We start from the raw sequence: 144,179 nt of genomic DNA, 5'->3' as shown, positions 1-144,179 counted from the left end.
CTAATTTGCCAAAATCTTCCCTGACTGTCCATAAAATGTTGTAGCCTCCAGTTTATTGCAAATCTCATCCAGAAGGAGACAGCTGAGACTAATGAGTTTCAGAAAACAACCTATGGACAAGCAGACAAAACACCATTCTTCCATTCCCTTTTTTTGTAGGAATCTAAGTTCTCTATTTGAGGTGGAATAGGTTTTTTCTAAATGCTTCTTAACAGAAAAATCACAAAACAAAAGTAACATTTCTTACTAAGCACATAGAAAATGGATTTAGAAAATCACATATTGTTTTCACTCCTCTTGCACAAAATTTGACCTGCTGGGGTGCCACGAAAATTCTCCTTTATATATTCTCTGCCAAGTACCAAACTCCAAAACTTCAACTAAATGAGAATGGACAACTTTACACAGTTCTAGCTTTCCTTTAACCCCTAAAATCCTGGAGGCTCTGAAAAAAACATTGCCAGAATAATTTACAATTAATTCCCCATGGAAAACTCTGGACTACCCCTTAGAATTCCTTGTACAACCTCTTCATGTCCTTTTGTATGTAGTACATCATGAAAGACAGACCAGATATTCACAAGTGCTGTCTTCTCTCAGCTACATCTAACACATAAAATGTTTCAAAAAAAGGTGAGAGAGGAATGTACATTTTGGGGTCAGCCAAAACCACTTGCTGGCAGTGATCTTTGTTCTTGGCTGTAAAGGGGTTGAGCCAGGAAGGACAGAGTTTGCTGATACAGGCAGGAATTGTTTCACCAGTACAAGATCACTCAACAGTCTAGATTTGGAAACAGGGACTGCATTCCTGAGTGTAATCCCTCTGTCATAGTGCTGTACCTCGCAGCCATCTGCCCCCTTGAGTGGGCACTGAAGAGAAAATTTATTATCCTGATCCTCTGCTAATGATGGTGGAAAGCTTTCACAGAGCTTCCTGAAGACAATGCCTCACTGTGGTGTGAGCTGCAGAGGTTTGACCCGATTTGGCAAGAGGCAGTCTGGAAATCTCAATAGAGAGGAACATGCATCTCTCCTGTGCAACTTACCCTGTCTCCCTGTGGCGTCTCAACACCACTGAAATTCTCTTTTGGGAACCACCACTGTATCTGTGTGACAAGAAATGAGAAGAGCCTTGGTGCGGCTGGAAGCTCTCTAAGAAAACAAACCTGGATAAGAAAAGCAAATGAGTGAAAATAAAGCAGGTTGTGTGTTCCCAAGAAGACAGCATGGAAGAGGCGGCTAGGAAAGAAGGCAGTACCTTCCCAATCTGCACACACACATGGCAAAAGGCAGACCCAGCCAAAACGTAAAATTCAACAGAAAACTGAAAAACAAATCATTGCCAGTGATGAGGGTGGGGGGAATCTCTCCAAATCCTGATAAGGGAATAGGAGCAAGTCTCAAGGAAGACCAGTGGCAAATGAATGGACAACTGCATGAACTAGCCAAAGGATAAGTACTACAGATCCAGTCCATGGGATCAGTTAAACAAACATAAGTGCAGGAATGAACAATGGATCCCAGAGAAGAATAAATTAAACCCAAAACAGTCATCAGCCTGTAGCTGGTTGTAAAAGCTCCATTTTCTGCCCATAAACACAACAGTCCCCATAAACACTTTTCAAGAAAACACAAGCTTTATAATTTGCTTCAGTTTATAAATATTTGTAATTTGATTTTGGTGCTTAACTCACTTCTTTTGAAGTGTGTGTGTGTGTGTATGTGTGTGTGTGTGTGTGTGTGTGTGTGTGTGTAGGCTGGTAGTTTCTTTTTTCCTGTTTCCAGTGAACAGTTTATTTTTAGATATAACCTTTTGTTCTGAATCAGGAGGGAATAATAAAATAAAGCAGTGAAAATTCCCACAAGGCAGAAAAAGAAAAAAGAAGAAAAAATGTGTTACAGAACACCAGCTTTTGAGCATGACTCAGAGCGACCTCACCCTTCCTCAAGCCCCTGGGAGATCATCCCCATAACTTTTCCTGTGGCATTATTTTAGCTCACTCTCCCTCTCCACAGGCTGCTGTAGCCCTGACTTTCAGAAGCTTTCCTCCCTGATGACATTACACAGTGTTCCTGTTGCTGTGTTCATTGCAGGTTGTTGTAATGTGCAAAAGCCCCATGTCAGGCGGGCCAGCTCAAACTTTCCTGTCTAAAATCAGTTGCATGGATTGGTGAAGACCAGAACAGCCGGTTAGAAAATCTAATTGCTCAGAAAACACTGTAGTCTCAAAACATCCTTTGAGGACATAGGGAAAGAGGGAAATGTTTCACTGAAATAACTCCAAATAAAGAAATCTGCTTTACACAAAACCCACACAAGCATTTTTGTGTACAACTGATGTCACTGCGGACAAGTTAAGTTGTTTGTGTTACCAGAGGGTGAAAAAACCCAACAGAGAGCAGGTTTTCATTTGCAAGAGGAATTTAGCTTGTTTCCAAGATAGTATCATGAACACAACAAGTTTCTCATGTTTGCTTCCTTAGTCTCTCATTTCAAAGAGAAATGAGAGAAATTGATTCTTTCGTTTACGATGCAACAGACACAAATTTTGCAGGACAACAGATGCTCACATTAGAAAGCTAGACTTTGGATAGTATCAAGACTTGAATACGCAAAACTATTCTCAATCACAATCTGCTTTGGCCTTCCAAGCTCTCTTCAGGCCCAGAAACTGCATCAAGAGCCACTTATTGCCACGTGGTTCAGAGATTGCATTGGTCTGGAGCACCTGAGCAGCACGGCTTGAAAGGAGCAACAGGGGCCAGAGATGGACAAAAGCACACACTGCACATGGATTGTGACTGCTCAAGTCCTTTCTCTTGCAAGAGCAGCAACTCTCACAGGCTCAGTTCTTTCACAAAGGTACTGCCCAGATGACAAACCCAGCCAGCTCATTTGCTGCTTTGCACTTGCTGACTTCAAGCCTTTACAAGTACAGGGGTCTGGCCGTTCTCAGACAGTGGCTGCTGAGCCAGCTGGAAAGGGCTGCCCAAGCAGAGCACACCGACCCAGTGCTCCCCCTCCTCTCCTGAAGATCTCCCACGGTCCTCACAGGCAACGGACACGTGGGAGGATGCCTGCTCAAGGGCACTTCCCAGGAAATGGGGTATTGCCGGCCACAACGCGATCCCGAAGGAGCAAAAACCTGACAGGAAATGGCGCCCATGTCTGGATAGTGAGCATCCTTAGATGCCAGCTTTCTCTGTTCTGCTGCTGGAACTGACAAGCAATGAATTAAGTCATTTTCTAATACAGAAAAAATCTGCCAGAGGAAACAAACTGAAATAAAGCATTTGTAAGTACTGTTTCTGTGGCACAAAAACTCCTGTTTCTCCAGCTGTGTTCCCAACTACTTTTAGTTGCTTCCTGAAATAAAACAGTCCCACAAGGTCCCCAGAAATGTCTGTGTCTTTGTCTCTGGCCCTTCTAAGTTTATCCAGTTTCCTCTATCATCTGCACACCAAAACTCTTGGCACAATCCAGTGGAGCCCTTACTGCCCATCAGCTGGGAAAGTTCTGTTTTAAGGCAATAAAACCCAAATTTAGCAAATACTTTTTTCTTCTCACATACAATCAAGCAAGCTAAGCATATGGAGAAGGCACTTCAAGAGTGTTACAGCCTGGGCCAGGAGATGGCATTTGTTTCTATTCTGTGCAAAGTTCTGTCAATAGAGAGCCAAAAGATTTTGTCACTAGAAATCTTCATGTTATGGGGCGTTTCTTCCATGGCACAACCTGACAACTCCTGTTTCACACCAGGAGAGATTCCAGCTCCAAGCATCTAGACACAATGAAGCTTCTGAAGAGGAATTTTCCAGTGCTTTGCAGAAATTTGATGCATATCATTCATCAGCATCTTTGTTTTACCTATAACAAAAGTAAATTCAAATACCCTTTTAACATTTTGTTCAGATAATTTATGTGGACTCCAGAAAGCTTTGGGAAGTACATACATTTTTACTACTAGTACATAATGACTGAAAGGATTTATTTTGTTTCAAAACAACTTTCCCACTTTTTTTTTTTTTTTTCCAAAGTGAGATAAACCATGGCATGATCAAAAAGATAATCCGTCGGTGTGCTCACAGAGAGCCAATGGGCTCTGTCACCGCTGGCCCAGACACAGCGACAGGGTGTTAGGGGGTCAGTCTGCAAGCTCGCAAGCAGTGCTGACTCCCGTGGGTTCTTTGCCTGGCAGAGGCTTATGCGAGCGATGGAGATTCGACGGGCAGTGGAAAGAAAGGAGGAAACAATTTCAGACGAACAGAGGGTTTATTGCAAACACCTCCTCAGCCCGAAACTGCTCGGGGGGCAAGGGGTGCGGGGGGTTTTTGTCCAAAGGATTTGGAGGGGGGACAAAGGGGGTGGCCAGCCAACCGGGGCAGGTTGCCAGGGGATACAGGTGTAATAGAACATCGCTTGGACTAATCAGGGGAAAAATAGGAGGGATTTACAAAGGCGGGAGAAATGACAGGCAGCTAACCGTGTGTGTCGCATGGCAGGTGCCGGAGTCATGTGAGTTAAACAAAGGAACAATCGAGGGGTGGGATACAGGGAACCCAACAAGTACAAAAGTATAGAAAGCCTAACCGATTAAATTAACACACTGCCACATCTCCCCGTTTTCTTTTTACTAAAAGAGCAGAAGTGAGGGGGGTCCGGCAGATGCTCAGAGTCCAGGTAACATTTGGCGAATCGAGGTGGTTGAGCTGGCCACTAATCGTCTGCGAGGCTTTCACCGTCACTTTCTTCTTCAAGCTCCTTTTCAAGCTCCTTCAGCTCGTCTTTAGGAGCCGTGGCCTTGGCGACCCGAGCAGCAGCCGGAGAGGGGGTAGATGTGGAACTTAAAACTAACTTAATTAACAATCTCCTGATTAGTCTGAAAGCAAGACAAACAATTAAAATAATAAACAAAATCAACAGACATGTTTTTAAAATGGACCCGGCCCATCCCGATAAACCCCAACCTTTAAGAATGTAAAGAGCACGGTCGGGAGGCTTAGCATCTTGGGTCCGGGTCTGAAAAACAAAACTGGGGAGTCAAAAATTATTAATTTGGGTCACAGAAATAGGTAAAGGACAGGTCATGGTCCCATTCCCACAGGATGGGAAGAGAGGGTCTGGAGGAGACCTGCCTTCAACGGCGGAATGCCGCCGAAGCCACCTGCGGGACGCTGTCGTCACGCTCCCTCTTCCTTTTAATGAATGGTTTTACCCATTTGGCAGGTATCCATTTGATCCCGGTAGGCGTGAGGACACAGGCGTACCCACGCCCCCACGTCACCAGGTCAAACGGACCCTCCACCTTCCCTGACTCAGGCGATCTCACCAGCACCGGGGGCTTGGGATCGAACTGCCACTCCTTATTGCACCCAAAGTGTATGGTAATGGGCGGACTGGGATTTTCAAAGGAACAATTTAGAAAATTGATGACATAAAGGGCTCGGGCCAATCTGATTGCCGGCGGTTCCACCTTTAATACCTGTTGCTGTTGTTTAAGGACCCTCTTGATCTCTTGGTGTGTCCTCTCTACGATTGCTTGGCCTGTGGGGGAGTGGGGGATGCCTGTCTTGTGCTCCACTCCCCATTGCTGCAGGAAGCCAGCAAATTCCTTGGATTTGTACGCAGGGCCGTTGTCTGTTTTGATCCCCTTGGGGATGCCCATGAATGAGAAGGCCTGAACAAAGTGTTGGATAACATGTTGGGCCCTCTCACCTGCGTGCGCAGAGGCATAGACAGCGCCAGAGAAGGTATCAACGGAGACGTGAACGTACTTCAGTCTCCCAAATGATGGAATGTGGGTGACATCTGTCTGCCAGAGTTCACAGCTCTCCAACCCACGAGGGTTGACTCCGGCATGCAGGGTAGGCACAGCGTGGGACTGACAGGAAGGACACGAGCCGACAATCGCCTTAGCTTGTTGACGTGTGAGGTTAAAACGTCTAGCTAAGCTAGGCGCGTTCTGATGGAACAGCTGATGGCTGAGCTTGGCCTGCTCAAAAACGTCAGGCAACGGGGCTATCGCTACAGGGGCAGCAAGAGCGTCAGCCCTCCTGTTACCCTCAGCAATAAACCCAGGCAATTCAGTGTGCGACCTGGTATGCATCACATAAAACGGTTGCTCTCGGTGGGAGACAATTTTGACCAATTTCAAGAGCTGCTCATACAGAGCTGTGTTGGACACCTCTTGTAAAATGGCCTGATCTGCTCTAGATACCACCCCCGCTACGTATGCGGAGTCGGTTACAATATTGAGAGGTCCAGAGAATCTCTCAAGTGCTCTGACGACAGCAGCCAACTCGGCTATTTGAGGTGAACCCTCAACTACTTTAATATCTGCCTCCCACTGCCGAGTTTCAGGGTCCTCCCAAGTCATTACTGACTTATGAGAACTCCCGGACGCGTCAGTAAAAACTGTCATCGCATCGAGAGGTCTCCTGCTCTGGACACTCTTTAAAGCCAATTTAAACGTTACGTCTGAATTAAATAGTTTGTGGGCCGGCCGATGAATTGAAATTTGGCCCGTAAAGGAATCTAGAGCGAATTGAAGTGCTTCATTTTCCTGAAGCAGGTGTTCCAACATGGGTTTGGTCATTTGGCCTGTTGACAATCCAATTGGCATGTGAATACATTCAAAGTCGCACCCTGCCAAATCTTTCATCCGCGTTCTTGCTTTGCGGATGAGCTCAGCCATAAGCTCTTGTGGCTGTGTCATTCTTTTGGGCCGATGGTGGCTGAGAAAGACCCACTCTATAACAAGAAGAGGGTCCTTTCTGCCTTGGCCCTTGGTGTTGTGTGCTGATGTTTTTGCACCCGTGTCCCATTGAAAAATGATCCCATGTAGATGTGGCAGCTTACCCAGAATGATGAACCGAAAGGGAAGCTCGGGATCGCATCTGTGTGCCTGTCGTGATGTCATTGCCTGCTGGACCTTCTCCAGCGCTGCTTTTGCCTCTGCGGTAAGCACCCTAGGAGAACTGAGCTCCCCTCCCCCTTTCAATAAATTGAAAAGAGGGGCTAGATCCTCGGTGGTCAGACCTAGCCAGGGCCTTACCCAATTCAAGGCACCGCAAAGCTGATGGGCGTCCGCAAGGGTACGGACATTTGTCCGAATTTCCAATTTTTGAGGCACAATGGTCCTCTTACCAATCTCCAGGCCCAGGTACTTCCAGGGTGGCATCGTTTGGATCTTATCTTTTTGCAGCTCGAACCCTGCAGCAACTAACGAATTGGTTACAAGGTCAAGCGCTCACGTAAGTTCATCTTCGGTTGGCGCGCAAACGAGGATGTCATCCATATAGTGGTGGATGACAACCCCCTCTGTGGCTGCGCGCACAGGGGACAGCAAGGAAGAGACGTACTGTTGACACATCACCGGGGAGGCTTTCAACCCTTGCGGGAGCACCCTCCAGTGGTACCTCTTCCTCGGGGCCGCCCGGTTGATGGAAGGAACCGAGAAGGCGAAACGCGGGGCATCATCCGGGTGTAGAGGAATTTGGAAAAAGCAATCTTTTATGTCAATTACAGCCAGATTCCAATTTCGTGGCAGCATGGTTGGGGAAGGCATCCCAGGCTGGAGAGACCCCATATCTTCAATTACCTCATTAATTTGCCGGAGGTCGTGGAGGAGGGGCCATCGTTTTTTGTCACTCTTTCGAATGACAAAAACGGGCGAGTTCCATGGAGAATTGGTCTCCACGATGTGACCTTTAGCTAATTGCTCCTCCACGAGCTCCTCAAGCGCCTGTAATTTCTCTTTTGTTAGCGGCCACTGCTCAACCCAGACTGGTTTATCTGTCGTCCAATTCAGTTTGAGGGTCGGGCGCTTCTCAGCAGCCGCTGCCTGAAAATTTTGCGAGGGGTCGGGAATGTCAATTGTGACCCCCCACTGAGCCATGAGGTCTCTTCCAAGCAGGGGTTCCTTGTAATCTAAAACAAAAGGACGGATGGCAGCCAATTGTCCTTTTGGCCCCGTAATTTTTACCACGTTTTTCGACTGTTTTGCGGATTGGAACCCTCCTACACCTTGGATCTGCCCGTCCACGTCCTCCAGGGGCCAGTGCGACGGCCATTCCGCGGACGGAATGAGCGTAACATCTGCCCCCGTGTCAAAAACAAGATCTTTATCTACCGATTCATCTCCCACAGTGCGTGTACATCGCACCAAGGGCTTACGGGTGGAAATGTGATGTACAGCATTTACAGTAAAGGTAAGATGTTCTGGGTCACCATAAGGAATTGCTTGTGCGATGACCTGGCCCTCGGGTAAAAATGTGGGCGGATGAGTGCAGTGCAGCCAGAGAATGAGGGCCCTGGGGTTATTGTGAAGTGTCCCCGGGACTACCTCAATCTCCTGCGGAGTGTATTTGCAATCACCGACGACGATGAACTTACCTTCGCCGGTCATTGGCCACTGATGTAACTTCTTTGGGTCTATGGTCACAAAATGGAAGTCCCTATCCGTCAGGTACAATGGTTTGGTGAGATGCAACCTGTAGGGTTCAAAAAAGGAAGAGGTGGTGAGAATAGGTTTTGCTATATCATGTTCAGGTGTTCTTGAGTCTGGTGTAGAATGTCCATCCAATTGACCCCCTTTGGAGTTCCCTGCCCGGTCCACCCAATTGGGGTCGTCGCGCTGGGTGGACCCGCGCTCCCCTTTCAGTTTTTTTGCTGTGCCTGGGATGGCACCGGTGTTCCTGGAGATGTATTTTGAGTCCGCTGTAGTAAAGGTTTCTTAGGGCAGTTGGCAGTCCAGTGTCCTTCCTCATTGCAGAAGAAGCAGCTACCAGGGCAATTGCCGAAGGAGGGTCGCCGCCGAGGCGGACGATGTTGAGGCTGTTGGGATGATTCTGCAGCACGCACAGCCTTGGGCGGAAAGGTTGCCTGGGAGGGTGGTGGTGGGTTCCTCCGGGCAAGGAAGGGCACCTTCATCTGGCACACCTGGAGCATTGACTGGAGAGTGCGGGGCAGATCTGGGGGAAGACTCAAAATTGCCTGTTTACACAGGTCGTTAGCATTAACGAAAACAAGCTCCCCTATAATACCTTCCCGTGCACTTTCTGTTTGAACTTGAACTTCCACTGCTCTGGTGAGCCGCTCTACAAAGGCAACAAATGATTCAGAAGGTCCCTGCCTAATGGTGGTATAGGGTGGTGATGGTGTGTCTGGCTGCAAACAAAAGAAAGCCTTGCAGGCTATATTTTTTATAATTGAAAGGACTGCTGAGGGTATTAGGGCTGCCTGGGACTCAGGGGAAACATAGGAACCTTCACCAGCAAGCAACTCAAGAGAGAGGGGATTGCCCTCTTCATCGATGGCTGGAAAGGGCAACTGAGGCATTGCTTCTCGCAGGGCCTGTTTAAATGCTGCATCCCAGAGCTTAAACTCTGTGCCATTCATCAGGCAAGAGAAAAGCTGCCGAAGGTCTGCTGGAACAACATGGACACCTGCGAGATCAGCAGTGAGGAGGCCACGGAAGTAGGGACTCTCCCTGCCATATTCCTTGTGCGCCTTGCATAAATCCCGAATGATGCTTTGGGAAAAGGCATGCCAATTGGGTTTTGGTGTGTCACCACCACGTGTTCTGCGGTAGGTGACAGGCGCAGCAGAGAGAGTGACCTCCGGTTCACCCTCGCTCATTTCTTCTGGTTCCCAACCGTGGGCACCGGAAATGAGGGCGTGGGAAAATTGCTGGCAAGATGGCGTCCTTCCGGGGTGGGGAGAGGGACTCGGCCCTGCCTCAGGGGCGTGTCGAGGGGCAGGGTGAGTGGGCGGGACCTTTGGGGAGGAGGGAGGGGTCTGGGGAGGGGCTATGGGAGGGGCGGAGGGAGGAGCTGAGGGAAGGAAGGGGTTGGAGGGAAGAAAGGGGTTCAGGGGATGGGGGAAGGGTGGCGGCCACGTGGAGGAGCGGGCGCCATTAGGTGGGTCACTGCCGCCATTTTGTGGCCAGTGTGACGCGTTTAAATTAAACTGAACCTTGGGTTTGCAATTCGGGGAAGAAGGGGGAAGGAAAGGTCCTCGGTCAGCTTGGCCAGAGCCTTCCGAGGGGTCCCCAGCAGTCTGTCCCAGGCTACTGGGGCTCGGGGGCCGGGAATTTTTCGGAGAGTCTGGGCTGACAACTCTCTGAGTTGCTGCTTTCCTCAAATTTCCCTTTCTCGGGGCAGAGGGGCTGGGATTGGGTTGAAGGGAAACCGGGGCTAGCTGGGGTTCCTGAGAGCTTTTCTGCACTCCCTTTTTCGTCGCTGCCGTCTTTAATTGCAAAATTAAAAAGGCTAATTTCTGTGTGTTTTTTTCCCCGGCGTTACCTAATTGTAACAGTTTCTTTTCCGCCAGCTCCCAAAACCGGGGGCTGTGTACCATCGGCGGGGACGCCGTCGGGTAGTGCAGGAAAAGCCATCGGACCAGCTTTTTTAAACAATCCTTAGAGAACTTAACTTTATTAGCTTCTAATAACGCAACACAACTGTAAAACACTCCTTTCTGGGAAGCAGACAGAGAAGCACCCATTCTGCCTGCGTGATTTCTGGAGCTAGCAAACGAAAGACGCAACGAAAAAAACCCGCCACCGCGCGCTTTTTAAAACCGCTGTTTCACGCACCCGACCGCTCTGCAAAAAGCCGGCGCACGCGGTGAAACCGAAACTGGCTGGCCGGCGAAAACCCGCGCCTGCCGGCAGCCGCGCCGTGCGAGCTCGCGCTTGCGCACAAAAATAAAAGCTTTAAATCAACCGAGGGAACAAAAAACCGCCGGGGGGGGGTGAGCCCGGGACAGGGGCCAAAAAACCCAAATCCCGGGGGCCGCGCGACCTCAGCCAGGGGGGTGCTGTCCCCCACAGGCTGCCAGAAAGGGAAACGCCGTTCCCACTGACCCGCCCCGCGGACTAGGGAGGTCTGCTTACTTACGAACCCCTGGCGTGGTGCTCCAAAGCTGCTCCAGAAGATCCACCACCGGAGAAGGACCGTCTTCCGGGACGCGGCGGAGACGGCTGCCCTCCTCTTCCCCGGGGAGCGATCCCTCGCGGAGGGCGCTCAAACCCAGGCCGATGTGACGTCCAGGGATTATTTCAGGTGAGCTCAGCTCCTTGCTGAGACGCACCAATCCTGCCCGTGGGCTCCGTAAAGGCGCTGAAAGCCCCTTTCCAGTGCCAGACGGTGGGCGCCACACCTCCGTCGGTGTGCTCACAGAGAGCCAACGGGCTCTGTCACCGCTGGCCCAGACACAGCGACAGAGTGTTAGGGGGTCAGTCTGCAAGCTCGCAAGCAGTACTGACTCCCGTGGGTTCTTTGCCTGGCAGAGGCTTATGCGAGCGATGGAGATTCCACAGGCAGTGGAAAGAAAGGAGGAAACAATTTCAGACGAACAGAGGGTTTATTGCAAACACCTCCTCAGCCCGAAACTGCTCGGGGGGCAAGGGGTGCGGGGGGTTTTTGTCCAAAGGATTTGGAGGGGGGACAAAGGGGGTGGCCAGCCAACCGGGGCAGGTTGCCAGGGGATACAGGTGTAATAGAACATCGCTTGGACTAATCAGGGGAAAAATAGGAGGGATTTACAAAGGCGGGAGAAATGACAGGCAGCTAACCGTGTGTGTCGCATGGCAGGTGCCGGAGTCATGTGAGTTAAACAAAGGAACAATCGAGGGGTGGGATACAGGGAACCCAACAAGTACAAAAGTATAGAAAGCCTAACCGATTAAATTAACACACTGCCACAAGATAAGACTCTTTCTTCACTGGTGGACTCCAGCTCTATGACTCTCTTGTGCATGCACAGGTTTTGCACTTTGCCTGGCACATGCACTGGCTTTTCTCCTATGATTTCAGTGATTCCCAGTTTCCATTTGATTAAAGCACAGAAGAGATTAGAAGCTGTCCCTTTACTTTTTTCCTATAAGATGGTGCATCTTTGAAAGGGATTCATAATCCTCTTCCCCCATCTCATGGATCTCACTTGCTGGTGCGTGTACCACAGCAGCTTTTCTCCATAGTATCTTTTCACCTCTGTATCATTTTCCCTTTTCTTTGTGTTACAACAATGCACCAACATTGCCATGAGAGCACTGCAAGAAGAGCAAGCAGTTCCTTCTGCATCACATGCCTGGTAATTCAAACCAACACCAGGGCACAAGGGAGATGAAGAGGCGTGCCCAGCTAAGTACAATTTTGTTTCAAGGATGTCACAGGGCCTTGTCACAGGCCGAGTAATAGAAACCGTGAACCTGACTGGCATCACAGAGGTGCCTAGGAATAATTTTGGTTCATCTTATTAATCCTCAGAGGCTTGGGAATTGCAAAAGAGGAGGTCATGAAAATGCTGTGATTGTGAATTCATCTTACCAGCATCACTAACCACTGAACAAATTTAGGGAAAGCCAGCTCCGCAGAGAAAGAACACAATAAATTACCTGCAAATCCACATATTGAGCTCTATGGTTTTGGGAGAGGGTTGGAGATCTTGATATATCTGTATGTGTACACTGGTTTTTTAAAGAATATACAGAGGACAGGAAAGATCTGTGGTGCTCTCACAGCTCTTTTTCAACAACCTAAAAGAAAATGCCTTTGTTACTATGAGACAAACACTGCTGAAAACTGAACAGAAAATTATGGAATCAATGATAACAGCTTTGGAGAGGGTGTAATTCACAGCTTTACTTTTTAGAACTTCAGAAGCCTTCATCATCTGAAGACAAGGTTACCATTTTTCTATTACACCAACAGAGAAATAATCACAAGGTGTTGAGCACTGAACGCATCCCTAGGCCATAAGCTTTCCAAGGTGGCAATAATTACTTTTCCCTGTCTGCAAGGCCTTTACTGTAATGAAGCCTTCACCCTATTCTTCACTCTATTAGTCACACCTAAAATGATAACTTTCTGCTGTTATTACTGATGATTGCACTAGGCTTTTGGCAATGTCCTGTACTATGAGAAAAGTTTAACTTCCAATAACTGGGGCAGGAATGGTACAGGAAGGTTTCACACAAGGTGTCTGGAGCAGGGACTGCTGGAGGCAAGAGGGCAGGAACAACTGAGGCATTCTCAGGGCAGATGGGATAAGCAGTCATGATGGTCACAGGTGAATGTGAAAAACTGATCTGGATACAGCTCTCCTATCAGGTAGCCAAGGTGTATCTCCCAAGCATTTGTTTGCTTATATAACAGGAAAGAATTAGCTTCACAAACTGAAGCTTGCACTACCATAGGTTATTTTTTCTATCTGCCAGAATAGTTTGGCACCCATAAAACACCACCACAACTAGGGATAAATATCCATACCACCGTGAGTCTATCATCAATTCTCCTCTGCGGCAGCAACTTTGATTTGAAAATTAACAAACATGACCTGACGGATTGTTTTTATGTTGCTGCTTCTTTCATTTATATTTATTATAATTTTATTTATAAATAATTAACAGGGAGATGGAAATTATTCTCATTTCTCCACTTTAACCAAAAATCTGACTATGGATAACTGTGTGCCCCTCCCAAAGAGCAGCATTCTGTCACTAGTTCTCCCATTATTCCTGAATGGCTTTTCGTTCCTTGCCTAACTTCCTTCACACAACTCTTGTCTTCACTCTTCTGCCACTCATAGCAGAGTTCAAAGCTCCTCTCATCCTTTTTGCCCAGAGCTCTAAAGGACAATGAAGGTCTTATGTGGCCACCTCTCTCTCTGATTTTCTTCCCAGCATGTTCTCAGGCAAATCTATATTTATCTGACCTGATTAACATGTCCAGACTCTGCTACTGACAGAGAACCTCTCTGGAGACAACCAGGTCATCAGGCGCCAGAGCCATGAGACCTGGGGAGTTAAGGGCCTGCAAACACTCTGTCTGTATTTGGCAAATTCACCAAGAGTCTTCTAATCAACAGAGCTTACAGGGGCATGGATAAACTACAGGCACTAAGAACAGGTCACAGTGGTGCTTGTGAGGAAATATGTGCCTTACTAATTTATTAGTGTTCTTGGGATGGCCTGGTAAACGTGCCAGCTTGAAACAGTTCTGATGGTTTTCAACACAGCCCTTGAGAGATACAAATGTACTGTGGGATGGCAGGCTAAAGCCCCCATGTAAATGGTTAGAAGAGAAAAGATAAAGAGCAGCAGAAAGCAGAGGAAAAATCTCAAAAGAAGTGCATATCAGTGACCTTTGCTGTTCAACACAGTCCTAAATAAGCCTGTAGAAGGTCAGAAGAGAAGCAGGGAGGCCAGAAACTTCACTAGCCTAATCACAGTTATCCAGACAAGAGCTGACTTTACATATGTATCTCGTAATATCAAGTGACTAGACAATAAAAGAGCAGATTAAATTCTATGTGGATAAGCATAAAATTATGCTTATGGGTGGGGAAAACACTGCCATCAATTTAATATATAAAATGATGGTATCTGAGATAATGATGACCCCTCAGGAATCATATCTTAGCTGATGATACACTGAAAACACCAGCTCTGTACTCAGCAGCACTCTAAACCTTCACATTCTCAGAATAATTACACAAGTAGTGGAAGACACTGTAGAGAACATAATTATCATCTTCCTGTATAGGTGAATAAATATTGAGTTCTCTCCATAAGTTGCCATGACAGCTCACTGGAGCTTTAGATCTATAGTTAGGTTAAGTATGTAAGTATGTCTTTTACCTGTTGTCTTGAATTTATTCCTTATGCACCAGCATAACACAGCATCTTGGGGGACAGCAGTACAGGACATGAAAGATGTAGAATTAATACCTGACGGAAGGAGGAGCCTACAGGGTAAATAACTCTTGATGACACTATAGTCACTCTTTGCAGCATGTTTTCTAGGCCATGTGCAAATCTATCTAATTATAGATTACAAAGCCTAGCATGCTGGAATAGTAGCACCTTACAAAATCAATAGTGTCAAAAGATGGACATAATTAAAAGCAGTATCATTATAATCCTGCCAAGAGCTGGCTCTGACACACTGTAGGAAACAAATCAGAACAGAGCTGTTGCAGTGGGTTCATCAACATCCTAGGTAAGCTACAGCCATTTTCTAAGTTTTGCTATTGCTTCAGTCAAGTAATGCTCTTTTCCTCTTACCTATGCTTTCCTCTAAAGCAAAAAATGCTCATTCCCATATAACCTCAAAATGCACAGGTTCTAAAAGTAACTTCTGGCTGTTGTCTGATCATAAACCAAACTGTCTTCCCCCTTGATGTGCACCCCATTTTCACTAGAAGTTTCAAAGTTTTACACTTAACTTGTCTCAGTTTGTGCCAGAGACAGGCTTAAAGCAGAAGTGGATGCTGCGAGCAGCTGAGGGCCTAAGGCATCTCTCTATCTCTCTATCTCTTTTATTTTACTTCCATTTTCAGGTGCTTTAAGCTGCCTTGTGTTAGTAGTGATGGACCAATCACAGCATGTATTATCATAACATGAGAGAGGCTGAAATCTTTACTTCTTCTAGCTGAGCTAGGAAAATGTCTCTTTCTCCCTCTCAGAGTTTCTACTTTCCCAAGGTGGGGTAGAAGCACATTCAAGCAGATCTCATGAGTGTGGTGGCAACTCAAATTCAGCTATCAGACAGAAGAATCAGAAGCCTGAAATGGCCAATCTTCTGAAGCACCCTGCAGAGCTATCAGTGAACTGTGTAGCTATTTGCCCTCATCCATAATGTGCCCTGCACACACACAGTGCAGTGAATCTGAGATTGCTGCATTAGGGTCCTTGTCAGGAAGGGAAGTATTCTTTCTTGGTTTTGCTAAATGAAATTCTTCCCTGTTGACATGGCTATCAAGATTTCCAAGTAGCTTTCTCTCTACATCCCCCTGCACAATTCCATGAGAGCCATCCCAGGCAGCCCTCTCCACCTTGTTGGTCTCAGGAATCTCACACGTGCAGATCAGAGCTGCTGGTGACCAACCAAAATGTTTGCAAGAGGGATCGTACAGTTTGTGCCTCCAACTGCTCGGCTGCTTACCAAGTGTCACTCTAGGTTGCCTTGATATTAGCTGTCCTTTTGAAGAGAGTTCAATCTGTTCCTTAATGAAGCAGAGAAGCTGGCAGGCAGGGCCTTGGGACAGTTCCTCAGAAACCTCCTGGCAGCCTCTGGCTCAGACCTGATCCTGCAGACCTGATGAACTACCATGGCAGGCCGTCTCCATCAGGTGGAAGTGGTTGCCTCTGTGGAAGATGTTAATTAGTACGTTACAACAGCAACATCAGCAGTGTGTGTGGGAGGAGGGAGCCAAAGGAAAGGTGAAATTTAAAGCCAGCCAGAGCTCAGTGGAGCATCAGAGTCCAAGTCTCTGTCTGCCAGCCTGCAGACCTTGGGGGGATTTCATTCTGTACCAGCTCAAAGGGACACAGTTTACTTGTGACAAAGTTCTGGTGGAGGATGTTCCTCCCCAAGTTTTTTCTATCCCCACCAGGATGAATGATGTGCAATCTTCCTGTTTTCCTGGAGATGGAATGAGAGGGTGCTGGCATGCTCTACTGCAGACTGCCGCAGGTTTGGCCACACTGCTCAGCCAAGTCAGACATGAATTGTTCTCTTAGTCAAAACATTAGATAATAATTAGATAATATATGCTGTGTTGGGACTTCAGATGTCACAAGACAAGGATCCATCAAGCAATAACAAAAAAAAAAGTGTGAAATACAATATTTCACTTAGAGCCATGTTACATGATTGGACTCAATCTCTAAAATCAATGTGCTATTCAAGGGGACTTGCATCCAGATGTGTTACAGGGATAACACTTCCCCATAATTTTTCTAATTAGTCTCTCTCTTCCCCCAGCAGAGATCTGTCAGGAACTCCACACTTATCTCCCATTTAATCCTCACTGTGACTAAGTTTTTTACTTATTCCTCTTGTGAGAAAACAAGGCTCCAAACAAAAGAACTCAAAACTCCTCTTCTTTACTTATAATGAGTACTTAGTAAACTTAGTAAGCTTAGTACTAAGTAAACTTAGTAAGCAGTGATTGTATCTGTCCCAAAATGTTCTAACCAACAAAAAATGAAATTAATTGTTCTTCCCATATCTGAGCTTCTTTCTTTGTCTCTTGTCCAGGTGGAAATGAAGACAATGGGAGGATCCCATCCACTCTATTGCAAACCCCATAGAAGAACATTTAATAGAAGACAAGCACTATTCCTAACCAGAGAGAAAGACCTTATCCATAAATCCATAAGCAGGATGTTTTAAAGTCCATCTTTGTTTTCTTAAACAGAACCACATATTTTTATCCATTTCTTACAGCCTGACAGTACAATAAAAATTATCTATTGGGATGCTCAGTTCTGCTAAGGTATATATAACAGCAATAAATCATATAGAAATAAGAAGTGCAAGTATCAAAATATGCAGTGGTACTTTCCCCTGTACTAAATCACCAGCTTGACTTCCTTAGTCTTGATAGGCTAAAAAAGTTTAATTTAAAAAGAACGTACTTATCAGACCACTTGCAGAAAACTCGTTTTACCATGAATTTTAAGATAGAAACTGTCTCTCCTGGGGCAACTATAATTCTGTTTTTTGACCTGATGTGTGGAGGCAGACTAAGCAAAGGAAAGGTATAAATGACTCAGACTAAAGAAGATAGCTGGGAAACATGCAGTGACACACTCTGCATTAATAAAGCAATAAGACAATGGCTTGCATGCACTCTCAAATAAGGTGAATACACAACAACTTTGCAGAAAAAAACCCCTAGATTAATAAACTTTATTCTGCATTAGATTAAGAGATATTATAACATATCCCATAGCATTATGCAAAATAGATGTTTCTTGACTATTTGTAAGGGTGGTTTTGCTTTTTCCTTTTTTTATTATCCACCCAAATTACATTACTGCAGTTTGACTTTCAGGCTGCAGCCTCTAAAATTAAGTAATGGAATTTAGCTGAGGGATAAAATCATCGATTGGTGCTGAAGTAGTTTCGCTAATGTACTTTGGGTGATCCTGCCAGCTGGCTCGTGGCATTAACCAAGGGCAGCCAGGGCAGCCAGCTGTCCTCACAGAGCCTCGAGCTTCCCTGCCAGCAGGTACATGCCTTGTGCTTCACAGTGGGGAGGAGCTGGCCCAGGGAATTCCAAGGAAGCACCTTTGTTTTGTCAAAGGTAAATTTTATGGTGGCGCAGTGAGGTTGCTGGGGACAGGTGGTGCAGCACAGGCACAGAATCACAGAATTGATTAGGTTGGAAAAGACCTCTGAGTTCACCAAGCCCACCCTTTTGACCAATCAAGACTACTTGGACTAAGTGCCACGTCCAGTTTTAGCTTAAACACCTCCAGGGATGGCGACTCCACCTCCCTGGGCAACTAATCACCCTTTCTGTGAAGAAACTCCTCCTCATGTCCAACCTAAGCATCCACTGGTGCAGCTTAAGACTTGTGTCCTCTTGTCCTGTCGCTTGTTGCCAGAGAGAAGAGGCTGGTCCCCACCTGGCTACAGGCTCCTTCCAGGGTGTTGTGGAGAGTGATAATGTCACCCCTGGGACTCCTTTTCTCCAGGTAAAACACACATAGCTCCCTCAGATTCTCCTTGTGAGACCTGTGGTTCAGACCCTTTGCCAGCTGTGGTCTGGCTCCAGAGGGAGGAGCCTTGTGAGAAAGCAGTCCTGTTCCAGCACTGAGGGGAAAGTCTGAAACCACAGGTATCCCCAGAACCAGAAACAGCAATTCCTGTGTAAAAATATGCCTGGACCAGAAGTCTTAAATGCTTCGTGCACTGAAAATGCATCACCCAGAGTAGGTTATATGGGAGTAAAAAGTTAAATGTGAGTCACTGCAGTACTGTTAGACATGTATTTAATTAAATACAGTACTCTCCCAAGAGGAGATATGAGTATTCTCATAAGAACTGTAAGAGATGGATATGTAGAAAGAAATATTGAAGATTTTTTTATATAACTAAAGCTAAATTATTAACTTCCTCTTTTGGACCACCTTTTTGCTTAACAGAAGATGTTTTATTTAGTAAAAAAGTGATCCAAAATGGATGGATCATTTTTTGAATATATTAATATATTACTCAGAAATGCTTATATATTTTAGTTTAAATTTATAAAACAGCTACAGACTGCCAAAAGAATTGTATGTTTACTACTTGAGCTCTGCTAGGAGATCCTCAGTAGCAGTTTATATTGGCAGGTCGGGGAATGCAGGATAGATATTAACACTGAAAATGTTGGGGTGGTGAGCTAGCTGTTTCAGCTGCCTCTCTAAAAGAAATCTAACACAAATTTTTGTTCAAATAACCCATGACAATACTACAGCAGTTTTGAATGAATAAAATGACCTAGAAACCAAGATATCAGAAAAAGCTGTTCATGACATTACCTTTAGGACTGCTTTACCTTCCCAGTTCTACATACCTGGAGAGCAATGCTAACCAACGAGGACAGGGTGGTGGGAGAAATCCATCAGCAGTGTCCATGCACACTCTCATCTCCCAGGTCACTTCTGTTAGAGGCTCTGACTGATGCACCCCCAAATCTTCGCAGCCACAGTGTGAAAACAGCGACAGTGTGCATGGAATGAGGATGCAAATCTCTGCAACAGCAGAGGAGGAGTTCTACTCAGTTTTTCACCAGCCTGCACCTGACCACTGGCCAGGCCCTGGAGCACTGCACCGTGACATTGGTATACAGTGGCACCATGCTGCTGGGCAACTGCACAGACACCCAAATCAAGGAACTGTTTCCTTCTGACTACCTAAAGGAGCTGCATTTTAGTCAGTTTATCAAAATATGGCATTACCTAGAGCACAGTTGTGCAAAAGACAAGGCAAGGAGAGGAAAGGAAAAAGGACATTTCTTCTACAATGTCATGAAACTTTGATAACTTCCAAAAATTGCTGCTGTAAATTTAGTCTCGGAGAAATACAGCTGGTGACTCCACAGCTCAAATGCTGCACAACGGCCAACCTGCTGTTGTTTTCCTTCTAGCAGTCATGTATCAGCTCTTTGACATCCAGCTACAGGAAAAGATCAAACAAGCAGCCCACAGAGGCAACTATGGACATGACTATTTAGTGTTTGATCATTTGGGGAAATGCTAAGGTTTACATCAGTGGCCCACAGGAGGAGAAGCTGAGAAATAAATGCTCCCTGGGGCACAGAGACTATTCCTTTCTCTCTCAGAAGGGATCACAACTTCTAAGAGTTATGTGTCTTATGCATTGAAAATGTTCATATGATCTCTTTTGTCTCACAGGTAATAGTACTGAACAGCAGCACCACTAGATCACCATGCAAAACATGAGACACATATTTACTTTTGCAGTGTCAGTCTCTCAGTATAATTTCTGATTTTGTTTGTTTGTTTGTTTTCAAAGAAGAAAAGGCTTTCCAGAAGAGATCTGAAGCCTTAAGAGAACAGCCTGGGCTTGTATGTCTTCTCTGTGTTGTACCTTCTGAAACATTAAAAGACACAGGCACTGCAAGAAGGAACCTGCCAAATTATCTGTGATCTGGTAGGGGGTCTGAAGTGCAAGTGAAGAAAATGATTCTTTATTTCTGCCATTACATGTCTTTTTACTAAATCTTGAATAGAGGTGACCCCCACAAAGGGTTCAGAGTGGTTGTAGTCACACATAAAGGTTACTCACAGCCTTGGCATCCATCCCACTGTCCCAGCCGATTACCCGAATTTGCCCTTACGGGAGCTGCAGAGCAGGCTTGACTTCTCAATCCTTTCCAACAGTGCCACTTCCTGGATTAACAGAACCACTGCAATTCTTCACTCAAAAGCTAGGATGTGGACTAGAAGTGCCCTAGAAAGGAATCACTGCAAGAATTACCTTGCATTACTGTAACGGGCTGAAGTCTTAAGTCTGAAAGTAAGGGTGGTTGAAGCAGGAGGAAGTCTGATAAAATTTGTTCATATCTTGAGGAAAATTTCAGTAACTGCTTTGGGACCAGTATAACTGGTCTCAAATCTTCCATTTACTCTTCCTAACTAAATCTGTGGAGCAGCCACCAAGCTACAGTGTGTTTCAAATATCTTCTACTAGCTCCCTGGGACAGATAAGAGAATTGTTACTCATTAAAAGGTAATCTATTACTCAATTAGCCTCCTGAATTTTACATATATCTACTATCTTCTCATAATTTCAAATATTCCTTTGGAAAGTTAAATAAAATTTGCAGCTATGAAATACACCAGAATTTCTGTGGTTTATCACAGCTGAGTTTATGGCAGACCTCTCAACTGAAAGTTTTCTTAGGCCAGCAGTTAATTTGCTTCAGATATTAGATATGAAATCTCACAGAATCCTGCAGTCCCTAAGTGTCTCTCTAAGGCAGCCAATGGTCAGCTGCAGGCTTAAAAAAGAAACATTTGAATATGAAGGGACACTATGAATATTTAATCATTTGCATGCATTTCTTTTTAGGATACCACAAATATTTGCAGAACATCATCTCTGTCTTTCTCCAAATGTAAGACAGGTGGTGCTAGTGAAACTGCAGTGGGTGGGTTTTAAAAATACCTCCCTGCGGAGATTTTTAGGAGTGGTTTATGTGACTCTCATGCAGCTTTCCTCCAGTACTATTTATAACCAGCCCAGCCATCTGAGGTGCCCTTGAAATATTTCACTATGTCAGCATATAACATTCTGCATACACTGCTGATTCCCTTTGGTGCAAAGCAGTTGAAAGAATTGTCCTGCAAAGAGGAGCTTTAGGTTATGTTCCAGAAAGCTGATGAAAGCATGGAAGTAGTTCCAAAATGATCCAGACATCCAGGACTAACCTGACTTAGACTCACAATCTGTTTCTATTGCAAATCTGGAAAAGGTCAGCTTAACCTAAGTACTTCCAAACTTACTGCCAAGCAGACCATGAGAGCTCTGCTTGCCCCTTCCCAGGCCCCTTCATTTTGTCCAGTATTGCAATCAGTGAGCCAAATCTATTGAAGTACCTTCATGGCCACAGGCTGCACATAAAAGCATGGCTGGATGAGGGCAGTTTTACAAAATGGTTAGAGAAAAGCAAGGCTGACCAGGATGAAAGAGAAGACATCAAACACTAAAATAAATTCAGGGTTTTTTTGCACTCTCTGGACTAGGATGTGCTCCACAGAACCCACCATTAGCTCAAGAAAATTGACTTTTGAAAGCACGAGCCTGGACATACCCCCAAAATGTAAATCAGGAGGAAGCATAGCATTAAAAAAGCCATTAGTTTAAGTGCTCTCTAAATGTCAGTCCTCCCTCCTGTGACATTCCACAACAGTCCACCCCTGACTGTGACCCCACTTCCAGTCTGTCTAGAAAGCCTGTTGCTTTGAAAAGCCATCAGGTAGCTGCCACACTGCTGTTAGTGCACTCAATGCCTGTGGGCAGCTCAGCTTGTACTTTACTTTGCCAGCTATAATCCTTTATTCTTGCCCTGTCGCAATATATTCCATCCCCAGCAAAGCTGAACGCATGAGGAGAGGAATCTGTGTAAAGCACTTACCAAACCTCATGATGATCACCTACAGAGGCTTTCCAGGAAGAATTATTTTTCCTGCAAAGGTGAGCACTGCCACCACATTGTAAGAGATGGGAAGTATTTAATATAGGCATGCTTGATAGTGTTAAAAGTAATAGGCCTCCTCTTCTAAAAAGTAGTGGTGGACTTTTAAGAGAGTTTATTCAAAACATCTTGGAAAATTCATAAACACACAAAGTCTGACTGCAGCTGAGCTGAGATGTGCTTTGTTGTCCTTTAAGGGTAGCTTGCAGCACTGAGCATCCTGTCCAGTCTTTTCAACAAGAGAGGTGAGCAAAATCTGCAACCACCTCCAGTCTGCCCCTCCTGCCACTCTTCATGTCCACAGCAGCAAAACCTTTGCAACAGGATGATTTAGTTTTAGCCTTTATTTAATTCTGACACAGGGACACAAAGGCAGAAAAATTAATGACTCCTGAGGAGCCTTGTCCGACCCCTCTGAGGGCTGTCCCAGGAGAGCCATCAGCCCAGTGTTCAGGTGTCATACCCACCCTCAGGAGACATTCAGGAGCAGCTCCCCAGATCAGGTGTCTCAGGAGGTTTGCTGCCTAGAGCTACGAGATGTTTCAAGAAATGCAGGGGAAAAGCAGTTCTGGATTGCACAGGACATATTATGGGATGTTTAGGAAAGGAAACAAAGGCAGGAAAAGGGAGAGGCTTAGGTGATTTGAGGGATGAAAAAACCATCATAAAACAGAGCTGTAAAGGGATTTAAAAGTACCAGGGTTATGTAAACAGTACCTATGTCTTACTGTGCTCTGTACTTGCTGCATATCTGTCTCATCTTTCATAGTGAACTCCTTTCTACCCCCTTTCTGTGTGAGGGGCACTCAGTTCTGCGTGCAGGCCTCCGGGGGATGGTGATGTGTGTGCTGATCAGTACCAGGAGCTGGAATGCAGCTGTGGCCTCCAAGGGATGTATGCCCAAGCAACAGCAATTGGGAAGATTGGGATTTGGCAAATAGCAGTCAGACAGGCGGGGGACTGAGTTCAGTTCACCTTGCACTGAGTAAATGCCTTCTGTGAATGACTACAGCTGAAGCTCAGAGGCCCCAGCACACACAAACACACACAAGCAAGTGTAGTCCACATATTCTGCTACTGGTGCCAGTTCTGAGCTTTTGTTTCATCTTTGGTTTCTAGACAAAAGTGCCTGTGTTTCTCAAAATGTTGCACTTTCCTAAAAAACACACTTTTGTGAGCAGTGTGCTGTTCAGCATCTGGGTTTTTTGCTACATGTTACGCATGACTTTGGCTGCTCCGAAACAAGCTGTAAATGGCTAGCATGGAACGTAGTTTTCAAATAGACCCATTGCACAGTAAGACTAAAAGCAGATGCATGACTGCCACGGAAAGCCCATATAACTCAGCTTCCATGTCTGTTATCAAGAAGTCAGGTTTATCCACAGTGGAGAACGAAACCAAGAGGCTTCAGAATGACAATTCTAATGATAAAAGAGATGTGTTACCATATTGCCGAGTGTACAGTGACAAAGTCAGCTGTCCCTAGTGCATCACATTATCCGCAGCCATAATCTACTCCATCCACTACTCTTTTCCCTGCGGCTGTCTGGCTGGTAGCCATCCATGAAGCTACATGGTTGTCTTTGGATACCCTTCTTGCTGCTTCCAGGGCTTACCTCTCCCACTGGTTTGATCACCTCAGAGGTGATCCAATGACCCTGGAACACCCTAGAACACAGCTTCTTCCCTTCCACAGCTCTGACTGGCCACCTCGGAGCCTCCTTTCTAACCAAGGACCTCACTCCCTCACAGCCACAGGACTCAGTAAGGGCCTCCTGGGCTTAAGGGCTGCTGGGTTACCAGAAGTGTGCAGGGATACACGCCCAGCACCTCCAACCTGCAAAGAGACAGTAAGTGGTATGCAACACAAAATCCAAAACAACCTCATGTACTGGAACAGGCATTTCCCAACTCATCTCTTTTCCATTGCATCCTTTTCCAATTAGTTGGCACTCAGAAGTGTATAGACTTCTCAGACATCCCAAGTAACCCTTGTGAAGCCCATATTTTTTTCCACTGTCTAAGCACAGACTTCACTGTCTCAGTCAGCTGACCCTTCCTGATGACCCTCAGAATCTCCTGTAGAATTCCATTTTTTTTCTTTGACTTCAAATTAAGTCTATCATCAGTTATGTAACAGTGGCTCTGCTTTCAGATCCACAGCCACAATAATTACATTTTTTATGTTCCAGGCACTTAGCATGTCAGTCTACACACAGTTCTTACCCCTTCCATTATCCATGAATTATGGATAATGGTTCATTAGTAATAAAATCAACCTCCTCTCCAACTCCACTACAAAATCCAGAAAACAATAGATAATTTTTAACATCATGAGTACCTGTGTCTGCAGAACCTGATAACAGAAAGGCTACAAAAAGCGTTTCATCATGTCTGCTTACCGAAACCTCTTCTGAACGCCTGAAAACTATGTGCAGGATGGATTGTGAACAGCCTGGCTTGAGGCCCATTAAAAAAAAAAGGCAAACCCTGTGCAAAAGTGTGGAGGAGAAAGGCAGAATCTCTGACATTTGCCTTCCCCACCCACCACTGCCTGCTGTGAGACACTCTGAGGCCTCCAGGAGCCAATGCTGCCAGCTTGAGGAGAAGCCTCCAATCCTTCTTCCTGGGATCAAGGTCTTGAGTGATAGGAGAAACCCCCTATCTCCCTGCTCCTGCCTTGTGTGGTGAGAGCACTGTGAGTGGACCGAGGCTTGACCACAGGGATCAGGCACTGTGCCTGCATTTCAGAGGTGGGCAGCTGCTTCCAGCTAAGCTGCTCCCGAGATTGGAGAGGGCAGATAAGATGCTTCAAACAGCAGAAAATAAGGAAAAAAGGCACAAATTGCTTCGCCCCAACCTGGTATGAGTGGCAAAAAAAGGTAGCAACAGTGTGGTGGTGAGCTATACTATATTTTTTAAAATAATCATACCTTTTTCTAACTTTTCTCTACTTTCCTTTCTCTTTGCCTCTTTTACTGTTAAGTAAAATATGTCAAAATTTTTGGTATCAGTGTTCAACCTTGTTTTGGTTTTATTCTTTTTTTTCTGGAAATAATTGAACCATTGAGTCCTGCTTTATTCACAGAGAGTTTTCTTTGCTCCTCCATGATGGGGATGGATTGTAACAGCACTAACAGAATTGGCTCCTGCTCCTAGTGTGAAGCAGGAAGCTGGACTGTCACCTGCACCACTTACAACACAATGTGTTTCATCAAGTGGGCCACAGACCAGAGTAACTGAATAGGGAAAGACAAGAGATGGGGCCTTGTCATATCCAGCAGGAACAGCTCCCACATTGCCGCACCAAAGGCAGTCAACCCACCAAAGCCAATGAAGGAAAAGAATGAGGCCCAAGGCAAGTTAAAAGCACACTTTCTTAAGAAGGGCCCTCGGAGATCAGACAATACCAAGATGCCAGTCGGGCGAATTGGAAAATGCTGAAGGTGGGAGCCACTGAGTATCTCAGATCTGTGAACTTTCTTTAAGGCAATGTGAGGTACCCCACCTGCCATCACAGCCCTGTGAGCAACTCTTTGCACCCCTTTAGCCTCCAGCTATTCTGATTAAAACTAGCAAAGTTACTTGCAAGACTTCGTGAGCCTGAATAGATAACCTTGTCTGTAAAGGATACTCTAATCTCAAAAAGTTCTTGAACAGAGAAATGGTGAAGCAGTCCCTGTCATATCAGAATGCACAGGCTTGGGACTGCTTGTTTTCTAGGGAAAGAGGAGACAGTGATCAGAATAAGAAGCCTGTTTTCCCTTGAGTCATGACACACAGGATCTGTTGAGGTGCCAGTGGCAGAAGAACCAGAAACAACAACTCATCGTCTGTGCTTCAAATCAGCATTGACCATTTTTAAGCAATGCTTACTGCAATGGCTGCAATAAAATCTACAGGGAACCTCAAAGCTCAGCATTTCTGTTGAAATCATCAAGTATCAGATGTTGTAGCTACAGTCCGTAACACTGACATGAAGCAGAGAAAGAAATCTTTTCCCGAAGTGTGAGAGCAGGCCCAGGGGATATATTCTACCTGACATCCAGATTCACTATGGTACTAGTCTCTTTCCGGGAACTTCTGTAAAACAGCAAAATACATTTAAACAATAATCCAAGTAATGCTAGTACAAGCCATTGCAGCTGGTTACAAAGCCATTGCTTAAATGGGAAAACAGAAGCATTTGGACAATACATTGTATTACAAAATACACCAAAGCAGAATTTCTACTCCCCACCCTGCTGAGAACCAGTAGAAAAGACCAGAAGTACAGACATTATTTTTTGCATCAGATTTGAACACTGTTCCCAACAGCAATGGAAACTATCTGTCACATGGTGCAGCCTTGGAGCACCCAGAATGAAAGCCTTTGTGTTCTCTTGGAACAAGGATTCAGGCAAGGGACAGTGAACTTTGCATCAAAGGAGAAAATAAATGAACAAACAAATAGCATTAAAGAATTTAATGAGAATGAAGTTTCACTTTCTTCAGGTTTGTGAAGAAACAATTACCACCTACAAACAGGGGCAAAAAACAACAGGCAAGGCTTTAACAACAACATCTCCTCATGGAAACCACCCAATCAGTCTTCATACTGAAGCCAATTTTTCGGCTTTCATTTTTGTTCTGTTTTTATTTCCAGGGACACATCAACACGCAGTCATTACACAACACAGACAAAGCACATGTATGTCTAATTCAAACCCTTCAGTAAGACACTGCTGTAGTGATAAATGCAAGCACACTGCCATGTGAAGGACTAGACATATTTCTACAAATGTGTACCACATCTTCCTCTTAGTAGCCAAATCTCTCTTGTAAACCTTTTTCTCCACTAACACCAGATCACTGCTTGACTTTCTCAAAGAAAAACTAATCAAAAGGAAACCTAAAAAAAAAAAAATCAAGAACAGAAAAACTAAACGAGGATGATACTGGAAATTAAAGACCCACAGTGACTTGTTACAGAGGTATGAAGAGATTTGCACTGCAGTATACCTGTATTCCTGTATGTCACTGGATTAAGTCTAACTTGAGTTGAGACCAATTGAATCCTGAGTGACTATATCTACCCTGGGGTTTAAACACCTGAATTTATCTATCTTAAATGTACATATTCAATTGATATGGATTTTTTCTCTGACTGCTCCAGTCCCAAGGAAGAAGTTATTGCACAAAAAAGAGGTACGCCACTCAAAGTAATGATCTTTTATAGCAGAATCATCAGTCAGCAAAGTAAGAAAATATCAGTTGCATATAACGTAAGAAATACCAGTAAACCCTTTTTTATATTGTATTACCTCTGGGGAAAAAATATAGTTAGCTCCTACTGGCTGCAGGGCAGGTTTATGCTTTCAGGGCTAGTAAACACAACTGTTAGCACAAATGGGAATTTCAGTTAAATAGGAAAAGTTTTTACTCTCTATTTGTTAGAACATCATGTTCAGAATAGGGAGGGAGCCAAGCCCATCATCGGTTACTTCACAGACAGATGGCAGCAACCAGCAGCACCAAGTTCAGGTAATTATTAGAACCACTTACAATAAAGTCATGGAAGACTTACAATATGTAACACTTGCTGAATTAGTGCTAATTTTCATTCACTTTTAAGTGACTGTACACAGGCATGGGGACTTTCCTGCAGTTAGTCTCTCATACTGATATTTAAATGAAGCTAGTAAATGGTAAATGCTTCAGGACAACTATGCATGGGTAGTATCAGTGCAAATAAGAAATACATGCATGACTAAAACTGACTTCAAAGCAGCCTGGAGTTGCTGGCAGTTCCAAACAAGCCAAGAGCATAAATAAAGGTGCTGCCCTCTCAGCATGCAGAGCAGTTCACAAGCTATACACCTGCATTACATGTAGATGCTGCAAGAAATTCAACTACCATAGCACGTGTTTTGTATTGCTAATATATTGTCTCAACCAGGCATTTGTAAGGGCAATGTTGAAACAACACATCCAGGTCAGGTGAGTACCTTTCAATCCAGGTACATAATGACACCAGGATAATGGTGATTTCCCTCTTGGTGACTGAAGCCATCTAACTTCCTATCTGGAAGTTACTTGACACACACTTGTCACAGACATACTGCCAGTGGAGTAATACTTTAGGGCATCCTTGTGTTTTGAGTAAGAGGCAGATTTTATGACAATGCAATGCCACACCACCTCTGTTTCCAGTCACACTGCATTTATTCAGTGCTACGATGACTGCTAGTTCCTTATGTTCCCGGGAAAGAATGGGACAAAAACTTCCAGCCTCACAGCATTTCAGTTAGTTTCTCTGCTTTTATTAACAAGCATATAATATTCATTGGCAAAACACTGGATACAAGCTTCACTATCATAAAATCAAAACATTAAGCATTAATCCCCAAAAGGTTTATTCAGACAAAACTAGCCACCAGTAGTACAGAAATTACACAGCAACACAAAGCATAAAAAATTGTAAACTTTTCAACGAAGCTAAGCCAAAAATATGGTTTTACACTCTGACATTTCCAGAATCTTTATTATGCCACATATGAGGATAAAAGGCTTAGTGGTTGCACTGGCTAATTGTCCCTTAACTGCAAAACGGTCCTGTTTGCAGAAGGAAAGAACAAACTTTCCTTTTGTCCAGATAAGTCACTTGAATTAAAAATTCCATCAAACCAATACTTTCAGTTTCAAACAGAAATAACAAAAATAGTAGAACATCAGTATTCAAAACTCAGGAGTTCTTCCTTCTGCCATACCTCTGTTTGAATGAATGATCCCACTACTTTCTGTGGAACTATCCAGGTTATTAGTCAAGTTACCAATGTAAATGTTCATAGAATTGGACATTTAGTTCTTATCCTAGCACCAGGACATGGGTAGGTCATTGTGGCTTCAAAAGATTTCCAAAAAACTCTAAGTAGGATAAAATACGGAGTAAATAGTAGATGCCTTTAATTTGTATATAAATAAACCGGTAAAACTTTACCTGTTGACTTGCCACAAGACCTAAGTTCCTAGGTAATTTTTGTCCTGACTGCAAGTTTTGATTAGAGCAGAGACTGGAGCATTGTTCCATGTTCTTTGATGTTGTTCTCTGCAGCTTTTTCTTCAAAAACAGATCTCAAGACCTAAGTAACATCTAATTATATCTTATGTAGGGAGACTTTTGTGTGGAACAATTTCTTTCCCTGTTACTAACTTTAGGCAGACTAACTGAAGTTGCATTAATGTTTTCAGTGAAACATCCAAACCGTAGTGATTACCTGAGGAAAAGCAGAAACTTGATTTTTCTGTTCAATAAAGCCTTCTGTACAAAACGTGTACCTAAGATTCCTCTCACTGATGTACAGACTGGTTGGCTTTTTCCTATTATATTTATCTCAATGTAATATGCAGAATGCTGTAAAATAGCAAGCTATATTTATCATCTAGTAGAAAAAAAAAATCTGTAAATCCCCTAGGACTGTGTTGTTACAAAGACAATAAGAGCCAGATAAGCTTTCAAAGGCTCATAGCCTATTGAAAAAAATAGCACCATCATAGTTGTAGTCTGATACTTTTTATGGTCCATATCTCCTGAGTGACAGTGTTGTGTATACTATTGCACAACCAGTACAAAAAATATTCCCAGGTGTGATGGTACACAAATATACCAGACCTAACAATGGCACAAAACATTTTCAGATAGGCTGCAAGTCTTGTCGATTGCTTCCACAATTCACATTAAGGTTTCTTGCAAGATCGTTTATTTTAAAATATTGCTGACAGATAGTTCTTGTACTTACAGAAATTTTAAATCCCCCATTTCACTCTTAAAATAAAAAATGGTACAAAGCATAAAACACACACGCCCACCCCCAAATAACAGCCTCAAATAAAACTCCATTTGAACAAGTGAGAAAAGCCATCTACATTCCTTTTAAATGTAATGGTAAGTAGATGCTACATTTACAATTTAAACATAAGCCTAATAAATGCATGTTTCAAACCTATTGCACAAAAGCATAAGTAATGCTCTTTATCCATACAAAACAAAAACATACAGATGAAAGCTACTCAAACTCAATGTAAAAGGAAGAAGCTTGTAAAAATATCATACAATTTCATTTTATATGCCCGTAAATAAAGCTGGACCACTGAAACCAAAAATACTTGGATGGTAAAATAAGACAGAAGGCTTAAAATAGAATAAATAATTTTATAAAGTTAAAATTTAAACCCCCAAATCTTATTTAAATTCAATATTATATATTCTATCTGAATTCTTTGTTTTTAATGAAAGTATACTTAATGAGACTCTAAGCCCAGGTGATTCATCAGTCTCACTGCTGCTGAGGATAATGCAACAAGATACTTCCTTACCGCAACTATTTACCAGCGTAAGAAATTGTAAAAACTACTTTACAGTAATGGCATCTTCACAAAAGCCAAAATAAACTACCATAATCTCACCAGGACTAAGAAATATCTCTGGCCAAGTCCAAATTTCAGTTCAACTTTGAGCAGTATGAGGATTACTTTAGCCAATATAATCTTGATATAAATTGTCTCATAAGTGTCACAGAAATTAAACAAGGCTCTGACCCAAAGAAGACCTTGCTCTACATTGTAGTAATTTAGTGAGACTAACATATGGTACAGACACAGTCACACCACTCCCAAGGACAATTTTGTAGTGAAGATGTTATCACATGTGATTTAGAAAAACAACTGAGTAATTTTGGGGGTTTTTTTGTTGGTTTGTGGGCTTTTTGTTTGGTTTAGTTTGCTTTTTTTTTGTTTGTTTTTGTTTTTCTTTTTACTGGTGCGGTTTTATTAGATTAAACACATTGCAAAAGCAGTTACACACAATTACAAGCAAAAACCCCAGCTATAGGTATTAATACTGGCTTGAATTTATGTATCCATATAAACAGTTTTCTATATACTGATAGCACCATAACAAATTCAAGTGATTCTAAAGATGGTTACAAACTTAAAAGTTTTGTACTGTAAGTTGTTACAGCAAGAGATAGATTTGAAAGGCTTCCGATTTGTGTGTTTGTAATTAATTTCTCAGTTGCTCAAGTACACAAGGAAGTAATGAAATCCAAATGTACTTAACAGCACTGCATCAATATCTAGTCATACAAAAGTTTTCTGCAGTACACACACTTGAGGTAGACAGATCTCATTTATATGTGTATATGTATATATATTTTTGTTTATGTGTGTGTATATATATATATATATATATATTCTGACTTAGGTGGTTAATCAGAATGCTGTCTGGCAGCCTTAGTATTACGTCTACATCAGGTACAGCCACTGTGTGTATACTCTGGGGGCACAGAGCAAGGACCCTTACAGTCTTGTCCAAATTCTCAGTGCCTCAGTGGCAAAGCCAGCCTCTTATGTGTAAATAAGAACAGTAATAGAACAGTTCTAGTGTAATAGAACAGTAACAACCACGTAAGAAACAGCTCCAGAGAGGCCCAGTATGTCAGCTTGTGTACACATCCACACCACCTGCATTCACTGCTTTCATGGAAAGTTTTAAAAATGGTAGACACATGATCTCATTTGTTCTTTTCTGCCAGATCAAGTAATGCTAAACACAGAAAACAAGCTGAAAATACACAAACAGCAAGACAAAATCAGAACCAAATTTGATTCCATGAATAACAGACATGCACACACACAATGCCACACAAGAACCAGATGTAGAGTTCTGCGTAACCTAAACATTCAAATGCAGCTTAGACTTCCACCTGCAAGGACAGCAGCATGTTTTGGCCTTTGTGTGGCTCTCCTTTCCATCTCCACAATTCAGGAGGCTCCCTCTCATTCTCTGCTCAAATTTTTTTTTTTTATTTCCTTCCAACTCACATCTGTGACTGCAAACAAAAATAAGGAGCCCTGTTGTCCAAGGTAAGCATAAGCAGCAGCAGAGCTGGGAAAGGAGAACTGAAGACTCCAGGGAGGGAAATTAAGGGAAATGTGCCGAGCAATGTAACACTTTGAAAACTCAAGAGGAAGAATATTTAAAACGCTTAGATAAATCTCTTGCAGTATCAGCTTCTGGTTATCAGGTAACACTTTCTAGCAGAAGAAGCAAAGGAGCGCAGCAAGAGGAAGCAGGGCTTCTTATCCAAAGACAATTTATCAAAAAATAACGGGGTTTAATAATAGGAATAGCAACTAGCATTTTCAGCTGACAGGAAAACTCTTCCAAAAATTAGGTTAACTATTTCCAGCTGGCAATATTAGGGCATACACTGTTTTCAATGACTTCACACCTGTGCCAGACAAATATTCTTACAACCATACAATGGACAATACATAGTGGATATAGCTTGCAGAAATCACTTTCAACTATGGTTTTTTTAAAAGCCAATAATTTCAAAAAGCCTTACAAAAAGTGCAGTGAGCCCTGCTAAGTGCCATTGAGGGTGCTTTCTATAACATACATAGTTATATGTGTATATAGATGTATGTACCCATACATACGTGAATGTGTATTACCTTGCATCCATTAGGGCTGATGCAAGCAAAATTATTAGTTAAGGCCAAAAGGTGCTAAAATAATCTTGTCTTGAGTCCCCTTTCCTCCCCACCTCATGTAAGCTAGGAATTGCAGTAAGGAAAATGCTATGGTTTCATAAGAAAACAGCTGAAGAAATTTAAAGCTGCCCATAATATCTGAGGAAATTTTATGCAGTGAAATGAAAAATCTGCAATACTCCCAAAATCGCCCAAGAGCCACTATTTCAATAGCTAGTGATAGCAAATTCTCTAAATTAAAAACTGATTTCTGCAAGCCACAAATACATAAGAAATGCTTGTTTTTTAAGAAATTCACAAATCTAGCACTTGTGAGTATTTGTCATTACATGGTGCAATTTATACCATAGCAAAATATATATCACGGCACATTAAAATTAACTAAAATTATTTCTATTAGTCTTACCAAATTAGCACGTATACAGAAGTATCAAAACTTTATTAAAACACAAGGTGAGGGAGAGCAATAACTGGGCAAAAATGACAAATTTATTGGTTTCCCAGATTTTCTTAAGTTTTCAATGCAGCATAATAAATTATTACCAGTCACTGTATTATCAGGTATGTTCAATGCTCTACAGAATAACTTGAATAAAGCCAATGCAATCAGGCATACTATATAAGACAATAACACTTTGCAAAAATATAGTTTTTAAAGATTTAGAATGCAAGAAGTAACTAAATGCAACTTGGTGTCAAAAGCAACATATTTATATCACCCCACAACACTCACTTTTTTTTTCTGTGTGTAACTGTAAGAGACAAATCAGGCTGAGCTACATGGAACTGTGAAGTGTTTTCAGTATCTGTAAACTTAATGCTGGTAGTGTCTTGCTGAGTTGAAACTTCTTTCTTCCGTACAAAAAAAGTATAAATATTGTCTGCCTGGACATCTAGGTAACACATCCCTAGAAGAAATATTCAGGACAGTCCACTATGAAAGCCCTCCAGTCTTCCAAAATTATTCAGCTGGTTTGTGTTGTGTGATTAATGATGCACTAAGAAGGTGCCAGATGATAGTCTCTGCAAAAAGCTCTGTCCAGAAGGACAATAAAGTTCCCTTACAGCAAGTCCATTTTGGGTCTATAATGTAGCAGTAGAGGTGCTTTCTGCAAGACATAAATACCAGTAAGTTAAGAATCAAATCCAGAACAAATCTGTTCAGTAGGAAAAATTTCTGTGTCATAAACTAAATCTTCAGTTGAAGACAAGAGCAGCTATCTGATCTGTCAAAAATTTACCAAGACAAAGACAAGGTGCAACTTCACCTATGGGGTTCAAATAAGTGATAACAAACCCTTTCCTCTTTATCTCAGGAGCAGATCTGTTTATCTTGGAAAACTCCCTGAAGTAAGTGACATGTTTAGAAAGCAGTATTAGAGTATGTGGTACTTCATATTTAATGCCTCTCACTTGATTCCTCTTCTGTGAAAGCATCCCTTCATTTTTTTAATGAATAGGCCAACTTCTATCACCCACAACATCCTGCACCATGGAGTTCTGTGTTTCATGAAGACTAACTTCAGCTTGTTTGTTCTGGACCTTCCATGTCTCAGCTTCATTTCACATCCACCACTTCTTTCACTTGGGAAGGCAGTTTACAGTTCTACTTTCCACATGACTCACAATCACACATATCTCTCACAAGTGAAGAGCAGACTGTACAGATGAACATCAGTTTGATGCTCCTGTTTGGTTCTATCCACTATGCCACAAAATCGTAGCATTCGTATTGGATCCTTTTATCTATACCTACATTCAACTTCAGGTATTTGTTAATCACCTGTCACTCAGAACGGTAAAGACTTCATCCAAGACTTTAACTATCTGCCATTAAACTAAATAATGACAATGTTGTCACTGCACTGTTAATGAACTACTTAAATCCATTTTCATGTCATTTAGAAATATCATCTGAAACAGATTCCAGCACGATTCCACTTGTGACATTTCTGCAAATTTAACAGTGACCATTGACTTTTTCCTGTGACTCTTACACAGGTCAATTATTTTTTAACTCCAAGACAGAAAAATGCTTCTCTACTCCCACGTGGACCTCTTCTAGATATGCATCCAAAGCCACCAAGTGATTTCACCTCAGTGTACACTGTATGCTTAGAATGTGTTGCTTTTGCAACAAACAAATTTACAAATACGAACTTCTTGTTCCAATAACTCCATGTATACATATACTGACTCTATTTAGTGTTGACTTCCCTCCTAAGTGTTCGGTTTTGCTATTCATTCTTACTGCCTGAAGGGGTTATTATTAAAAATAGTACTTTTTGTAGCTTCTAATTCTTCTGCCAGACTTGACCACAATTTGACAGCTAATCCAGTATTGCCTTTTCTCTTGCAATGAATACTTAATTCTCCTTTCCTTCATTTACTGGAAACAAATAAATACTAGGTGTTGAAGGATGTTGTAGTACATATTCATAGAAGTACTTTTTACAAAGGTATACTGCAGTATAGTTCCAAATTATCACTATTTTATAAACATTTTATTTGGCCACTGCATGATCTACATTGAACCACTGTCATTTATATTGAACATGTCATACCTTAAATCTCCATCTAGTAACGACTACAAATTTGAGCGTGTGGTCCTTGCCAAGAATCTCTTCATTGCATAATATGTCCAGCTGACAAAAGAAAGGTAACAGTTAATTCATTGGGACCCAATACATCAAAAAACATATTTCACATAATACTACATATTTGACAAGACCTTTTTTCTCTGAAGATACTGGAACTGGTAATCCTGCAATTGCCCTGCAGACAAAAATCATACCAGGAAAGGAAAGACAGTAACTGCTCTCAACATAAAGTACTGAAAGACCATGTCAATGCCTGCCTAGGAAATACAGTATGATCAGTTACAGTATAACTGCTTGATTTATCTTCCCAAGCACTAGACTCCACAAGTACTGATGTTCTTTCCTGAAAGCTTTACATGGTTTTAAAAAGCATGAATACATGAACAAGGAGACAGAAATCTCAAACAGAGCTGTTATTTAGCATACTATGAATTTCTTTTTACCTAACACCAGGCAGGTGACATTGTTAAAAGGATAGCTTTTTAAAAAAACACTTTCTGCCATATACTCATATGCAACATTTGCACGGTTTTTACAGATACCCAACAAGTATTTTTTGTTTTCTATTTCAGTTTTAAAAAATCTTGATATTACAAGTGAAACCTAATCTCAACAGATAAGCATGAGGATCATATGACTACTAACCAGCTCAATAACAGTATCTGAACATGAACTAAAACCAGGGACCATGTATGAAAACAGTAAGTTCCACCAAGGTGGAATATAAGGTGGCTTGTATTACAATGCCTTGCCTCACAGCCCAGAAAGGCCTGAATGTGGATGCAGTCCACTTACATGGCAATAACTCAAACTTGGAATAGTCTGTATCAAGCAACCAAGTGACCAAGTTCAAATTCTCTTGTTCTCATGCTTCTGTGTTACTTGGTACTGGTACAACAATTCTCCTTCTATGTTAACTAGTGTACTGGTACAAAGATTACATGACCATTTATGTACTTTTTAAGAAGGTAGAAACAGATAACAAAGGAATAAACAGTACTGCTGAAAAGTTTTTCTTCCAGCAGACACAAAGTAGATTTTGAAGTCACAGATCGAATATATTCAAAAAACTTCTTTTGAACAATTCTTGTAGCTGTGCAGCTGCTGGGCTAAAGCCAAGAGTCAACCACCTCTGAGCCAGCTGAGGACTCATCCTGATACAGGATACATGGTTTTGTTTCAGGAAGACCGGCAGCATTCAGGGATATACTTGAACCGTGAGACAGAGAGAGTGTTAATTTGAACTGTACAGAAGCTATGAAGGAAAAGTGATAGAGATGCAAATTTGCTGTTGACAAGTTTTAGCAGCAAGGTGTTGACACACTGGACTGGAAAGCAGATTATTTGATTTGGATGAAATGCTTTAATGAAATTCAGAGAATCAGTGTTATAATATGGAATTGAGAGATGTCAAGCTAAGAGTCAACTGAGATCTCCAGAAACTGTGACCAAGATCCAGGCAAGTGATAAACAGGGGCTGCATTCATAGTTTGTCACTGTAAATTTTTGAATCTGGTCTAAGAAAAGTGCAAAGAATTGCTTTTCCTTCTGTATCTTTCAAGTTAAATTCTTCCCATGATTCCCTGTAAAGACAGGGAAAAGTAGGCATCTGATAACACTCTAGTGTGTTATCTAGTGTGGTAGACAGCAACTTCAGATTGAGCTTCACTACGACCACAGAAAAGAACAAAGTATTTGCTTTCTCTTCAACTGGGCTTCAGTGTTATTCAAGTGTTGGTTTCTGTCTGGCCCCTGTAGAGTGCAAACTTCCTGAAACGCTGGGGACAAACTCATCTACAACCTATCAAACAAATCATCTTGCCAGAGTCAATTTCAACATATGTGGAAGCATATAACCAAGCCTTTTAGCTCAACTATTTGTAAATGCACATAGAAAGATGCACTGCAAACTAAGTAGAAAGTTTTGTACAGACCCAAGAAAGGACAAGAAAATGGCTGTATAACATATAATTCAAGAAGCAATCTATGTTTCTGTTCTCTGAAAATAAAATCAGAATAAAAGACATCCTTTTGGCAAAGGAACAAACCCATCCCTTCGAAGTTTTTATACATGTAAACTTTTTTTAAAAAATTAAAATATTACCTCATTAAAAGAAGAAAGGTTGAGTTTTTTGGCAATGAACTTCTTTAGATGCAAGACTGTTGCTTGTGCAGAGCAACGAATCCATTTTCGTTTCAATCCACGCAGTTTGCTGCTATTGCACTCCAAGCAGATGCTTACCTTCAGGAAAAGGCAAACAATCAAGAGTTGGCTGGAACAATTTTCAACAGTCCCCCTTATGATTTCTACATGCAGTTTTCATTAACCCAATGAAGTGATGTACAGTACTAGTGTTCTGTAAACTGAAACGCCTATTAAGAAAACCACATTTTCTGAGATCTCATAGGTTGAGTGGTAAGTCATAAGATAAAAATGTTCAAGTAGTAATTTTTGATGTCAGAACAAGGCTGCTTCACTCCGCATTCATGCATTGTCAATAGCTTAAGAGGACCATACGTTAAAGCTACAGCAAGAAAACAGTAAGAAAACCTTTGCCAATTCTTAATGATTGCTCCTAACATAATTTCTTACTATTAATGCAACTGCTTATCTAGTTTAATTCTAACATGTTTAAAAAGAATGAATACAAATGATATGAAAAATTTTTCAAATTCTCACTTCTTTTCCTATCCAGCTATTCATTACAGTATAAACCCTTTGTGATGATATGCTTGTATTGCACTAGGAGGATCTAGTAACAAGTACAATCCCTTTGAAACTTCCCTCACATGGCAACTGAAAAGAAAATTAACCCAAGCTAAAGTTACCCTGGACCCATAACTGGAAAACATAAAAGGCATGGCTTGTTTATCCCAAAAGGAGTTTTCACCTTCTAACAAGCTTTGTGTTTCAAACTTAACAGTGGGTTTCCCTGCTTTTACGATATTTTTATGACATAGGGCTAAGACTGACTTAGTATTAAAGGCTGAAAACAAAACATGTAGTAAGTTACTAAGAGTGCTGTTAAAGAAACTTCCCTGTCTGACCATCCAGGAGCCACTCTGGCAGTCACATTCACACCACCTGAGCTGGGACTGAAGCCCCTTCACACTCACATTTAGACCAGGATTCCTTACCAGCTCAACCCCAGGTTTTGCACAGCAGATTCTCGGACATCCAGGTCCTTCAAAGAGCTTAATCATGGTGCAATAACTGAGTTACAACAGCTCCAGCTGGTGCCTCTGAGAAGGGACACTGAACAAAGGATCCCCTGGGCTTTCATACCCTCACGGCACCAAAGTCCGGAGGTCTCAGTGTCCAGTCCCCAGCCTGGTGCCACAGGTCCCTGTGCCAAGGGTTGGCAGTTCATGGCCCCTTGCCTCCAGCTCCCATCCAGAGCTCAACCAGCAGCTCTCATTGCAACTGCAACCCGAGCTACCTGCACTGAATGTGTTAACAGTGCCAGAGGCTTGATTCATAATTATCAATACACATAAATATCAATATCAATTCAGCTCAATGTGTCATGGTAACACTGGGGTAAACTCCTGTAGAAGGCAGAAAATTACATGAATTTGTTTTGACAGCAAACTTTGAAGACTCATAAACAGTCAGAACTATAAAGACATTTGAGTGAAGATATGAATGTATTCTCCATTCCTGCCAAAACCTAAAGGTAAAACTTCCTTATGCTTACAAAAAAGCATTGCCCAAACTGCATCGTGCTTGTATCAGAGAACAGAAAAAGTTGCTTGAAAGAAGCTTATTTTCTTCTCTGTTAGAGTATCAAAGTTACCTTACCAAAGCACAACAGCTAAAACAGAAGATAAAACTAGAGCCCACCTGTTCATCACTTCGGTGGTAGTCGTTATCTTCTTCCTGTTTTTCCTCTGAAGTTTCTTTATTTATATTTTCATCTGCTTTAGTTTCACCTTAGATAAAAAACCCCAGATATATGGGATACATATATATTATTTTGATACATAAACCCCAGATATACTCAGCAGCAGCTTATAACGCTAACACAATTAAAACATCACATTTCAGGACTGCAGTATAGAATAAGCTTTGCTATTCCCAAATTGTGCTTATAGGCTCAAGCAACACTTGCAGCCAACAGCCGGTGACAGGAGGGAGGAGAACACCTCTGGATTCAGCTGCTAGCAGCCCAGAAGCTGGGTAACTTCACAGCTCCCGTGTAGGCACTCCTATGGACACTGACTTTGCCACAAGCAACATGCTATTAACAGCTAAAATAAGAAATTCTGTGCACAAATAAGGGACAAGGCAACAATCCTATGCTGATTCTATTCCTCACTGTTAGGAAACAATTGCGACTGTAATACACCCACTGGGCACACACTTCTAACAGATTTGTTTATCAATTTACTAGCTGTCACCCACCAAAGACAGAATAAATAAAAGAGTATTTACCATTTCGATGAGAATCTAGGTGCTGTTTTGTAGAACATGTCTCCCCTTTGATATCCCCTGGAACTTCCATGCCCAGTTTGTGATAAAACTCCCTTTGCTTTTTCATTTCCGCTGTTTAAAATTGCAAATATTAATCCCTGTAATAAAGTTCTAATGCAATATTTATGAAGTTATTCCAAATCTCTTCCCACTTAAGGATTGCCAACAAGTGGTGGCAATGGTGTCATTATTGACTGTCTTCTATCTCTGCTATCGCATCAAGTCATGCCTCATCTTATTTTTCATAATTAAAACAGCATAAAGTTATCTGCATAATTACCACTATACCATTACTGCTAGAATGAGATGGAATTTAAAATACTGTAGCAAATTCTGAATATCTCCCATTTTGAATATGACCATATTTCAGTGAAAACTTTGGTTTTGAATTTTTATGTATAGTTCTGATTTTCAATATCCTAGAAATAATTTCTGAAGTATCTATTTAATCACACTGATACTTGAAAATGCTCTGGTTAAAAAGAAGCTTCAATACATTAAAATATTTTCTTTAAATGAAAGCTATAACATACATTAAGACCAAACAAACAAACAAACAAACAAACAAACAAACAAACAAAAAACCCAAAAAAAACCACCACCCTGAGCAATTTTATAAAGTATTTCTTTAGTTTAACAGATCTAATGGCAAAGAGGATTACAAAAACAGGAATTGAAAGTTCCCTGACAAGAAAAAACTCTCAAAATAGCAGAAATTAAAAGCAGTTGTGCATTGCATTTTACCTCTGAGAATTCTAAAAAGCTTGCACAACAGGTACACAATTTAGCAAAAACAAATTACGGTTTGGTAACATTCAAAAGCTGAATGACTATTCTGCTTTACATAATACTGCTTTTGGAAGAAACATCCTATGTTGCCTCCCCCCACCCCCACACTCAGTTGCTGCCAGTACAGGTATGAAATTAAATTAATTGCTAAAAATTACACAAGTAAAGGAGTCTGGGTTTCCACTGTATTTTTTTCTCAGTTGTCCCCCCATCTCCTTTTTCATCACTTGAAACTTTTTTTTAATGTTAAAAAAGTATGTGCAAACTGACCTTTAAAAAGGTCACACCACAACTTACCTTCTTGGAGGCCTGGCACAAGTTTGTAAACAATATCTTGCATTGTTCTGTCATGACTAGCAAGGAAAAACAAAAACAAAATCAAAAGCTTGAGTTCACCATCTTGATTGAAAACATTTCTCTTTAAAAAGTTCCAGTACTAACCATATGCAAAAATCTCTAAATTCACCTGAAAAGAATTTTACTTCTCAATCAGTATTTCTATCAAACCAGAAAGAACAACAACACAAAACAAATGATGAAGAAGTACAGGGTAAGCAATTTAAGAAAGTTTGTGAAAGACTAGGCTGTGGAGGAAATCACCCCAGTGAATATGTCCTTCAGCATCAAGACATATCACTAATAATGTAAAATTCATTTATTTTACAAAACAATCAAGGATAGCTTGTTTCTTACTCCTATACACTAATTCCTCACATTTCTAGATTAGTTATCTTTATTGGGATTCTTCTAAAATGCATGAGAACAGTTCACAGAAAAAGACCGCAACAATTAAATTTTATTTTATTCTTAAAAGACAACATTTTAACTTTGAGAAACATTATGTAGCTAAGTAGCCTGTAAAGGTAGTGTGGCTCAAATGAAAAAATCCCACTGCAAGTAGAGCAGCAGGGCCAATCAAGATTTTAAACTTTAATCCCCAGCTCACCTAGCAAAATCCTGTTCTAGTCCAAAATAAGTTATGGTCTCAAAGAAACTACGTATTACATTAAATTCCAATTAAGAAATAGCATAAAAAACATTTCATGAGTTTGCCTTGCCTGCTGCAATGTCATTAATCCCAAAAGAGTCTGCAGTATCAAGCCTTGAATCTGACTTGAACAGAAAAGGCTTACAAGAATAGTCTCAGGCTTCTCACCACTTGACATGAGCACTTCACAGCACTGGAGATCAGTACAGAAGTACAGAAATGGTGACAAATCAAGACATTTATAAACAGTAATTACAGTATTTTAAGTAGCACTACAACAGATTCAGAATATCACTTATCCTAAATTCATGCTATTTTGAGTAGTAGTAATCCCATTCGTACAGGCTGGAGTTACAAAGTGTCATATATGGACTTCAAGCACATTGCCAAAAATATTTCAGCAGAAGTATGTAATTAAGACATCACCAGAGGTGACAATTTGGGTGCTGGATCTTACAAATCATCTTGAAGGTCCCAAAGAATTTTAAGATTCTATGATGCTATTCAACAGCAGTTAATCATGTAAACAAGGAGAAACATTTAATTTACCTATTTTCTGGTCAGATGGAGATGAATAGGAGTTTAAATCTCCATTTTCAAACACCCTGTGAAACTCTGGACTCTCAATTATTTTTTAAAAAGGGCAAGTAAATATATTCAAAAGTAGGCTGGACAAAGTCTGTTTCAGTTTTGATGGGGCAATATTTTACAACTAATTCAAGCAGCTCATTGAAGCTGAAGTGTATTCAACAACAACAAACAAATAACAAATGCTTTCTAGCTGTTCTCAGTATCATGTTGTTTCCTGGCCACTCTCTGCACAAAAACAGGTTTTTGAACCAAGGCAAAGATGTTGTCTTACATATAATTTATTCATTCTTGCTTATTTGCATCTACCTGTCCCTCTAATTATACATTCATACAGGATATTATCAATGTATTATATAAATGTGGAGACAGCATACTTAGCTTCAGGCTCCTGAATGAAGATGAGCTTGAGCAACGTGTGTGTGTGTGTGGAATACAGACAGTTTTCTGTAAAAGTGCAATCAGACTCATTTGCTATAACCAATGCTTCAGAAATTGTTAGACAAGAGAGAAAAGCACATTGAAAAATGCTATGAACAAACACAAATGCTTTATCACAGAAGACAAATACTACTTGATATGCAACAGCTAGTGCAGACACACCATCACAATGGATTTTCATCAGCAGAAGTTACTACACTGCAGTAAAATGAAAAGAAAAAACTCAAGGAGAAGAAAGAGAATGTCTTGTCTGACAAGAAAAGGAGGAAAAAATCCAACAAAAAGTCTGACCATGCAAATGCAGATGGCAAACAAGGAGGTGACGGGCAACAGCCAACATGGCTTTCACCAAGAGCAAACCGTGTCTGACAAATTTGGTGGTCTTCTACGACAAGGTTACAGAGACAGTGGATGAGGAAAGGGTGAGTCATGGCCTCTGCGTGTATTTGTGCAAAGCATTTGATGCTGTCCTGCACAACATCCTTGTCCCTAACTGGAGCGACATGAATTTGACCAATGCAGCCCCTGGTGGATACAGAATTGGCTGGATGGTTGCACTCAAAGGAGTTGTGATCAACAGTTCAGTATCCACGGCGGGACCAGTCACAAGTGCTGTCCCTCAGGGGTCAGTACTGGGACCATCGCTGTTTAACTTCTTTATCAGTGGCACTGAGATCAAGGGCACCCTCAGCAAATTTGCCAGCAACACCAAGTTGTGGGGCAGTTGACATGCTGGAAGGAAGGAATGCTTAGGAGGTGGGTCCATGTGAAGCTCAAAGTTCAACATGGCCAAGTACAAGGTCTTGCACCTGGGTTGGGGTAATCCCAAGCACAAATACAGGCTGGGCAGAGCAGTGATTGAGAGCAGCTCCGAGAAGCAGAACTTGGGGGTGTTAACAAATGGGAAAATCAACATGACCTGGCAATGTGCACTTGCAATCCAGAAAGACAACTGCATCCTGGGCTGCACCAAAAGAAACTTAGCAGAAGATTGAAACAAGTGATTCTGTCCTTCTACCCTGCCTGCAAAGACCCCACTTACACCACTGCCTTCAGCCCTGGAGCCCCTAGATAAGAAGGATCTGTTGGAGTGAGTCCAGAGGAGAGCCATGAAAGTGATGAGAGCAATGGACCTCTTTTTCTGTGAGGACAAGCTGAGAGAGTTGGGGCTGTAGAGCCTGGAGAACTAAGATTTCAGAGAACCCTCAGAGCAGCCTTCCAGTACATGCAGGGAACCCACAAGAAGGATGGAAACAGACTATTTACATAGGCATGCAGACATAAGGACAAGGGGGAATGGTTTTAAACTAAGAGACGGCAGGTGTAGGTTAGAAAACAGGTAGAAATTCTTCAGTGAGAGTAGCAAGGATGGAAGAGGGTGCCCAGGTTGTACATACCCCACCCCCCAGAAATGTTTCGTCCAATGGAACTTTGAGAAACCTGGTCCCGGTAAAAGGTGTCCATGTCCACAGCAGGGCAATTGGAACTAGATGATCTCAAAGGTCCCTTCCAACCCAAACCATTTTATGATGATTCTATGACATTCTTATCTCTTCCTATGACCTAAGCAGACCTTTGAAAGATTAACTGAGCAATAAAGCTGAAAATTATTTCTCTCATTCCTGTCAGATGCTGAAAAGCATAACTGAGACTAATTTTTGATAATTTTGTAAAAGTGTAATTCCCACAAATGCTTCATATATAAAACTTTTCCAATCCAAGCATACAAAATGAGAAATTACTAAATTCAATTAAAAATCACACCAAAATTAAACATTTAAGTGTATAGTTCACTTGTTTTTAAGTCTGGAACAAGCTGCCATGGTAAGGCCTTGCAAATTCACAGCAGAAATTTAATCCTGCATCTCCTCCTCAATCTCCTTCAAACTTCTTTTTAAATGTTCAAAATGCTGACAAGCAAGAATGAAAATTTCAGGAGAAGCTATACTGTATCAAAGGGGATGAACCAGTCTAGAGTGAAGCTACTTGCACTTCTGCTTTTATACTTACCCAATATACTGTAATGGGTGGCTCTGATGTATAACAATCCTACAGGTTGGACAGGTGTTGTTTTCCTCCAAATATTTTACTAGGCAGCTTCTACAGACTAGTAATAAAGACATTCACAATTAAAAAGGAGTAAAAGTAGCATACAAAAGTAGCATAATAAAAGTCTGGTTTTATACAGTCACAGAATGCACATTACTGAAATTTACATCATATATGCATGTCTAATCTTGCAGAATACAGTTTCCAGTACCTTTCATTAATTTTCTTGATACAGGGAAGGGATGCACAAAAATTAAAGTATCCATACATATCAAAAACCTTCTTAACACAGCATACAACACAAAGTCCCACTTTGAAATTTACTAGAAAAACAGTTTCTAGCAGGTCAACATTCAGCGTGCATGGATGACACTACAGGAACTATTTGCCATTAAGATACTTGACAAAACGTATTTGCTTTAACCATGGCCACATACAGACCAAATGTGTTTGGTGGCAATAAAGTCAGCACAAAAAAAAAATTCCAAAGCAGGAAAGTGAATATCTGGGTGTTATTTTAATACTAACTTCCACAGAGTACACTACAGGTAAACTTCCACCAGAAAACAAATTACATTGTCACAGACCCTCAGTAAAATGTCCTGCTAGGTGTTGCTAAAGCAGTCATTCACTATTAAGTTGCATGTTTCTATATGCGCACACACACAATTACCCATCTCTTTCCAAAGTAAACTATTTATACACCACTCTCCTCTGTCCTGCCCCAAAACAGTACTCATAAAATACACTACTGTATGATATCCTCACCCACCTGAAGTTACAACTGAAAAGGGTATGAAGAAAAGCAGGGAGGTTTATTTGAAGTGCACTAGTTCATGTAGTCTTGGTATCAATGCACTTATCACACAAAAAGAGAGGATTTCTGTAACTATAGTGCCATCTACCTCTCAAACAAGAAGATAGTACAATTACATAAACACTGATAATTTAAAAAAATAAAGCAACAGTAAATTAAGCATTATAACTTTGCACTGTGCTTTGTATTTACACACCCAGGATAACAGCACTGTTTGTGGCAGAGGTTAGACAAAGCCTCACAGCTATGCACATTAAGCACACATCTTGCACAGAAGTTTGTTCCAGCAGAGTGCCAGAACAGTAGATCCATTTGCAAAAGAGAAGCCAAATTCCATTCCTAGTAAGTCAATAAAAGCAGAATCTGACAGAGGAAGCAGGGATAGGTATCCTGGAAAACGTATAAGGATGTTGCTAATTTGTGTAGGGAGGGGTCAGAAAAGCCAAATTACAGCTGAAGCTGAACTGGGCAAAGAATACAAAGAATTACAAGGATTTCTATAAGTAAGTCAGAAAAACGTCAAAGAATGTGTATTTTCTGCCACATAAACATGACTGGCAAGCCAGTAACAATGGACAAGAAGAAGGCTGAGGTACTCAGTTTTTCTGCCTCAGTCTTTTCTAGTAATTTCTCTTCCTGCAGCTCTCACACAGTGGAACCGCAAAGGAGGCACTGGGGGCATAAAAGTCCTTTCCACTGTATGAAAAGAACAAACTCATGAACACTGGGAATGTGAATACACCTAAATCTCTGGGACCTGATGAGACATGTCCCAGGGTCTTGAATCGTCTGATGTAGCTGCCAAGCCACTCACACGGTAGTCCTGACAAACAGGTGAAATCCCTGGTGACCAGAAAAATGAAACCATTACTTCCACTTTTAGGAAGTGGCAGAAAGGGAGAGACCTGGAAACCTGTCTGCCTTAACTCTGTACCTGGGAAGATCATGGAGAAGATCTCCCTAGAAGTGGTGCTAAGGCACTTAGAGGACAGGGAGGTGATTCCAGACAGCCAGCACAGCTTCATCAAGGTCTCTGAGCAACTTGATGCAGCTGAAGATGCCCCTGCCCATTGCAGTGGTGACTTTTGGGTCCCTTCCAACCCAAAGCATTCTATGATTCTATAATATCTAAAACATCATCCTATGTCAGCACATCTTCCAGCTTGGACTAGGTAAACACTAACTCCTCCTAAAATGAATTGGTCATAAGCTGGCTAATGTTCTGGCAGGTTTCAGTCTGAGCACAACATCAAAATAAATGCCACTAGCTGGCTTATAATTCTTTAGATTCTTCTATAGATTCTTTTTTTCTGGGGTTAGGTTGGGATTAATAAACTCTCCTGAAACTGGAAGTCTTTGGAGTAACGGACAGACAACATGGAAATTGTTCAATGGACTGAAACAATATTACTAGAATTTTCTATTACCTTGATTTTCCAGTATCTTATCTCTGTTTACCCAGATATGCGGGCACTGATTGTGGATATGAACTGAGCTGTACATTTTCTGATTTCTTAAACACATCAGAGAGGCTTCATCAGAACAGGAAGAGGCAAGACTAATGCTCATTTTTTTATTTTAAGTTTTGCTTCTCTTGACTTTTTTCATTTCTGTATCTGGTTAAAGTTGACTTTTTATCATCCTGATGAATCCAGAAGACGATACCTTTCACAATGTGAAGTTTTCCCTTTCATAATGTAGAAGGGCAGCTTTCACATGTAAACACTAACAAAACTGACATTACAATCACAAAGTTTAACAATACCTGCATGTATTATCTAGCCTAAAATTTTCATCAAGTAACGGTTACAAAAAAAAAATACTTAAGACTGTTAGTACTAATGAAGTTTTTAGCAACTGACTTAAAAGGCCTACTCATCACCAACAAGCTCAAACCACAGCAGGGAAATAAGGAAAAAAGAAAACAAAACCACTCTGTTTTCTCCTGAATTCAGTTTTACAAAAATGTGCCCTGTTTATCCAGAGGACTGGCCTTGGTCCTCCAAATTATTTTCACTAAAGGACTCAAGAACTTCATTTACTACTGAAGACTCTTTGAATGGCTGAATATCAGGAAATTAGAGAAAATTTGAGAAGAAAAATTTGCAGTTCTGAGTAGATCAGAATGAAAATTTCAAGGTGGTATAATTTAGAAGAGAATTCACTATCTCAGCAGACAGGGTAATTTCATGATAGTTTTTGCGAGAATGCTTTTTCAGGAACATACATTATTAGCATTATCTTATACAATACAAGCAATGCCAATGTATGAAGTTTTGTTAGAAAGACAAGGTCCTGTACCTCTTCTCACAAAACTAATTCTACAGGGCAGAGTGAAGTAGTATTCATAAAATATAAACTGTCAAAATAAGGGAGAAACAAGCCAAAAAACCCAAAAAAAGCAGCAGGAAAAGGTTGTAAGGTGTATTCCCTGGCTTTTTCAGCAAGCATTGTAACGCTGTGGATTAATCTCCTTAGTTCCTTCATAAGCAAATATAAGAGATGGTATGAGTGATATCAGCTGAGAGGTATTTTTGAGGTTTTGTGTTATTTGTAAAGAATAATGAAAAATTACCTCTCTCTAGCTCTCCGTCAGCCATATTAAGTGGTTATGATACTCGTTTTGTATACATTCCTCTTACTAGCAAGCAGTAAAGAAATTCAGGCAAAACTAAGTACAAGTCTAGCTCTGAAAACAACACTATGGAAATTGAGATATGAGGCAAGAAGGCTCTGGGGAGACCTTAACACAGTCTTCCAGAAGTTGAAGGGCACTACAAGTGAGATGGAGAGGGACTTTGTACAGGGGCATGTCCTGACAGGACAAAGGGGAATGGCTTCAAACTGAAGAAGGATAGGTTCAGATTACACAGTAGAAAAAAAATTCTTTACTGTGAGGGTAACTGGCACAGGTTGCCCAAAGAAGCTGTGGATGTCCCCTCCCTGGAAGCATTCAAGGCCAGGTTATATGGGGCTGATCCCACAGATGCTGACCCTGCCCATGGCCAGGGGATTGGATACAGGTTCTAGAACCATGGAAGATTCTTGGAATCGTAAGACAAACCTATGATCCTAGTTCTTATGAGGATATCCAGAATGACATATGACAAGTACAACAAATTCATCAAGGCTGACAAACAGAGCTCGTAAATGGAATATAATAAAAAACATAATCACTGACACATCATGAGCATACCCTTTCCCTTTTATCAGATATATAAGGTGAAGAAGTCTGCTGACACTTTTTATGATGGAGACGCAGTCACCAAATAATTGCCTTCCAATATGCTACATCAACTGTCACAGAAGAGATAACTAGGTATTCCACATTCCTTTAGTGTGAAGACAGGCTGCATTCTTGAATATTGACATTACCACTAATTGTATATGCCTTCAAGTTTACACAGCACAGCTTTAATGTTCCCTTCATTTACTTTGTTAAAAAAACAAATCATCCGCTGAAGAAAAACAGTCTAGTAAAGCACATGCTATTTTGGCCAATGCACAATAGATATTTTAAATTTCAACTGAAAACTATTACAACATGTTGAATATAAGTTAAAAACAAAAAACAAACAAACAAACAAACAAAAAAAACACCACCAAAAAAAACACCACCAAAAAAAGCCCCACAAAAACCAAGCCAGGAACTTTAACTTAATTATACTTGTACTTACAAGTATGCAAGCATTCTGTTACAGTAGTAGCATCAATCAGGTATCCATTGCACAGACGACAGGTTATATGGGCGTTAATGTCCCAAAGCTTAATCTTCCTTGTTAGCATCTTTGGTGTCTGTGGAAGAGACATATCATAAAGTAACACAGCTGTAGCTATTTGGGAATAAATGATTAACTGGTGTTAACCCAGCTTCAGACCTTCGTACAACGTACACGGACGTGCGCGCTCAGTGGTGGCACTACCTTTTATGTCACCTCACAGAAACTGAACAATGTAAACCCCACACTGTTCTGCAAGGCAGTACTGCAAGAGCATAGAAAATGGCCCTTCCAGTATTCTACTAGTAAGTTCCTTTACCCACCAATGGACTCAGATTTAAGGTGAAACCCTATTATCCTGGTAACTTGAGTCATCATATTCGGTCTAGTAGTGATGGAAAACTCATGAAATATAGAGGGAAAAAATCCTCTAAGTAATTTTAGATTCGAAAGTGTTTTGACAATTGAAAAGTCAACTGTTAGGTTTAACCACACTTTCAAGTGTTTGTCTTGTGTCACTATGTTAAAGCTTAATTTTGAATCTGTCTCTCAGTAATGGGGCTGAAAGTAAACTTTCTGAAATCCCTTTTAAAGACTACATCACAGATTAAAATAATTTCATTGGCAGAGGAGCAGTTTGTTGTGCTAAAACTTGAACTAGACATTTTTCCTCTCTTTTGAGCATGGGATGGCATAAACATCTTTAAAACAAAAAAAAAAATTAGAAATCAAAAATGAAAAAGCTCATTTAACTTTTTTTGCAGCAACCCCAATTGCTTAGAGAGAAAATACCACACAAAGCCCATGCCTTTAGAAATAAACTGTTATTTTTTTAAACACAGCTGCATTATGTTTTCCAAAGTATTTTGAAAATTGTACTGTTACCAGAACCTGACCAGCATTCTAGTTAACTAACAGAGCAGGCTATACTTGCTTACAACCTACTACATTTAGTTCTCACACTGCAGAAGTCACTAAATTACACTGTTTTCCTTTAAAGTGATATTACTGTCCCTGGCTCACAAACACTGGTTTTCATCTAGCTCAGATGGGAAAACATTTCAAAATATGAATGGTGACACATGTTCCTCAAGTTTCACACAGAAATATTGCAAGAAGGTTGTCTGATCTTTAATTCTGTCTTTTTTTCCACTATGTTCAGTGAAGCGATACTAAGAAAAAATAACTACCAAACTTCCACACCAATCTGAACTATTCCAGTGTAGAGAAGTCCCATTGCGTTCCACTTTAAATTACGGAGAAACATATTCAACACCCACCCATTCAACTCCGCATTGTCCTATACAAAAAAGATTAGGAAGACTTCCAGTTCTCATGGTTAAGAAGTAAACAATAGCAAAAAAATGAAGCTTGTTTTATCATATTTGAGATTTAGTTATAAACCTTGTGACCTCCCATTACAGAAGAATAAAAGAGCAGCTTGGTTTTGCAGTAGCAAAAATAGGTGAGAATCTATACTCAGAAACTGAATTATTTTCTTTACTGTAGAATTATTTTCAACCCTCTGAAAACCAGACACACATTAAATCTTTAAAAGTTAGTGTATGAGGTCATCAGTTAAAAGCTATGACACGAGGTATGTAGGTTTCTGTGGTGCTGAGGAGAGCTACTCAACATCATACTTCAAGAAGAGCTCAAGGGATGGCATCAAGCCACCAGTTAAATAGAAAGTAAGCATGCTAAAAAGCACAATTAATGACAGACAAAAGAGAAATTAGCCTACACAGATCCTGAAAAAGGCAGAATCAGTACAACTCTAGTTACTTGTCTATGCAGGAATTTAGAAGAAGGTGTTCAGGATAACCACAGGCAGAATCCAAGCACTACTAAGACAGAAGAGCCAAAGTCTTAACAGTGAAATCTGAAGCAAAGAAGTTGTTTATTTTCAAGGAAAAAATTACAATTTTTCCTCATGACAGTACACATAAACACTAACACTAGAAGAATCATCTACAAACAAACAAATCAGATTGGGTATAATGTTATGAGAACAATGATGGAACCATAGATGGAACTAAGGCAAAAATAATACAAAATAGTAATAAAGTCCATTGTGCCAGGGAAAAAAAAAAAAAAAAAAGAGGATAGCAAGAACAATACACACTTTTCCAACTTAATAGGAAAAAAGTCATGCATATTTTCACACTTGAAAAATTAGTATCTTCTAGAACATCAAAATCGAGCCTATCAAATCAACCTTACAGAAGTTTCATACACCTTTCAAGGACGACAGAAAGTCTCCCCCATTAGATGTTTAAAGGACTGAAAATAAGAACTATTGGAAGAAACAACAGAAAGGTAACAGGTCTTTCCAGGGCAGTAGACACCTCAGCTTCAAAAGGTGATAAAACCAACAATATGACATTTCTTCAGAAGGCCTGTCCTATGCTGCCTTCTTGCAGCTACGAAAACAGGAAAAGGATCTCTTCTCTGCTCATGCAGAGATCCAGACATATTTGCTTCAGCACACCTTGAATCTCCAATAAACAATACAACTTTTAAGGTCTGTAAGCAAGCTATCAGTGTCAGACTTTATCTAACCCTGTGTTTTGTACAATTGTGACTCATGTCCTCTACTCCTGGGAAAAAGAACTTCGAACGCCTCTCTCACTTTTAAAAACAGTTAACCTGTAACAAGAGGACTTACTAAAAATCAAAAAATTAATAAAAATGAAATTTTAAAAAGGCCAGATCACTTCATATCTATTTAGAAAGGTAGAGAGAAGCTTGCAAAAAATGGTATATTACCAAGATGTTAGTTCAGTCAGATAGCATAAATACTCAGATTTTGCAGAAAACTTGAATAGTTTCCTAGAGGGAAATAGAAAGAAAATTTTAGCAGAACTAATGACACATATAAAGAAAAAATAGAGGCACTAATGTTACAACCTCATACATGAAATTAAATTCACTAATCATAGCAACTAATTAAAAACATAAAGTAATTCCACATTATGTAAAGTAATTCCACATTGATCACCTGCCTGTTTTGTATCACTTCAGGGGGACGTAAATAACATAATTGCACATTTCATCATCAACTACTTTTTTTCTCATTATTATTGCATTTGAAGATGATACACAGTCATACTAGGAAATACAAAGCTAAGCTACCACTCACAATGCTTAAGAAGAAACTCCATGTGGATAGGTGGCTAATACAGATGTTTTTCATGCTCCTATCAGGAATAATTAAACTATCAGCTCAGAAGGAGTACTAGGATACTTGAACCACACATTTGCTCCTTGGAAGGCATCCCAAGATACCCATATTTCTACAGCCTACCACCAAACTAAAGTTAAGCACCATTTTTATCATATAAGACAGCCAAGCCACCCCATCAAAAAAACCCACATCGAACTTATTTTAAGTAATCATATATAATCTGAAGTACACTGCTTCAGGAGAAAAAATGTGCATTAGATCTGGAGATTAGAAGCAAGCACAAGGTACAAAATACTCCCAAGACATTAATGCTGACAAGTATATCATAATTGATATGCCAAGTCCTATTTCTATGTTATCTCAACCCCAGGTTGTTATAAAGATTATCCGTTACTTCAACATTCAGAGTACAGAAATGAATTAAAAATATATTTCTCAAATATTTAAGATTTTACTTCAGTCTAATCACCCTCAAAAATTCAGTTTATATGAGTTTATCAAACATGCAAATATTGAGTTTATCGAACAAGCAACTGAAGACTACATTAGGTTTTTTTAACTGCTGGCCTCCCATGAACACAAGATGACATGTCTCTTGACAAAATCTCAGTGTCCTTCAGAAGTCTTAGCATCTGTTTGTATTATTATGTAGACTCTCAAAGAGCTACTTTTGGCATATCAACATGTAGTAACGTAAAAGAAGCAAAGCATGTTTGCCAGGTGCTGGATTCCTCTGAAGCATTCTGAATGAAGTGACATCCTTCTGCTTAGGCTACTGACAGCTTCTACACTTGCAATTAATCCATGCCAGTAATCTCACAGAAACTGGAACCAAACAGTAAGACTATACAACATCCAAAACATCAATTTTGACTAATCACACAATCTATGTTTCTATTTTCCAGACAAATCCAGGTCTCTCTTAAACACCTTCCCTTTGAAAAAGCTGCATTTGTCAAATCAGAATTCCAGGTGATCTCTTTCACATAACTCATCTTCCCATCTCTCAAACAATTATATGCTGAAAAGAAAGCCAAAAATGAATTTACACACCTCCAAAACAAGCAATGTAACTTTAAAAACAAAACCCACAGAAGTCTAAATACACATTCCCAAGAAAACGTGCTGCTTAAAAGCAGAGTTATCTGGATAACACACTGTGCCACCACTTGGTCTGACCTCTGTTTACTCTGCTTTGAACAGCTGGATTATTTATAATATCCTAAGTTGGAAGAGACCCATGGAATTGTCAAGTCCAAACCCTGCCCTGCACAGGACATCCCTAACAATCACACCATGTGCCTGACAGCATTGTCCAAACGCTTCTTGACTCTGTCAGGCTTGGTGCTGTGACCACTTTCCTGGGGAGCCTGTTGCAGTGCCCAACCACCCTCGGAGGGAAGGACCTCTCCCCAACAGCTAACCTATCTCCCCTGAGACAGGTCATGCCACTCCCTCAGGTCGTGTTACAGGTACCCACATTACATGAAGGACATGATCTCCTGATGTCTTTTCTATGTCCTATCATATGATCCTATCATAGGATCCTGTGAATTTAAAACCTCAGCCCATCCATGTAATAAGCAAGCTCAACTTCTTACTATATTGACTGACCTCAAGCTGCTGACGATTGTTAGACAATCATAATCACAGAGACACCAATTCAATGAAGTTAGCATGAGCTCAGCATCTAAAACTGCTGCTGTAAAAAGAAAACACACACAATCAGGTTGCCATTAAGGTCACACACACTGGCTTGAAGCAATAATAGGCGATAAGTTTACCTTTCCAAAGCACAACCTAGGCTGATACCTTCTTGCCCAAAAATATATTTAAAAAATCAGACCAAAACCATATCTTCCAATTGAAGATTTGAATTCCTATTTTTTACAGAGACTCACTAGACTGCGCAGGATTTACTAAGAACAGAAAGCCTCTAAAAGAGACTATGTACATTTGTCTTATTTTGTAATGTGACCCATCATTCACTGTAGACTACGCATCCTCAAGAGCTTCTAAATCTTTCACAGGATCACAGAAGAGTTCAGAAGCAAAAGTTTTACAGGAAGCTACCAATCTATATAAAAACAGGTAAATTCAGAGGACAGACCTAATTCTGAACATTTATAATATCATTTTCCAAACCTAATAGCTGATTTGAACACTGCAAACCTCAGGCTCCCACTAAACCCTCACAGCAGTGAGGAGACAACAGAAACTACCACACCTTAACTTAGTTTTCAGAAAGCCAAAGCCAAGAAAGGCAAATCTCTGTAACACAAAAATTCTTTTGTTCTTCTAAATTAAATTGTTAGTTCTTCTGAGATTTACCTGCTCAAATAATAACCTAAAAAGTGTCTCTTCAGCATGTTACATAGATTCATAGGATAATGTTATGGTCATAATGAAGTAACCTCTCCAAGCTGCTCTAACTCAACCTTACACTCAAAGCGGGCCCACTTAAATTGAGTTACAGTGGGATATTCCTGCTTCACTCAGAAAATGTTCAAGAATGAAGATTCCACAGCCTCTCTGGGCAACCTGTTCCAGGGCCCAACCACTCTCACTGGCGAAAAATGCTCCTACTGTATCATAGGAATCTCCTGCACTGCAACTTGGGTACAATGCCTCTCATCCTACAAGAGTGCACCTCCAAGAGCTGTGCAGTGCCCCAATCTTGATTTCTGTCCACAGATTGTGTTGAAAATAGCAATGGCACCTTCCCTAATTCTTAGCATCACTTTCTTAAAGACTTCTGTAAACACTGCATAAAAAAGAGCAATACCAAATTCTACTCAACAGCTAAAGAGCTACTTCTTACCCCAAGTTGTAAGTACTTCATCCTGGTTATTATTCTGGAGGCAGAACAAATCAGCACTAAACTGCTTTAGAGAAATAGGAAGCCCTCCAAAGGGTGTAAAAAGAATTGAGAGATTCTATTTTAAAAAGTTAAGGTAAGAAAATACACCATTCCTTCTCTTAGAAAGACAAAGCCTACTTTTCTAACATATGCCACCGCATCTGCTTGAAATGGATGGGAGACCCGGTAGGAAAACTCCATTTTGAAAAGACTGTTTTCTTAACAGCTGCCAAGCAATGAATTATTCAGAAACAACATACCAACAATGGAGAGAGAAGAGACTCTTTCAGTGCTGGAACATGGAACCCCAAACAAACAGAGAAAATGTTCCAAACATTCAGCTAACATGAAAAAAGATGATTTGCAAAAACCTTAGTATTTCTTCATCTTGGTTCCAGCTGATGTTATTTTAAACCACACTGTTGGCACTGTGTCAGCCTCTCACTGTCTGGAAGTCTTACAAAACACCAAAAAGGCAGTGAGGACATTTACAAATTCTGGACTATATTCCAAATTAAAAAACAAGCAAACAAATGAACCCACACTCTGTGTGTCTACACAGAGTCAGGAGAGGCTGGAAGGGGATATGCACATTCCAGAAAGTGAACTTGTTTTGTTTGTGCTTCATCCACTTCGTCCACTAAGGCAAGGTTGTCTTAAGATGATCAAGCAATTACTGACCTCTCTACTAAAATTGTGTCCCTGACCAGACAAGCCTGCATATCTTGGTACAAGCTTTCACATTTCAGAGAGATGTCAGCACTGAAACTATTATTCATGCAAGATTATAGAGAGGATCAGCAGAGGGACTTCTCAGAAGTACAGCCTTATCATTTATATAGAAACCAGTCCAGAATACTTTGGCCTACATGAGGCATACCTCTTAAAACAGCATTTCTTTTCAGAGTCTGCCATCCAGAGACCTGAAAAGACAGAAAAATAGTCTGAAAGTTAATATCCAAAATTCCTCAAAATACAGCTGCCACAAAGAAATACTCAGCTCACTAAATTCACCTAAGTCTTTCGGCATCTCTAGTAATTTAAGATAATAGTAGGGTAGAAGCACTTGTAAGGAAGAAAAGGGGAAAAAAATTTGATCCTCGGGAAAAAGAAAGGAAAAAAAGATTTAACACAGCCTCCTACCAGACAAGGAAAATTGCTCAGAAAAGAAGTCCTAAGAAGTCCTAAGAAGTCCTGTTACCGTGTGATGGAAAAATAAAGAATTCATTCTCTCCCTAAGTTACAGGGAAAATAAACAAATAAATAAGCAGAATTCTTGAACAACAACCTGTGCACTAGAAAATCTGTAAGAAAAGAAAATATTTTGAATTGAAGATGCCCATTTGGATTAGCAGCAGTCTCAGTTTTCAAGCTTTGTTTTCAAGTAATCTGCTCTTTGTATCTTAATCTTTGAAAATACTTTCAAGGAAATGACTAGTCTTTCCAGAATCTCTAGGTATTTGTCAGAATAAAATTATATTAAAAGAAATAATAAAAGAAGAAGACCTTTATTCTTTGGCTAAAGGTGATGCAATCTCACCTAAATATGTAGATTTGACAGAAGAAGTAATTTTTCTTATTGATTCACACAGTGAAGATTCAGCTGTTACAGAGACAGGTAAAGAGTATTAATAATTCCATTTTCCTGCTCCAAAAAATCAAGGGCATAGCCTACATAAGCATAGCAATATAACTGATTTTGCTGTTATATTACTAATGGAATTACGTAAACAATGACAAAACAAGACGCTAATGTTAGCACTTGATAAAAACTCCAGAACAATGCCAACAAAAATCTCTTTGCAGTTCCAATGTGAACTTTTTGACTGAATTCAAAACAGAAAATTACTCTTAACTGAAAGCAATGCAGTGTTGCAGGAGATGCTCTTTTGTTAGAATTCACAAAAAAAGATCCCCATTGACGACACAAAGCCTCTCAAATAGCAGAATAAACTCCATAATACTTTGTCATATAAAAGATCTACTTCTCCAGCAAAATGTGGAGAACAGACTCTGCTTCTAAAGAAACCAACTCCGAGGCTTATCACCACTCCAAAAGCACATCACAACATGAACTTGGGTAAGTCTTCAAAAACGACTTACCATGCATCTTCTGTCACTGCTGCTGGAAGAGGACAAGGTTACACTTTGGTTCTTGTGAAAGATGCAAGTGGCACTCAATTTGTGAGAAAAAACCCAACAATCAGACTGGTTCTAAACCATCACCATACTCTTTCTGTTCTAGTTACAGGGTCATAGTGACGTACTTTGAAAACTAAAGACAAGGAAATTCAGTTCCCTTTTAGATGTAGATGATTGCTGGAGACTGGGCAATTGGATCATTCTATCGATACTGTAATAAAGTAGAAGTGAGTACTAATATTTTCTTTGAAGGATTTCTTAAGTGCTGTGATTGCTCTTAACAACTTGTCAGATTATCAAACTGTAACTGTTGTTTGTACCACCTAGCTTTGTAAAGCAAAACGGGAAGTTATTCTTGCCAGGTACAAATCTAGAACCAAAGTGAATGGCAGATCTACAAACCATTATAACTTTGCTCTGTTTTAACAGAGTAAGCATACACATTTTTCTTTTGCTGAAATATAGCACAATAATGTTAATTCATTAAAAAGCAGAAGTATAATACTCACAGTGGGGCAACCTTGGAGAAAATAAGGTTGCTAAATGTAGCACATAATAACAATTTTGCTGAATAATTACTGAAAGGCACTAAAGTCATACAGCACTGAAAGCTGAATGACAACAGTACTGGAAGCAGTAGGTGTACCTCAACTCACAAGGACAGTGTATTTAAGGTGAGAGTCACAGCTCTAAGATCAAAGCATTACAACAATACAACTTTGTTCAGATTCAAAACTAACTGTGGAGAAGAAAATTTTCAAATCTGATGCTTATGATTGTGTGGCTTATATCAGGCATAAGCATTTCACTTTGCTACTAACTGCACACTGGTGAAACTCAATAGACAAACCTAGATTTTCAACCAGCAGGATTAAAGTGCAGAAAAAGAATACAGCCCTTGCTATGGCAATCAGTTTCATTCTCCCCAAAGATGACGAGCAAAACGGATAAATTAACATTTTAAACATTGATTAAAATACTGACATTAAATTCTTAAGTATTATAAGCTACTTCGATCTAATTCCACAAACTGTGCTAGCTAAACAGGCCTGGAAACAGCTTATTCCATAAAGCCAGAATTAAAAAATGGCTTGTGATATTGTGAGCGCAACCATGTAAAGAGAGAACTAATGCAATTAGTTATTAGAACGAAATCTAATTCACAATGCAAGTAAAGTGTAGTATGGTCAGAGATTATGAAGAGATACAAGTACAGAATCTGTCTTTTTCAACTAGCTGGACTGAAACAAAAATAGTCTGTTAGTCTGACCAGCCACAATAGAAAGATAGCAGTTGTTAATGACTGAATAGACAGACTTCTGTTCCATAATGAAGTTTATTTAAAAGTAACTTACTAGAATAATATACTGACCTGCAACAGATGAAGAATAACAGGTAAATGAAATTAATTAAAAAGCCTCACCAGCTTAAAATAAAGTTCCTTCCTCTTTTGCAAGTTTTTCCATTATAGGGCAATATACTTAGTCAGAAATTTACTTCAAGAGAACTGTAGAAGCAGTCATAGTCCTACTTCCATTGCTAGAAATGTCAATACAGCCTGTACAGTATACTAAAGAAGGATATTACCTATGTTAGCAACTTAAGATGCAGGACACAATTTCATCAGATGGAAGGACAAAGAAAATAGTATTGTGGTTTCTTTGGTTTCAGATACCAAAGTTTTTTATTTCAACTGTTGTCAGATGTATGTTGTTGAACTTTTACTTTGAAACAATATATAAGCGACTTATAAAAGAGAACAGTGACTTCAAACATTGCCAGTGAGAGGCTTGTGAGAGGGTTTAGCAAAATGCAGTAACAGATGATAACTTGCCTTTCAAATTGAGTTTTAAAATATTGTAAGCTCCAATAAAACTCCTTTATGTTTGTTTGCAAAGCACTGTTTCATAAAAGAAGCTACTAGAAACAAACCTTTCTGTTGAATAGAAAGAAATAGATTAAAGATTAAAATTTGCTGTAGCAAACCCAGTTATGAGTACAAGTACAGATTTTTACTACTCAGTTCAAGAAAATAATTACTTGCTAAGGCAGAAAATATATCTGTGTACTTTTTTAGTATCATGCCAGCTATTTTTCACATCTCAGTAGAATTCCTCACAAGTATTTTTTCTCATTCCTGGGAATGTCCTAACACCGCCAGATGGCACCAGTACTCCACCATCAATAAAACAGGTAGCTGTATCTTAATAACTGAACACAGAAAAAAACCAGGACAGCCCTGAAACAGAAAAAAGTAAATTAACACATTCACCAGCAGTCTCATGATGGAGACTTCCAGATCCTCCTGTGTCCCTGGCAGACATCCAGACCCACTTGGTCACCCCAAAACTCAGCTCCTCCCATCTCCCCCTTGCAGACACACACACCATCCGTGCTGGCAAGCTTGGCTGGCTTGTCAGTGGCACTCACTCACTTTACTGTAATTGCTGCTACTGTAGACTATGGATTCAGCCAAGCACATCACTAAACCATGTCCCTTAGTGCCACATCTACACATCTTTTAAATATCTTCAGAGTTCCAACACTGCCCTGGACAGCCTGGTTTGATGCCTGACCACTATTTTAGCACAGAAATTTATCTGAATATCCAGTCTAAACCTCATCTGGAATAGTTTGAGGCCACTTCCTCTTGTTGTATCCCTTGTTTCCTGGGAGAAGAAGCTACAGCCTCCTCTCAGGTGGAGAGCAAGAAGGTTTCCCCAAGCCTCCTTTTCTTCAGACTAAACAACCACAGCTCCCTCAGATGCTCTTCATAGGATTTCACCAGCTCTTTTGCCCTTCTCTAGACTTGCTTTAGCACCTCAATGTCTTTCCTGTCATGAGTGGCCCAGAATTAGACACAGAACTCCAAGTGCAGCCTCACCAGTGAAGAGTATAGGGAAACAATCACTTCCCAGGTCCTGCTGGCCACACAATTGATGATAAAGGCCAGGATGCCCTTGGCTTTCTTGGCCACCTGGGCACACTGCTGGCTCATGTTCAGCTGCTGTCAACCAGCACCCCTGGGTCCTTTACTTCTGGAAAGTTTTCCAGCCACTTTGCCCCCAACCTGTAGCACGGCATGGAGTTGTTCTTATCCAAGGGCAGGACATCACACTTGTTCACTCTCATACCACTGGCCTCAGCCTACCAATCCATCCTGTCCAGATAACCCTGTAGAGCCTTTCTGACCTCCAAATCAACACTCCCACCCAATTTGGTGTCTGTAGGCTGTAGGCTAACTGAAGCAGCACTTGATCCCTAAAACAGGCTGTTGATAAAAACATTAAATAGAACCATCCCCAATACTGAGCCCTTGAGAATACCACCTGTGATCAATGGCCAGCTGGATTTAATTCCATTTCCCACCAGCATCCAGGCTTGGCCATCCAAAGAGCTTTTTACCCAGCAAAGATTGCACTGTCCAAGCCATAAGCAGCCAGTTTCTACAGAAGACTGTGGGAAACAGTGCCAAAGGCTCTACTGAAGTTCATATAAACAAGATGAGTCCTTCCCTCATTCACTAAGGGGGTCACCTTGTCACTGAAGGAGATCAGGTCAGTCAATCAAGACTAAAAACTAGGTCAATACAAGGCCTATATAAAAGTTGTCAGAATGCATTTACCTTTCATGAAGTGACTATGAAGAAAACCACCTGCCTTCCTACTCCAAGCTAACATCCACATGTAATTTGTTTTTATGTATCCCAATACTTGGGAAGGACAAGGTGGGTGGGGATGCTGGGACATTTCACTGTTCCTTAATAAACCAGGAACTTTCTTTAGCAGGGATAACTTTGTAAGATGCAGGAAAGTTATAGATTTCTTCCCAGTAACTTGTATTACTGCACACTTGTGTCACAGGTACTGCTTCCAAGAACAACACTTACTGAACACACTCACAAACCCCGAGAACACAACTAAGCAAAAGGGAAGGTGATAGGAGAAAAAAACCTGGAGCAGTACTTACAAGCTCTAGACGATGACATTTTTCTCCCTGAAATATTCCCCAAGTCTATTCCCCAAGTTCATTTGTTTCAAGCACAGTTTAGAGGAAATGACAAAAGGCGGAAAAAAACCCCAAAAAACCAACCAAGGACAAAACCTCATCCTTATTTTGCACGCAGCAACTAAAAGCATCCTCCATACAGATATATTAAATTTTCTAATTTATACATTACTCTTGCCACAAGAATACTGGAAAAAAAATTAAAAACCAAAGCTTATGATCTTAGTTTTAAAGTGTCTGTGTGAATTGGTAACTGAAAAGGCTGTTCAGATTTTGTTACTGTTTCTTCATTTCTAGTCTTGGTTCTGGAACTAAAAACAAGTAATTTTTTTTCTCCCTCCCTTGCAACCAGCTAGCAACCCAAATAAGCTTTATCTGAACACTTCTGTAGTAAAATTTCCTATACACAGGAAGTATAACTTGATCTTCAATATTGCTACCCAAGAGACTGATTCAGTGATGAGCTTTACACTAGACAGATTTTTAGTCTATAAGTTCTTACTATTCACTAGCCAATTCACATTTCACATTCCTGATCAAAGGACAAAGAGCTGACAAGTCAGCCAAAGCACAAATACTGGGATCTTTACCCAACTTATTTGTAATTAAGTTTGTCATGTTATTTTAGAGAACTTGGATCATGATTAATGGTAATGTCAGCTATCAGGTAATACAAAAGAAAGAAGTCTTCAATATCACACCACTTTCATGAAAATATCCTTGAAAACTACTATTTCTTTGATCTATTACACTCAAGAGAACCTGGCTCTTTTCTTGAGGAGACTTGACTAACTGGTTAAAGAGAAACTACTCAGGGTGTATGCACACCATTACTAACAGTTGCATTAGGGTGGCTTAAGAATTCTTCACCCCAAAGCAAAATGCATTCATTTTTACACAGATTTCATTAATTTCAATGTAAAATAAAAGACAACACTGATAGTAAATGAAATGTAAAAACTGGCAAAAATGTTTGAGATAAAGCAGAAGCAATAATCAGGACATAGTAGCGTTAAATCTACCTGTTTAGTCTTTATTCACATTACATACTTTCTTTTATGGTACAATGAGAGGCTGATCTATCTGGTACTTTTCCATCAAAACCGTGTTTCTGTCCAGAGAAAATTAAATAGGCCCTGCTGTAAATTGTCAAAATAGCAAAGACATTCAAAATTTCTGTCTGACATGTCATTACTGAGAGGTATAATAAAGAAAAGAAGGATTTCATCAAGGCAGGAGAAACAGCAATGAAGTTGACGTCTAAGTGACTAAGTGAGTGACTCAATACTGGGTCCCACACCCCTTCACACAATTTTTGGTAACATTTTCTGTCAATTTAATTTGAAGAATGAAATTATGAACATAAAACACCAGCTCCTCCCAGCTGCCACAGGAACTAACTTCTTAGAAAATTTGTAAGATGTAAGAACTATTAAAATGTTAAACATATTAAATATAAACTTAATTCCCCCCACACAAAACCATCACCATAAACAAAACCAACAAGCGCTATTCAATCTCAGTTTGCCAGATATCTTAAAAAGCTCGTTTACTAAACATAATTTAATGTTTAATATCAGGGTTGAATACAATGACATTTTGATGTAAGGTTTTATTTCAATATTTTCTCTTATACATTGCTTAGATTTGGAATCTTTATTAAAATTAATTGACTACATTAGAGTCCTGAACTGTGAAGCAACCTGTTAAATATAGCTAAGAAATGTTTGCAAAACTGATTCATCAATTTGTCTGCAGCCAAAGAGATAAACAAATACCAAAATCATCGAAGTTAATGTTCTTTAAATTTTCAGCTGACAACAGATGCTTATAAAGCACTAAATTTAGGAAGCTATACTAAAAATCAAGTAAGTAATCGTTATTCTGGTAATAAAATCTAAAGACAATAAATACCTATTTGTCAAAAGAATAGCAAGACTAGAGAGTTGTTATACGCAGCTTTTACTTTAAAAACACAAATACATCTTCACCTACCAATAACATAATAGAACACTTCAAAGAAGAAAGACATAATCACTCATAATCTCATATGCACTGAGATTCATATTTCATTTTCAATAAATATTGAGTTTCATTAAGATTCATTATACATTTGAATTCACAGATGCCAAGACTAAGCAGTGTAAAAACCCCCCATGGACAAACGGAACAGTGCCTTCCATCCAACCACGTGAAAACACAGGATTCAAACATTACCAATACTTACTGCAGCCATACAATATGAAACATAACAATATTTACTAATTAGATAGAGACTAATCCAGAACCTATTATGGGCCAACTTAAATAGCTACAGTCTGTCTTAAGTGCAATGTTGTAAGCCACTAAGTAAAGAATCTTGTGAAATAATGTTAAATTCTAGATGAACACCTTAAGGAAGAAAGGCATTAAACTGGGCCAAGTATCAGAACACTATGTGAGTAAAAAAAACATCTTTCCTACATTCACCTACCACATCCTGGTCTAAAAGTCTGTATGACTTTTACTTACAAGATAAGGAGAAAACAGAAAGAGTTATTTAAATTAAATATACACTGGAAAGTAACCACATGTGCAAACTATTTAAGAACTGTGTTCAGGTGGGCTTTAAAAAAAACGTTCCCAACTATCCGTAATACTCTTATAGGTCAGATAATGTAGAAACGTAATCAGGCACCTTGTTTGTTTACTTGAGGACAGCAGGAGAGTGAAGTTAACTAAATGATCCAGACAGTGTTTCGGGCTTTTTATAGTTTCTTTAAGTTGGAGCCTTTGACACAGCAAGGTCACAGAAAAAACAAGAAAATGACAATAAATGTGTTTTTTTCTTCTCAGTATGCCAGCTGCAGAAAAACAAATGCAAACGGTGTCAACCCTCCACTGTGACTTGCAGCACAACCATTACTCAATCACTCCCATAAAGACCCCCTGTAACTGCTCCAAATCCTTATTATAGAAACCCACTACAGAGTTTTGTTGCAGGACAACATCATGAGGAAAGAAAATGCAACTGCATTTAAAATGTACAAATGGGAATTCAACAGAGCAGGGAAATAAGCACCCTGCTTCTCTATAGGAATCTGGAAACAGATTTTGGCATTAGCTGCCTTCAGCTCTGAAGGCAAAAGCAAACACACTGCAAAGAAATTAAAGACTAAGGTTTTCCTGACGTCAAGCAATGATGATTAAAAACTGTCTTATATTAATATGCATAAAGCACCAATTCAAAATCAGAGCTGGCATTTTAAAAGGTTCTGTTTAGGAAGAGCAGCAATGAGAGTGAAAAATAAGAGAATGGCAGATTTTTAAAGTAAAGAACACGTACACACACTAAATGCAACAACCTGGCCTACTTACTGGATTGCTTCCCACCTACCATCACAACTGTCAGCCCCAGTGCGTTATTCCCCATATCCTTCCTCCTCCACTTTTTCCATGCCTCAACATTTCTTAAGAGTCAGACAAGGGATAAATATGTATTACATCCACCCAAGGCATACTGGAAGTGTTATTATGGAAGAGATCACATTCCCATAGTTCATCAATAGGAAGCTTTTCAAGTGGCAACAGATGGCAGGCACTTCTTATCAGAAATACAACATGGTAATGAACATAAAGTTATGCATTATATGAGAATTTTTATAGGTACTTTCCATTTTCTTTCAGAGTATTAACTTCAAAAGTTACAGTAAATGCAGTTATAGTGCTTTTACTTGAGCTTGTAAGTTACAATACAGATTTTACTGTAAAATGATATCTTAAAATCAATATACAAAATTTACTGAAACTAATCCAAAGACTGCTGCTGTTACAAAAGACAAAGGATTAAAAAAGAAAACAAAAAGGGCTGGCTACTGGGAAAAAAATTCATCCTAGAGAAATAAACATTAATTATAAAGACCATGTATTCCTGTAGCTAGCTAAAAATGTACAAAGCACAAGATAAATCCAATTCTCAGAGTACTTTCAGATTGGCTAACTCTTTTTTTCTACTATTTTACTGTAGTGTATTAGGATACTAGGGTTTGGAGTATCGTTTCTTTATCTAGTGGTTCACTATCATCTCAAAAGCAGCATGCTACAGTCAGTATTCCTAAATTGTATTTGTCTTATGTATTATTATCATAAAGCTAAATAAAGGGGGTTAAAAGGTGATTTAACTCTTCAAGGTTTCTTGAATGACATTTAAAATGGCAGTAAGCATACTACCAGAAAAATACAGGGATATTTAATATTGTGAATTCCTATAATTTAAACATACTTTTTCCACATCAACATTTTCTTCATCAGGCACAAGGAGGCAACTGGCTAGCCAGCCAAATTTCAGATGCAAGATATTGAACTTGATTAGATTTATAAGCTTTTGAACTAGTAATGAATTTCTGTATCTTGGGAGAAAAAGTGTCAAGCAAAAGACCTGCAATGAGCAGCAGTATATCTGGAAACTCAGACTGAGAGCATATAAGGTGGTCCTACTGCAACAGCTCAAAAATTCCTAAGTTCTGTTGTACCTGCAGTGCCAGCTCCTAAGGGAAACGTGATTCTTTCATTTTCAGCTCCAGCCTTCCAAATCACTCACTCCTTTTAACCTCTGAGACAAGTAATGTAGTGGGCAGAGCAGGAGTCAGCAGCACAAACCAGAGAAAAAGAAAGGGCAAGACAAAAAGGTTTTGAAAACAACAAAACACCTTTAAAATTTGGTGTCTTGTACTGGATTTGGCTGTGCTTGAACTTAGTATCCCAGAAATTAGGGATGTGTAGTTAACTATAATGTCAGTTATTACACTATTAACCCCATTTAGAAAGAGGATGAAATTTTATTACTAAGAATTGTACGCCCTTCTTTTACACACCCCCATAGACTGAGTACCATCTCCAGGAAAAAAGTTATAAAATATGGTAAAAAATATTATTAAAAAATATATTAAAATATTATATAAAATATTATAAAATATATACATTATTATGTAAAATATGAAATATCTCATAGGACAAAGAATTATTCTTCACAACTTTTGCATTCCTCTGTTAACCATGGAGGGCATGGTTTTTAAAACTCACTTTACTGCCACATGCAAACACCTACAGTTTGTATTTCGGCCCAGCCACAACCTTGCCCTCCACAGAAACCATTTTGACATGGTTGCTTTCACTAACAGCAAGTATTCAATGTATCTATATGATATCATGTTATGGTAATGTAAGCCATTTCCATTTCATTCTGGTAAGGTTCAGGCAGCTGAAGCATTAACACAGAAGAACTACAACAGGAAAATGAGGAAACACTACCTCAAAGCAGATGTTTCATTTGGTAATAGAAAACCTAAGAGAATCTCACTCATTTGTAAAATAATCCAGCCAGAAAAGGTGATTTAATGGTCTCAAAGTTCTAAAATATCACAGTTATTCTTTGTTTTTATTTTGGTGGATTTAAAAATCAAATGGACTTACTGCTGTATCTATGGTTTATTGTATAATACCTGTATGTGCACAAAATCCTATATAGACTAGTAAGGTATATATTTAAAATATTTTAGTTAATGATATCTTTGCTTGGGAAACTTTTATAAATTACATTGTCAGTAAAATTACATGCAAGAAAAATATTTTGTTGCACTTTACATTAGAAAACATGTTTCCTTAACTGACATCTAGCTTGTCATGATTAGCAGAAATTTAGAATTTCACCACTGCACTGTTCAAAGCACCTCCTAATAGGAGTCATATTAAAATAGTATCTTCCAGACAGGCAGTGCTATTTCAAAGCTTAGAGATACTATGAGAATTACTCAAATATGCAGATGGTCTTCTGCTGGACTGCTAAATTCACTTACAGAAAGGTCAGTGGAGAACTTGAGTATGCTCAAGCAAAGATGATGCACTGCACAGTGAAAACTGAAATTTGTTTGGCAGCAGAACACCACTAGCTTGGCTCCACAGTCCATGAAACCATTTCCTACAAAACCTTAATTTAGATGCTTTCCAGACCTTTTTTCCAATTAAAGCATGCTTAGTTGTTCAGACCATGAGATGCTCATGACAAGGTCTTGACACAATCCTCAGAACAAAGTACCAAATACAAGGACACAGGAAAATATTTGTGCAACAACAGATAAAATTCTCTGCAAGATGGCTTGAATAAAAACATCTGTCTGGCAAGATTTTATCCTACTAAACATTTTCCAACTTCTCACAAAGAAACACTGATTTAATTACATTCAAATTACTCTTTACATTTTGCTATTTCCTTTTTTAGTGTTGAGGTCACTTCCAATCAACATGCATTTACAAGCATGGATAAAACTGGAAAGCAGTCTTAGAGTGTCAAAGTTCCTAAAGTCTTAAAACATTGAAAAATCCAAGTATTATTGCAGAAGTGAACTTGTTTTCTGTAATGAACACCACTATGACCTTCTCTAAATAAAATCTGGGTCATTATCAGAAATCAAAATCATTGCTAGAGGCAGGAGACTTTTGAAGAAAAGACTACTCTTGAGTGCTATCCCAGATCAAGTCTTGACAAAAATGTTATGGAGACATTTGACATACACTGGAAGAATATATTCCAACATCCTACTTGTTGAGAATTTAGAGAAGTAAACTGCAAGTCACTGAAAAGCACTTTGTTTCAAAGAGATCAGGAGACCAAGAGATCCTTGACTTCTTGAATTAAAATTGAGAAAAAAATCTTCAGTGAGATTTTACTACCTGATTTCACATCACTTTTTGAATGTTTAATATCCATGCACTTCAGAGAAGTAATTTAATGTCTTAACCACAGGTGAAACACATTGTAATGTTCGTTATGAAGACCTCTGCAGAACAGATGGACAACTCAAAATAAGAAATGAATTTCAGTTGTCATTTGAATCTCATGGTGTACATTTGAACTGATTGCTCTGACTCCATGCAGACAAGAAAACCAGGGCTTGAAAGAAGCAACAAGCAGGAAGAAGCAAGAAGCAGGAAGACGCAAGAAGCCTTATGGATCTGTGCTATCAACTCCTTAAAATCTTTGGTGATCCTTGCCTTCCTCATTCTACTTACACTTACAACAAATTTACACATGCATTTTTAACTTTCATTGTTGAAAAATCCTAATCATACAATAAAAATATCTAGTTACATGAAAAATTAAATGGAATTCTATAACCCCCGAAATCAACCACTTATAAACAAAGACAAGAAAAATGTGTATCTCTAGCAAGTAACTGTATGTCAATCTGAGTACTAGGATTTTTATATCTCTCATCACAGATCTCTATCAGAATCAACAATTTTCTCTATAAATTGTTTCTGAAAAAAAGAGGAAGAATCTTCATATAACTGTCATGAAACAATTCCTCCTGGTATATATTAAAAGGCCCTTAAAAATTCAGGTTTTCAGTCACCTGACTCCACTTAGTGGTCTGGGTACACTGGCAGACCAGTAAAAGACTAGCTGTTAAAATGGAAATCTGTAGTGAGAGGCCAGAAGCTACCAGCTGGTAAGAAGTAGGAAAGTGCTACAGTTCAGCTGAAGGCACATTTTACCAACAATCACTTTTTCACATTCCCATGTAGATTAAGCCTAGATAGCAGCACCTGATTATTAATTAATCCAAACAAAGATTTGAAAGGGTCTGAGAAACTACATATCCTTTGGTTAAAAAAATTAAGTGACTAAAGCCTTCAACTTCACCAATGTGTCCAATAATTGCCTCTGTGCTCCTACAACATATGACAAGAAAATGCTACTAGAATTGCTCCATAACTTGCAAGTGGCTAGCAGGTATTCTGGAGTCTTTCTGGATTCAAATGTACAAACAGTAAATTACATAAAATTGGCTATCCATGCACCATATAATTCAAACTATAAAGGAGCCTTGCAAAATTGTTCTTTTGTTCCTGAAAGCCTGAGGACTGTAAAGTGCACTCTGTTCATAAACTTCTCCCATTATCCTGACATTCAGCTCTTTCAGATATAAATTGCAGCAATGATACAACACATTCAGTCTCCTTGGAACCCTTGCTGCTGCAGCTTTCTTACCCCAGATAAAATCCTCATGTCGGGCAATGTGAAAACAAACCTGACAGTTTGCATTATTTATTTCAAATTAAATACTACAGCAGGATTTTAACCAATAGAGCACAAAAGTATTTTTCTTTCCACCTACAGCTGTTCAGTCCTCTATTTCTTTCAGCATTTAATTCTCTCAATTCTAAACTTGAGGTCTTGAAACTTTGGTTTTGATAACATTTTCCATCTTTTTTCCTCTCTCAAAACAAATGTAATTGTTAAAATGACATCGCGCTCAGTATATTAAGTGGGGGAGAAGAAAGAGAAAGAAGGGAAACATTTGGTGTGATAGCATTTGTGTTCCCAAGTGATAGTTAAAAGTGATGAGGCCCTGTTCCTGAAGACAGCTGAACAACTGTCCATGGGTAGCGGAGAATTCGTTTTCTTGTTTTCTCTGCTTCTGCACACAGCTTTTGCTTTTCCTGTTAAACTGTCCTTATCTAAACCCATGAGGGTTTTTGGAGTATGCCTTTCCGATTCTGTCCTTCCTCCTGCTCTGGGAAAGTGGAGTAAGGGGCTCCATGGGGCTTGGTTAAACCGTGACAGTCCTCTTTTGCAGCAGACATGAGGCACAAAGGGCTCACGATAATGACAGATTCCACTGGGACGTATGAGACTGATGATATAGCTGTTAGTACGGTTCAGCTGGTAAACAGCAGCCTCCTGTGCTTGCCATGGGGCTTGCTTTCCTGATGTGTATTAAGTGCCTAGTGCTTGCTAATGCTCACTTTTTGCTTTCACTTCTTTCTGAACTGCTGCACTGTTTCTCACCTTACTGAATTGTGCCTGGGAACACTTAGGTTACACCACATCGACGCCTAGGCTGGCAGATGACCAGCGTAGTGCTGCTATGCTGCCATGCTGAACTTCAGTGTGAAGTTGAGGTGAAGAGACTGTGATGCATGAATGCTTCCATGGTGGAGGACCGATCCCCTTGCAGCCCATGTAGAATTCCCTGCCAGAGCAGGCAGATGCCTTAGAGAGGCTGTGACCTTGTAAAAAGCCCATGCTGGAGCAGGTTTCCTGGCAGGACCTGTGACTCCACAGGGGATTCTCACAGTTTTATCAGCAACTGCAGCCCGTGGCAAGGACCCACACTGGACAGGATCAAGGACAACTGTTTCCCATCAGTGGGGCCCCACATAGGAGTAGGAGAAGCTGGGAGCCCCTTGCAGCCTGTGGTGTAGACCATTGTGAAGCAGACTGTGTCTGTGCAGCCCCAGAAGGACTACGATGTGGACTCCACTAATGGTGGACTCTAGCAGGAAGCCCTTGCTGCAGCGAGGCTGGGAACAAGGAGTTCACTGCAATATCACACCCTATAAACCCAAAAGCATCAGGTGTGGAGATTACAATGGATATATAATTGAATTGTTATAATCCATCATCTGAGTTGTAAGTAACAGGAACTACTCAAACCAATGGAGGAGAAACCTTCCAAGAAGTTCAAGCACAGCAGCAAAACAGTCTGAGCTGGCTTTGGTGCCCAGTAATTGCATGGAACACACCTCCTTCTCCTGTCCTGAGTGACTACCATAACAGACGGAGCCCAAACATGTGGACTAAACAAACTCAATGATTTATTATGGACATTTCGTAGGGGTGGTCCACAGACTATGGGAATGACGTATGGGTATTTTATCAACTAGTGCAAAGGGGAATGGTGGTTAATTGAAAAGTGTGGGACCTGAGCATGATGCAAATGGTATGGAAAAAGGGGTAGAATCTGCTGATTTTTAATAGAGCAGAGCTAATTATCTTCACAGTGGCTAGTACGGGGCTGCGTTTTGGATGTGTGCTGAACAACATTCATGTTACAGGGATCTACTTGGCTGCTGGCTGGAGTTAAACCACAAGGGGCTTTTATGTGTTATTCACAAAGACTGGAAGATTTCTCCTTGTTAAATATATGCTAGAATACACTATTAAAAGCTTCCCTTTTTTAACAAGGAGACCTACAAGTAATTTCAATGATCCATTTAACCCATTAACAGTTGGGTTAAAACAGTAGGGATAAAGCCACACTTGTCAGTCAGTGCAAGCAAAGTAATATACTAGGAAAAAATCATCACTTATTAATGAGAGTGCACTTGTCATGAAGCAGCATCCACTCCTATTCTAGCAGACCCTTCTTCAGTGTCAACCCCACAAGCCTTGTACTGCACGTATGTTTCTCATGGTTAAGTCTTTTTCATTCAGGTACCACTTGTGACATGTGATGAACTTTCCTTGAAAGACAGTGGATAGCCAGCAGTGAAGGTCCAAAAGCCATTTCCATCAGCCCACAGCTGAGCAGCAGAACTGTCTGAAAAATGTGAGACACTATTCTTCAGCTGCACAAAAACCCCTCGGGCCCATCTGTCCTCTGCAGAATCAAGGGCAATGAATAAGAACTTGTCAACGCTACAAAGGCAGTGAAAAAACAGAAACCTGGACAAACCAAACCTAGCAGAACTCTCCTTTTCCCCCTTTGCACCAATGCAAACTGCATTCAAATAACAGCTTTCAATATAAACGACCTAAAATGAAGGCTGCCATTAGAGTGAAAAAAAAAAAGTAGTCTTGTAGTAGAAGGAATAGCTAAGAGGAATTAGGAAAGAAATGGACATATTAACAGGTAATAAAAAGGAAAGTGAAAAATAGTAGTTTGAACAAAAGAGGACTAAGACAGGACAAAAAAACCCAATCCACTCATCCAATAAGCACAAAACCACATCCTTCCAATACAGTAAAACTCTAGCTTTTAAGATCTGAGCTTATTTTGACATGATGAACATACCTCCTTAACCGTATTAAATCAAAATAGGAACATAAAGAGCAGTCCTAAACCACTAACCCAGCTGTCTTAAGAGGATTTTTTAAAACCTTTACAGCTATTCAGCAATTAGGTGCTGTATCCATTAGAACCAGCAGACAGCACAGAGATCTCAAAGTATCTTCTACCAAAACATCAAAAACATTCAACACTAGATTTCATCAGCCACAGTTCTCATATTTCATATGTTCTGAATTTGCCTTACTATGTTTGTACTAGGATTGGTCCCATTATGTGAAGGAAAAAGTCCACTCGTGCTTGTGGCAGGCTTAATGAAATAATCACAGAGACATGAGCCTGGCATCTCTGAAATTTCTTTATGTTACTATGTGTGCTGATGTTAAACAACTACTGTACTTCCAGATCTGAATGACTTTAGCAATGATGATTACTCCACTTTCCAGTTCAAAATATTCTCAGCAGGATAACAGCGTTTGAAAACTTACACCTGTAGAAAGAATGATACCTTTAAAGCACTCACATTCTATTTATTTTCGTTTCTTTATCACCATTAGATATAGTGTTTTGCATGCATGTAGGGACAAAGGGAAGAAGTTAGATGTCTAGCAATACAAAAACGTGCATTTTCCTCCTCAGTGAAATGACACTTCACAGAAAAAATATCTGCAGTTATCAAAACTTTTTCTGTTTTGCTGAGTTTTGGTTTGAGGTTTTTAGTTTGTTTTGTTTCAGGTTGTTGGTTGGTTTGTGGGTTTTAGATTTGTTTTTATATTTCATTGTCAATGTTGCAGGAAAAAAAGATTTCCAAAGTTTAACCATTTTTTTTTCATTGCATAATCTAGTAATGTGTCACAGTTCAAGAAAACCTGATAGTAAATACAGAATATCAATCATTCCAAACACTGCATCAAAGTCATTATTAACAGAAAGTTCCTCAAACTTGGACCAAAAAGCAGAGTGACACCATTACACCATGACTATCTTGCCTGTCAGTAAAGAACATTGCCCACAGCAGACAACAATAACGTGAGAAGCTTCAGCACTTATATCTGAATTCATTGCTGTGACCTAATCATTGCCATGACGGGACATTTGCTGGTTTATTTAAAATGGAGAAAAATTGCTTGGCAGTATGTAGGAGCTGAAAGGTCTAAATTACTAAGGCAACAAAATCTCACGAAGAGGTTAGTTTCACTTGTGCAAGAGCCTTAGACAAACTCACTTCTGCGGTTTCAGAAACTATTGATTGGAACTGTCCACTCCCCTTGCTGGAGATGGCCACCTAGAAGCAAAACCTTCTTACATCTCACATGCTTATTTTAACAGATACTACCGCAAATTAATGATGAAGGCAACTTTAAGGCAGTACAGGCTTCATACAGCAGGAGAGCAAGGAGAAACCTCAGGAAAAAAGGCAGGTGTAAAAAGAGCTACATCCACCAACTTGCCTGACAGCCAGAATTCTCAAGTGCCGTTTAAACAGCATTCATTAAGATCTGTCAGAATGATAGTCTGTATTGCCTTCCTCAGGTTCATTAAGAGCTACGGTTAATTAGGAAGGAGTAGCCAAGGAAAAACTTGCTAAATTGCCAAATACCAGCTGCTTAACTGAATCCCAGAGAAAGTAAGCGGTTACCAGTTTCTCTTACAAGCACCTCAGCACCTGCTGCAACACAAACAAAACATTTACATAACCCAGCTAGTAGAAGTTTCCCTTTCCAGCTTGCCTATAGTAATTTTGCTAAACTGAAGCCTGTCTCTCTGGAGTCAGAAATATAGAAAACACACACTTGATCAGTAGAAAAGTGAAATTTCTCTTCCCTATCCAGTTCTGGTAATGGTACTCTACAGTCTCTGGAATAGTTAAGTTTTAATCCAAAAAAGAGTTGAAGACATTTCTGTATTTAGATATTTGTGCAAAACTCCTCAGAACCCTTAAAACAAGACATTAATGTCAACTCTTCTAGGTAATGGGAAATTGTTAGTGAAAATAAAGAAGCTGGAATAGAAACCCAGCTCTTGCCATCTTCAAGTAAAAAAGATACCATTAACAGATGGTGAAACAAAGTAACAACACCTATCTGGAAAACTAGTAAGAAAGCAGACAAATAATGACTAAAATAATGACTAAAATGGCTTTTATGTTGTGAGGAGTCATGACAGCATTTCACATGGACATAATGATTTTTTGATATCGTGATACACTTTTTAATCCACAATTTAAGATCAGAAATCAGCAAATTAGAAAGAAAGGAGTGGCAAGTCATTGATGAACTACAGCTTTTTGTAATTATCTTTTACTCAGTCTGTATAAAAAGGTATCCATCATTAGAAACATCACTGAACTAACAGAATTGACAATTAACATTCAAAGAGATACCCACTACTACCCAAAACTGTCCACCTGCACATTGATACAAACTGTTCGAAAACCATAAACTATTCTCTGAAAAGGCTCAGCCTAAACAGTTTGACAGTCCATGCAAGGAATAAGTAAATAAATAAACAAACAGTATCTTTGCTACTTACCTTAATAACTGTACTCCAGATACACTTTTAAACTACCCTTAGGAATTTCCTAAAGCCAATTCACTTTCATACACCCCTATGACTTCCTGCAACAAATTTCAAGTGCTAGATGGATGTATGACATGCAGCAAAAAGAGAAGAAAATCTTTTAATTGTAATCTTTTAGTTTTTAAAATCAAGCTTTTAATTACTGCAGCCTGCTAGTAAGTATCTATAGGCTTGAATTTGGTCTTTCTCTGCAATTCATGAAGACCTGCTTTTAGTGACTGAAGTACGCCCTAAGAGACAATCAAAATAACTGAAATTACCAACTTTATTAAAAATGTGTTCATTTTTTAATAGGTGACACCCACATTGACACTTACCTCCCTCCATCCTTCAGAACACAACATTCATCACAACAAACATACACCAGTAAAATTTTGGCTGAAAGGGTCAGAAAGGACCATGTCTCCCAGCAATCTCCACAAAACAAATCCTGGCTATCTGAAAGACTTACTGTTCTCAGGATTTACCATGTATAAATCTCTTCATACAAGAAAGAAGTAAATTCAGAGGAAAAAGGAAAAAAAATCATTCCTTTGGTTTTGGATTTAAGTTCGGAGAAGAGAGCGGAATTTGGGGTTTTTTTCCATTTGAATGCTAAAATTGTCAAACTCTGCAGATGGTGATAATGGATGAGTAAGTCGAAAAAAAAGGTTACTTATGGGAAGCCATAAATGGCTAAGGAATCTGGGGGAGAAGAAAAAGCAGCTCATTTTTCTTGTCTTCACTCTTACCATGAATAAATCTTATGGTAACATCAGGCCTAATAATGGAAGTTACAGAAGAGGAGTCCAGAAACTTTTCACATGTACTTATACTCTAGATATCCCATTCTAAAGATTAAAAAAAAAAAATCTATGATATTTTCCAAACACCTCCAGAAATTCAATTTATTGGCAACTAATGCTTGTGACTGGAGAACAAATGCTCTGACAGAGCACTGGCTTTGGAAATGTACATCAAGTTCCACTATGAAAGTAATTTGACCCATTTGGTGGAGTGGTGAGAGAGGAGTTGAAGAATGGGGACAGGATGTACTTTCTCTTCCCTAAGGGAAGCAGCAAAAATATTTCATTTGAAGACCATAATCAATTTACATATTTGATCACAGAATAGCTTATATAAAGAATTAGTCCTACAATTAATTTCAACTCATAGCATTGATAAATTCAATAAATTAGAAAAAAGGCCAGGGTGAAATACATCTTTGTCAAAAAAACAAAAACAAAAAACAACCAAAAAAACCCAAACCAAACCAAACCAACAACAACAACAACAACAACAACAACAAAAACAAAAAAAAACAAACAAAAAAAAACCACCTACCAAAACCTATAGGAAACAAAACAAAATATTATCCTCCCTGTATCATCAAAATTTTGTCCAAATTCAAGCCAGTTTTAGTCATAAAATCATAATCACACAACCCAAGAGCTATTATTGTCTGGACAAAATAACCTTATATATTTTGAATAACTACTAGAGATTAGAGCAAACAAATTTAGATAAACAATTTCCAGTGGCAGTATCTAAGTTTATCCCTAAAATGTTACACTAAAAATGACTGCAACTAATACAGTACTCTTTACACCTATGTATTTCCAAGACAGTAAAATTAAACCTTTAAGTGCCAAGATTCACTTAATACCCCATAGATCAGTGTGCGGACTGCTTCGGGTAACTTTTACCAAAACTTGAAAGAATCTCACAAGTAATAAGGTGAAGTGAAGAAAACTGCTCCAGCCAGAGTCCTTTTTACCTGGTGTGGTGCCATTTACAATACACGGGATACAAACCTATACAAGTCTAGGCTACTTTTCCTGTGACCAATGGTCAAAGAATGACAAATGAAGTATTTTATTAATGTAAGCACAAGTCTTCTGAAATTGTTGTGGAATAACCTGATCTTGGAAGGGATTTCTACCTCATTCTAGTCAATCAAGAAAGAGAAGTACAAGACTAGAAACACAATATTGATAGCTTAGTATGCAAATAAATTACTTACTCTGGTGCTACCATGTCTAATACTACTATTAACAATTATATATGTTATTAAAAAGCATTTCAATTAAACTCTGCTTACTCAATAATAGTTACATAGAAATTTTTGGTAAAATATGGTATTACAATATTACTTCAATCACAGAAAAGGCCTGTGTGCATTTAGGCATCTGCAAATTGTCTGAGAACAGTAGAAGCATAAATCAGAGAACTTTATTTTACCAATATTCAAACTAAATATCTGTGAAGTAATCTTCATCTTATGGCAACCCGATGAAAAAAGGCATGAACTTTAAGCATTGCTACAGGAAAAGATAGTTTCATTACTTATTTCATTCAATAAATTAAATAAATCCATGCAAATGTTACTTAAAAAGTAATGTTTATCTCTAAGACCATGGATTTCACTTAAGAATGTAATTTTTTACTACACTTTCCATACCAAGGAACTTTTCCACAAGCGTATTCTTTTGCACATGGCAAGAACAACTTGCACAGGCAGATAAGAAATCTAAAGTGAGCATTTAACAAGCTATGCTTGCTTTTCCATAAAAATGTCTCAGTAAAGCTTAAAAAAGGGACCGTAAACAACCAACTAGTACAATGCTAAAGCAAGAAAGATTAATCACTTGCTATAGCACTGCAGCTGGGAGCATTTCCTAAGTACAGACATAAGCAATCAGGCAAACATTGGTGTGGGGTCCAGACCTCAGAGGAAAGGAATAACTCAAAGATAGAAAGAAAAACATTTCAAGCATTAAGAAAACAAGGGTTAAGGTTAAGGTTTGAATACAGTGTGTTAGCACATTCAAAAGTACTGAAATACTATTAGAAGTATCCTTAACAGATACCGATTTAATAGAAGTTATTCTCTCAAATGTAAATACTTGGATGTAGGACATGAGGCATAGATACTTTCAACAGTGTGCACGATTATGTACCTACACAGCACATAAAAAATCCCCTTACCTCTTCCTATTTTGAATCCTGAAATCAGTGTCTGAGTCCTTGTGTCTAGAACATAGTTTATAAATTAGGGGAAAAAAAAGGTAAGTGAAAGAAAACCCAATTACTATCATAAAAGAAGTATGAAATACAATCATCTGAAATGCAGGAGTTCAGATCCCAGACCATTTTGATGATAGTGCCAAGGCAGAGCTTAAGCTTCTAAATGTCTCCATTTTCGAGTGAATTTCGGGAAAAGTCACTCTGAAGGAACAAAACACGGCACTATGTTGAAAACAAAAATCCCAAAAACTCCTGTTCATCAAATCTGTTCTATGATTGAAACTGCTTAGTACAACAAACAATTTTTTATCATAAAAACGTTTTGTCTAGTCAGTTACAATAAATTTTCCAATGACTTTAACTAAGTCATCAACTGACCCATGGCTTTTCTTATGCCAGTCTGTATATTCAATAGTTCAAATACAACAATAAGTGTCACATACAATTATTCATAAATAAAGAATTTATAATTTAGCCAGCTGTACTGTATCTTTCAGCTTGTTCTTTCAGGTGATAAACTAGAAAAAGGTGTAGAGCACAACAATATTACTTGAAAACTCATCCAACACTGCACTGACACATTTGCATGAAAAAACGACATTTGTGATTACAAAAACCATATTGTTTGCATGCATATTGTAAAAGAACAACAAAGATGACCTGTACTAGCATAACATCATCATAATTCACACAAAATTTGCATTATATATAATACTTGTGATGTTACTGGGTAATAATCAACTAGAGAAGGTATTGTATGCTGTCTGGAGAAAAAAAGTCCTTAAGTGAAAACCTTGACAAAACAGCCATTTGCAAGTTAGCAAATAACATCAAACTCATTCTGTCAACCTAAAAAATTAACTTTTCCTCTCTTCATTACACAGGTACTGCACTGCATTTTCTCGCTGACACCAAACATACACAGAATGCTTTCTGTTTTAAATCAAAACAAATTTATGCTATTCATAAAGCAACAGTTTCCATCAATAAGGACAGTGTCAGTATCAAACAAGAAGGATCCTTACTGCTGCTAGAACACAGACTTTTTAATGTAGACAAAGTTCTAAGCTTCTGTCAGTTAAAAATTCAGAATACAAAACAGTTATCTCTAAAGATCATCCAAAATAAGCGTTTGCAGGGAGAGTAAGTCGTCTCCATGCCACTTTGCAGTGATGAAAAACAGTGTCAGAGCTAGTTTAAGTAAGTTCTTCTAGTGGCAACAAAACTACAAAAAGGACAGATTATCATTCTTGCATATTTCTTCCTTAGAATCCCTGCACTATCATAATGCTACCACACATACCTTGATTTACTCCAGTTCTCACCCCCACCCCCTCAACAATTTCCCCCACTGGCTCCATCAACTTATAATTGTGATTTGAAAGAGGCAGTCATAACTGTGAGAACAGTCATTTTCTGGCACAAAGAACAAGTAACTTGAGCTCACCAGAGTTCGTCATTCCCCCTACTTTTAATGATCTGTACCACCCCCTACTTCTGAAAACTATGTGTTGTGTTTGTCAAAGGAATAAAGAGACCCTTAAGTTCCTACATATAGTTTGAAGTTCCTAGTCTAAAGAACTGTTTCTGATTAAAGACAAAAAAGAAAAGGCAGAAGGAGGAAAGAAAATAGTGTCATTGAAGAACTCACTGCTGGTTTATTTGTTCCTACAATGCTGGCTCTCCGGTATGATTGCAAGACTTCAGGTCTCCACAAACTTCAATCAAACTTTCAGTAGCTTGTAAGATTTTCAGTCCAATTAGTTCCCACCACACTGAGTATTTCAATTTCATATTCTGTTATTTATGTATAGATGCACTTACTCAATAAAATTAACTTGAGACAAGCTGATTTTCAGCCAGACAATGAGGCAACCATCACCAGCAGCCACTCAGGTAAGAGTGGAGGGGAGCACTAGATCAAGCTGTACAGGGGGATTTCCAAGCTCAGGGATGCCCGAGGAAGAGCTCAGAGCTGCACCCAGATCAAGCCTGGAAGCCTTGGCAAGCCAATCAGGCTGGCGGATGAATAGATGGCGAGTCACCCTGGGGAGAAGGACTTGGAGGTGCTGGTGGTGGCCAACAGGGCAAGGGAGGAGATTCTGCCCCTCTGCTCTGCTCTGGTGAGACCCCACATGAGGGGTCTAACCCTAACCCTGCATCCAGCTCTGGGGTCCCAGCGCAGGACAGAGATGGACCTGTTAGAGTGAGTCTAGAGGAGGCCATCAGGATCATCAGAGGGATGGAGCAGCTCCTACAAAGGAGGGCTGGGCAAACTGGGATTGTTCCGCCTGGGAAAAGAGAAAGCTTTAAGATGACCTAATAGCAGCCTTCCAGTATCTGAAGGGAGCCTACAAGAAAAGAGAGGGATTTTTTACAGGAGCATGTACTGACAGGGAAAAGGCTTCAAAATGAAAGACAGGAGGTTTAGATTAGATATTACAAGGAAATTCTTTGCTGTAAGGGTGGTGAGGCACTGAAACAGGTTGCCCAGAAAAGCTGAGGATGTTCCATCCCTAGAGACGTTCAAGGCCAATTTGGATGTTGCCCTGAGCAACTAGGTCTACTGGGAAGTGTCCCTGTCCACAGCACGAAAGTTGGAACAAAATGTTGTTTAAGGCTCCTTCCAACCCAAACATCCTACGATTCTATGAATTTCGATAAAAGCAGTAAATTTTCTATAGGCTCTTCAGAGCAATTATAGAGCAAACCACTATTTATGGTTTTTCTTCAGTTAGCAATTAAACTGTGTTACATATCACAATAGGTAAGATTGCTTTTATCACAGAATAACCAGCTTCTTTTTTCTCTTGTACTGCATATAAGACTTTCACATACTAGCTAAACTTGGAGTCTAACACAGCAAGCTTGTATTTTAAAAAGGAAGGTGTAAGAAATACAAAACTACTTCAAGACAGAGCTTCCAAGTAAGTCTTGTGTAAGCTAAAGACATGGGCACCTTCTGCCTGGCTTCTAACCTACGGTAGTCAAACTGCTCTGAGAAGGTTTTCCTCCACATTTCCTTTAAACATGACAGCAAACTTAACCTAGCAAATCAGAGAAGTTTCAAACATCATTAAACATCTTCAGCAGCACTGACAAAAAGAGACCAGAGTTTAGATTAATCAGCTCTCAGGAATGTTGACAGCCTTAAATCAACTGCATCTCCAAACACTACTGTCAAAACAAGCTTCCACTTAGTAACTACTGAGTTACTACACATGTAATAAACAACAATATTTCCAAAGAAAGAAGCAGAGAAAATACTTCTTTTATAAAATACAAGATGACCTCACACTTTCTTGTAAACTGGTACCATAATTTAAGACAGTAGTTGTAAAGTGAAACACTCTCAACATGCAGGCTTTTCAAAACATCATGTCCACATCCACTTTGTAGCTCAGAGCTTAGCAGCCCCACTTAAGAGTTTCAATGGAAATGCTTCAACTTCTTCTCAGTGTTGCCCAAGGTGTTCAGGAATTTAATCCAAAATTATTTCAGTCCTGGAAGTTCATTACATGACAAAAGCTAAGAAGGCCACACTACCTAGATTAAACGGCCATATGGGGAAAAAGAAATTACAGCTATTAAAGTAAGTGCAGAATGGTTCTTGACAAGAAAACTTACCTGTATCTCAAATACAGAACTTCAGAAATTACCTCCTCTAAATCACGTAAGTAGACAGGAGATGTAAGAGCAGGACAACTGCATCAACTAAATGCTGTACTTCACAGTCTCTTAGTAGCAGAAATCTTTCGTATCATAGTAATTAATTTCTACCGTTCTTGGCATTAATATTAGGCTAGGATAATTACAAACTCCAAGTCGACTTTATTACAACATTTACAACAATGTTCAGTCTTGATTTTCTATGGTAACAGCAGAGTAACAAGATCAAAGTCACTAGATCAGCCAGATCAGAAGAAATCCAATAGGTTTTCCTTCAAAAGTGGTTTATGAAATGTTTTATTTCCAAGCTTTGTGTCCCTGTGCACTGTACATCTCTAGAAAGTTGCCTGACCGTTTTCTAATGCGTCCTACGTGTTTTCACCAAGTATCTTGGATTCTGCACAGCTTCTGTATTTCTTTAAACACATTATGAACTGTCTACAAGTATAGCTTCAAAAGAAAAAGTAAAGCCAATGAAAGGGTACAAAGTTTCTATTGCTATTCCCCTTGTTACCAAAGAATTTTATGGATTTCAGAGCACCTTAATGAGATACACGATGAGTATCGCAGTTGAGATTCTAAACTGATTTGCCATTAAAAGAATGAACACAAAACTTCACGAGTATCCTACCCCAAAACAACTAATAATAATTTTTAAACAGCACATTATCTAGTACTAAAATGACTATTATATATAGCATATGCTTAATTGTTAATTCTGTATAAACAAAGTCAATCTAGAATGGAGGACACATATAGAGGATGCCCCTTAAAAATAAAGATTGATCTCAACTTTTTTTTTTTCCTTTTTAATTTAAGACTTTTTATCCACAAACTTAATTCTTCTGTGAAACTGTGGAAGAAAATACACAACATTATTTGGAAAAATATCAAAGAAAATATTTTCAGAACATTGCAAAGGATGTAGGGGTAATAAACCAGAATTTCTTGAAGTGGTTTCTCAGAGGCGTGCATTTCATACAGAAAGCAGGAAGAGACTAAACTGATGTGACAGAAAGCCTGCACAAACAGTTTTGTAACCCAAAAAAAAAAAAAAAAGAAAGAGAGAGAAAATGCAAATATGTGAAGTAGTAAAAAAACATCTAGGCACTTCATAACCCACAATAATCAAACCTCCTTTGAACCTTATTAACTTTGGGACATGCAAAACTTTCCACACAGGACACTGAAGCAACACCCATCACTTTCAGGCTAAAAGTGACCACCTTAAAAGGCCAAACGTGACACCACAAGTTACTACTTGTAACTCAGGGGTTTAGAAAACTTTCCAAATTTCTTAATACCAAATAGATACACATTTATATACATGTGTGTGCACACATATATATGTGTATTTATCCTTAGACTGTAAAACAATTCAAGCTCCTATACTCTGCCTATGAGTATCAATTAATTTCCTATTTCTGACGACTTCATATCCCAGTTACTCAGCACTGGAGCCACATACCTGCAAGGCTGAAGTCGCACACCGAAGGGACGTGTCCCCTCTATCTCCACCTTACTGGAAACGCCATCTTCACCCCTCCACTCAAAGAGACCCTTCCTCCCCAAGCCGTGGGGTTCTGTCCCCTGCCCAGGCCCTCCACACAACCGGCAACTCCTCCCCAGGGTAGGAAAAGGGGAGGCGGGGGCGGTGGGGCTTTGCTTTCCCCCAGCAGCCGAGAGCCACCTTCCCCCACGCTGGGCACACGCAGCAGGACGGGGACGGACGCTCCCCCGGCCCACGGAGACTCCCCGGCAGTTTCGGGAGAGGATCCCCGACCCCGCCTGTGACCACCCCACGCCCGCCCCGAAAGTTCCAGCGCTGCCCCCCCAGTCCCGGCCCGCTCCTCCGCAGCCCCCACGCCGTCGGGGCGGAGAACACCCTCAGCCCGCACGCCCCGCACCCCCTCCTCCCACCCGCAGCCGACACCGCAAATACCCCGCAGACGCGCGGGGGGGCGCCGGGCCCGCCCCGCCCCCGAGCCCCTCGGCTGCCCTCCAGCCTCTCGGCGGAGCCAGGCCGGGACCCCCGCGCCCCCCCCCGGCCCCGCACTGACCTGACGGGGGGGGACGCGGCCGCCGCTCGGGGCTACAGCGGGGGCTCCCCCCGCCGCCGCCGACTCTCCGCTCCCCGGCCCGTCCTTCTTCGGGCGCCACCGCAGGGCAGAGGGCAGAGGAGTCGGAAATACGAGGCAGAAGGAAACACCGGGCCCTCTTCCCCTTCCCAAGAAAATTTTAAAAAGAAAAAAAGGGGGATTTAAAGGGCTCGGCCCGGAGTTTAAAACAAAGAGGCGGAAATAGCCGAGTGCGGCCCGAGCGGAGCCGAGCGGGGGCGCCGCGCTCGCGGCGCATGCGCGCGGGGCGCTCACCCGGGCACGGCGCCGGCCGCCCCCTCCTTCCCTCCCCCGGCAGCGGGGCCGGCGAAAGGGGGCCCGGAGCCCCCGACAGGCCTGCGCCCGAGCCACGTCCCGGTCACAGAGCCGCAGAGTACGCTCAGTTGGAAGAGAACTATCAGGATCATCGAGTCCGACTCTTATCCTTGCACAGGACACCCCTAAGAATCACGCCATGTGCCTGAGAGCATTGTCCAAACGCTTCTTGAGCTGTATCAGCCTTGGTGCTGTGACCATTTCCCTGGGGGCCTGTTGCAGTGCTCAGAGACCCGCTGGGTGAAGATCCTTTTCTAACACCTAACCTAAAGCTCCTTCGACACAACCTCGGGCCATTCCCTCGGGTCTTTGTCACTGGTCACCACAGAGGAGATCAGTGCCTGCCAGTCCGTCTGCACTGGTGAGGATGTTGAAAACTCCAATCCCCTCTCAGTCTCCAGGCTGAACAGACCAGCTGACCTCAGCCACTGCTTGAATGGCTTCCCCTCAAAGCTCTTCACTGTCTTCATTGCCCTCCTTTGGACATCAGTGGCTTAATGCCTTTCTTATGCTGAGGTGCCTAGAACGGTACATAGCACTCAAGGTGAGGCCACACCAGCACAGAGTAGAGGTGGGAATAGAGGCTGGGTGCCCAGCCTCGAAAAATCCATGCAGCTTGTGAGCGGGAAGGTGAGATCAGCAGAGGTGGTTGGCTTTCAGGCAGGATGTGCCTATGCATTGCTCCAAGCCGCCTCTTCTCTCTAAAAGGTTTTCCTCTAAAGTGCACAGGTGTTTTTTCAACTGCTGAGAGTGGAAACTTGAACACGAGCTGGGTGGAAGGAGAAACTTGAATATGAGAGCTGGTCACAAGACCAGGTGATACACTGGTCTCAAACTGTGGGTGGCTCAAAAGACTCCCAACTGATGAAATGACAAAGATCCTGTCTTCCTGAAGGTGTGAAGTCATAGGTCAAAGAGCATGCATAAAGCTTGAGAAGCCCATGCCAAGTTCAGATTTGCACCAAACAGCTAAACGTTTAACTTGCAAAGACAAGTACTTAAAAATTCACCTGTCCAAAGACTAAAGACAGCAAACCAAGTTACCTTCCCAAATATGCATATATTATGAATGCAATCCTTTAAAATACCTGCCTATTTCCCTTATTCCTCCTTTCCGACAAAGAACAAGCCATGTCTAAATAGCTTCGACCTTGTCTAAAAATGCCATTGGAAATGGGCTATCTGATATGGCACAAGCCCTCCATGTTCTACAAACTACTGAGCTTTTATTGTATGCCAAGGCAGGGGCTGTGCTTGGCTCTGGGAGCTATGTTTTCCAGATGCTAAGCCTGAGTTAATGGAAAATATGTCAGCATTTTAGATTTGCTTTGTTTCAGTTCAAAGGTTATGTAGTTACATTAGTGCATCTTGTCTATCTGAAATATAAATTCTGTTTCCAGTTTAACCACAAATTACCTTGTACGGGCCTTTGTTGTGTGTTGTAGAAAGTAATGGGGCTTCCTATCGGACCCATGGAACTGGGGTTCAAGTAGCCACAAGCAAAAGTAACAAACTGTAAGAATGTGCATGAAATTATAAACTGTATGCCTGCTTTTCTTGTTTGTTTGGCTTATTTTTTCCTAGTGTTTCCAGACCAAACACTGAAAATTGGGAAAACCATTAAGATTATGGTGTATAGGTGTTGACTTTCTGTTAGTATAGAACTTTTTTAGAAGATGGCACCTTAAGCAGGGTGAAAAGGCCATGCCTACTAAAAGAATCTACTGTAATATACCCACTATGACAAGATTTGTGACCCTCAGAGTGCAGGCAGGGGGTTGCTCCCCTCTCACCCTCATCACCTAACATCAGTTCTTTGTAATACCATTAAAGTGTGTGTTAGCCGTAAGTGACGTTTCTGAAATACAAGCTTTGCCAGTGACCACAGTATCCAATATCACAACTAGAGTACCTTTTCTGAACTATAGCACTCAATATTAGAAGAGAAGTGAAAATTTTTGTTTGTATTGCAGTCAGTGAGCCATGACTAAACTACAGAATTTCAGAGAGTGACTTGAGGAGAACTAGAAACTGCATTTAAAGGGGTCTTCAAGTTAGTTTTACATGCATTAGTCTTCACAGCTTTCACCCAAATAAGAGCATGACGTGAACATGGGTAACTCAATCTCTAACTTCCAGCAACGTGTATTTCCTTGCTAAAACAATTAATGGAGCAGAATCTGAGAACCTCTTGACAGAAAAAAACATCTCAGGTAGAAGAAGATTTTTATCTTCTTTAGGTCTTCTAACAGTGAAAAGGAACTGGTCAGCGTGAGCATGTTAATAGTAACGGTATAAACAAATTACTAGAAAGTCAACAAGGCAACACATTTTCATGAACAAAGCAGAAAAGCATCAAATAAAATGAATAAAGCACAAACTAGGAAAATAAAGGACAAAATTACTCTAATTTAAGACTTACGATATAAAGTGTTTAGAAACAGAAACACTGAGAATTAATATTTTGAGTAGTTTCTCAGAGCAAAAGAGCTACATCAATTCTGTAGGTCTGTGAATGACACTGTTTGCATCAGCAAGTGCTGAGAGGGTCTGTTGATGCCTTTTCAAGGCTACTATTACCAACTATTACCTTTTCAAGATCATGGTGACCAGGCAAGTCCCCCACTATTGGAGAATAGTAAATATTTCACCTGTCTTTGAAAACAGTAAGAACAATAATTTAGAAAACTACGGCTTCACTTTGGTCTCTGAGAATCATGGAGAAATCGAAGATCTCAGAGCTGGGCTTAAACATCTTGCAGCCTAAAATCAAAGAGCTCAAGCACTGACCAGCTAGTTTCTTACATACAGATGTACCAGGCACAAAATTTTTAAGCACCATATTCTAATGGGTCAGTCTGTAAGATCTGGGCATTATCACAACACACACACAGAATGCATGAGGTTGGAAGAGTACTTTGGACATCACTTAGGACAGTCTCCCAGCACAAAGGAGGATAAGGTAGAGCAGCAGTGCGGCTTAGTTATCCCCAGACCAAGCACTGCCATTCTTATATTGTAGGTCCTGCCTGGTTGTCCTAAGAACTGAATGATAACTTTGCTCTTGCCCAGGAACCACTGGAAAACAGTCTTTTGAATGTCAATTTCACCACAGTTACATTCTGGCTTCAGAGATGTGATCTATTCCTCTGATCTAAACATAAAGACCAAGAGGTCCTTTACAGGAGGAACTATGAGCTACCATCCGCTATGGACACAGATGCATAGGTGACAGGCAAATCAACCAGCAAACTTGGCAAGAGACTATTTGGAGGTTCACTGCTCCCCAAATTCAGACATTCTAAAATATGGTTCAGCATTTAGTTATAGAGGTACCTGAGCATAAGCATAAGTTTAACTCCATAACTATCATGCAACCTCCTGCAAAATAGTAGGAAATTCTTGTTTCTTTCAATAACCTTTAATATTTGGGGTTTGACTAGTTGATATCTTTCTCCCTGTTGTCCTTGCTAAAGAGTTGATAAAGCATTCTCTCAGCCCCTAGCTGAACAGCTTTATTCCTAAACTGATCTGCATAATTTTGTTTTTATTTAAGGATACTATAAAACTCAGCGAGTTTTAAACCCAAGTGATAGATATTTAACTATACCCTCAGTCCTTCCAACCCACTTGAGTTCTTCAATTGTCACTGTTACTTGGCTTTCAAGGTCCTCCATTTCCCATGGAAAAAAAATCCTTCATTTTCTCTCTCGTCTTAAAGTCAAATAAATCAAGTTCATTCTCTAGCCAAAGCCACTCAACTGTATGAGACAAACTGATTCAGCAATCATTTGTAAAAGAGGAAAAAGCAAATACCAGCTGTCTGAGTATCTCTGGTCTTAGAGATATTCCCACTGGTAAGTGAAAGATTAATGCTCTTGCCAGAGCATGTAACTGTTAGCTAGCAATTAGAAACTTCTGGTTAGAAAGCCTTCCTCACCAGAAAACCTCTTAATGCTTTGAAGATGAGCATTAGGTAGAAAAGTGGAAATAGTGAGGGATTTAGTGACTCAAAAAATAAGGCTCTTTTGCCCCTAATTACTTACATAAATACAGCTTAAATCCCTTCAACAATCTGTGTTTTAAACACAAAAGCTTTAGCAATATACTTATTTTTAAACAATGAAATTTATACTGAGGGCAGGGGGCAGCAGGGAGAAGCAAAACAGAAACCCTCGCTCAGTTCCCGGGAGTTCTGCATCTTGGATATTTTATTCTCAGAGCATGGAGCTTTCTCCAGTAAGAGGAAAGTTATCAGCAGCCTACTGCGTTGTGCAAGGCGATGTGTTGTCCTTGGGATTGTCATCTATAGTTATTGCATTAAAACTGAGGAGGAAGTTGTCTTCTTGACTTCTTCATAACCATCAGTTTTAATTTGGCTCTAGTATGCCAGACTGAACACTGAGGAGAGCACTGGTCAGTCTTTTGATTGACTACATGTGTACAAACCACAAACATCAGTACTTAAATTCCAGCAATTCAGTTTCAGATACACTTCCACACAACCTATACAAAATCAAAAGCAGAGGTAGTAAACCAAAGTAAAGTCTATAAAGAGGAGCAGGCTACAGGAGAAAGGAACATTTAGAAGAAGGGATAAAAATAATTTCTTTTAAAGTATCCAGCATGTGCTGATTTACCTCTTAGGCAAACACAAGTCCATAGGACCAGATGGGACCCATCCAAGGGTGCTGAGGCAGCTGGTGGAGTCACTGAGTCATTTTCAATCATTTATCAGCAGGCCTGATTAAACAGGGAGGTCGCAGGTGACTGTAAGTTAGTCAATGTGACACCCATCCACAAGAAAGGCTGGAAAGACAATCCAGGGAACCACAGGCCTGTCAGTCTGACAGTGGTGCCAGGGAAGGACACGGAGCAGATCATGCTGAGTGCAACACATACAGGACAACCAGGGGATCAAGCCCAGCCAGCAAAGGTTTGGGAAAGGCAGGTCCTGCTTGACCAATCTGATCTCCTTCTATAACAGGATGATCCACTTAGTGGGTGAGAGAAAGGTGTGGATGCTGCCTCTGTGAACTTTGGCAAAGCCTTTGACACTGTCTCCCGCAGCATTCTCCTGGAGAAACTGGTTGTTCATGGCTTGGACCGGTGCACTCTTGGCTGGGTAAATACCTGGCTGAAGAGCCGGACCAAGAGAGTGATGGCAAATGGAGTTACATCCAGCTGGCAGCTGGTTGCAAGCACTTTTCCCCAGGGCTCAGTACTGGGGCCACTCCTGTTTAACATGTTTATTGATGATTTGGACAAGTGAAAAAGTGCCCCTTCAGTCAGCTTGCAGATGACACCAAACTGGACAAAAGTGTTGATCTGCTGCAGGCCAGGAAGGCTCTGCAGAAAGGATCTGGACTGGCTGGATTGATAGGTGAGGCCAACTGTATGAGGTCCAACCAGGCCAAGTGCTGGGTCCTGCCCTTGGGTTACAACAACTCCATGCAGTGCCACAGGCTTGAGGAAGAGTGGCTGGAAAACTGCCTGATGGAAAAGGATCTGGAGGTGCTGGTTGACATCTGGCTGAACATGAGCCAGGACTGTGTGCAGGTGGCCAAGAAAACCAATGTCATCCTGTCTGATCCTGATCCATATCACCTGTTGTCTTTTGTGCTGAAGTGCAAATATTTCCTTCCATGGGAAGACACATGTAGCCCATGCTGTAATCTTCAGCAAGATGTGGGGATTCCTGAGGCCTTTAACAATCTCCTTTTAAACCTATCCTGAGTGTCCTTGGACTTTCCCTACTAAGCTTTCCAATTCTCTTCTAGGCTTCTCTATAGCATTTTTCACAATGATGTAAAAAGAGATTTATGATTTATCTTGGAAGTAGATAGACATGTCCAGTGTGCTGTTGGAAAGCATTTTACCCCATAAGTGTGGTCACCTGGTAATTCATCCATGTGGAATTGTACATATAGTTAGGAAAGTTTAGCACAAGATTTATAAAATTATGATCAAGTTTCTTATGCAGGAAAAATAGGAGTACATCCTGATGATATACTAAAGTTTGTCAGATGTGTGACAATAGCAGATGTACTGGAGTGCAGATGTTTCCAGATGCTGCTGCAGCTTTTGAGGTGAAGTATGCTGTTGATCTAGGACTCAGGAGAGAAACACAGGGAGTAAAAAAGGCTTGAAAATAATAATTTACTGCCATCAAGACCTCAGGAATTCATATGTTCACCTTCTGATCATATCCGTTTGGGAGACTAGCATATTCATACTGTGACAGCCACAGCCACAAACAGCCACCCCACTCTGAAGATATAGTTATAGTGCATTATGAAAAAGTTATCGTATGATAAGCTGCATCAGATGGCTGGACTTGAGTATGGCAAGAATAGGCTGCACCTGCAGGCACCAGGGGAAACCATGTCATGAGCAGCTTTAGATGGGACTTGATCGGACTTTCCATTGTGACTCGGTTCAAAGAGCTACAGGGATTCTGCATGAGACCTTCTGTGCTAAGCAACACACAAACCATCCCATGAAATATCTGGGTCTGCATCATGTAGGTGAATCTCACAGCCTTTCTTAAAGCAGGAACTACTAACATCACCACCTAATTACCACTGAAGCTCCACAGAAGCATGTGAGCTACTCAACTTTAGGCAGAGACTTCCAGGACTGAAAAGGATTCAAATGTGTATATATATGAAGGGCAAACAGGATGCCTAAAACTGTTTGATTAAACCAGTTTGCTAGTGGCCTAGACTTTTAAAAAGCTGTACCCACACCTAGGAACTACCTTTCATAATTTAACATTCAGTTAGATAATGTGACTCTGTGAAAAACAGGCACCTTGGCAAGGCACTTGGCAAGACAAGGCACTTTACTGTAAATCAATTTTTTTCTGGTTGATCTTCATGACCCTGTCTCACAGGAGAACAAGTTTCCTGCTTCTGTGATATATACCTGCAAGAGTTTACACCAGGAAGGAGCAACCTAGGACAAAGAGAAATGTTTAATGGTGAGTAGCTATTACTTTTGGATGAGGTACTGATACAATTTTGTGGGATAACTGTCCCAAGAATGGCTTAGACATCTCAAATTGAAGGCAAATCTCTTGTAGATATTGACACTAAAAGTGTTTTTGGACTGTATTTCTCTTTATAATCACAGAACTTACTGTCTTGGTTTGGAAAGACAGGTATCTGTCAGGGAAAACTGGAGTTTCCCTTGGAATGGAGAATGTAAAACCCCCTCCCTCCAAATTATTACAATTTTGCAATTAGGAGCTTTCAGGCAAAAATATGGGAATAGGAGTAACAGTTCTTTACTAGGAAGATTAAAAATGCAAATGCAGTAATACAAAAAGAAAAACAAGCAAGCAAACAAACAAAAGTCCTAGAAAACCCTGACGAAGTCAGGAATATGACCTGACACCCTGTTGGCCAGGGTGTTGGAAGTTGAAATAAGTCCTTCTGGAGTGACAGATGTGGTTCTGTTGAAGTAGAGATGATGACAGATGTGGTTCTGTTGCAGTAGAGCTGATCCTGTAGAAAAAAAGGGCCCAGTGCTGGCGAGATGGGTCCGGTCTTCTTTAGAGAATCCAGTGGAAAAGAGGATGCTTGGTGTTCCTACATATCAATTTTTTTTATCTTGGTAGAAATGGCTGGCTCCCCCCACACTGGGTAGAGCATCTCACAATGGGATGGTGTCGTGTCACTGGTGAGCCTTAATGGCCCATTAACAGAAGATATCCCCCCTGGGGATGGACAGTGGTGGAAGAGATAAGAAACACTGCCCCACCTGGTTTTAACAGCTGGTCTATTATCAGAAGGCATCTGCCACCTTCCCCCCTAGAGTTACAAGAGATAAAGAAAAAAAATCATCTCCCCAACTGGTTTCAACAGATGAAATAGAATATACTTCTTTTTTTGGTTACATAACCCAAAACACCTACTCATAAATTTTTATCTGGTTTCTCCAGTTCTCCATCATCTGATACTGCATAGTGTTTTTCCTTTTTCTCCAAGAGAAACAATATCTGAAAACAGAGGGACAAGTCAGAGGTAATTAAGGACAAGGTCCAGTCATCCCATGAACTGTGTCCAACAAAAAGTCCTTCAGAGTCTGAGCCTTCCCTGAACCCTCTGGCCTCTGGGGATTTCGCAGGGAACGCAGGGAGCAAGAGGAAGTCTTCACCCCAGCAGGGAGAAATCTGTGCTGTTTTTTGCAGGGACAACACATCTGTCATGTTTGAGAACTTGCGTTTAAGGTTCTCAGTTGCCAAGTCAAGTAGAGCCCTACTGCCATGTACCCAACAAGGGAAGGACAATCTCTCCCAAGCAAAGAAACAGCAAAGCAGCAATTGAGGCACACTCAAATTGAAATCTCACTGTTTGCATGGACCTCCTCTAACATCCTAGCTCTACTACTTCTCTGCCTCTACCTGTCAGCTAGGTGAGGAGGAGGAAGAATGGCTGATCTTTCATTCATCCTGTCTGATCAAAGGTTTCCAAGCTTTTCTAGGTCAACATGAGGGAAAAGGCTATCTGTTGTAGTAGAGCAGACATAGTTTGCATATTAGCACAAGGATATATAGTTTAGGACCTTCTGAAAGAGGGAGATGGAGAGATTCTGGATTCTTATGTCTAACAGTATAATGGCAATTATAAAAATATGTTGCCTCCATCTTGAACCCTGCCAGTCAAATCAGCATCGCTTATTCAGCATGCCATTTTTGTTCTACCCGACATTTTGAAAGTATCTAAATTTTAAGGACTCAGCAACATTAAAAAAATATGGGCCAGAGATTAATACCATCCTTGGAATTTTGCAGGATTGATGGACAGGTAAACAGGAATTGTGATTCTGGCACTGCCTTCAAAACATTACAATTAGTAGTAGCCACTTCTAAGAGGAAAAATAGTTCACCAGAGCTCAGAAATTATTTCTTTTCCTGAGCTCAGGCAAGAGGTAGAAATTACCCCAGTTTTAACATTTCACAGACAAAAGGTGGCTCCCACTTTACTTGCAAATCAGAAAATGGTACATTCTACAAAGGATGGGGGGAAAGCAGCTGATTATCACAAAGAAATGTTAAATATTGACCAACCCTTCCATCACCTAATCCATCAAGAAAACAAATCAAAAATACAGGACAAAAATTAAATAAATGCTATTGAAAGTATTAAATATTGTTTAGTTATAGTAGTCTGATTTTCAATTTGGTACCATTTTACTTCCTATTTATATCTGCCCAACTCTTTATTTAAGAGCATTACTTCAAACATTTAGATACATAACAAAGCTGTCCATATCTAGGAGAAAAATGTCCTAGATTTGGCTGGGATAGAGTTAATCTCTTCGTAGGCCTGGCTCAAGGTTATGTCTAAGTATACAAAATTCTTAAAAGTTGTTCTCCTGACAAAATCGTTAAATTGTATTAAACTTCGGTACCTACCCAGTAGCCATGGGAACAATACAGGTTGCCAGCTTTCTGAACAGCTTCCTAGTTTGTGTCAGCACAGTTAGTAACCGGCGACCAGAAGCAAATGGCCGTCCCTGGGCAGGAGGAAATGGCCTCTGCTGCAGAAGCAGGATTGACAGCTAGAAAGCAGGAGTGGCCAATATTTCATCTGCATATACCCACCGTCTCAGTATTTGCCACCCCTTGCAGACTTTTGCCCTAGGCAGAAGGGGTTTATAATTAAATTATTAAGTAGTAATGCTACTTAATACTACAATTTTTTTCTTCACCACTGGAAAAAATGAGGTCCCACACACAAGCCATGGACAGGTTTCCTACAATCTGCTCCCTGAACTCAAACAGACATTATTACAAATGAGGCCAAACATCCTGTAAGTAATGCTTACCTCAAATCCAAACCACACTTGATGTTCGTCAAGAAATTTATTCAAATATTTCTCCTTTCTTCCTGTCTTTTTCCTATTTTCCTCATGTTTGATTTCTGCTTTGGAGGAGGTTTGCACACCACTCTGTTTTCATCTGGACATGTACGATGACTTGAAAAGAAGGAAAATTCATGTTTATTTAATACATTGGTTGCATCAAGAGCTTTGGTAAGTTATGCTTGTCCCTGCACCAACATGTAGAATTTCCAGCAGCTTCCTCAAGGATGCTTCAGCTTCAGCCTTAAAAGCAGTTGTGTGGAGTCAGCACTTTCTGGTCTTTCTGAATGGGAGCACAGTTTTCAGTGGACATGTTTGGTCACAGGTCACTTTATAACCCACAGGACAAGGAGGAAAAGGAAAATCACTTTTAGGGCTTCAGTTCTAAGTGAGATTCTAGATAATGTAAATAAAAACAAATGCTTTCCCAAGTGATACAGAAGCCTGGGGCTCATCAGAGAGAGGTGTGCCTGCTAACCTTCAGTTACTGAAGAAATTTAGCCAGAACTGTTGCACTATGCTACACTATAGGCAATCTGGGCAAGCTGCTACAACCACAAGACTTCCTGCCAATTTATTACTGACTATGGAGACAAGCATCAGTGTTTCCACTAACAGCTCACAGTCCACACTGAGGACTTCTCAGTGAAAATTATAAACCTTATGGCCACAAAGGGACATGCAGAGGAATGCAGAGCAGTTGTGTTTTGGCCATAAATGTTCCTACCTGCTGTTGCCTCCTCCATACACTGTTCCCCTGCTCCTATGTGGAGTTCTTCTCATGGGATCAGTGTGGGCCTTCTCCACAGAGGACAGTTCTTCAGAAACAGACTGTTCCATTGTGTGTCTTCTGTGAGCCACACCTACTCCACCATGGTTCTCTCCATGGGCTTCAGGGGAATCTCTGCCCCAGCATCTGGAGCACTTCCTCTTCCTCCTTCTTCACTGATCTTGGTGTCTGTAGGGTGGTTGCTCACACCTCTTTTTTAATTACCTTCTCTGCTTTTGTGGCATTGTTGCCCTTTCTTAAGCTGCCACCATCTTGGCTGAAGGGCTCAGCTGTGCCCTCTGGTGTGTCTGCCATGGAGCAGCCGTGGCCACTGGGTCTGCCTGCAGCCCCTCCACTGAAACCTTGTCACATTCACCTTTTTCACAAGTGAAAAAACTCCACAGCTTGGGTCTGGGTTTCTCTGTGGGTAAATAAGGACCTCTTGCTAACTAGAAAGAAGGTTGGAAAGCTAGAGGGAGGTCAGGAGTACATTAGAGCCTCAGCCACTGATGGGAAACAAGACAGAAGGAGTGGACAAAACCACAGAACACTGAGGAGGAAGGAACAGATTATAAGACTGCAAGGAAGCAGAGAAATGGAGGATTGTCAAATTAATGGCTGCAGGGAGTGAGGAGAAATGGCCAAGAAGCAAAGCAATGGGCTCTGCGAGAGGAATGAAAGGAGGCTGAGAGATAGGCACCCTGAGATAGGTACCTTGGCAAACTAAGCAGGGAAAAATTAAGCACAAATTTATACTAAGGGAGAGAAGAACACTGCAGAGGGGAGGAAAACAAATTTCAAAAGTCTGTAGGAGGGTAGAAAGAGGACAAAGAGGGAAAGTGGAGGAAAGAGCATATGAAGTTTGGATTTGTTTTTTCTTAAATTTTACAGAAAATGTAATAAGCGTACATAAAAGCCAGTTCTGCATTTATTGCTTTCAGATATTCTGCAAATACACTTCTCTTTTGCAGGAAACTTAAAAGTATTGGTAGGCAAAATGAAATGGGTGTCCCCCCTTCTGTCTGGTGTGTGACCTGTGACTGAGCCTAAGAGGTTGCACAGCAGTGTCTTCAGATTATGTGCCATGAACTAAAGCCACTTGGCTTGTTAGATTTATTTTATTTTCAAACCGACACTAGTGCATTCCTCTAACTTTCAAAAGAAAGTATGCTGAACTAAGATATAGTTGAAGCTGTGAATTTACATCAGGTTTAGAAAAGACATTTAGAATGCAGGCCTTCTAAAATGCAGCCACTATAAAGCCCAGGAATTTCTGGGTTGAGTTTTTTGGGGTTTTTTTAGACAGATTTAGTAAATGAATTCCTGATCTGAGGCAGTTAGCCTATGTCCAGCAACATATACCAACGCCTGCAACACTTTCTGGCTTATGACTAACGTAACTTTTACAGTAGTTTATACTGGAGTATCCTAAGATTTGAATAGTCACTATCTCCAATAAGTTCTCTTCACTTCTACAGTATCTGTCCCATTCTATAACTGCACACATAGATAGTTCTTCTACACAACTGTAGAAGAACTAGTTCACGCAAAACCAAAGAAGTGAATCAGCTCTCTGAAAAAGGCAAGTATTTCAGCAGGAGATCTGTAATTGCGTATCTAAAACTCCTTCTGTATTGGCCACAAAGGAGCTTCCCACAATGATGCATTCACTGAGCCTAACAAAGGAAGTGAAGGCCTGGCTCCTGTACCCCTTCTTCCTCCCAGGTTTAGTAAGGATTGCAGCTCTTTCCGTCAAGAGGGCTACAGTGATGCAGTATCTCTTGACCTAGCCACCTGCTATCATAAAACTCATGACAGCTAGAGACTGAGGTCACTGCTTTATTGCTGAATGTCTTGGAGATTGGCAAAAGAAAGCAAAGATGTGGAGGAGGCAGACATAAGCCATTTTTCTTAGGAAAACACAGATCGAAATGAGAAGGGTACAGCTTAATGTAAGACATACTATTATTTCAATCAGGCATTCCCATAAAGGAGCAAATCTGAATCATGGTTTTGTGGCACACATAGCAGTCATCCGCTGATTAACAATCTCTGCCTGGATTAATGAGTCAGCCAAATCACCCACACATATGAAAACTACAGATGAAATTTATAACAGCTGTCATTTTCCTTGAAGAAAGGCAGCTCTGATTAATGAATCTTAGTCTGATAAGGTTCCCAGTCATGGACAGCCACACATTTATCCCTGCTATGAACTCTGAAGATGATGTTACTCACCAGTGATTAATGATTTGGGGTATTTCAAATTGATGCAGTATAAGAAGCATTGCACAATCACTCTGGAAGTCAGGCATCTCATTTTGGTTTTTTAAATCAATACCTTTAGTCCCTATTGAAATATATAAGCCTTTAATTATTTTTTTAAATAAGAAGCAAAATTGAGTTAGAACCTTGCTTCCATTTTTAAATCCCTTTTAGGTTTCCTTTTTGGCTTGAATGAAAGTGTGCCATATTTTCTGTGAGAACAAAAAAAAAAACCCTACAAGCACCTCTCAAGTACCAACAATGGTAGCCTGCTTTGAAATCTGGATTTTCTTAACATATTTCTTCCTTATTTGTACCTCAAAGGCTACCTTATCAGCACCATTTTGGTGGTTTTGGAGAGCTAGTCCTCACTGCTGATGTGGGAGAAAACTAGGCTGATGGTAAAGGACAATGGAGAGGGTGAGCAGTTAACAGGGCAAACACCAATTATATGGCTCCTCTAGCCAGCACTCTCTGAAATCAGATCCAGCCACTAATGTCAACTAACCATGTTTGAGGATACAAAGTTTTGTATTTAAATGTATACCTAAGACATTTAAATTAAATTTCCATTATATGTAAAGAGAAAGTCAAATCTTCACATTTATCTTCAGTCTAGTGAAGTGGTCAGTCTGCTCAATAGGCTGTGGCATGGATTGAGAACAATGTTGGGGGCATCTGAGCCAGGGTTGCAGCTGTCCTATGCTCCTGATTTAGAGATGATCAAATCCCTCAGCAGATTCCTACAGGATGACCTTTCCCTTTGGGATGGCATAGGGTGAGAGTGGGAAGGTGTTCTGCTGGGGAGTCCAAATCTCTGTCATAGAGAATTCAGTTGAGTGCTGTGGGTTAGAATTTAATCAATTACTGAAGATAATTCTCTAATGGTTAATCTACACCCATTTATTTAAAGATTCAGCTTGGCTCATTTAACACTGGGCAGTTCAAAGACTTGGTGCATGCTACAGCATACAGTTCCCATATGGGTGCTTTTCACTTTCTGAGTTCAGTGTCATTATGACATTTGCATACTGAGCAGCCATCCATGACTTCATTACAACAGCCTCTTCGGTCAACAGTACCAGCTCAATTACCATGTTATCTGAGATACATATAATGCTCAACTATCATTAAAAAAGCACAGCAATCAAAAAATCTGCCAGAGCTCAGAGGCCTACACTTGAGTAAGTGGCCTCAGAAGTAATTCCTCCTCATTAGCCCCACGTCTAACACCAGATGGACACTGAAAACCTTGAAACTCTTCTGAATACAAAACAGTGCATGATTCTCCTTTGAGGAGGAGAAATTATTAAATCAACAAAGATTTTTGGCGCTTCCTGATTTGCTAGTATGTGTAGCCTTCGAGTGGTGCAGCATGGAGGAGTTACTGTGTCCTGAAAATAGAGGCTGTGGAGAAGCAGCCCTGCAGAAAACAGTAGCAAAAGACAAAAGTTACTTCCATTTGACATGATCTGATCCTAATGGATCCCTGGATTGTAACTCGCATTCTGTGCAAACAGAAAACATACATAGATTTTTTTTTTCTGTCTGTCTTTTGCCCATTAAAGATCTGCTTTTCAGCTCCACTTATGGCCTTCCTAGAGATGCCAGGATACCATTTCCACTCTGGTGCTACAGAGGCTCTTCTGTCTCTCTGGTCTAAAGAAAACCTCAGTCTGTGCTTCCCTGCCCGGGACAGGACCCAGCCCATTACTGGGATATCATAACTCTTCTCCGTGTTCTTTTCTACCCACTCGCCCCAGGAGCCTCCAGTGAGTGGGTTTAAATACTGACAGGGTTCTTGTGCATAGCCACTCTCCCCAGTATGTAATCCCCATAGACAGTACAGCTCCATCTGTGCCACATTTCCAAGCATGTGGGGGAGGATCTGCAGGCTTCAGGTTTATTTCAGTGGCATAGAACTTCCATAAGCTTTTGCAGCCCTGAGTGGGCAAGAGTTGGAGGGCAGTAAAGCTGCCATCCCACCTTTCTTCTCTTCTCACAAATCAGCTTTAATATCAAAGAGTAAACTGCAAACACAGGATGAAACAAGATGCCAAGCTCCTTAAAAGCAATGTCAGTGATTAATAGTGTGATTATGTCAAGACGCTTGTGGGTTAACTTACTGCAGTTCAGATTTTAAAAAGAAAATTGAGAAATATTGCATGATGAGAAATGCACAAAAGACTCACAGTGACAGGGTATTACTATGGTGACCAGTGCAGCATCGTATTTAGGCTACAGTGATAAGACATGCTGATGGCAGAATCCTGGCTCCTGAAGTAGCCAGACCTTTAGGGGAGCTCAGTACACTTTAAAAGGAGGATGATGATGTTTCCCAGAGATAACAAAGCAAAAACGCAGACAGAAACACTGTCCCAGCCATGCAGAATTTGGAGCTGAGACATGAGGGCTCTTGGACTCCCAAATACAGCTCTGAGACTACAGCACTACTTTTTCAATATTTCTAGTGCAACAGGCAGAAAACAAGCAGAAACAATGGGTGCATTTGTGAAGCTGAATACCAGAGGAATACAAAGACTGTATTTTAATTTATTATGAGGAAAATGTGACAGCTCAGTTGTTTTCAGCTTGCACATTGATGTTTTGTTGCTAAGGAAGCCATATCAAATCATGGGATACAAGGCTCAGACCCAGGAAATAGAAAATAATCCCAAAGTCCCTATCTAGCTATAAATCACACATTATTTCTTGGAAGAGCTATCTATTAAGGGAAACACATTGTCCCATAGTTATGTGATAATTATCCTCTGAAAAACCTTCATATTTTGAGTATGCCAAACAGATAGTATTCCATCTTTGTGATCAATTAAAAGCATATACCTGTGTTAGAGTTCAGGTCTATCCTGTTCTTCACTAAGCTGGGGTTTTTTTTGTTTTTCTCCAGTCATATGTTCATAAACATCTTCTGCTTCTTTCCTTCCTTTCTTGTACCTGGTTGCACCTGGTGCTGCTACTACAGATTCTACCACCAGCTTCCCTTAGCCCTCTACAGTAGCCACCATCCAGCTTGACTTGCAGAAGCCTCTGACCCCCTTTACTGCTGTAAGGCTTTCTTAAAGATTTACTTGTAAGAATCCCAGCTTGTTTGCCTAGCTGTAACACCTCACATTAAAAATCTCTTTGTTGAAAACACCACTAACTTCTGAACTCAGGATAAATTAAGACATCCTAGTTTCATGAGGAACAGGCAGTTGAAATACACTTGGTGGCCTGCCACCAGGGCAATTGTCACCAATACTACAGCTTCAGGACAAAGAAGCCTGATGACAAATTGTCTTCTATTGCCTGTATTTGTGCTCCAAGACAAGGATTCCTCCAACACACTGAGCACTACTCTTGTTAGCTCTGGAATGCTAAAAGATTGCAGAGGATATTTCAGGAAAATGAGCTGGAGCACTGTTCACGAAGCTGTAACATAATACTGTTATTGTTATTGACTTTTTTTTCACAAGAAACCTCTGGAGGTCTGTGATCCACCACTTGCTCCATCACACCTTTAAGCTCCATGCTTAAAGGACTGCCAGCTGAACCAGGGTGCCTCAGGACTTGTTCAGTAAAGCAGGGAAGACCTACAGGAGTGGAGATCCTGTGACTTCTCAGTGTCTCTCTTCCTCAGTCAAGCATCTTGCTGGAGAATAAGGGGCCCCTTTGGTCTCTGGCACCTCTTTGGTGCTGTCCCTCTGTACCTTAGAGAAGAGTCTGTCTCTTTCCTTTCTGTTTTCCCACCACAAAGAAGTTGAAGACATCCAAAAAGAGTCCTCCTCTCCCTTCTCGTCTCCAGGTTGAACAAAAGTCATTTCTCCATCCCTCTCCAGGTGTACTGTGCTCCAGCCCCTTCTCTATCTCTGTGGCAGCTGCTGGACTTTTTCCATGGAGTCAGTGGCTGCCCAGTTCCAAGGAGGCAAAACTGGGCACAAGTCTCCAGATGCAGCCAGGCTCACTGGTACTGATGCAAGGAGAAAGACACCTAAGTTTGGGATGAAGGGGCACAGAAGCACCTGAGTCTATTAGAGTCATCTGAAGCATTTGCCTTGATGCTCTCCTGAACTTGACAGGGGAATTCTTGAGTGAGTGCTTTTTGTGTACCAGATACTGATTTTTCCAGGAGAAGACATCAAAGTATGAGTGGCACAGAATCAGGTGTATAGAACAGTTCCTTAACATTGTGCCAGCCCTGCAGGATAACAGTTTGTAAAACTGCCCTCAAGGGATGCTGGACTACATGTGTTTCTTTCCACTTTCCTGTACCTTAAGCCCTTGTACCTGATTTTCTTTGGCCTCATAAGAGGTAAAAAAGTGTCAGGTTTAAAATTGTAATCAATATTATGCTGTGAGAGCCCTTAAATAATTGTACTTTAACTAATTTTGGTTTTAATTTCTGGCAGATGCTGATGTGTGAGAGAGTGATCCAGAGTCTAGCACAATAAAATGAATATTGTCCCGCTGCCTGTCTGCCCAGGGCAGAGGGTTTTCTTGTCCATGAAAAAACCACTGAAAGGCTCCCTAACCTTTACCTGGAATATCTGCACACTCTGTACTAATACTTAAACATTGATAAAAATATTTTATTTCAAATTTTTATAAGTACCTTTCAGAAACTGCTCAAAGACTTGTGTTTGTACAATGAGCTAAATGCTATCCATTTCCATTGGAACAAATTATTTTCAGGATGAAAGAATTAATCTAAAAATTGTCTCTGAAACTCCTTTTCTCAAAAAGATAGAATTAATTTTAAGCACAAGAATCCATAGAAATAATTTTAGATTCTTTAAGTAAACTGTTGAATTTGGAGCTGGACTTCAAAAATGATTGGTTATTATTGCATTCTAAGTAGCTTGACTAAGATTTAAATTTGAGAAACTAAAGTCAGTCACTTCAGCAGAGCAAATCCCATGGTTCAGACTCAGCTCTTCTGTAATCATTTTAGATAAAAAATATTTACAAACAACAGTAGGAGAGGAGAAAACAAGATCAGCTCTTCCTTGGAGTGGCAAGGGCTTATTGTTGCAAACCCACAGCATCAGTTCTCGTATGATGAGGAAGTGAGAAACCACATATAATTACTGTCTGCAGTCTTGGAGCCACTCGCTGCCTTTAATTGCAGAGTTTGCAGACTGTGTAATGTAAACTCTCTCTGCAATTAAATCCAGCTCGCTCACATCTCACCTGGGCAACTGACGCTGCTGGAGCAGGGGGGTTGGAGTGGAGCAGGACCTCTGGAGGCCCCTGCCGCCCTCAGCAGTTTTGTGGCCCTGTGAGGCTGTGGCCCCCAGCACGGCAATGAAGAGGTGCTGTCAGCAGCCGCCCTAAGACAGCCCAGTCAAAGCCCGGGTCAGGAGGTCTCAGCTCCTCACTCCTGCTCTATGCCAGAGCCCAGCAAGACCCTTACCAGCTGCAAAGGCAGGGTGGGGGTGAGATGAAGCATTTCCTTACTCTCTAGAGTCACTTGGTAGGAGCTCACACTCAGAAGAAGGATGAAGGAGGGGGTGATAATGGTGAAGTGCTCGCCTCAGCATGGAATGCCGAGCTGCAGAGCAGAGCTGCCCCACCAGAGTTGAAGCCACATGCATTTCCTGGCCTGACCTGAGGGATCAAGGAGACCCCAAAGCTTAGAAGCCCAGAAAACACATACTCCCAGCTGAGATGGGTTAAAGGTTTCTTTCAGGTGATTACAGGCTGCTCCTTCAGAGGCCAGGGCTGATGCTGAGGGTACCTGTGCATTGTCGTGGGAGAAACTGCTTGGTGATGATGGGACAGTTCTTGAGGAACTCCTTATTTTCTGTCCCTGCCTATGGGAGGAAGCCCTTTGCAGAGACTGACCCACCATCTGGCCTCAAGGAAATAGCTATGATCAGTGTCTGGGACATATTGGTGAGACAGGGAAAACAGAAGTCCGCAGGCTCACAGGCAGCATGATTCCAGGGTCAGAGTTGCACTGTGCTGGCAGGGTAATGGACAGGAGATACAAGTGCAGCCAGAGGACAAACATGAGAAACCCTCACAAACACCATAGGCTTTAGGAACCCTGGCTTCTGGAGTCCTGACTTGCCTTTGTAATAACATTTCCATGCTCCAAACATCCTGCCATACCCACCCACAGCAAACTACCAGCAGGAAAAACAGGCTGCACATCAGAGGTAGAACATTTGGTGAGATAGAAGGAGCTGACATAAATTTATTTTCCATACCCTTTGAGATATTGTTAATCTGAATAAATACATTCCTGCCCTGAAATTACTTTAAAGAGCAGTTTTACAGATTATATACAGAAATTACCTGGGCATGGCTGATCTAATTTATTATGTTCTTTAATGTTCTTGCAACAAAAACAATCTAGTCATTCTCCTGTGTATAATGAAGCTTGTTCAAAAGGATGCTAAAAAAATAGCCTAACAAGTCATTCTTGCTGGACATAAATTAAACAAACATAATTCAATCACTGACTCATTAAATAGAGGCAAGAGGAAAAAAATCCTGAACATAGAATGATTTAGAGATGTGGATATGGCAACAACATTGTCAAATTTTATGCCAAGCATGAGTCTGAGTAATACCTATAAGGGAAAATACACTGGACAATGCAGATATTGCTGCAAATGAGCATTAGGGTTTCCTTATCCTGTTCTAGCCCAGATCTCTCTGCAGTGAAAACTAGTTCTCCTGGTACATATAACTGAATATGAATGTAAATTTTTTACCAGAAAGGCCTCTTAAATGCATAAATAAAATTCCAGTCTTCTGGCAATAATGTCAAAATCAAATGAGAGATCCTAAAAGCTTGATGACCAAGAGACAATGATGAAGTTCACATTTCATTTATCTTAAATGAGTGATTTACCATCTGAGTAACATTAAGGAAAATGGAAGGCATAGGGATTATATTTACCTTGTTACTGAATGTTTAGGTCAGGCGGATGTGGGGCTAACCAGTAGACATGTTCATGTTTTGCTATTATGGCATTATCTGAAAAAAGAAATTATAAACCCCATTGCCATACTAGATGTGCTACTGCCTGAAAGTTGTTCTTTTCCCAATTTGCTCGGACAGAGCAGACTTTTATAATAGGAATTTTCTCACTTAGGCTAGGCTTGTAAATTTTAGAAATCTTTTTTAGGAAGATTTGGTGGAGATAGGTGGATATGGATACATAGGTGCTTTATGACGAGATAGGTGCTTTGCTGTACAAAAGGATTCATTACTATGACATGTGTTTTTTGCTCCTGGTTTTAAATGCAAGCCAGGCTTTCTCCGTGCTCTTCAGAGGGGATGCAGCAGCAGATTTGGAAACCTTTTGTTCATTTTCTCAAGCAGTAACACTGCAGCAGCCTAGAGACCTTAGTTTGTTTCCATCTGCCTTTGCAGACTTCTAAAAGATAGATCTGAATGCTTGTTCCAGCAGAAATCTCACTGAGATTTGACTTTGATTGTGACCTTCACACATGCTCGAGAGACATTATATCTGTGTAGATGGATAGATGGAAACTAATCTTGCAAAGAGGGAGGCAACTACATATCAGAACCCTCTATGGCTTAATTAGAACCAACAAGCTTGTGTCAGATGTTTTCATCTTGAAAACTGGGCCCATTACCTTTTCCAGACATTTGACATTTGCAACGTATGACAAACATGCTAAAATAGTACTTCTTTCTGCAGTTGGACTATGCAAAACCCCTACAATTTCATGCAAATTAGTTTTAGCTTTTAACAGTTGCCCTCCAGTGTGTGTGGTATGGGTTTCAACGTGTTATTAATGAGATTAGTTAAATTGCATTTCTGATATGCCTCTGAGCCACAGGTCAAAGGGGAATTGACTGCCAGTACGTGACTGGCTCTTATTCCACAGCTCTTCAACCACGTTTCCAAGGCAGACAATTTGTGTCTTTGACCCTGTGATCCAGAACAATCCACAGCAGGAGAAGGCCTTCAAAAAAGAAAGGCAAAGCATTACCAGTGTCATAGAGCACAAGAAGCTTTGGTCTGAGTGGTATTCGTTGTTAGTTCCCTACGCACATTCTCAGCAAGAAGATGTCCATGCTCTTATGATTTTTCTTCCTCTCCCTACCAAAAGTCTTCATTATAATAAGTGTCTCCATTCATAGTTTCTTCACTGTTGGCTTGCAGATACTTACCCTAGTTTAAACACTGAACATTATCTAGCATAGTTACTGTTCCCTGATATAATCCTACTTAGTCTTTTATTTCCTTAATTAGTTAATACGCTGCTACTTGAAATGGTGCTACTTTACCCAGTTAAAACCAGATTAAAGAACAGAACATGAACTATTAATACAGGACCTAAATACATGCTTGAAAAGCTGCCTGAGATCTTCAGTGATTATTTTATTATATATAAAGTCTTTTATTGCAGTGAACCTTGATGTCAGACCTAAATAAAGGAAACTTATTTATACTTTTCACAATAGAATTAGCAAAATAATAGGCAATATAATAGGTCAACCTTTGAGGCTGCCAACACTGCAATAAGATAGTCAGAGGTCAAAAGAGAAAATTAGTCAAGTTTGAATGTATAAATGGCTCTGGTTTTAAGAATATCAGTAAGTCTTATGCAAAATACTTCTCCTTAGGCAAATGAAAATGTGGGAGAAACGTATAGCTAAACTGCAGAGACATGCTTTTTATGTTCTCAAAGGTGTTTGAAATACTTATTCCAGTATAGAGGGAAGCCTAATCTTTTAAATTAAATGCAGACTGCTAAAGATTTAGATGGGTCAGAGAAGAAAACCTGGCCTATATGTTTTTACAAAAAGTTGTTGGCAGCTACAGACTTATCCCCAACCCAAGGGGAATTTAGGAATATAAATAAACTGCACCAGAGTCAGAAATGATGAGTGTATAGCAGCTGACTGCAAGGAAAGCTTGTGAGCATACCGTGGTGAAGCACAAAAGCCAGGCAGTCCTAAGCCTCTTGTAGTCTACAGCCCGTTTCAGACAGCTTCACTGCTCAAGAAGTCATGTAAGAGAAATTTTCCACTCAATTTTTTTTCCGGTCCTCTTTCTAGATTTCAGTGCCAAATCAGAATATTACCTCAACAAATAAAGTTTTCTTGTACCCCGTTGACTGTTCAGTAACTAGGCAGACTAAACAGTTGAGGTCATGCTGATTGTACTTGGAGACAAAGCAGAGGAGAGCACCTTGATTTATTGTCAGCAGGAATCTGCGTCTTCCAGTGTGGAAATGTGGTGTCTGAGGAGGCAACAGTAGCTCCTGATGCAATTCACAGTACTTCTGACATGAGAAAGGTAAGGGCATGCTTTTGTCACAACAGTGTTATTTTCTGGATGAAAAAAGGTGAGCAGTGAGCAACCTCACCTTTATGAAATGAGTGTGCACATTCCCCCACTTATGTTAAACCTTTCAGTCTGCAAGGAAGCTCACCTAAAAATGCAATTGATGATGTGTTCAATGTGGAACTGAACAGTTGGATTTTAGAGCATTAATATAGTAAAATAAATTATTTCTTTGTAGTTTTTTGTCCTCTTCACATTAGTGATGAGTCAGCATAATATACTGCATCACCAGCCTGAATGGCTGCATTGGCTCTGCTATCACTGTTGACCTTCATTTTAAAAGCAACCAGTTCTTCACTGGCCTCTGTAGTATGTAATTTATCTCATGCTGTTTGTATGAACAACTCGTCTGGGTAACACATTACAGTGTTTCTCTGCAGCATATGAAAAGGCCACAATGACGGTCAAATATGAATCTAATTATTTCTGCTAGAACAAAAAATTGTTCAGGTCTGTCACATTAAAGCTTTACTATCCATGCAGTCCACGAGTTTTTCAAAGTCAAACGATAATTCCGGCTTCCTAATCTCAAACCACAGGATGTAAACACTCCCATCTTTTACACAGAGGCTAATTATTCCCTGCAAGTATTTAAAATTTTCTGTAACAATTTTGATTTTAAAAATTTGTGCTGCTGAGGACATTTAATTGCATTCTCAGCTATATTAGCATGTATGGCAACACAGGACAGAAAACAAATCAGCCACTGCTGGATAAAGTTCTAATAAGAGTTGAGCTTTTAAAGCATTTCAGTGATTCTGCAGGGCCATAAAGAGAATTTAAAATCATAACAACTGGGATCTGTAGTAAATATTCTGTCTTCAGATCCGTTAGTTATGCATGGAAACAAGAACTGGGTATTTGCTCAAGGTGGGAAGCAACTGTGAAATTCAGCAGGAGAACACAGAAGAGGTTCTTCGTGAAATGCTATCCTAGTCTAAAAAATTTGAAGACAGACCTAAACTATACCCTACACATTTTCCTAACTACTCTGCTATATTGTGAAAGAAGAATCATTAAATCTGAAAACAGCAGCAAGAAAATTGGCAATTTTTTTTACAAGTTGGTTTTTACTTTCTGGCCTGGTGTAATACAAAACAAAATGGTCTTTCTGAAGAAACCATGTCTTTTTCATGCATTTCTTCCCAGTATCCACTCCACCACATGAACCTTTTCTTTTGGTCTCCCTCAGACACGGAGTGTCTCCCATGACCCTAATCTCTTTTTGGTTGAGTGGACAGAGGGCCAAGAGGCAGTGTGTGCCTTGGCTGGCTTGGGAACAAGAGACAAGGTGCCAGCTGCCCAGCCTAACTCTGTTCCTGAGCTTTTGGGGAGCTTACCAGAAGACAGGATACCTGACCCTTCTCTGCCTTCCCTTACTCCTTCTTGTCTTCCTGGAGACCAATTTTTATGAAATATACATTACATCAAAGCCCTTCTATCCAGCATGACTGATGCAGGCCAATACATACAAAAAATTACTTATACAGATCACAGACTTTTCCCCTGGCAAAGGGATGGGACTTCTAGTGCAGCACTAAGCAAATTGTCCTTCCTTCAGAAACACCTGCTAGCTCTCACTTTCAGTAACACTGACTACATGCACGACAAACATAATCACTTTGCCATTTCACACACTTCTGGGGTTTAGGCTGGTTTAGGCCCAGTTGGTTTGTTTTATGTTTACTGGTCAGCAGCTATTTCAGAAACAAAAGAAGGACTGAGATTACTCCCTAAACTGGTTAATTCTGGCCTTCTATGAAGTTTTCACATACCACTTTCTGCTGCCACTGTGTAACAAAAATATTGAACTGCTCTTTTCCAATTACACAAACTGACAGCAGAAGACCAGGAGTAAAGCAAGCATGCATGTGTTGTGGGTGTGTGAACATACTGTGTGGCCTCCTGCAGAGAGATTAGGAAGTCCCCTGCTGGGGATTTCTGGCATGCACAGATACAGGCAAAACAGAAGAGGAAGGAAATAACCTCGTAGACCTTTGCACCTTGTTGTCTAAAATCCTCCGCCAGCCTATATTCGCCACACCCAGCCTGTACAATTGTAGCTCCTAGCTCTACATATGCAAATTTGTATAAAACACAAGAAATACATTACTTCATTTGACTGCTGAAAGACAAAACTAAAAAAGGCTTTTGAGAACTCTGGAGTTATTAGCAATCAAAAATGACAATATCCTCTTTGGTGTTTTGAATTAGGTTTAGGAAGGGAATTCCATTCCAGATAAATGTCCAGCTGAAGGGAGCATATAACAGAATGTGGATCCAATGACATGGTAAATTGCACTGAAAAGAAACTGAAATTACCACAAAACAGATCTTCCGAACAGTAGAAATTGAACTAAGATGACCAATATGCAGGAAAGGCCTAGATAAATCATCTAACCTTTTTTGTTGTCTTGCAGAGAGAAGGAAAAGGAAAGAGGAAGAGAAGAGAGAGAGAGAAGTAGATAGGCAGAACAGGGAGCTACTGTCCACAGGTGTCACTGCTTTCTGGGAAGATGAACAATAATGTTTTGAGGTATTTAAAAACAATAATGGTATGGTCTTTGTACGGTATCCTTAAAGCAGATTTAACTAAGTCCCTTGTGTGCTCCACCTGGATAGCACCGACCATCTTTTCTCATCTTCATCTTTGTTGCAGTGCACCTGGAATTTTAGCTGTTGCTTTCTGGGACCATCAGGCATCTAATCCTGTTTTCGATATGTGGATCCTTGCTTCACTCATTAGCTCCCATTTAACACATTTCTTTGTGCAGAGAACAAAGGACAAATCTGGGAATGTTTCTGAGAAAAAGCCAAGGCTTGCCCACACCTGGGGGACCAGGCCCAGACACTGCTAACCCAGTGAGCCATGGTTGTGCTGACAAAGAAATAAGAAAAATAAAACAAAGAAGAGCAGAGACAATGCTGCCTCAGGAAAGCTAATTGCTAAAATTTCCTTTTACTTCAAAATATAAATTGGACCTATTTTGTTTGGATTTTACATTCACTTATTTTAAATGGAGCATGAAATACAGTCCGATATCATGATTCTGAAATCGTTTCAGTTATGCATGTTTGCAAAGCTGTAAAATTGTTATGTCTTTCTACACATAAAATAAAATAAAATAGTGAACTAAAATAGTATTTCCATTCTGTCCTTGAAAAAATCATTCTATGAGGCACTAATGAAGCTGTGAGTTCAGAAAAGTCAGATTTTTTAGATAAACCATAATTCCACTTGCTTGTCTCATATAAGTGGGAAAAATTGGTACAACTATAAATGGAAACAAAATAGCTCAAGGGTGACTAAACACAAAATGAGAAAACACTTTGAAATATTAGCAAATTTTTACATCTTTCTTTGAGTGATCTTAGGCTTCAGAAAAGACTGGCAGCAGAAATACAGCAGTCAAGACTTTTTTACTTCACATTCATAGGGTCCATTTTCCAAGACATATGTAATTTATTTTGGCAAAAAAATACCTGTTAAGAGGCTGGATCTCCCCATTTGCAGGAATGGTTATAGCTACAAAGACAAATCTGTACTCAGCCTTGAGAAAAGGAACATCTCCACAAGGAGGAGTGAGACAAAGTGTAGACAAGCCTTTAAACTTATCCTGCAGAAAATTATTCCAAGATGAGACTGCATAGTGGACTTTTCTTTCACTGCCATTAGAGCAGCAGAGGTGACTGAGCTTCCCATGCTTTTGGCAGCTGCTTGCAGTTCCCTTACAGTTTGTTTTCCAGGCTCACAACTGCCAGTGATGGCAACACAAGGAATCAGAGTGTTGGGCATGAGTTTTGCTGTCTCCTGTGGTATTTTTTGTGATTTGACTGGCCTGTTTTGCTCCGTTGGTTGAAGCAAGCAGCTAATCTGTGTCTGGAGGAAAGTGTCTGGTTCAGCAGTCTGCAAACATGCCAGTGCAGTGACTTCTGCATTCCTGTTCCCTCTCCATACCTGCCAGTAATGTGGAACTTGCATATGCCATACTCTCTTGCAGTCTGGGAGATACATTGCTGCTATTTTGCTCTCTGCACTCAACAAATGCTCTCCCTTCTGAAATCTTTTGGTTTTGCTGCTGTTGTTAATTTATGATCTGCTCCATGAAGGTCTTAGACTTGTATCATGGCAGTCTTTGACATAAAGATTTAACTAGTTTCTTCCAGTTCACCTTCCACACTGTGCACTATGGAAACCAACAGTATGCTTGCTGGCCTCCAGGTTTGCAGAATGAGTTTTCAGAGCCCTCTCTGCTACAAACCAAACAAATATACAGTTTAACTATCATTAAAATATCCAGATTAAACAAATTCAGGATTCCCTGTGGAAACGTCCTTTTGCTTCTGAGATCTATTAAGAAAAAAGCAATGGGCAGTGGATCCATTTATGCAACAACCGCATTTTCACCGTAATTTTGTGTAATGAAAATTGATTAAGACTTCCTAATTTAAACATTAAAACATTAGGAAATGCCAGAATAAAAATGTCTTGAGCAATCCTAATTCTACCTCCACCCCCATACACACATTCTGTACTTAATGAGCTTGCATGGCCTTTAATTACACTTTCAGGTACCATGTGGGCTCCTCAGATAGTACAGAATGTACAAAACTAGTAAGTTTGCCTATTTCCTTCTCCTTTCTTCCTTTATTTTGTTAATGTTACCAAGTTTTAATGATACGTGACAGAGGGACAGCATTCCTAACAGCAGGAAAGTCCCTACAGTTCCCCAAAAACCTGTGGCTAAAGAGAGACAAGAACTATTAGCTCCACAGCACAGAAACCTGCAGTGTCAGCAGGAAGCAGATGATCCATGCATGAGGATATTATTAATGCCCCAACCATGATGAAAGGGTTGCAACTTACTTCAGTGCTAGTCAAACCAAAGGTGCACTCCTAAGGTATCTGACTCCTTAGCTCTGCAGTTCAGGACATCTTATTCCCTACCTCTTGCACTGCACAGCAGGTGAAGGAGCTGCTTTTCACTCTGTCACTCTTTCCAGCAGTGATGAGATCTCTGAAGCTTAAACCTAGTGTAAGAACAGGCCATCTCAGTTTTCAGGAAAAATAGAGACAAATAAGCAGACCAGCTTGGGTAAATAAGGAATTGTGCCAGAACTCCAATGCAAAAAATAAAAAAAAAGAATATACAGAAGATGGAAGCAGGGATGGGCTACAAGGAGGAATTTACAAACATTGCCCGGGCATGTAGGGATGGTGTCAGGAAAGTAAAAACTCAGCTGGAATTTTAAAGTGCATGTCAATAGTAACGAAAAAAGCTTCAGCTGCTAAATCGTAAGCAGCTGAACAAGGGAAATGGCATCTGGTCACCGAGGAGACTGGGTGTTTTACTCAAAGTGGACACAGTCAAACCTGAGGAACTCAATGCCTTCTTTACACAGCACGGTCTCCTAGGGTTTCAGGCCTGGGATTCATGGAGGGGAGAGAGAACCACAAGTGGGTGAGTTAGAAGCTGCTGGAGAAACCATGGCATGTACAAGTCCATGGGAACACAAGGGCTGTGTCCAAGGATGCTGAGACAGCTGTCTGATGCCAGTGCAAGGTCACTTTCGATCATCTTTGAGGAGCCATGGATATCCCTGCCAACTGTAGAAATGTTGCACTTATACTTAAAAAGAACTCAAAGAACAGCCCAAGCAACTGCTGCAGACTGTCTAGTCACACTTCAATCCCTGGGGAAAAAAAAAAAGAAAAAAAAGAAAAAAGAAAACAGAAAAAAGAAAAAAAAAAAAAAAAAAAAAAAAAAGGGAAAAAAAAAAGAAAAAAGAAACCAAACAAGTTTTCTTGCATGATATTTCTGAACTCATGAAGGAGAAATAGGCAATTGTGAATAATCAGCACAGGTTCACCAAGGGTAAGTCACAACACTGAACATGCCTGATTGCCCTTTTTTGATAAAAGAATGAGATTTGTGGATGGGCGAGAGCAATGGATGTGATTTACTTTGAATTTAGCAACATTTTCAACTCTGCCTATCAGCCAGCATTCCTGTATTTAAGCTCAGACATTGTGGTCTGGATGTGTAGCCAACTGATCCAACTCTGAATGAGGTCAGAGGCTAAATGAGTTCTGCTCTAAGGGCATCTATCTCGGACTGATCAGCAGGAGAATCAATTGCCCAAAGAGGGTGTGCAGTCTCCATTGCTAAGGATTTTCAAGACCAGACTGAGTCCTAAGCAAACTGGTCTGACTTCATTGCTGTAGAATCCTAGGAGACAAGAGGGCTAATGTATATGCCCCAAAGACCAATAGCCAGACTGCTGTGGAGCCAGCCATGGATGGTTGGTGATCACAGCCAAGAATTGTTGGTTACAATAAACTGAGAAAGAACAGGATGTGGCTGGAGAAGAGGCCATGAGGAGGTAGGGTAGCACATTTCTGGGACAAGTATCCTTGTCCTGGCTCCTGGAGATGAACACAACACAGCACAGCACAAGAAAGAAAAACAAAGAAGAGCAGAAGTGCAGCCATGAGGCTGAGAAGTGAGCATGGACTGTAAGAGGGGATCGACATCACCAGAGATCCCCAAAGCCTTCCGACCCATTTCTAGAAAGTCTGGAGGAATGGACTAGACAAGATTACTAATTTGCGTAGAAAGCGAGAAACTTATCTCCAAGATGGGGAGATTTATTTATAAAAGCTACCCACATAAAGCCTGGGTGCGCAGGTGCTCCCTGAACATACCATCAGCTGGATCAGTGCTGGAGCCAGGACTGGTGATGTCACCTTCTCCCTTTTTTCCTTTTGGTCACTCTCTTCCTCTCCAATTCATTCCTCTTTTATCTTTCACCCTACCCCATTGCCTAAACCCAGTGCCATGTGCTTATACCAATTTACATGCCAAGACTGTCATTTACTAATAAAACTTTGTAAGCTTTTGTGGCCTGTCATGGGTTGGCACTGGCTAGATGCTAATGCACTCATGAATATATGTTTTTTCTTTAACAGCTACTGTGGGGTGTGATCAGGAACAGAGCAGAGCAGGCTTAAATCTTGAAAACAAAAAAACTACTAAAACTTTATTACATTACATAAGAACAGAGACAGAAAAACTCTTAAACACACACAGAGACAGAAATAAAAACTTCTCAGAACATTTCTTCTCCCAGTTTTTACCTCCCCACACATCACTCTTCACAGACCAAACCTTTGGGTTTTAGATCAAACAATCACTACTCAAAGACAAACCAATCTTCAATTCAGCAAGGGAGAGAGGAGTCTCTCTCACACCACAGACTGTTCCTCAGAAAACACGGGTCCACCCCTTATGTGTTTCCATGTCACCCCTGGCACTGCCTGGAGAAGTCTGCCAGAGTGACACTCTCTTTTTCCTATGTCCAGCGCTCTCACCGCTGTCCATAGTCTGAAAGCTGCATACAGGGCTCTTTTAAGAATACTTGCATGCCGAGCTCTCCCCTTTTTCCCCAGGGGCCGAGGTTCCAGGAGCAGGTCTGCCCTGAGGGCAGAGGGCGCCACCTCACCCTCCCCCTCTCTTCTCTGCTCGCTCCACTCTTCAAGTGCCAGTCACTGTAGCAAAAGCAAGGGCAGCTGTATCTACCCAAAATGCAGTTTATGTTCAAAAGAGACTTAAGTTCAGTCTGTGGCTGACATTATGTAAGAAAAGTCTAGCTCAGAAAGCTACTCCTCTCATTCTTTGCCTATCGGGTTCTTTCTAATCGTGCTTTATCATCTCAGTCCCAGGCCGCTTCCCTCTCTCCTCCGAAACCACCAGTCATGAGAATCAATGTCTAAGAAAAGTTTCTTTCTGCCAAGCAAGGGTTAACAGTTTCTATCTCTCAGCAGGGCTGCAGGATCAGGCACTCCCAAGCTCGGCAACTCTCACGTGGCTGGGCACCTTCTCCCGGAGTTTAGAAGGAGGGAGGGGAGTGAACACACACAGAAAACAGTTTTCTACTCCTCTATCTTAGATGGGGCAGCTCAGTTCCAGTCTTGTCTGCTCTCTTCTCCCTCTCGGGGCTCCGGCTTACCTGAGCTGACCACGTGTTTCCCCTCCCCCACCCAGCCTCGTGGCTGGGCAGGGGGAAGGAGGCCTGAGACCTCTCTCTGCTGAAACTGGAATCTAAAAAGAGGCCGAACTCCCCTGGAGTCCTGCTTTTAACTCTTTGTGTCCTCAGAGGCGTGTCCAAACCTCTGAGTGACCAATCCAGGTGCTAGCAGAAAAGCTGATCACTGATTGGCTTACTCACCTCCCCCTAAAAAAATTGACCTCCCCCCGCAACCACGACATGGCCCCTCTGACTTGTCTTTCTTTCAATGAGCATCTTCAAATCTTGGATACTCCTTTCCCCCTCAAGCCACAATTTCCGACCCTGCTTTGAACCTGGATTATTCTGTAATTACCATCATGGGGGCTGAATACTGGAAAAGTGATATGAGTTTAGAATTCTCTTCTGACACTAAGTTATTTCACATCCATTTTTCAACCAAGGTACAGAGACTTCAACAACTCCACTGTGAAAAACTTTCTTTACATTATTTACTGTATCAATTGCATAGTTGGATCTGCTCAGTGTATCTTAGATATGCTCACAGATCAGAGACCACAGGTATCCCTGTTCAAGTACCTACAAAACAAGAAACTGCTTAACTAAGAAGCAGACATCTAGCTTATGTTTCCAGTTCATAGAAACAAGAATGAGGACGGAAATAGGGATAGGATGTGCTTGGGTATGGGAAAGAGAAGGTGACAATGGGGAGAAAGAGACTGATAGAAATATATTAGGAACAAGCAGAGCACCAGGAAAGAATGAGAAGATGCAGAGCAAATGAGGCCATTCTCCTTCAACACTAATCCTCCTGCTGTCCTGGTTGTGCTGCCAGTACAAATGGTGCCCCTGTTCATAGCAGATGTGGTATAGAGCAGAGAAATGAGGTTGCAAAGAGCTGCTTGAAGTACTCCTACCTTTCTGCAGCCCCAGATCAGTCTTTACAGGGTACATACAGCAAGACAATACATCTAGAAGGATAAATGGGTGAAAATGATTTATTTTGCTCCTGGGTGTGGGAGTAAATTGTTATGCTCCAAACATCAAAGCAGTTCTCTTCTGCTGTGTTGTCCTTTTCTCTTTCTGTGGCCCTGTTTGATAGAGGATTTCTGATGTCTGCACCCAAATGGCAGAGCTCTCACAGAAAGTACTTCCCTCACCATCCAGCTACAATTTGCTCTGGGACCCTATTTCAAGTAGAAAACAGCACACCACGTTATCTTGACATAAATAATACAGAAAGGTGCTAAATAAGGCAGACTTGATTCTGATCTGTCCTACAAATATGTGCAATTTGAGCTTTAAACATATTTTACTCACAAAATGAATCAGTAAAGGAATTTCACATGCGATCTTGGCTTCTGACAGCATTGTTATCTTTAAAGTAGTTATCTTAAATGATAATAGAGATTTTAAGCAGAAAAAGAGGTGTGCATGGTGATGATCATGTACACAGACTCTTAGTGAAGTTGATTTTCACACAGGGTTTGTCTGCCAGAAGAGACCAGGGAGAGGAGGGAAGGAGCTCTGGTGAGCACTGGCCACCGTGCCTTTCTGCTGTCCCGCACACCTGGGCCTCTTTCTATCATGTTGGTGTATAAGTTTCTCTGCACGTGGCAGCACCGCTGGGTCAGGAGGGCAGTTCACTCGTGCACACAAACCCAGATCACTACATGTCTTTCCAGAGCAGGACGGAAGTTGCTGTGCATCAGCCTACAACATACAAACAAGAGTGCACATTTGTCAGCAGCTCACACACCAGGCAAACCAGGTCAGGCATTTGTAGGCAGAGGAACATGTCTATCAATAATATTATCTTAATATTCCCACTTGCTATTACAAAATGTCAACTGCTATTACTAAATGTCAACCCCTAATTCCAGCTGAGAAAGACTAGAAGGCACAATCTATCAGTCAGTAAAGCTTGCTTACAAGCACAAATAACCCATGCTTCTCTCTACCCTGAAACAACAAGCTTGACATGGGCTACAAATGGTTACTTCTTCCTCATTTTCCTCTCTCTACTCCCAACTCCTCTCCCACCCCAGAATATTTCAGCTAAAATTGTTCATGAGAGAATACTGGCATGCAGGATAACCTTCCTTACCAGCTCTTCCAAATATGCTCAAAGCATTAGGCATAAAGTCCTTGTAATAGTAAGTGACCTCAGCCTCTTACTGAGAGGGTGATATGGTCTCACTAGATTGTGGTGAGGAGTGGCACAAGGATTTCAAAGGTCTGAGCAAGAGGTGACATAGTGGATGTCAGTGTTTTGGAATCCATCAGCCTCAGTACTGCTGAGGCCAAGCCCTTGGCGTGTGGTGGGTGTGTGAGAGTTATCTCAGAACTGACAGAAAGACACCCAGGCACTACCAGTGTTCATCCAACTGGAAGTCTAGTTTGGAACCAGTGAAGCCTTTTCATTTGCATTCCTTTGCATTTTTTCCCCTTGGTGAGTTTTTGGGTAGGAGATAAGATCTAGTGGGGTGTCTCCACATCCGGGAAAGAAAATGCTGTCTGCAGCACAACCATCCATAAAAATCCACTACCAAACTGTATATCCTGTGGCTGATAGACCCCTGTGGATCTTACCATTCTCCCCTTATTCTCCTCTAGCCCTTTTTCTGCTCCAGTAAGCGATCACCCCTCGGACAGGGCTGCTCCGCAAGGCTTCTCCCTGCCCATGCCACCACCAGCCCCCTCAGCCGCGGCCGCTGCCTCTGGGCGCTGCCCGCCGGCGAGAGCTAACGGCGACTCCCGCGGGAACGCGGGGCCGTCAGCGGGCACTAGTGATGGTGGGCGAGGCTGCTGGTGGTTTTTTAAGGACACACCAGCAGCAGGAGAGGCGTCTCCTCGCCAGGGCGCCCCCCCTTCCGCGCACCTGGCCAGCCCCGATGCGGAGCGCCGGGCTTTCCCCGCCCGGGAGCGCGGCAGGCCGAGCCCTGCTCCGCGGAAGGGCTGGTGCTCCGCCCGGCGCGGCTCCGCGGCGAGGCCGCGCCCCCAGCGCAGCTCAGCGCAGCTCCGGGCCGGCCGGGCCGGGCGGCGGCGCAGCCGGGGCCGCCCCGGGAAGGGCGGGAAGGGCGGCGGGGCGGGGCGGGGCCGGACGGGGCAGTGCCGAGCCGAGCCGAGCCGAGCCGCGCCGAGCCGAGCCGCGATGGAGGGTGCCGAGGCGGCCAGCCTGCTGGGGGAGCGCAGCGTGGAGCCGCCGGCCCGGTTCAAGACGTACCGACGGCGGTGGCTCCTGCTGGCCGTCGTGTGCCTGCTGAACTGCTCCAACGCCATGGTGAGTGGGGCTGGGACCTCCCGCGGGTGGTGGGGAAGGGGGCGGCCGCCGGCAGCCCCGGGTGCCCGAGCAGCGAGCGGAGGCGCAGAGCAGGCAGGGCACACAGCCCTCCCCTGCAGCCCGCCGTGCAGCAGGTCTGGGGAGCAGCTCTGGCTGCTGCTGCTGCTGCCGAGGGAAGGCGGGCTGACATGGCTCGCCGGAGCCAAAACTACCTCCTGTTTCTTCCTAGAAGCAGCCAGGTAATCCTCAGGGCTCTGCCCCAGTGCCCTGTCTCAGATCCACCCCCTCATCCTTGGAGCACCGCGACTCGGTTGTAGGTGCACAGTTCAGAGAAGCGTCGGCCTGGCCGTGCCTTATGGACGGAATAAGCGGCTTTTACTCTTGAACTTTGTTGTTCAGATTACGACTTCGGCTTTCACGCTTGCCTTTCTGACCGGTGGGATCCGGGGCATCGGGGGGTGGTGACGGGGGAAGGGCAGGATGGGGCGGGAGGTGTGTGTGATCTCCAGAAGCACAGCAGGAAGTACCGCAGCGTCAAGTCAGACTGGGATGAAGCGAAATGTGTCCTTGAGCACAGCAAAAGTTGCTGCCGAGGCCACTTTGTAAGCCATGGGGAGACACAGAGAGTATTCATCGTCTGTGAGGGTCACATGTTTCTAGCCTAAGAATAGACGAGCAGTGTTGAAACGCCGTGGGAGAGGAACAGGAGTTACCTCTGCCGCATCGCTGGCCTGTGACAGCAGATTTATCTGGTCAGGAAAGCTTCCTTCCAGGATCTGTTGCATGTACAGAACACTGCAGGAGTATTCTGCACTAAACAGATGGTTGTATGAACTTCTTTTTGCCTGCTCTTACTGCCTTGTTCTGAGAGACTTGAAAAAACTGTATACCAGATTATAGCCTGCCTGTTGAACAGATTTAAATTAAGTTCAGTAGTTGTAGAGATAAACCCATAAAGTTTCCTCTTATCAAGGCTTAGTATATGAAAAAGAAGCCCAGATCTTTTCTCATCAAGTCATTGGGGACATTGTTGATAATTATCAGACTGATGTAGAATTATTCATGTTCTTGAGGATTACCATGTTGTGAATGCGGGCTGTCTGGCAGACAGGATCAGGCACTGCAGCCTGCAAACATTTAAATGCTTGGAAGAAATATTAGATATTCCATGATTCAAGAGTGCTGGAGTAGACAAATGGAAAAACGTAGTGAGAATTTGCCTGTATATGGGAAAAAAATGAATGCACCTTCTCAATGGTAAATTAGTCTATCTTTTAAGACTGTAAATAAGTGTACTACAGAAAAGCCCCACTGCTTGCTTGCAGTGAAATTGGCACAGCAGATGAACATTATGGGGCAAGAAATAAACCCCTCTGGGTGGGTGAAGGAAACTGTACCAAGCCTTTTCCAGGTTGTCTTGTCAGATTTTGACTTTGCTGAAACCTTAAAAGTGAAACTGGAGGGTTTCTGAAAGAGATCTTTTCAGTACATCTACAAATATTACTGTGTCCTCAGTGTGTTGCTGAAAACTTTGTAGCCCTGGAAGATTTACCTGTTCTGTCTCCTTTGTATCTTGACGACTTCCTGACTGTCCACACTATTATTTTTCCATCTTATGGAATTAGGCCTGAACTTTATGACTTCAAAACTTAGTGCCTAATAAATATCCAAGAGTGGAATTGCTGTTTCTAAGCCATTGTGAAGATCTGGAATGGCAACTATGCTGACGTATAAAGTTGTAAGCAAACATTTCCTGATGCCAAAATCTCTCATAAACATTCCTGATAAAAATCACATTAAAATGGATGGAGTGGTTGAAAGTCCATAAAATCAAAGTGGTTGGTTGCTATTTAAAAATTCCAGATGAAGAGATTAATTTACCAGTTCTGTGGTGTGAAAAATTGCCCTGCAAGTTGTGTCCTCAGTTCCTGTGCAGACGTTGCGTGCAGCACTTTGTTCTGTGTACACCTGTGTCAGGCTGTCTGCAAATGCATATAGTAAGGACACACGACTTTTGAATTGTCTGACTTGGACCTCATTTGCTGGACCAAGCTTCCAGAATGATACTAGATGGAGGAGACTTTTAGTGTCAAGAAGACAGTGTAGAAGCAAGTTAACTGCAGGACAGCACATTTGGTCATGCAGCAAGGGCGGGCTGAGAAAGGAGTGTGGTTTAGAGTGGGATTGAGCAAAGCCAGACCAGATCATGTGGTGATGAAAGGGGCACTGTTCCCTATATCCTCCTGCTCCACTTCATCATCCTTTCATTAACTGGAGCGAAATGGGGTTGATATGATACAGAGGCTTTTACACCAACAATAAATAGCCCCTTACTTTTGTTTCTGTTACTGAGCTGAGTTTAAAAGCCTCTGTCTCTCCCTGCTGTACAAAGTGGGTACTACCTTAGCAGGAATTTGTTCTCATTTCCTAAATAGGGGCTTTTCTGGGAATTCCCAGCTGACAATATAGTGTAAGAAACTCCTGCCTTATCTTAAGAAGGCTGTAAGCAGACATCAGCATAATATACTTGTTGCTTGAAGTTGTGGGCAAAGAGGATGTTCTGACCACAGCTAAACTCAGATGATTTATACCCAGCTGTCTATTGCAGCACTGCTGATGGGGAGGTAACATAACTCTGCCTGTGGTTTCTCCCCAGATTTGTTTTGCCAAACTTATGCTGTGGTTTTGAGTGTGTTTTTTTCATCTGAAGGCTTAATGTTTAGGAGTATTCGTGCTTGCAGCTGCTGTAACGTATAGCTCCTTCCTGTGAAACTGAACAGGTGGGAACTTTGTGTGACTTTCTCTTGCTTTTGCACTGGGGACACAGAGAAAGATAGAAGAATGAAACTGAGAGTGTTTACTGCCCAGTTCTGTGTTCAGCAGCATGAGCAAGCTGGGGAGGAGCAGGGGAGCAGAGGGTTGGCACTAGCTCACCCTTGGCCAAGTGGCTCCTGACTCACCAGCTGGAGGACTTACACCACCACTTAGTGTACTTGGGAGAGGAAGGAGAGCTGCACAAGTGGAGCCTGGCATGCTCCAGGGCAGGGTGCACACGCTTCTCACCCACACCTGTCTGCTCCAGCAGTGCCCCTGCAGATACGCACGCGCACACCAGCTGCTGCTCTTTTTTCCTGCTACTTCTCCTGAGAGCTGTAGAGACTAAGAGACATCTTGGCAAGGATCTTTCCTTTTCTGATGATCATGTCTCTGTCCTAACGTCGTAGACCCCTGTGTCATCTTGAGTGCCTTCAGCTGAGCACATGAGCTGTTTGCTTCCAAACTGTGTGACCCTTTTAACCTTGAAGGTTAAGTCCTTGAAGACACTGGTGTAAGGGCTTCGTTATCCAGTCTCAGGGGAGAAAGAGGCCTGTCACAGAAAGACATTTTACCTCATCTTGTAAGCAGGGTTCAGGTGCATGAAGGAAAGCATGCTGGCAGAATTGCTTTTTGCAGTGCAAAACCCGTGCGGGGGCTGGTGAGCTGCGCTGGTGCCTGTTACGATGCAGAAGTTCCCACTTCATGCAAGACAACGCCCTTGGCTCCTCCTTTTAAAACTGTAACTGTACATAAAAGGTACTACAGGGGCATTTCTACAGTCTGGTCAGCTGTACAGTGTGCCAGACAATCAAAAGCACTCCATATAGCAACCTTTGGTAGCTGATAGCACCACTAATAGGGCAAAGTGGCCTGATTCCCACTCTGCCTGATTGCACATGTTTGCCTTCTGCAAATATTTTACTTTCCATTTTTGGAATCTTGATTTGTTCATGAGGAAAGTAGGCATTGATTACCAGCTTGCCTTTTGTGAAGAACATGTTTGGCACTGCTTCTGGCAGGGCTGTACCTGGTTATGCGTGTGATGCATCAATATATTGTCATATATGTTGCTGCACTTTGAGCTCGAAAAATCTCACATCTGTCATGTATGCCACCTTCTACAGCTCACACCTGTTGCTTACCAAAGTGTAGTGCCTGTGGGAGTCCTGCCTTCAGGCACCACCTTGCTGGTGAGCCTGTATGGAGTCCTTGCTTCAGCCCCCACCACATTGCAGACAGACACCCGGAATCTCACAGCACAACAATAATCTCCTGCAGAAATGAGAGGAAGGGCAAACATGGGGCTCCCTTGGAACAGGTTGGGGGGAAAACCAGATCCTCCAGGTGAAATAGGTCCTGGAGAGTCTGTGTGGGAGTGGAAACAGTGAAGGCAATAGGGTGGAAGAACTGAACCGAGAGAAGATGGAGTTAAAAGGGGAATGAGCACAGGAGGAAAACAAAAGGGAACAAAAGGATTCCCAGGCTGATTCTGAGGGGAAGAGAGCAGGATACATGTCTGAAAATCAGCTAAGCGTTAACAAGGATATCAGAAAGGGCAATGGAAAAACTTATAAATGGAATCAGGATGAGAACAGCTGTAACCTGTTTTGATTGCAGGAATGCCCATGCAGGCCTGCAGTTGTCACAGGATCATGATCACAGAATCACAGAATGATGTGGGTTAGAAGGGACATTAAAGATCACCTAGTTCCACCCCTCTGCCATGAGCAAAGACACATTCCTCTAGATGAAGTTGCTCATTCAGCCTGATCTTGAACAACTCCAGACATGGAGACTCCATATCCTCTCTGTGCGACCTGTTCCAGTGCCTCACTGCAACCTTACAGTAAATTTCCTAATATCTAATCTAAATCTACCCTCCCTTATTTTAAGGCCATTCCCCATGGTTCTACCACTATATGCCTTGTGAAAAGTCCCTCTCCATCTGTCTTTTCAGCCACTTTTAATGGAGATTAAGTCTCAGTTAATGGAGATGGGATGAAGCAGTCTCTGGGAAGTGCTGGAGAATTAAAATGTCAGCTAGAAGAATATGAAAACAGAGGGCAAGAGTGCTGAAAGTGGAGCCAGTACCATTCCCAACATCAGTGTTAGTCAGATAGTTTGTGTCAGTCCTGGCCCTGGTGCAAGCTTCATTATTAAAGTAGGTGTGGAGGGGCTCCTCCTGTAACTGAGGATATGAGTAGACTCTGGAAAGGGTGGAAAACATTTCTGTCTTTCTCTTTCAGTGTCGGGGCATGGCTCCCCAGTCAGCCAGCTGTGTGCAGTGGGAATTACATCTGTACTCCAGTGCAAGCTGGAACAGGCCTATGGATCATCGGGGGCCCTTCTGTCCTCTTCCTCAGCTGCCAAGCACAAGTTTTTATAGTGAAGAGTGTGTGCTGAGGTATGGCTTCCAGACCAGACTAGCATGCTATCTTTAAGCCTAGAAACCACAGGGAGACGAACATGTTTCTAAGGCTTGAGCTCAGAAGAGGACTGCAGGAACTAAAATTCCTGCCTTTGGAGAAGAAACTGTCTATTATTACGCTGGCTGTTCCAATATCCTGCTACATGTATATCTGAAAGGAGGGAAAAGTCCATACCAAATACTGAAGGAGCAAATACCATGTTCTAAAACATCGGTGAAATAACGAATTATGTTGGATTATACTATAGAAGGAGCTGTAATTTGAAAACAACTAATACAAAATCTGAGAGAGAATGTTGGGGAAGCGAGTTTTGACAAGTGTCAGGGGATTGAGTTCACAAACTCATTGTGGCTTTTTGACTTGCAAAGAGAAGAATCCCTGTGATTTAGTGGCTCTACATGGGCTTCCATGTAAATCTATTAACATGCAATGGCCCAGAAAGTGAACTGCTGCTGACTTCCATCATCAACCACTCTAACTTGTGCCAGGTTGAGAAATTTGTCCAAGTTTAATTAAAGAAAACCAAACGGTTTTTGTTAATTGTAGCCCCTGCAGGGCTTTGAAGGGACATGAGGTGTAGTGGGTGAGTGAAAATTGCTTGTCAGCACTGCAGTCAGGAATTGACACTGTGGCATCTATTGAGCTACCTTTGGAGGGGCATGTGTGAGCACGGATGAAGAAGTGCAGTGCATAACAAGGACTCTTCTTGATGCCTTTTGCAGCTCACACAGAGGCCCTGGTTTTGTATGGCCTCTCAGGCAACGGAGCTGCATGCAGCTTGAACGGACTACAGGGGTGTATTCCACAAAGTGAAGCTTGTGCAGGGACTGAAAATTGCAAGGACTGGACAACCCTGCAAGGACAGAGGTGTCTGTCTGTTTCTCCGTCCTTTATCTGTCCCAGAAGCAATAAGATTCTGGGGTCTGACATCCTGTAACTCCACACATTATCTCTCCTCTTGCATCTGTCACTGTGATCTACAGCAGTAACCTTTGAAGCAGGCTATTCAAATAAGACTTGGACTTCATGATCCTTGTGGGGCCCTTCCAACTCAGAATATTCTGTCATTCTGTGGTTTTGGTGTTCCAAAGATGAGTGAGGACAATGGCCCTTGGGGAGTGGTGGAGGGCAGAACCTCTCTTTGTCTCTATTCTGCATCTTTAGAGCTTACAAAACTTTGACCTCACCAAGAGAGAGCTGCATCTTCTTTACCTTTCTACCTGAGGGGGCTTAGCTCAGGGCAGCCCCTGTGTAAGTACCAGCCTTGGCAATGCAGAGTTTCAGAAAAACATGTTGGATAAGGGCTCTAGCTTCCAGCAGAAGAGCTTACTAACTGCTGTGGGTGAAGTTACCAAAACTGGGAAAACCAAAAGCAGAAGGTGGCATACTGACTGCGTATTTCTCTGTGTAGGAAAACCTCCACAATGCTGCCTCTTTGTTGCAGGGGCATTTGGTGGCCTCTCTGACTACAGCTGCATCCTGAGCTCCACTGCCCAGTTCTGAATTTCTCTATTAGAGCAACACATGGTAGACAATGGAATATACTTTTTCTCTCCAGACTCATAAAGAAACCCATTTCCCATTTTGAGAGACAAGCTCAGTCTTGGACAAGCTGCAGCTTTCCACTTTCCATGGATATGCTAGGACTGGAGCTCTTGCTCAGGATAGGAATATGGGGCAGCCCCTCTGCTTGGTTTTCTGCAAGAAATGGTTTTACTAGATCTAATGGAATTGTGCCAGTGCTTGATCCCAGATCACCTGGATGCATACAGTCACTGAACAGAAAATGCTGTGCTCTGGCTTGTGGCTTCACTTTCCTAATGATGTAATGCATGGTTGAGCATGTTGTGTAGGGGAGCAGAAGGGGTGAAAATGTACCTGAAGCTGGCTTACAAAACGTATCATCTCTTTAATTACACTGTTTCCTGGTAGACTGTTTCATCACTACCACCCCCACATGGAAGGCGTTGAAGAACCCAGAAGTGCTATTGCTGGAAATACACAGCTGGGATTTGTTTAGCAGCAGTTTAGCATCCCTAAGCAAACTAATGCTCATGCCTTAGTAATGCTTGTAACATCTAAACAGTTACATTAGCATTAAACATTTAAACTCCCATCCCAGTCTGATGGAAGTCTGGAAAGTGACCTGGATTAGCCGCCCTGTTGTCTGAGAGTACAGCTTCCTTCAGCACCTAGCATCTTCATTCACCTGGCTGTGGAAGCTGTGTAAACGCTAAATCCATCCCGTACCAGACCTTTGAATGATGTCACATAGATGTGTCTGAGCCCAGCATGCTAATGTGAACTTTGAACTGAATACGGGAGATACAACATGGCAGCTCCTTTTGGAGAAGAAGAAAGGGCTGATGTTAGGAGTCCTTGAAAGGTTGCTGAGAATATATTCAGAACTTCTCTGTTACTGCCATTTACTCACTGCATCTCCGCTAGGCAAAAAGCCTAGCTAAAGAATGATCTGTATCTTCATAATCTTGAGTATTCAGCAGCAGGAAGATCATCTTCTAGCAGTGAGGTAGCCTGTAATCGACGTTATTGAATGGTTAGGCCATTTGACAGGTTAGACCGGTCTTTTTGAAAAGCACCAGGGTGCATCTTGGCAAAGAATCTACAGAACCATCCTCTAACTTGTAGTACCTCATTTTCTTTCTTGTGCCTGTGATCTCAGAACCTGATTTCAGGATCAAGCAGTTCTCTTTATTCCCATAAGAAACCAGAAGGAGACAAGAACCATGAAATCAATGTCTAAAACAAAGTCTAGGGAGCTGTGTTCAGATATGGCCCTGGAAGAAAAATATGGATAGTTGTTGAAGCCCCTGTTCTGTGTGTTCCTCCCTGTTATGTATTCTAATACATTAAATAATGCAATCTCTAGTTCATCTTCTAACAGCTGAGTTTGTCTAGGAAGGCAGGGAATAATGTAACACTTGGCTGACACAGAGTAAAGTTGTTCTTACAAGGCCCCGTTCACCTGTTACAAATGGAACTGAAAATACCCGTCCAAGTTTAAGGGGGTCTTAGCTGAAGAGAGGAGGTGGCAGATTCTGTTTTATTTATACTAACACAGAATGAGTCCATGTGGTTTCCATCAGGTAAGTGTATCAGAGCCAGCCTGTTCAACATGGGGACAGAAAAACATCTGCTTTTGCCAGCCTGCAGCATCAGGACTAGGGGATTGAGGATGAGACAGTGAAATGTATGGAGTGCTTTGGGCCAAGTAACTGAGGGTTTGAACTTTTATTACCAGGCTTAGCATCACAATTTCAAAGAGAGACTAAGACAGCAAGCCTCCTCACAACTCGGTTTGAGGGGATGCTGAATTACTGTTCTGTTAGAGGTGTTCGTGCTTACCCATTTTTGGTCTTTGTTTTGCAGCTGTGGCTGACGTTTGCTCCTGTGGCTGATAAGACAGCTGCTTACTTCCACATTTCCTTGGAGATGGTCAACTGGCTCTCAATGTTGTACCTTCTCATCTCAATCCCGTTTGGTCTGGTGGCAACATGGGTCCTCGACAGTGTGGGGCTCCGATGTGCTGTGAGTTGAAGTGTTCCGTTTCCCCGAGGAAGTTTCACCTAGAGGTAGCAGTAGATGCACAGAGCAGTAATGTACACGCTTTGAACAGGAGTCTTGACAAATGCTGCAGAGAATTCGCTCGTTGAACGCTCTATGCTAGTTCAGTAACATCACCTCTGTGGCAATGGTGAAGAGAGCAGCGGGAAAAATCAGAATAAAGTTGCATCCCTGCTTGCCTTTTCCAGCTTTAGTTTTCATTGTCTTAGCCAACTGACAGGGATAGATACCGTGAAATGACACTGTGAAGAGCTTTCTGTAATTGGGTCAGATTTGGTGTGGAAGTCAACATCACGATTTTGTTGGCAGGGCCATTTTAAGGAATAGCAGGGCAGAGTGCAAGCAAGGTCAGGTCAGAGCTTGGTCTCTGCTAAGCCAGCTTGCGATCTCCGCACAATCCCGGAACTGTGTTGTGAAATGCAGCACTGAAACACTAGCATGCTAATAGAATAGAACAACATTTGCAGGATCCATAAGCTGGATGATTCATTGCCATGATCTTTGGATTGTCACAGCAAAATATTGGTGATGGCACAAACTTGACGACAAGGTGTAATTAGTGAACTTCAGATTTCTCATCAAAGTGGTTCTTATATGGGGCTGAGACAGCCACCTTGCTCCGTGTCACCACAAGACACTCCCTAAAGAGGTGGGTAGGATCAGGAGCACCTTGCAGTGGCCCAGAGGGGTGGGGGTGGTCTGCAGGCAGTGATTACTAACACCTGGTGTCTGATGTAGTGCATTTGAGACCTTGCTCATGCTATTGTGTCAAGTTGTGCCCTTCAGGCTCCAGCACACAGACCCTGTTTGTTTCTGCTCACTGCAGGTGCTCCTGAGCGCGTGGCTGAACATGGTTGGTAGCATCACCCGGATGTTCAGCGTTCTGAAGTTCCTGAGCTTGGGTTCCCAGAACTACTGGTACCTGTTTATTGGACAGTGCTTCTGTGCATTAGCACAGCCTCTTATCATCTTTTCACCAACAAAGCTGGCAGCATTGTGGTTCCCAGACCACCAGAGAGCAACAGCAAATATGATTGCATCAATGTGTAAGTGATAACTGCAAAGTTACACTGCTGCATTACAGAACTTGCTAGCAATTTGTTTGCTTGTCAGAGGCAGCAGGCAGAGGAAGTCCTTTGTATTACAGCCATTTGCCTTTGCAAATACAGCTTGACCCAAGTGTCTTGTAGTCATGTGCAACAAAACAGGCAAACAAGTAGTGGATCTAAGCCACATCCAGGTCAGTGCTCAGTATAAGCCACCCAGACGCCTAATCTACACCAGGTTGTCATCTTTGCCTAAATATCACATAAGTTGATGACAGCCCTTAAGTCTTTAGTGGCCTTAATTTTGCAGTTTCTTAGGAAGGTGTCTTAAATTGCATTGTAGTGCCAATGGTCACAGGTACCAAATTCTGGAACTGCATAGAGGTGAGGTGAGGCTGCTGTGGCCATTTTTCCCACCAGTTCATCCAGTAGAAAGTCTGAGCATGTATTCTTAATTGGTATGTGTGCACACACAGATAAAATATTCTTGTCTGTCTGCACAAACATGTTAGGGATGCATAATGGCAGGACTATCCATGCAGAAAGCACATCTGCCTTGCTAATTGCCTGGAAGCTGGGAAACTGGAGGAGAGGCACTAGATAAGCTTGCTCTAATCACGTTCCTCTCTTGGCTCCTTTAGGCACAGATAGAGACAGGATATTGCACTTGATAGACCTGTTTCCTCCCTTCATGTGACATTTTACCCAGCAGCCAAAGAAATCTCTTCCTCTCTTCTCCAAGGATTTGAGACATGCTCCAGAAACTGGTCTGTTTCACTGGCTCCAGCTGTGAAGTCTCATAGTACCTGCATGTGTGTGGCAGCTCCATCTGTCCTTCCCTCAAAACAGCTAGCAGCCACCTTCCCTCCCCCTTGCCTTGAAGCTGTCAGGAAGGGTTAGGCATGGGGAAAGAAGAGCACCCCAATGCAGCTTTTCCAATGCTGCTGGCTAGACTAGAGCATGGGCACTGTTGTTTAGCAAGAATGGATCCATGGTGTCAGAACAAATAAGTTATTTTTGCACTGCTTTTTGTAGAATGGGGTGGATATGATGACTCACCTGGTTTTCTGGTGCTGAGACAGACCTTCACCTTCCCTGGTGGAGAAGGAGCTTTGTTGTGAGTGTGGGACGATACAAGCACTACCAAGGACCACTGGGCACTCGGTGCTTCACTGCCCTGAGGGACCTCAGCTTACAAACCAAGAGCTCTTTTCAAGTGTGAGAGAAGACACAGCATCCATAGTCTCTACAGCACCAGATGAATCAAACTATGGCAAAAAACAAACCTGAAGACCAAGGAACAGTGGAATCCCAAGACCTAAAGCATGTTCATGTCTGGCATGTTGGGATGTCAGAGGTTGAATGGGCTGTGATTGTTGTCTGCTGCAACACCCGCATCTTGCTGTATGGAAGGCTTCCATTAATAATGCCTGGTTATATCCATAATGTCTGCAGTACAATATCAAGATTTCATTTCAAGAAAATTTAAATACTGTCTGGAAGGAGCATCTACTGCAGCCCCAGTCATTTAATCCAGTGGCTAATTATCTCATGGCAAATGTCAACATCTCGACGCTCTTTATGTCTCCTGTATTCAGTCTTGTTGCACCTGTCTGTCAGGTAGTTATGGACAGCACTTCTCATCTTTGTCCTGAAAGACTGAATGGCTCTTACCCAGCTACTTTAGAAGCAAATTTCCCTTTACTTCTTCCTGCTTATTTCCATTCTACCTATTGCTGATGGGAGCTTTTTGTGCCATCTTGCTCCAATTTATCAGTACCCACTTCCTGTGTAATTAATGCTGGGCAGCACTCAGCACTCCAGTACTGTCAGTGTCAGTGCTGCATACAGAAACTGGCTCTACAGCTTCCTTCTGTTAATGCCTATGTGTAGGCTTCCCTAGGCTTTTGTGACAGATATGAACCTTGCACCCAGGATCCTGCTGAAATTACTGTGACTCAGCTGTCATAATGATTAATGACTCAGCTCTTGAATGTTTGTTCTATCCATCACTTGTAGAGACTTACTCAGAGAGAAGCAGTGCAGGGCCAAGAACTCATCCCCTGTGAGGATCACAAGAAATTCTCCTGTGCCAAAAGTAGAAAGAGTTGTCTGAGTCCACTGAAGTGATCTCTGCTTCATCCATAGGAGTCTTCATTTACTGTGGTCTGTTGCTATGTCATTTTCTGCACCCTGGAGAGTTTCAGTGCATCAGCATCACTGACCACAAAACACACAGCCCCACTACAAAGTACTGCAGACTTGTCCACCAGGACCCCTGGATTGTAATGTATGGTCGATGAGCTCAGTGACCTCCTTTCTATTCATAATCTAGGCCATGGAATAGCTCTTCCCAGGAAAAGAAGGCAACTGAAACCATGTAATTACTAGGGTGGTCTCAGTCCTTTCAAATTTAGCCCAGTGCTCACCTGTACCTTTCCAACCCTCAGCTACACTTTCTGGAACTGCTTCAGCATGTTGATAGTTCATGGAAACAGCTAACTACTTTACAGTCTCTACAATGCCCAGCTGCATTTTACCACAACAGAGAAGATGTAATCTGTCTCCTTGGAAACTGCTGTTTAATTGTTTCCGTGTACTTAAAAAGAGGTAATATTTCACCAGCATCATAGGCTACTCCTTTCCCAAGCTACAGTTGTGTGCTACAGGATTATTAATGATGCCTCAGCATCGTTATAGAACAGACAGAAGTGGAAGGGATCTCTTGGGATCATCTCATCCCACCTCCTGCTCAATCAGGGTTGTCTAGACCAGGTTGCCCAGGTTTGTGTTGAGTCGGGTTTTGATTATCTCCATGCATGGAGGTGTAGCAGCTTATCTGAGCATCTTGTTTCAGTGCTGAACAGCTATCACAGTAAAGAAGTTTATATTCAGGTAGAGTTTCCTTTGTTATGCTTTGTACACCACTGGGAAAAGTCTGGTTCCATCTTTATAACTGCTGATCAATGTTCTTTTTTCCAGGCTAACCAATCCCAGCTGTCCAGCCTCCTTAGGTATGAGAGATGTTCCAGATCTTTAATCATGTCTGTGGCCCTAGACTGAACTTGCTCCACTAACTTGGTACTTTGTATCAAGAAGCCCAGCACTGTACTTGGCACTCTGAACGTCTCTTACCAGGGCTTAGCTGAGGAGGAGGATCATGATCTTCCACCTGCTCCTCCTGATGCAGCCCAGCATGCTGTTGGACACCTTTCTGCAAGGATGCATTGCTGGCTTATGGTCAACTTGCCATCCACCAGGACCGCACATCCTTCTGCAAAACTGCTTTCCAGCAGCTTCTCCATGCTGATCAGTCCCAGCTCTCTTAGTGTCTCCTCACATGACAGAAGCTCCAGTCCTCTAATCATCGTTTTCTCTTTTCTGGACCAGTAAATTCATGTCTCCCTCACACTGGGAACCTGAGAACTGCTCACAGTTCTCCAGGTGTGGACTTGCTAGTGCTGAGTAGAGGGTAAAGACGAGCTCCCAGGGGCAACACTGCCTAATGCTGAGCCCACGATTGTGGTGGCTTTCTTTATCAGAAGGCCATGTTGGTGGCTCATGGTCAAGTTGGTGTCCACTAGGGCCCCCTACCCACTCCTCCTCTTGTCCTTCTCTGCAGAGCTGCTTTCCAGTTGGTGAGTCTCAAGGGGTACTGTTGGATGAGTTATTATTCTTCCCCAGGTGCAGCATATTATATTTCCTTTAGTCAAACTTCACAAGGTTCCACTTTGCCTATTTCTTCAGTCTGTTGTAGTGCCTCTGAGTGGCAGCATGGCCATCTCTTCTGCAAGTCAGTCCTCCCAGTGTCACATCATCTGCAAACTAGCACTCTGTCTTATAATCCAGGTAAACTGTATGGGCCCAGTATGAACCCCTGGGGTGCATCACTGATGATGGGCCTCCAGCTGGTCTTCATGTCAGTGATGACAATCCTCTGGGCCCAGCTGTTCAGCTGGATTTCAGTCTATCTCACTGTTCACTTGACTAGACAGTGCGTCAGCAGTTTGTCTGCAAGGTTGTTATGGAGACCCTGTCAGTTGTTCTTTCCTCATCCGTCCAGCAGTCATTTCACTGTATAAAAGCTACCAGGTTAGTTAAGCATTTTTCCTTCTTACATTATAATCCTTCATGTGCTTGGGAATGGTGGCAAGGACTGATTGTTCCATGACCTTCCCAAGGAACAAAGTTAGACTGAAAGGCCTGAAGTTCCCTGGATTCTCCTTTTTCTTCTTGAAGATGGGAGTGACATTTGCTCTCTTCCAGTCCTCAGGAGCCTCTTGGAATTGCTGTGGCCCTTTAAAGGTAACAAAAATGGCCTTGCAATGGAAACAATCTGTTCCTTTAGTGGTGATGCGTCCTGTCAGTCCCATGGATTTGTGTGTGTCTGGCTTATTTAATGTTCTCCAACCTAGTCTTTCTCCACTGAGGGTAAATCTTCATTGATTCAAACTTTACCTCTGGACTCAGAGCTAAAAGTCAGTCTTACCAATCACAGAAGAGGTGAAGAAGGCATTGAATACCTTGATATTTTCTGTGTCCTTTATCACCAAGTATCCTGCCCCATCCAGGAACAGGCCCACATTTCCCTAACTTTCCTTTTGCTGCTAAAGTTCTTAAGGGTGCCTTTCGCATTGCCCTTCACCAGACTCACCAGGCTGGCTTTGGCTTTCTCAACCCCATCCCTGCACACTAGTAGAAAAGCAGCTGTACTTGTTTGACTGTTTGCAGAATGTTGCCTTAACATTAAAAAATTGTCACCTGCCATTTTGGATGTTTCCAACCTTAGCCCCAGGAGTGCTGCTTCACACACTGCTCACACTCCAGACTCATAATAATACAAATGCCTCCTCTCGTACAAAATCTGCAAGATGCTCTGCTGCCATGTAATGTTTGCAGCTGGCAGCAGAGACCAAGTTGTGTATCTGCCTGGCCCTTGCAAAGCAAGTATAAAGACTTGAAAGGTCTCACGAACGACCTAGTGTCACTTTAGAGTGCTGTTCATGGCTTTTTGACAAAGAAAAGTAATGGCATCCTGGTGACCCTCATAAAGAACATTAAAGCCAGCAGCTTGAGGGAGGTCGCCTGTCCACATCTGAAGAGCTGTGTCTGGTTGTAGATTCCTATGTATAAGAAGGACATGGACATATTTGTGTAAGCGCAGTTAAGTAGCCACTAAGACAATTAAGGGAAAGGAGCATCTGTCATGGCAGCAGAGGCTAAGAGAGCTGTGGCTGTTCCTGCCTGAGCAGGGGAATCCTCTACCCAATGTATACATGGCTAATGGCATAGGGGAATACAGAAGGAAAAACGCCTCTGTAACACCAGGACAGATGACATGGATTCACCCATTTTAATTTTGTCCCTTCAGCCTGACATTTACTGACACAGCCTTGTGAGGATGAGGACATCATAGTCCATAGTTGAAAAACAGTTTACAACAGTTAGGAGTTGAAGGGAGGTGGTTTTATAGAAGGAATTTCATGGGGGTGAGGCAACACATATGGCAATAGTAAGACTACGCAGTCAACTTCTCCAAATATTCCCCTCCCCTCCTGGTTCTCCCTATATATGCCTTGTTTTCTCCTTGTTCATTACAGTGCTGCACACTGCAGCTGTGGTGCAATAGGGGTGGATACACGATTCTGACTGCTTGCATGAAAAAACTTTTTCTTTTCTATTTCCTTCCAGCCAATCCCTTGGGCATTCTTATAGCAAATTTGTTGTCACCTGCACTAGTTCCTGAAGGAAAGCACATTCCATTGATGGTAAATGAAAACTGCTTTAATCAGTCAGCTGGGATGATTTGGGTCCAGCTGATTTATTTGTTTGGAGGTAGTGGAGCTGGAAAGACTGGTAACTTGTCTTGTCCTTCTGTTGTGTAGCTGGGTATTTATGCTGTCCCAGCAGTAACAGCCTGTGCTCTAGCAACTCTGGGAATTCGTGAGAAGGTGCCGCCAACGCCTCCGTCAGCCAGTGCCACTAACTCCAACTCACAGCCATTCTTCACAGGGCTCAAAATGGTAAGTGTGACAGCATAGGGACTGGCATGCTGGAGTGAGGGATGCAGCCCTGCAAGATAGGGATATGCTGAATGATCTGCCTACAAGGCAGACTCTGAATGCTATTCCCCCAAACCTGCCATGGAAAGGCCCTCGAAGGAGATCAACATCCCTTCCTTCATTCCTTCCTTCCTTTGGGAGTGGAAGCTGCTTACAGCAGTGCTGCAAGAGATGCCTTCTAACCATTCAACTGTGGGTGGGTGGCCATTCAGATAGCTCAAACAGGCAGAGTTGGGCTTATCCAAGAGGAGCACACAACCTGAGTCTTCTGAGCAGAAGTGGTAACAGGTATGACAGCACGTGGCAAAGCAAAGGAATGACCTGAGCACTGAAGAGTTCCTTCCTTCCTACATGGTCCCTGCTGTAACTTGTCCTCTGGCTGAACTGGCAGGACAAAGCCGTACTTTTGTCAATCATCAGGGGGTAAAATGTCAGCATTTTCAGCGGAGGAATCTGCTGCTGCTGACGCCCAAGTCTGCAATCACAGCCAGGCCCTTTTCCTTCCCCACTTATTTACATTAACTTCTTCTTTTAGCTCCTGAGAAACAAGCCATACATCATCCTGGCAGTGTGTTTTGGAGGAGGAATTGGGATGTTCACCTGCTTTTCAGCTCTGCTAGAACAGATCCTTTGTGAAAAGGGGTATTCAAATGTGAGTCTTCTTTCTTTTTGCCCCATTGTCCTCATTGTCTATGATACAATCAAATTGATTTTCCCTCATAAAGGACTCAGACCAAAATGAAGACAATTGAATACGCTGCAGTCTCATATCTTATTTTCTCATGTTATCTAATATAGATTTAGCAGTAGATTAATCCAGAACACAGCCAAACTCTTAGTATAATAGATGACCTGTATTTTCATTACTGCCCATGGCCAGGCTCCCACTTGTAAATGAAAAATTTTTTAGGTAAAAAGAATATTGTGATTTTTTTAAGCCACTCCAGAGTGCTGCTGTCTATGCAACCTTCTGCCACCTACTCCAGAGTAGAATGGGGTCCAGGCAGGCCCTAGAGTGAAACTGAAGACCACATGATGGAAGCACCTTTACCTCTTTGCACAGATTTACATAAAAGCCAGGGCAGCAGAAGAGGTCAGTGGTACTGTGACAGCTGTTACTTCATTGTTCTTATGACAGCAGCAGGTGTCAACTTCTTCTGCAGTTCAGCACAGTATGTTCCCAGTTGGTTCCTGCTGCTTTCTCTCTCCTACTTATTAAGAGGCCACCCCAGTTCAGGTGTTTCCTCTCAGGAGGCTGCACTTGAGTCCTGGTGCCTGTATTGCCACGGGGGTCCTCTTAAAACACCTCTTCAGCTGTCATGTATGTACACTTACATGTCTGGTCTCTGTCCACCCCCTCTTCAGCTCCCAGATCTGATATCTGGCTCAGGGCTCCATAGCCGGGTCACATTTTACACGCTCCATTGGGTTTTAACTGGAAACCTCTTAAACGTTGCAGCTTTGCTTTCTATACATCATGATTTTGTCTCTGTGGGACCAGCTTGTCCCGGCCCTTTAGCCCAGAGAAGCTATTCCTTGTACCCTTTCCTTCCAGTACCCCTGAGGGTCCCAAAAATGCTTTTCCAAATTTGTTAAAAGCTTCCCTGCTTACAGGGTTGCTGTTTGCATTTGGATTCTTATGGAGCTCAAGAAGTGCTACAAGCAAAGCACAATCACTACAGGCAACAGAGCACATACCCTGTACTAGCCACTGCTCACTGCCTAAGTGTGATTAGACTTTGTCACAGCCAGTGTCTCCTCTAACATGGTTTGGGTGTGCCAGTGCTGGTCTCTGGTAGGAAAAGGGCTAGGAGTGTAATTATAAACATCAGCACGTCCCAGGGCAGTTGGGCCTGTTGCTACCGCTGTGGACAAAGCACCTGACTGCCCCGGAAGAGCCCAGTGGCTCCAGGCTGGAATATTTAACGCCAGGGAACTGCTATGGCTCTGCCTTGACAGATGTACAGAGACTTGTCATCCTTTGGAAGTGTTGTCACCCTGCTGTCCCCACACACTTGTAGAAGCACCTGGGCTCTGTCCTTTGCTATTCAGAGCCCTGTGAAGGCTGCAATGGGCAAGGAAGCTTTTCCTACCTCAGTAAGTGAACCACAGGTAGCTGGCAGATGGTCAGTTACATTAAAACCTCTTTCCTAATTGCTCTAGTTTCTCATTACTTATTCTTCTGTCCTCCAGGGTTTTGCTGGCCTGAATGGTGCACTGTTCACAGTCTGTGGTTTGTTGGGTGCTTTCCTACTAGGCATTTATGTCGACCGGACAAGGAAGTTCATAGAGTCCACCAAGATCAGTTTCTGTCTGAGTGCACTTGCCAGCATCATGTTTGCAGTGGTGAGTTCTCCCTTACATTGTGCCATTCCCATGGGCTTATTTGTGTTGCCATCTGATAAATCATCAGCTTAAACCAAGGTTGTTTGATGTCATAGTGTTTATTAAGCCCTGTGTTATGCTTTGGGATTACCTCTTTGGGCTAGGAATGTTTTAAAGGAAAACCCTTTACTGAGGATTTGACGGTCACTGTGGAGTCTGAGACAGACAAATTTGTGATATAGATAAATAGTCATAATTTTACTTTCCTATACTGGTTCACTATGTTTGCTTACTGACTCCTGAGACCATTCTTTCAAAAGAAAACAAGAAAGAATTGCTAAGTATTTATATCACAAAAATGAACAAGCATGTCATGTTTTCCCAACACCTGCTTTTAACAGTGGTGGGTGTCAGGGTTGTAACATTAGCGGAAAGCACCTATTTATGTTCTAGTTCTGAAATAGTTCCTTGAGGGGGACAAGAGAGGCAGAAGAGGAGAACACTTGAATTCAGCCAGGAGAGGAATGCACAGCCTGGAGACTTTACACCCATGAGGCCAGGGTACAAGTACTGCACTCAAGCACAGCTGTTGCCAGTGGGAGCCATCACACAGCAGGAATCTGATCACGACACACAGCACAGCAGAGGACCCAGAATCGTGCAAGTTTCTGCTTTCCCAGCAGTCTTGTGCATTTCTCTTGTGTGGTGAAAAATCCAGACTTTAACTAGAGGGTGATCACACCTTCCCTGGGGCCACCACCCCAGAGATGGTAGCTCCATTTGGAAGAGACAGACAAATGCAATGCTTCCGTCAATGTAGGACAAGGTGCCTAAAGCACACCTTGCATTCCCCTTTCGTACTCTGGCATTTGTTTTGAGGATGATCTGAATACAAATCAGCTTACTTGGACTCAGGTAAAGGACTGAGAGGCTGTGTTAGGAGCAACAAGCAAACCTGTTCCTCCTGCCCTTCCCTCCTTACCTTCATCAATATAGATGAACTGTTAGTTCAAAGTAGTAGAACAAAAATCACCCATTCAAATCTGTTTGATCCCTTTGCACTTTGAACTCAGATTCCAGACAGGTAGAGTTTTCCTTGACTGAACCAGTTTAGCTGGGCCAGGTTAGCTGCCATACCAGGACAGGCACCTTGTGTTCCTCTGTGGGAATTTATTACATGGTCAAGGAAGGAGGTACCAGCAGCATGGCTGCAAAGTACTTCACCTTTAGTAGGCCTGGATGGACAAGGTCATGCTCTTTCCGCCAGAGTTAAGGACAAGGCTGTTCTAGCCACTAAACTAATCTCCAGGTTTTGTAAATATTTCACTAGTTATTTGTTTGCTTTTCTGTTTGGGTGTTTGATGTTAAAATCCCAGTGTTACAAACACATCTGACTGATTTTCTTTGTCATTGAGGTGCAGCAACCCAGAATTCTCACAAGTAGCCTAATGCAAATATTTCCAAAATGTTACTTTGCTTTGGGACAGAGGTGTGTGTTTAACTTGGCCCTAGAGAGATGTTGAACATACTCCTGGTAAGTTACTAACCAGTCAAGTTACTGTAGTACAACCACACCAGTGCTTTCCAGATAATTCTGCTGATCCTCTCCTTAATTCAATTCAACAGATAGCTCTCCATTTTGTAGCCTTTTGTTGACTCCAGAGGGTTGAAAGTAAAAAAATTATTTCAGGACAAGGTAGGGAATATACTGGTGAGTCACCCCCTGAGACTTCCTTCAGGTTAAAGGTTCAGAGGCTTTCTGGACAACAGTGCAGACATTGAGACTTTGGTATTGTTTTTTGTGCCTGCAGGCCTCTCGGTTCAGACATCAGGCTGTCACGCTGGCCATCACCAGTTCGCTTTTCGGTTTCTTTGGTTTTGCCATCTACCCCATTGCCATGGAGCTGGCTGTGGAGTGCTCCTACCCTGTAGGAGAGGGCACATCTACAGGCCTGATTTTTGTTGCAAGGTAAGATGGCAGATTAAATCCAATTGACAGATGAGCTTGGGTCCCAACACTCACACACACAGAGCGGTGTGGGTGCAGATAGAGAAGAGCATAGACATCAGTACTTGCTGTCCTGCTGAATGTCTTTCTGGTCTCTGTGCACATGCCTCTGGCAAGGGGAGCTGGCTGGCTGAGCCATAGACCTGAACACCTAAATGTTTTAAAACAGAGAGGACTATATGGAGGAGGTGCAAGGAAAGCAAGAAGGAAGATAAAGGTCTCCCTTGGTTGGCAAGAAGCATGATTTAACCATGCCCAGCACCACCTGCCATGGAAGCAGATGGGGACTGCATGCTTGAGAGAGGCACCTGTTCTCACAACAGCACAGGGATTTCCCAGTGCTGTGTTGAGGGAGATGGGGCTCCTCAGTGAGGGACAGCGACTGTCCTTCCAGTTACCAATTTACCTGCCTAGAGCTGGCCCTGGACTTCAGCAGGAATGACTTGGGGGAGCTCTAAGCAGTGACACCAGTGATCTGATACCATGTGTTTGTGTCAGATGGAGGTGCAGCAGCAAGAAACCTCAGTGAGGGTGTCTTGGGTTATCAAGGCAGAGAGGCATCAGACCCTGCCTTTAAAGGCTGTTGTCTCTCACTAGTTGTGGACTTAGTGACTGCTGCCAGCCAGCTGTGAATGAGGAGGAGGCTTATGGCCACAGCCTTTTTTGCCTCCTCAGTCCTGCAGTGAGAAGTGTTTCCAAGTTTCTGCCCAGTGAATATGCCTCAGCTTTTTGACAGGTGTAGTTCAACAGTTAACCAAACGCCTGGACCACAGGAATCCAGCAGTAGCTTTCTCTTCTAGAAGAACAAAGACCCATAAAGAGGAATCATTCTCTTCCAGCTGGGAAAGGTGGTCTTGTCTGCAGCACTGGTACATCAGGCAGGTAACATAACTGCATGTTGGCTTCTCCCCACAGCCAGATTGAGGGTGTGATTTTAATGATTCTTCTACAAGCTCTCACTGTCCGTGTTTCGGAGGATCCATTCTCCACCTGTGCCCTTGACCAGGATGGAGCCCTGGACTGGACAAGTAAGTATGTGCTTGGGAAATGATGCTGGACACTAGGTTGCACCCCATGTACTCCCCACTGTCTTCCAGGTCTTGGTGTGAGGAACCCAAGTAAGTCTGATTCCTGTTGTAGCAAATCGTTCTGAATCTGATGGTGCACTCCTTGCTGCTGTTGCTAAACTGATCGTGCAAGATTGAAATGGAAAGAATTCTAAGGTGCCATGAATGCCACTGCTGGCTCTGCATTAAAATTTCTCTTGTAGTCACTCTGCAGAGACTTGAGAGGCTAGAAAGCAGCTGTTCTGAGGGAAAGACACTGTCTATGTGGCATAACCAGGGCTGGTTTTCATATCAGAGGCCAAGGTTACAAATGCTTCGACTGAAAGCTACATCCCTTTCTTCTGCACACACAGCTGCCTGTGTTTGTAACATACTCGTATAGCCTTGTTCTGACTTATTCCAGATTTCCCCTCCTTTCCAAGCTGGTTAGAAGTGACAGCAACCGAGATAAACAGGAGTGTTTTAGCGTAGGCTAAATCCTAGTCTTGATCTCTCAACTGGTTTGTGTTTATGTAATGATGACACCTGGGGAGACAGTAAGCAAAGGCTGACCGTCACCTATTAAATATATCCTGCCTGGCTGAGCAGAAACCCCCCTAACAATAAGATCTACTATCTGTAAGGGATCAAGGCTTCATAATAAGTGTGCCCAAAAAGCAATTTGACTGCTTCATCTCTGAAAGCCTGCAATTTGCCATTTAATCAGATCAGAGCTGTATCTTGGAATCAGGTACCCATTCCTATTCCTTTTGTGGTCTGATAAATTCAGGAAAATCTGTGGAAAAAGGGATGAAGATGTTCATTTGGGACACTGTCGAAATTAGAACTTCTTCCAGGCTTCGTTGCATAGTCTTTCAGATACACTTTTTCTTTCCCTTTAGAAAAGATTCTTTAAACACAAATTTATCCTTAATAAAAGTTCATGTTTAGTGAATTTTTCTGCTTTGCTCTCAAATGATGTAACAAGTACTACCTGTGAGGACCTGTTCCCTTGTGGAGCTGAAGTAATTTGATTCAATCTTTTTTGTAATGTTTTCCACCACCCCGCAAGACACAAATGGATACACTTACAGAGCGACACACACTCCTACAAGTACCATGTGCTCACTGGTTGAGACCTCCAGCCTGGGGGGTCATGCGGGACACAGTGTTCTGGAAGCCTTCCACATTTTACCTAAATACTCTTCCTGTGTCAGTCTTAGGTAGAGCAAGATTTGTGTGTTACCACACTGGCAATGTCCCACTGTCCTCACAATGCACCCGGTCCTCGAGGGTATCCCTTGGGAGGGAGTCAGACAGAATGTGCCGTTTTGGGGAGTTGACCTGTATATTTCTGCACTCCTGGGGAGTTTTGGAGTCACTGCCTAAAAGTGTATCTCTGTCTTACAGCTCCGGTACTGGTGCTGGCTGGCCTCTGCAGTGGTATGGCTTGTTTCTACGTCATTTTCTTCCACACTGACTACAAGCGGCTCCATGCTGAGACAGTCAGTGCTGATTTGGTCAAGGCGGAAGATGCAGTGACAGCACACGTTCCTGAATCCTAAACAGGCCAAAAAGGGGATGCCAAGGGCCAAGAACTCGGACTAGTGGGCATGGACCAATCCTGAGGTGATGCACTGGGATATCCGTGTCATGTTGCACTACAAGCAAGGACTAGAGCAAATAGCACCTTTGCTGTGCATCTCTCAGTCTTGTGTTTATTTGGGGATCTGGGCTGTTAAGAAAGGCTGTCCTGCCAGAAAGGTCAAAGTGGTAATGGACAGCTGTGCACGCAACTAAAGTTTTTAGCTGACTTGATTCAAGCTAAAGAAATGTCACAGTGGAGGGCAGCATCATATTTCAGCGATTTTTCAATTTTCATGTACTTGGATCAAGGATGAAGGTTTCAGAAAGATGGAAGCTCTGCCTACAACAAACCCAGAAGAAAACTTCTATTTAAGGACTGCGGTACACCATAACAACTCTTCCGCTCATGTTGGAGCTAATTGTGCCTTTTAGCGAAAGGGCAGTAGAAGCTAGAGCATCCTTCTGTTCCAGTGGGGATATTAAGTATGTGATCTGTAATACAAGTCTGTTTCAAGGAATCACTTTGTCTTCTACAAGAAAAGGAAAGCCTTGCCCATAGTGGTGCCTGTAAAAGAAAATATTAGTAAGCAGCAGAAGTTAAATACAGCAGCATTTATCATCCCTCTGGTTCCCTGCTAAATGCTGAGACATTCAGGATTAGCTTGTTTTACTCGAGATTCTGTTTCTTCAGCTCTCTTGCATTTTCAGTGGTTTAAGTTTTCCACAACAAGAAGTCTTCCACTGCTGGTTTAGTATTAGACTAATGTGATGCTCTCTTACAGGGCATCATACTTTGGGCAATGACACCATAGTGCCTGGCGTGGTGGAAGCTGGCAGAAGAACTGGCAAAGGTGCTACTTCAGTGCAGGGACTTGCCATAAGTTTCTGTGGGTAATGGGGGCTTTGGGGAGGACACCAAGAAACAGCATCAACAAACACTTTGCAGTTCTCTCTGCAACTGACATCTATTCTTCAGTGTTAGGTGAGATAGGAAGTGACACAAAAGATCCCACTTGGAGTTTAGTTACACTGACAATTACAATGGGTATGACTGGAATTTTCATTTTACAGTACTTCCACAGCAGTGTATTGTCCTGCTTTGGAATTCAGGTCTAGGTGTACAACCTGAGAAATTCTTACTATATAACATGTGGTAAAAAAAAAAAATTAGATCGTTGGGATTTTGTGATGCTTCATATTATATGTATTTCAAGGGAATCTGATTAAGGGGCCTTGATACAAATTGAACCTGTGACTAGCTTTATCCAGTCCAGCTAGATGATCCCAATGCCAAGAACACACTGACCCCAAGGAACACTACAAAGGAGCTCTCTCGGTGCTTGAATTCTCTTCCCCATTAGCAACTGGAAGGCTCTCCCTTTGTAAAACACCTCTTTGCATCCTTCTAAGGAGCCTGCTCATTCCTACAGCTCCAGCCTTGTTCTAACTAGTAAGCACTGATGTTTGTCAAAAGGAGCAGGAAAGAAGTCTGAAGCCAAAGTAAAACAAGATTGTTTAAACCTGTCAGAGGAATGAGATTAGCTGTCTTTTGCAAAACTAGCTGGTCAGTTCTGCAGACCTGGAACTAACACATCAAACAGATTAACACCAAATTTACCTAGTACTTCTGAATTCCACTGTACTGGGAAGCAAGAAGCACTTCATACTTTATAATTTTATATATTTACAAATTTTTATGTTTTTTAATAAAGGGTGGTTTAAGAAAAGATTAACCTCTTCTCACTGTATCAATCTTTTAAAAAGCATTTTGTAGATGCAAGGGTGTGTCGGATCTGCTGTGCAGCACAAAGGAAGGCCCCTTTATTTGCCAGATGTCATTAACTTGTGCTTACACTGACGGTGTGTGAAGTATAATCTCAGACTCTTAAAATGACCATCTGAAATTAGCTGTAGGTTAAACTATGGTTAGCTCTTTTGAAGGATAGGTTAAAGGAGTAAGGAAATATTGCTAGCAACTGTCTCCAAAACCTGCTGTTGCCCTGGTCAGAGAGTCTGTCTTGGACCAGCTGGGACACTATTATCTTTATGCAAGCACATAAAAGAGATTCTAAAAGGGGGAGACTTTTCTCTCTAGTAATGCATGAGACATAGAGGTATGTGAGGCTCTTTCTGGATTCCTAATGAGTAGTTGTTCCCTCACTGTATGATTTGTCTTACCCTGACAGCGTGCCATAAAGGCATGATGGCACTGCCAGCAGTGTGGTCTGGCAGCTCATGCAGGTACCTACTTTGCACCATCAGCTGTTCCTGCTCAGCTAACTTCACATTTTGTGTTTGGAACAAAAGAGGCTCGAGTGTCAATGCTGGTCTGCAATTACCACCACAGCTGAAGTACTTTCTGCTGTGTACTCTACTCTTCAAGACTGTATAACTTATCTCACAGCTCACTTACAGAAGTGTCCTTCCCTGGGAAACTTATAGAAGATGTGAAGCTGAAATCTTAGCAGAACAGAGGGATTTTGATGTTAAGGTATGGGCTGCGTATGCTGGGGACCCATGTCCCATCCCTGCCAAAGGAGTGGTCTTCCATGACCCCAGCAGAGACCTCTACAATTAGGTCTGTAGGCATCACTGGAAAACTCCAGGAAGCCTCCTGCAAAGGTGAATGGTCCTGGCTGTGGTTGGGTCTCACTAGAGCCCTTCTGTTTCTGTGAAGGCGAAGTAGAGGAGATGGGGCAGTCATGTCACTGGTCCCAATACAGCAGTAGGTCAGAGCAGCCCTCTGAAACAGGCAGGGATACACAATCTTGCTGTGGCTGCAATCTGGGGTCTGCAGTGCAGCCTCTCCCTACAGCAGTTCTGTCTGATGGGGACAGCAGACATCACCAGGATGGATAGGGTAGATCTCAGACTGCAAGAAGAGACATGTTTTTCCTGGGCCAGGCACAGGCAGCAGACATGCATGCAGAACATGCACACCTTCTGCAGCAGGTGGCTGAGCTGCAGAAGGTAGTGAGAAGGCTGCATAACATCAGGAAGACTGAGAAGGTGTTAGATAGCTGGTCCCAAGCTCAGCCTGCAATGGCCCCATAAGCCAACAACCAAACAGCCAAAAAACCTCCCTCACCAGCACACACAGAAGTGAGTGGGCTAATGATGCAGAAGAATGGAAGCTTGCAATGGCAAGGACTGCAGGGGGACTTACCTGAAGCCTGAAGTGCCCTTGCATAACCACTTTGTTATTCTGCAGACTGAAGAGGAAAGACCTGCCACATCACGAGAGGCACTGGAGCTGAGTAGGGCAGCCCCATCTGCTCCCTAAATAACAACCAGTAAGGCAGCCCCATCTGGTCCCACATCACAGCCAGCACAACTAAGAAAAGGCAATGGGTGATAGCAGGAGGTGACTTGTGAGAGCGAAGACACACTCTCTGAGAGACCTGACACACTCTCCAGAGAGGTGCTGCTTACTGAGGTGGCGTAGCAGGGATGTCACTGATAGGTGACTGAGCCTTGCACAGTGCACTGACTTACACACGGCT

At 41.8% G+C, this 144,179-nt stretch overlaps 2 protein-coding genes across 15 annotated transcripts; one reads left to right on the top strand and one right to left on the bottom strand.

Annotated features, from left to right (window-relative positions):
- Positions 1-28,790: 28,790 nt before the first annotated feature.
- PCGF3 (polycomb group ring finger 3) lies at positions 28,791-84,149 on the bottom strand. 12 transcript variants are annotated; one of them, XM_063422378.1, is made up of 12 exons: positions 83,850-83,988; positions 56,433-56,475; positions 54,307-54,394; positions 52,275-53,713; positions 49,464-49,581; positions 44,931-45,027; positions 41,201-41,256; positions 40,076-40,186; positions 39,485-39,573; positions 37,745-37,882; positions 35,605-35,685; positions 28,791-34,149 (listed from the first exon to the last, which is right to left on the bottom strand). In XM_063422378.1, exons 5-12 carry the CDS (start codon positions 49,570-49,572, stop codon positions 34,102-34,104), a joined length of 729 nt encoding a protein of 242 aa, XP_063278448.1. In that variant the 5' UTR covers positions 49,573-49,581; positions 52,275-53,713; positions 54,307-54,394; positions 56,433-56,475; positions 83,850-83,988; the 3' UTR covers positions 28,791-34,101. The 12 variants fall into 12 exon arrangements, with proteins under 12 accessions (XP_063278448.1, XP_063278447.1, XP_063278451.1 ...); XM_063422377.1 differs by having other exon boundaries at positions 52,275-52,337; XM_063422381.1 differs by having other exon boundaries at positions 54,307-54,391.
- Positions 84,150-117,085: 32,936 nt separating this feature from the next.
- On the top strand, positions 117,086-142,403 carry SLC49A3 (solute carrier family 49 member 3). Of its 3 annotated transcripts, none has more exons than XR_010083475.1 (10): positions 117,086-117,771; positions 126,408-126,566; positions 127,429-127,648; positions 133,340-133,416; positions 133,534-133,671; positions 134,246-134,362; positions 135,904-136,056; positions 137,457-137,569; positions 137,662-137,731; positions 137,847-137,984. XR_010083475.1 is itself a non-coding variant. In XM_063422773.1 (10 exons), exons 1-10 carry the CDS (start codon positions 117,172-117,174, stop codon positions 140,652-140,654), a joined length of 1,890 nt encoding a protein of 629 aa, XP_063278843.1. In that variant the 5' UTR covers positions 117,086-117,171; the 3' UTR covers positions 140,655-142,403. The 3 variants fall into 3 exon arrangements, 1 of the variants encoding a protein (XP_063278843.1); XM_063422773.1 differs by lacking the exons at positions 137,457-137,569; positions 137,662-137,731 and adding exons at positions 138,959-139,071; positions 140,500-142,403 and having other exon boundaries at positions 137,847-138,004; XR_010083474.1 differs by having other exon boundaries at positions 137,457-137,731.
- The last annotated feature ends 1,776 nt before the right edge of the window (positions 142,404-144,179 follow it).

This window comes from Prinia subflava, chromosome Z (assembly GCF_021018805.1).
Source record: "Prinia subflava isolate CZ2003 ecotype Zambia chromosome Z, Cam_Psub_1.2, whole genome shotgun sequence".
NCBI classification, from domain to species: Eukaryota; Metazoa; Chordata; class Aves; order Passeriformes; family Cisticolidae; genus Prinia; species Prinia subflava.
The sequence above is the reverse complement of the archived record's forward strand: the minus strand, read 5'-3'. Positions and strand labels throughout refer to the sequence as shown.

Bases quoted from the DNA above. Each gene is read 5' to 3' on its own strand.
- PCGF3 (XM_063422374.1), bottom strand. From the start codon at position 49,596: ATGTCTCTTCCACAGACACCAAAGATGCTAACAAGGAAGATTAAGCTT. The intron at 45,028-49,463 runs GTAAGTACAAGT...CTTTATTACTAG, and splicing joins AACAGAATGCTTGCATACTT to TCTGTAGAAGCTGCCTAGTA. The intron at 41,257-44,930 runs GTAAGTATAAAA...TTTCCTTGCTAG, and splicing joins CACCCATTACAGTATATTGG to TCATGACAGAACAATGCAAG.
- SLC49A3 (XM_063422773.1), top strand. From the start codon at position 117,172: ATGCCACCACCAGCCCCCTCAGCCGCGGCCGCTGCCTCTGGGCGCTGC. The intron at 126,567-127,428 runs GTGAGTTGAAGT...TGCTCACTGCAG, and splicing joins GTGTGGGGCTCCGATGTGCT to GTGCTCCTGAGCGCGTGGCT. The intron at 133,672-134,245 runs GTAAGTGTGACA...TTCTTCTTTTAG, and splicing joins TCTTCACAGGGCTCAAAATG to CTCCTGAGAAACAAGCCATA.